Genomic DNA, 144179 nt, shown 5'->3' with positions numbered 1-144179 from the left:
AGGTGGATCCATAAATCAAGTGAAACTCAGTGAACGAACATGCCCATGTAACAAGTGGCAAAGTTACAAAATCTCATGTTCCCATGTCATTAAAACATGTAGAAATCTTGGTATGGATTATTTGTACTATATAGAACATTACTATAAGATTTTCACTTGCCAGTTTTGTTATTCATCTCATTTTGATCATATCCCTGACAGACATGTTGGTCGGATCCCAAATTTCCAATCATTTATTCGGATGAGACAATAATAAGGAGTGCAAGCAAACCATGCACCTTACAAATACATAACGAGATGATAGGAGGGAAACAGTGGTTCCCCCGTGTTCCACTGTTTGCAAACAAGGGGGACATAATTGACAAAAATGCCCTAAACGAGGTGGAAATGGAACATAGTTAATGTATAAATGTCAAGATTAATTGTACTGTTGTGTATTTCACTTCAATGTAATTTCTATTATTATTTGAATGATTGTGGATGTACAAATTAATTTTATTTCTAATCTCTTATAGTTTGTTCACTTGAAGTTCTAATTATGATTATCCACTATAATGTTTAACTGCTCCTAATATTATTTGAATGACAATTAGATGGACAGTGATACTAGTACATGACCATATGACCATACCATTCTAAACCTCTAGGGGAGCCATCTGTCACGTGGTTACTATTTTAATGTAACGAATGTACAGCACAATGGTGTTCTTAAACATAGAGAAGCACCAATGTAAGCCATTTTAGAGGTTAGGGACTTGCTAGATTTTTAACGAACTTGAAAGAAGGGAAAGTAGTAGGCAAAGTGTAGAAAGAGTTTGAGAGAATGAGTACAAGAGCTTTATTGATGATTTCCCAAGGATGATTACAAATAGAACCCCTTTGAGGTATTTATTGTCACACTTCGCCCCTGCACGCAACCCACTTGCCATGCGAGACGCGGTATGACTTTGAGTATCATGACAAGTTAAATGTCAAAACACTCAACTTGAGGTCCTTAAGCTTTGCTTAATCACCTAGCATTTTACCCTTAAACTTAAAACAAAATCTTAAGGTGATAAACAACTTGACACAAGAAGTAACCGATTCTTCAACATTTATTAATTAGGCTATATACTTACAACACTTTACAACACTTAGCAAAGTTACATAAGCAACACCTAAACTTAAACGAAACGCATTGGTAACTTCTTCTTGCCTGGTGTCAAGGGCATACTTGTCCAAGGTATTATTTACCTATGGCCGTATACCCGAATACCCCTAAATTGCATTATCTTTATGTCTTGAAAGTAGTCTAGATTAATTCTTTTGTTTTCGTGTCGTCGAGCCACAGTGTGGCATTTTGGCTTTTTCATATGCAAGCTTGCCAAGGCCAAAAATCTCAAAATGTACTATAGGTCCGACCCCCGCCCAAGCCTTGTCGCACTCTTTGCAAGCTAAGCTATTTTCTTTGCAATTGACAATCTTCAATGCTTTCTTTATAATGTTTTCAACTATTTACTTTCTCTCTCCCGTTTTATAAAAACATTTTCCCAAGAACGTGGAGGGAGGCTACATCATACCGCGAGTTTTTCCGCGGTTTCGAATATTGAACGGCTGACTTGTTGACTGAGCAGAACAAGTGCCGCACAATCGTGTTTGAAAGTTACGATTGTGACTAGTTGTATCAGAGCCAAATCGGCTAATTGACAGTAAGACTGAAATATGTCGTCGGCGGATCCATCGGGCAAGGCCCAGAGAGACCGACTAGCAGAGCTAGAAGAGCAGATGCTCTACCTAGCTGAAGTTCCCGACTCCATCCGCTATTTAGAGTCCCGTCTTGAAGAAATTTCTGAGAAAGCGGGTACAATCGATGCGCTAGCTGGTCGTGTCGAAGGGTTACCAATACAGGAGTTGTTGGCGAGAGTCGACACCTGGAAGAAAACACAAACGTCAGAAGAACTGTTAACTACGAGCGTGGGGACAGTTCATCGGGCTTTGCTACCCATATGGAAGAACGTGTCAGCGAGCTAGATAGCTCTCAGAAGACACTCTTAGAGATGATAAACGACATGTCAGAGGATTTTCGAGCTACCCTCGATGTCGTTAGGAATGAAATCGCAGATGTGAACACAAAACTGAGTCTCACAATGCGAGCAATGGCAAACCAAGTTCCGGTTGGAGGAGCAGTTCCCGTTACTAAGGTGAAGGTTCTGGAACCCAAACCCTTCTGTGGGGTGAGGGATGCAAAGGCCTTAGAGAACTTCATATTTGATTTCGAACAATACTTCAAGGCCACAAACATAGTCATCAAAGAAGCCAAAGTGACACTGACAACGATGTATCTGTGTAAAGATGCCAAGTTGTGGTAGAGGTCGATACATGGACATATAGGAAGGGCGTTGCACAATAGATACTTGGGATGTCTTGAAGAAAGAACTCCGCTCGTAATTCTTCCCCGAGAATGTGGAAATCCTTGCTCGACAAAAATTGCGTGATCTAAAACACACTGGAAAAATTCGAGAGTACGTGAAATAGTTCGCGGGGTTGATGTTAGATATTCGTGATATGTCAGAGAAAGACAAAGTTTTCTGTTTTGTCGAAGGGCTGAAACCGTGGGCAAGGGCCAAGCTGTATGAACAAAGGGTTCAAGACCTCACGTCAGTGTATGCAGCAGCCAAACGGTTGTTCGATCTAACAAGTGACTCTCAAGATGTGAGACGTCACCAAAGTTCCTCACCTGGAAGGAATAGGAATGGTCGTCCGAGTTCTCCCAAAGTTGGCGAGGGAGACGAATGTCCTGGTAAAGATCGCAGATCTCACCAGTCAAACACAGAGAACACATGACGAATGCCGAATAAAGTCGACTTCCATGCATTTCAGGTCTTCCCTCAGTTGTTTCATATGTGGGAAGCCACATCTGGTAAGAGAATGCCCGAATAAAGTCGACTTCCATACATTTCAGGCCTCATTAATCGCGGATTCAGATGATAAGTCAAATCAAGCTGAGGATGAAGTGGGCCAAATAGATGGAGGCGAGAAGACTCGAATAGAGTCCATAAAATACCTGTCGTCTCTCTAGAAAAAGTCAAGGGAGAGAAACGTACTACTGGAAAGGGGCTTATTGTATGTTGACACCTGGATCAACTAAAAGCAGACTAAGAGCATTATGATTGATTCCGGTGTAACCCATAATTTCATAACATAGGCAGAATCTAGACGTCTAAGACTCCGTTGGGAGAAGGATTCAGGAAGGATGAAGGCCGTGAATTTCGTTGCCCTACCTATCGTCGGACTAGCGAAGCGAACGACGATAAAGTTAGGAGGATGGAAAGGCCTCGTAGACTTTGTGGTTGTAAAGATGGACGACTTTGATGTAGTACTGGGAATGGAGTTCCTCCTTGAACATCAACTCATTCCAATGCCCTCAGCCAAATGTCTAGCGATTACCAGATCTTTCCCCACAGTAGTACAAATATTCGTTAGCCTAACGGGTTTAAAATGATATCGGCCATGCAACTAGACGAGAGTCCCACCCAAAAGGAACCATCATCCGCAGCAATCCTGCTTGGGGCGTTGGAAAAGCCAGGGGAGACAGTCCCCAAAGACACTCTGTGTGTCCCAGAGAAGTGCCATGATGTGCTGCCAAATAGTTGGCCCAAATCCGTGTCAATGCGAAGGACGATTGACCATGGAATATAATTGTCGTCAGAGGCAAAAGCGTCCGCGAAGAACGCTTATCGCATGGTGCCACGGGAGTTAGCCAAACTTCGGAAACCATCGAAGATGTTGTTAAATACAGGATTTAGTAGACTTGTACAAGCTCCGCATGGAGTCCATGTCCTTTCCCTGAAGAGGAAGGATAGAAGCCCACAACAGCGTATTGATCGCCGTATCCAGAGTAAGCTCATAGTTCGGCGCAAATGCTCCCCATGCTCACGAGGTGGATGGACCGCCCACGTGGGGTGAAGTATCTCCCGAAGTCAGACATCCGACCGAGGTACTGTCGAGTAAGAACAACGAAGGCAAAGGAACTCGAGAAAACTTGTGTCACTAGACATGAAGCATACGAGTTCCCCATGGTGCCACTGAGTCTTACCGATGCCAAGGAAGGAAAGTGTTGTTATGTGCAGAGCCAGATAAACGTGCTAAGTCATGTGGGGGATTGCCACCAAAGTGGGTTGTTGAGAGAAGAAAACACTCAGTGGAGTGGGAACCTCGAGTGTCAGGCCGCCTTCAATGGTTTGAAGCAAACCATGATCGAGGGGCCAAGTCTTGGGGTCGTCGATGCAACCAAGACTCTCAAAGTTGAAGCAGAGCAATTCAACTGTGTGTTTAAAGAATATCTGCATCATTGTGATGGCAGACAAAAGAATTGGGTTCAGCTGCTGAATGTAACCCAATTTGCTCGCAGTGCTCAGACAGGCTCGCCAATCAAGGGAAGTCCGTTTGAGATTAAAGGTAATAGTCATTATGTATTGTCGTCGCTCACTTATGGCCCTTATGTAGGGGACCGCCCTCAAGTTCACAGAGTTGAAGAGGAATGGGAACAGATGGTCGACATCGCTCGAGTGTGCCTAGAAGAAGCTTTAAGGCCGATGGAGGAGGGGGTAGATCGAGAACGATGCCCTCTCAAGTCCGAGTGGATAACCAAGCTCTCAATTAACGGTGCTACAACGTTGTACGATTATCTGTCAACCTGGACCTGGAGGAAGACAGAGAAGTCAAAGAAGTCCTTGCTGACAGAGTAAGGACTGGTAGAAGACCCACGAGGGAGATACATAAATTCCTGGTGAAGCGGAAGAAGCCCCTCGTGGAGGTAACAAGCAGAGAACATGTCAAAGACCTTGAAGCGTGGAAGCAGAAGACCGAAGAGCTCCAACTTCGCCAGTTGACGGGGACGTCAACCGTTTAAGTGGGGGAGAATGTCAATGGCATACTTGTCCAAGGTATTATTTACCTATGGCCGTATGCCCAAATACCCCTAAATTGCTTTATCTTTATGTCTTGAAAGTAGTCTAGATTAATTTTTTTGTTTTCGTGTCGTCGAGCCACAGTGTGACATTTCGGCTTTTTCATATGCAAGCTTGCCAAGGCCAAAAATCTCAATATGTACTATAGGGGTACATGAGTAGTTCGACCCCCGCTCAAGCCTTGTCACACTCTTTGCAAGCTAAGCTATTTTCTTTGCAATTGACAGTCTTCAATGCTTTCTTTATGATGTTTTCAACTATTTACTTTCTCTCTCCCATTTTATAAAAACATTTTCCCAAGAACGTGGGGGGAGGCTACATCATACCGCGAGTTTGTCCGCGGGTTTCAAATATTGAACGGCTGACTTGTTGACTGAGCAGAACAAATGCCGCAGAATCATGTTTGAAAGTTACGATTGTGACACCTGGCAGGCCCCTCACCTTTTCCTTACTTTAGCCTTGACGCCTAGTAACCTGGGGAATAAAACTTAAAAACATAAATCAAAAGACTTAGTGATGTTTTAAGAAAACCTTTCTATGAAATACCTTTCATAAAAATCATTATTCAAATCAAATCACTTCTACACATCTTTTAACATAAAATATCATTTCGCATAAACATCATTTCATAGGAATACACATTAGTCATAAACACATTCCTTTCGGCAAGAAACTTAATCATTCTCTACGCAAAGATTCATCATCATGCGTTTAAACTACTAAGATGACTTTCTCATCAACAACATCCGAGAATAACTTGATTCTTTCCTTGTTGCTCAGGCCGAAGCACAATACACATCTTTTATGCATTGTCCCCTCTCATTCCACGATGCACGCCTTTTATACATGACCGCCTTTACTCTTTATGAGCACATAAAAGTTAACTCAACGATAGGAAAAAGACTAATGGTTTGAACACCGTTTCACAGTTATTGGAAATACATAAATCGTTCTTTGACCATAGCATAAACTTTGATTTGAAATAGAATTTGGAAACATGCATAGATCAAACATTATTTCCAAGAAGTAAAAACTCGAAAAGAAAGCGTTTAAACAACTATTTTAAGAAAACACTCACAAACTTAGAAATTCATACTAAAAATACTTCTCTTCTTCTTCTTCTTGAGTAATCGCTTCAACAACACTTCAACAGCACTTCAACACTTAGCTTTTCTCTTCAAACTTTCAGAAAATCAACACTAAGTAGTCTGATTGAAAGCTCCTGTTTATACTAGTCTTAAATTAGCTTAGTTATCCTTAAATTCTCAATAACTTGCCAGCTCTTACTCTTAGTGATACACATGTGAATCTTATGTTTAACTTAACATGCTTAGCCTAAACTCATACAAGTGGTCCATTAAGTAAACTTACAAAAATTCTAGGAAATTTCCATACTCCTTCTTACCTAGTCTGTCAACTTGAGAAAAACCTTAATCGCATACTAACACTTAACCTTCAAAAGTCTAGTCACATAACCTTTCTCACGAACTACTCAATTGCCAACTTCGTATCGCGTAGTCTTGCTTCATCGCCAAATATTAACTTCTCTCCTCATTCTTTCATTTGAAATGCCTACTATTCATAAAAAATTACCCTCTTAATTTAATTACAGGTCTCACATTTATACATGAAGCACATCGACTTAGGACCCTTAAACCACCTTTAAAGGTTGGTTATAATTGATTTAGAGTTTTCTCGAGTTTTCATGACACTTCTAATCGACATTGAAGATTTCTCAATCGTCATAAAAGGTTTAAGACACGTCAAGATGCATCTAGCATGCGCACGAAAGCTCCCGTTACTTCTATCTCCCTCGAGTGTGTTTCACTCATTGTCTAGTCCTCCATCCGTCATCAAATCTTCTAGAACGTCCTAGAGTCTTCGTGGGTCTTCTAGGCGTGCTCCATCAAAGTATGCGTGCTTACCATCATGCACACATCTACCTCTATCTTTCAAGTGCACTCGTGCGTGTGCACGGGCTGCACGTGTCATTTTTAGCTACACGCTCACCATCTCTTATAAATGTGTCAAGGGCTTGTGTCTCTCCTTATTGATGCCTTGTGTCTTTAAACTGTGTGGGACTGTCTTGGCTTCTCTTGGGAAGTGCTAAGGAGCCTTATTTTTGGAAAACTTTGGGGCATAACACCCTTCCCCCACTTAGTTTGATAACGTTCACGTTATGCCTTTTTTTAACTTCTCAATCTCCTTCTAAAATTACCATAGTAGGTCTTCCGTTCTCAACTTGCTTCACTCTCTGCCAAACCTTTCCACATAACCAAGTATTCTTTATAATTTAGAACTCCCTCCCACCTTGCCTGTCTTTTAGCTAGGATCTCTCTAATTTTTTTTATCAAACTCAGTCACTATTACAATCGGTGCATGAGAGGTCTTGCTCCAACTAGGGTCTTCCTTGTCTTCATGAAAGGATTTTAGCATACTCACATGAAAGACATTATGGATCTTCAGTTTGAGAGGTAGTTTCGACTGATAAGCTGCCTTGCCCAGTTTCTCTATGATGGTGAATGGGCCTTCATATCTTTGTACTAAACCTTTGTGTACCTTTCATAGGAACTTGAAATCGTTTGGCAGAAGTTTTACCATCACCTTGTCACCCATTTGATACTCTTTATCCCCACTTTTCCATTCATTTGGTGGCTTTCTCAAAACATGCCCTAGAGATATCCTGCTCCTTGTGCCATTCTTTTGCAAATTTGTATGCATAAGGATTAGGACCTTTGTAAGGGGCAATTAACATACTCGGTATGTTGGCCAGTTGATTTATCATTGATTCGAAAGGACTCTTGCTTGTGGATTCACTTTGTTGGAGATTATAGGAGAATTGGGTTATATCTAGGAGAGTTGTCCAATCCTTTTAGTGTGCACTGACGTAGTGTCTTAGGTAGAGCTCCAACAAGGCATTCACCCTTTTAGTTTTGCCATAGCTCTTTGGGTGGAAACTGGTTGAGAACTTCATATTTTTCCCCCACCAGCTTTAATAGCTCTCACTAAAACTTTCTTGTGAAGTGGGGATCACAATCGCTGATAATGCTCTTCGACATCCTCCACACCTTCACTACATTCTTGAAGAACAACTTGGTTGCTTCATCAAGCTTAACATTGGGTGGACAAGGTATGAATGTGGTGTAGTTGCTAAATCCATCCACCACCACCATGATACTTCCGAAGCCATGAGACTTAGGTAGTGCTACAATGAAGTCCATGGTAACACTGTCTCCCAAGGCTTTTCTGCAACTGGTAGTGGTTCAAGTAGACCTATAAGGAGTTGTTGTTTTCCTTTGTCTTGTTGACATACCAGCCAAGTCTTTACATAGGCTTCTATATCATCTTGCATTCTTGGCCAATAGTATTTATCATGTACTAAGGCAAAGGTCCAGTTCACACCTGGGTGTCCTACCGAAAGCGAGTCGTACCACTCCTTTAAGATGTCTTTGAGTAACGACCCCCATCTTGGCACAAAGAGTCAGTTATCAAGTGTTAGAAGGGTGCCATTGTTTTCCAAAAAACATATTTTCTTTCCCTCATTTGCCAATTTTAATAGATTCTTGGATGGGGCATCGTGTCTCATCCCTTCCTTGATTTGTCCGAGGAAGTTGTAAGTAGGTACACTTGCGGTGAGGGTGGCAAGCTCTGCTTTTCAACTTAAGGCATCTACTACAACATTGGCTTTCCTTGGTTTGTATTCTAACTCAAAGTCAAACTCAGCTAGGAAATCTTGTCATTGTGCCTGCATTGAAGTCAGCTTCTTCTGTGGCTAAAAGTAGCTTGTGGCTACGTTTTCGGTTATGATCCTGAACTTATTGCCTAATGTTCAAAGGCAATGCACAGTACAATAATTTCTTTCCCTTGTACTATATAGCGTCGCTCAGTGTCATTGAGTTTATGACTCTCCTACGCTATTGGATGTCCATCTTGCATAAGTACTCCTATGGCATAACCTGAGGCATCTGTGTATACCTTGAAAGGTTGTCTAGTTTGCTATTACCATCACGAGTTCTTCAGTTTCATTAAGTTTTTCAAAGACTTACTAGCACTCCTTTGACTAGTCCTAAGATTAGCCTTTCTTGAGTAGATTTACCTTAGGGGTGCAGCAATGGTAGAATACCCCTCGATAAATCTTCAGTAGTAAATGATCGTAATTCTAGAATTTTGGTAGGAGTTTCCAGTCTAGTAATGCATGTACCTTTGTTGCATCCATCATAAGTTTTCCTTCTTTGATCTAGTGACCAAGAAACTCTACTTCTTGTTAAGCAAATGAACATTTCTTTAGCTTCATATATAATTCATTGCTGTGAAGCACCTTAAAGACTTACTTCAATTGTTGAACGTGTCTTCTAGAGTCAGACTATAGACCAATGTCATCCATGTAAACCACAACAAACTAGTCCAAGAATGGCTGGAAGAGTTTATTCATAAGAATGCAGAAAGTAGTTGGGGCATTGGTTAGGCTAAAGAGCATAATAAGAAATTCATATGCATCGTACTTAGTCACACACGTCGTCTTTACCTCATCACCCTCTTTGATTCTTACTTTATAATACCTCGATCTTAAGTCAATCTCATTGAACCAACAGACTTTTCGAAGCTTATAAAAAAGTCAACTATCAAATGTATGGGGTACTTGTTCTTGACAATGATTTTGTTGAGAGCTCTATAGTCAATGCATAGTTTTAACAAGCCATCTTTCTTCTTCTAGAACAGTACCGAGGCACTATAAGGAGCTTTTGATGGTTGAATATATCCTGCATCAAGGAGTTATTTCAGTCGTCTTCTCAACACCTTGAGCTCAGGTGAGGTCATCCGATAAGAAGCCATGGCAGGAGGTTTATCTCATGGTTTTAATTCGATGTCATGATCAACTTCCCACCTTGGTGGAAGCTTTTTAGGCAGCTCAGCGAGCATAATGTCCTTATGGTCATCAAGGACCTTTTGTACACTGGTCGGTACTATAGTCTTGTTAGAACTTCTCTCGTCTACATGCATCTATTTTATAGTTTCCATATAACACTCATTTTTAATGGCTCCCCGTTTGAATTGCATGGCTGACAACATAATAACATGTCTTCCTCTTTTTAATGGGATAGTTGTGCTCTTTGTGGCATCAAAAATTACTATTACTCAATCAAAGAAGACTAAGCCAAGAACTATTTGAAAGTCATCCATAGACAGAATGGTAAAATCTAACTCACTCTGCTATTCGTCAATTTTTATCAAGATGTCCTTAGCTATACCCTTTATAGACTGGGCTTCTGAGTTAACAACTTTGACCTTCCCTATCTCTAGTACGTGATGTAGTTTGAGCCTCTTAGCTTTCTGTTCGTTGATGAAGTTATGGGTTGCCTCTGTATTGAACATGGTTGTGACCTCCTCTCCATTGATTCAGACACTGGCATATAGTAGACCATTCTTGTTAACGGCATTCTCCCTTTCTAATGCACCAAGTAATTGTAATGATCCAATTTGGGATTCTTGCATGTCGACTCCTTGCCTTGTTTCTTGGAGCTTAGCCACAAGAACATTCATGGCTTTTCGATTTGGACAATCCCTTGTCCAGTATAGGTCATCATACACAAAAACAAGGTTTAAAAGGTTTAAAGGACTCACCTTTATGTGGGTTAACGCCTTTGCCATGCTTGCCATGAAGAGTCCTTGCTTTTCCACCTTCTTTTCGGTTATTATCTTTTGGATTTTCACCTTTGTTGCTTCCATTTAGGCTTCTTCCCCTTTTGTTGAGTAAAGTAATCAATAAGCATTTTTGCTGTAGCAATGACATTGTCTAGGGTCTGCACATTGCGATAGTCTTGAAGGGATGAAAACCCTTTACAGCGGAAAATATACAGAAACTCAATTTTAATTAGAACCTTAAAAATACCAATACATTGGCAAAAAATATTGGTTAAACATGCTTTAAAAAATTACAGAGAATAAAACTTACGCTCGTTGACGACTCTGAATCTGCCAATCACCAAATTTTGGGGCACCACCACTTGAAAACCTTCCTATTCTCTGATTGAGATGGTTTATGGGAACCAAAATTGGAATAAGGGAATGGAGAGATTTTTTTTAGAGAGAATGGATAAACTTCTTCGCAGAACTCTCTCCCGTTCAAAAAAACAAAAAATTTGTTACGCAAAAAATTCCCTCTTCTTCAGTCAGAAGAAGAGGGAAGTTAGAGAGAATAATTGAGAACGTGGGAAAACCACCCACGTTCCTTATTAATTTAATAAATTAATATTAAATTAATATTAATTAATTAATTAATTATATTAGTTAAATAAATAATTAAATAATTAAATCATATTTAATTAATATTTCATTTAAATCATATTTAAATGAATATCTCTCACATAACCTATAGTTTTAATTTAATTAATTTAATTAAATCAAATTTAATTAAATCAAATTAAACAAAACTATTAATTAATTCTCCAATTAATTAATTTCTAAATTAAATATCTTATATTTAATTTAATCCATAATTTGAATCATATTCAAATATAAATTTCTCTCCTAACTTATAGTTTTAATATGTATCATATACACATTAAATTTTAACTTATAGTTTTAATATGAATCTAATTCACATTAAACTGATATTTGAACTTATTCAAATATTTTATTCTCTCATAATTTAATTTTGAATCATATCCAAAATTAAATTTATATAATAAAGTCTAATTAAAATATAAACTTTATATTATAATGTATCAATATACATTATATTAATTCCCAAAGTAAATTTGAACATTTCAAATTACAACCAATATAAATAAATCTCATTACTCTTTATGAGCTAGGAAAGGGATCTAATGGACCTACAGATCAGAAGCTACAACGATATGAGATTAATTGGCTAAACTCATTAACCACATTAATCAATATTCGTTAACTGTGTGTACACTCCACTAAAGACTCACAGCTGAACTCTTCTCACTGTAGATATATTTCTGTGTCCACGGATATAGACCAATACCAGTAAGTTAGTCCTTCACAAGTGTTCGTAACTCCAGCTGGGTCAAATTACCGTTTTACCCCTGGGTTACCTCTAGTCCTTAAATACCAGTGCTCCTCTAATGAACAACCTGTTTATGGTCCAACCATTAAACAGAAACCCCTCTCGTGCCATTGAGAGGGTAGGGCCCTTTGTTCAAGTCTCGGAGACACCATTTAAGGGAACACTTATCTACTTACCCTAAAGGTGGGAAGGAGTGAATTCCATCTTGTGTGATTATGTTCCCAGCTCTCCACTCGGTATTGTCCCCAAAATGATAAGAATATTGAGTCGGCAATCTGGCCACTCTCACTCGTATAAATCAAAGGACAATCCCTCGCAAACAGGAGTTCATAATACACTCAGGATTAAGACTAAGTTACCTAGGTCATCCTAATGAAATAGCAATCCAACTAGTTAACGGAGTTACATCTAGTGATTACTATTTCGTGGTCCAGTCTTATGCAAACTCATTGCATAGGATACCCTCACTCGCATGTCACATACATGAACGCATTTGATCAATGTGTCTGTATCAAATACAAAGTGAGCCGTATCCATAGTGTTAACAGGATAAGGTACCCAACCTTAACCCTATACTATAGACTCTTTAAGCTGATCTTAAACATTAATCCCTGTATGTCTCTACATACTGTTCAAGACTCATCAAACAGTTTAGGATGTTAGTTTATTGGATTTGGGTTATTAAGACAAAACTAATAAAATAATCAATAACACTTATTGAAATTAAATAATAAAATACTTTATTAATGACGGTCAATTGATTATATTTACTATCTACGAGTTTTAGGACATAAAACCCAACAAGTCTAACTCTACTTTAGCCCAATCTTTTAACTCGTCTCTAAAGTGGAAGAGTGCATCTTTTTTAGATAAGTCGTGTATCACAAGCATGAGTGTAGTAAACTTCTTAATACAATCAAGTATGCTTTCAATTTGTCTAAGGCATTAAAGCTTACCTCTCACCTCAATTTCGACATTATGGGGAACAAAGTGCTTTCGTAACTCAATCTTAAATTTCTCCTATGTTTGGACCACATTCTTTCCTTGATCTCCAAATTCACGGTGCCACCATAATTGAGCCACATACTTTTAAGTATGTAGGGGCATTGCTTATATGGGCTCTATCATTACGTACACCTAGGGCATTGAAATAGCATCCGAGGCCAAATAGGAAGTTTTCCACGAAGGTGGCATTTCTTGTACCACTATAGACATCGAGTTTGGGCACCTTAATGGAGTAATTGCCCTGCATAGTGTGTTGGCCATTGGTCGAGAGGACAGTGCCAGTGGCGTGCTTGGAACGACATTCGAGGCATATGGCATTTAGTTTCATATTTAGAGTACTTGATTTAGAGTGGATCACCTTCGACATATGCCTTTAGGGTAGTTACAGTAGATGCCAACACCTTAAGCTCTCTCATGAATGATCATCCGAAATTTTCAATAAGTTCCTTGGCGGCCTCAGTGATCTCGGCATTCTCCTACACCAACTAGTCGTAGCTATCACTTAGTCTACCAACGTGCTCTCTTACGACTGGACCTTTAGATTTTGAGCCTCGTGTTGAGGAACGTTGCTCTTTCCTTCTGCGGGTAACAAGTCCCTTGATGACTTATTCAACAGGTGAAACATGTCCTTCCTCGTTGGACATAATGGTAGCAAGTAATAAGAAGGTACCTAGGTATGACAAACTATTGCTTTGGTACCACCTATCACGTGGTTACTATTTTAAAGTAACTAACGTGCGGCACAATGGTGTTCTTAGGTGTAGAAAAGCACCAATCTAAGTCTTTTCAAAGGGTAAGGACTTGCTAGACTTTTAAGGGACTTAGGAGAAGGGAAAGTAGTAGGCAAGTGTAGAAAGTTCAAAAGAATGAGTACAAGAGCTTTATATTGATGATTTCCTAAGGATGATTCCAAATGGAACCCATTTGGGGTATTTATACATGAATCACACCAACTTAAGTCCCTTAAATTGCCTTTAAAGGTTGGTTAGAATTGATCTAGAGCTTTCTCGAGTTTCCATGACACTTCTGACCGACACTGAAGGTTTCTTAATCATCATAGAAAGTTTTGGGCACATTTAGGTGCGTCTGGCATGCGCGAAGGCTAATGTGACTTCTGTCTCCCATGCATGCATTTCACCCATTGTCTAGTCCTTTGTCCGTTATCGAATCTTTTAGGTGTTTGCACTTGCCATCATGTGCGCATCTTTCTTTGTCTTTCGTACGTCTGTCTTTGTCTTGCGCGAGCGTGCCCTTGCATGTACGAGGGCTGTGCACGTGGCATGGGTCATGTGTGCGGCTGCGCGCTTACCAACTCTTATGAGCGTGTCTCCTTGTTAATGCCTTGGGTCTTTAGACTATGTAGGAGTGTCTTGGCTCTTCTTGGGCTATGCTAAGGAGCTTTATTTTTGGAAATTTTTTGGCATAATTTGGAGCGTGACACATCGATCACAAGTAGTATGGGAGGATGAGCATGTTGATGCTATGAATTGTAGGCGTTATAAGGCAATTATCCGACGACAGGAAGATCCAGACTCACTATTTTTTACCATCTATAAGCATTTGGATTTTAGTGCATTAGAGATGTCCACGAAGCCATGAATTTTCCCATGGGGAACAGGGGAAGGATTACTCAGGGATCGAGTTCATATATATATATATATGCATATTTTTTTGTTTCAAGGCAGGACGGGTTTGGGGCCAGGGTTGGGGAATATAATCCCCGTTCTCGACCCCAAAATGTCAACAAAGAAAAAAAATCCCCACTCCCTCCCCCATTCCTCATGTATTCGAGGATTTCGCACCTCGTTGGGGTCTTACGGGTTAAATGGACATCTCTATATGGTGTTGCATGTGTTAAATTTATGCAACTAGTTTGACATTTAATCACATCATTAGTAGAACAATGGCATTAAGAGATACACTCAAGCATGTAGAGTGTAGAATCACATTGCATAATGTAGCTATCCAATTCAAACTTTCCATTAGCGGACAAGCACTTACTAGGTCATCTAACAGGCCTAAAAAGACGAATGATTATGTTCTTAAGGGAGTTCATCTCAACATGTCATGGTTAGCATAAAAGTTTGAAAATTTTGTCCATTTAGCTGAAGATGCTACTAAAAACCAATTACAAAAACACACTTGAGCCTGCATCCTCACACTAGTTGGAGGGTTGATTTTTCACAATAAATCTAAAAGTTGAGTGCACTTAATGTACCTCCCTCTACTAGAAGAACTTAACAGTACTGGGACATACAGTTGGAGAGCTGGCTATCTTGCATGGTTGTACAGACAATTATGCAAGGCAATAGTTATTGATTTGAATGACATTGCAGGTTCTCTTCTATTGCTACAAATTTGGGTGTAGGATGGATTTCCTCTCTTAGCACCTCGGCGACTACAACGGTGTAAGGATCACCTGGGTAACAGACCATTACCAGCACAATAAGTACTTTTAATTTGTGAATAATATTTAACATGTTTATTAACAATCCCTCATACTAAACTTATGATTGTAACAGATGGAATGATGACTTCTCCGTCATTAGCACATGTTCTACTTCATTATCGATATATATTGGACACACTAGCATATAATCAATTACGATTCCATTCATCATATTAATTTATATTTTTACCCATGATAACATTCAATTTCATTATTTTATTAATAGTTTAAAATATATGTAGATTATCTAGAAGTCATATAACCGTATAGTATAAAACTTGTCAATTTATTGCATCGGGGGTTATAAAATTTGGACATCTAGATGGCCGCTCATAATTTTTTTCATAGTAGAGTGGCATTATCCAGATAATGTCATGCGTCAATTTGGGATCATACAATAAATCCCTATACCTTGTGGCACAGACGCTCGATTACATTCACACGATCCACACGTTAGACACAAGCGTGATTAGATTAGATATTTTGCTCCCTAAATTTCACTTTGGGAAGATCAAGAGAATTTTATTACAAGTGGCCCTTTAATCAACAACGACGTAGATGTTGGGCTTGGGTACATGGAATGATACTTTAATGTTAGCCGACAATACATCATAAAGGAAGGAGCATTATAATATTCCTTTAAGGGTATATTATTTAATTAAATGGCTTAATTATTGTTTAGTTGAATAGTCTAATTGTAAACACAAAAATTGCAGGAAAATTTTGAACAATTGAGAATATCTAATACACCTACACATGCGGTGGCTAAAACGGTAAAAATTGTTCTACGTAATTTGACATCCATATACAGATTAAGATATTTTGAAGGTGATGTTCTGAATGAAGAACAAGATGATCTAGCTAGACATAGAATATTCCATTTCAACATGATGTTTAATATCAGTATACAACATCCCCTGTTGATCATTCCACCCATACTCCCATGATGTCAAGACCGACAATTGATTTCTTTCCGACTAACCTTGGCATGTTGAACATGGAGGAAGGTCAGACCTCACAATTTTATATAGACGTGGGACAATCATCAAATGTAGGAGGTCTTGGTGATCGTGGACACTACGTGAACCAACAGGGTTGGATTCGACGTAGTAAGGGGTCTTCTTCTATGCAAGAATAGGAGCAATATTGCTATGGTTTATTTATTCTTTTAATGTTTTGTTTAAATTGGAATTCTATGTATTTGGATCAATCTTTCCAAAAATGGTGTCGGTGATGTTTGGTATCCATTTGACCCATGAAAGCATTGCAAAAAAGTTTGACTAATAGTATGAACTCAATACATTGAAAATAACGAAAGAAAGGAAAATATATATATTAATTACATAAATTTCAAAAGATCATTAAAAAAACCATTGAAATCAATGAACAAATTATTAAATCATTATGAACATTGTTAGTAAATAGATTGAGGAGAAAAACATACTAATAAAAAAAGAATACTTAAAATAATTATGAAAAATGCAAAAACAAAAATTACACAAATTCATTAGAGATAATAAAGAAAATTAGGAAGAATAAATGATTACAAAAGTCATCATGAAATGATTTTAGTAAAAATCTTATGGGTCATTCAATTGTTCTTTTTTTTTTTTTTTTTTTTTTTTTTTTTTTTTTTTTTTTTTGTCTTCTTCTAAAGATTTCGCCTCTTGAAGAGACACATTCAGGAGAGAGAAACTTTGAATGCGTCTCTTCCTATAATGCCAAATTTTCCACCCCTTTACCAAATAGTTTTAAAACCACCTTTTTTTTTCAATTTTTTTCCCAAACCACCCATATTTTCCAAATAACTCAAGAGATGAGACTCAACGAAAATATGTACATATAAAAAAAAAATATAATATTAAAATAAATATAACAAAACATATAGATAAATAAAATAAAATAAACAAAAAATACGAGAAATTATAAAAACTAAAATATAAAATATATGAATTTCACAAAATCCATTAAAATGTACTTCTCTTAAACCCACCAAATATCACTATTTATTGACAATTTGACAAGCATAAGGTAGAGTTACATGTGCACAAAAGATCATTTGATTTAAAGTTTTACATATGCAAATAAAGGATGTTTTGGAATATAATACCTAAAAATAAAATGTCTAAGAATCAAAGATGATTGTGATTTAAATGTGTATGGAAAATGATATCAAAAATTTCTAAAAAAAATTATGTTTATATTTAATATATGAAATTGAGCATCAAAATCTTTTATAATTTTTTGAATGTATTGGTAAAAATTAATAACTAGTTAAGAATTGATTAATAATTTCAATTATAAATATTTAAAAATAGATTAATTTATAGTTAAAATTACTCGATTGATTTATTTAATGAATGTCACATTATCTATAATCTAATAAGATTGATGATTTCAAATTTAATTAAATAATATAAATATATATTTTATTATAAATATTATTAATATATAGATGCCCATTAGTATGCTTAGTGTGCATACCTACATGTCACCTCTTTAACCATCCAACACCCTTAACACGTGACTTAAAGATATCATTCCTTAGTAGTCTTGTAACCTAGTTCATGTTCATGGAATTAGCTATAAATAATGACATTTAGTGGATTACGTGGACACACTGATATTGGAGGAGTTTCATAAAATTTAGGAAATTTGAGATTTTTTAATTTTTTTTATTCTTCTTATTTTCTTATTTATTTATTTATTATATTTTTTATTTTAATATTATATTTCTTGAAATCTGATTTTCGGTTGTGCCTCGTTTTTACAACAGTTATCAACACGAGCTCTAGTTGTCTCCTTCGCTAAAGGTAGATCCTAACGGTATGTCGGTATCCTTACTTGTTATAATTAATAAATATTATTTTGCGTGCTTGATATATATAAAATTTCTATTATTTGATACTAATAGTAATAATTATTTATCATGAATGCTTGATACACTAAAATGTCATTAAGAATATGATCATTAGAAAGCAATTATTCTACATTTTGGATATACTCTTGCAATAGCAATATCGAGAGAAATATTTTGAAGAATATTATTTACTCATCTTAATGTCTTCTCGTGGTTGAATATGTCAGACCCCCTCTTAGGTCACCTACTTTAGAACCGAGAGACACCTGATGTCAACTAATATCATTTCCCTCTGAACGACGGCAACTGACCCTTAACCTCAAACCCTTAAACAATTTGCAATTGGAAGCAATTAATCATTATTATTACGAAAACTGAGATGCAACCCATTTAGTAAAATGCCTTTTATAATCACAATAATTTACAGAAACCGTATAATAATCTAGATTTTCTTGAAATCATAAAACTATCAACAATTTCTCTTAATCCTTACGAAAGTACTTTTAAAACCTCATTGGCAAAATATAAAATATGCTCCAATAACTCTTTTAAACTTCTAAACATGATTGGTCCGGTAGTAGTAAGCTCAGTACTTAAGGATGCACAATCGTACCTGAAAGAGAGAAAACATTTTGAAAGGGTAAGTCAAAAGACTTAGTGAGTGACAGTTTTATAAAACATATTTTCATAAACAACTTAGCATAGAACCTTAGCTTAAGAATCATTTAGCAATAGAAATTTATTTCATAACATGATACTTGTTAACATTGAAACTTTTTATAACATTGCATAGAGCTTTTGTAAGATATCATCCATAGCCATAGGTAGTATTAAACCTCTTCATCCTAAGACAGAATAGGCAATAGGATACAACTTTCACTGTTATCCTCCTCCTTTAAGACATAATAAATTATACCCTTCCTAATGGCCCATAGTTAAAATAGACTCATCGAACCTACAATCAATATGGAGTTAACTACAAGTGCACGATAGACCTCATGGAAGATTCGGGCTAAAATAAAACATATTTGAAAACCTTAAAACATTATTTCGTTTTCATAACTCGTAGTCATAGCATTCAATAGCATAGTCTTTGGAAATCAACTTATAAATACTTGAACATTTAACTTTAATAAACTCAAAAGCAATCAGTAAACTTAAACATTTTTCTTGAAACATGCTTTGAGCAATAGCTTATAAATCAGACTTTAAGAAAACATTATAGAAATCATTTTATCACCAATAACACGTGATTTTGTCCTTGCTTTAAAATTTCATCCAATTTCTCCTTGACCTCAAAATTTCAAATCAAAACTCCAAAGAATGCTTTCTGTAGCGTTCTGAGAATCAAGACTATTCAGATTCTCTCCGAGAATGACCTTTCCTCATTTCTTCAACTCCAACTTTATCTCCTTCATCTTCAAATTAACCAGTAGCCCCAACATGGAGAAGCGGAGTGGAACTTCATCATCGTCATCTTCTTGGAGTTGCACCATCATCCTTTTGGAGAGGTAGGCGTCGAGCTGCACCATCGTCATTTTATAGTGATGGAGGTAGAGTTACACCGTTGTCGTCGTCTTGAAAGAACTTGAAGATGAAACCAACAAACCAACCATCGAACTGGGACATGGAAAGGCAGTAGTGTAATGCTCGAACTTGGAGATGAAAAAGCATTAGTGAAGTCTTCAATTTTGCATTTGGATGAGCCTTGATGAAATCTTTGAACTTGAATTTCAAGAAACATCAACATAACCTCAAAATTTGATTATGAGGAACGTCTAAACTTGTTTGAACTTGAATTTTAAGAAACATCCATAAAGCCTCATAATTTGATTATGAGGAACTTCTAAACTTGAAGATTGAGTGTTGAACTTTAGAGGAGTGATGCCCCTTATAAGCATCTAACTTTGTAACATCTTGCTCCTAATGCAACACCTCTTTGATTTGTTATATTGTACCGGCCAGTAGGGCATCTTCAACTTTAAGTTGATATTCTTTAATGAGAATGAACACCATCAATTGCTAGTTTCATACTTTACGTGGTCATGACACTACTCTTTTTTTGTGTGTGACTAAACTTAAGATTTATTTTAAGTTGCCTACGTACCCTTATAAGGATCAAGTCATAACGTAGTTCAACTGAGTTTTTTTTACTAGATTAAACTTAAATTTTCCCTTAAGCTGCCTACGTACCCTTTATAATATAGAGATAAAGTCATAATGTAGTTTAATTGATTTTTTTTCTTTTACCATTCATCTTTTAAGCTTTTGTGGGCTAGGAGCACCATGTAGTATAGGCTCTTGTGATAAGGGGCTTTGCATATTTAGCAGCTCATATTTTCATCAAGGATTTGTTCGCCTTCTTCATTTGTAGAATTGATGAATATAATAAGTCTTGGCTTCACTGTCAAGGAACCTTCTATATTTATGTCAACAAACAATTTCCTCTTCATGCGTGATGAGACTTGACTATGAATCTTATCGTCATTGTTTTCTTCACGAAATGGTTTTGCCTTCAATGTTTTCATCTCTCCTTCATGTTAATTACTCGTCTCCTTTAGACGATCAAAAACAAATGTTGAAGGTCGTCTTTCTTTGATGTAAAGATACTTAGTCTTTTGAAAGCTAAGGTCTAAGTGAAAGTAGACGTTAGACATTGGTTTTCTTCTTCTTTTTTGTGGCCATACTCAACCTTTGAAATATTGAAGATCGAGTAGTTAAAGATTTGATAAGATCAAAGACAGAAGCCATTTGCTTAATTTCATTTAAATTGTCAACTTCTTTAGAAGATGCATAATTGTTGTCTACTTCTGTTATGATGACAGCATGACATGCAATAACTTCTAATACTTCCTTTGAATGATTATCAAGGAAGCTTCTTAGGAGGAATTCTATCAAAGTTATTGGCCGTCAAGGTCGATAGAAGATCACGTCTTTTCCTTTGACAGGCTTAGGTTTCAACATTTTCTTGTTTCTTTTCCTCTTCTTTTCATGGGAGATGTTTCCTTTTGCATGCTTTTGATGGAAGTGCACTTCGTTTGAATGGAATTTTTTAGTCTCCCTTTTCAATGAGCTACAACTATTCATCCTTCGTCATCCTCTATGATAGACTCATATTTGTTTTGAAAGTCTTTCTTCACGATCTTTCGTTGGAATCGAACAACTATAGGTTCAAAAGTCCCAAATTGAATCAAACTTTCCCTTTGATCATAAATGTAAGACCTAGATCACGAACTACCTTATGCAATAAGACTAAACACGACGAAAGCGGTCCAAGCGAGAAGGAGCAATAGACGATAAAAGGCTAAGCAAAGAACCCTCACCGAGAGATAGGCTCCTTCTCCAGAAAGTGATGACATCATTACCCACATAAGAAAGTCGGCAAACGAGTTGACATTGTCATCCAATCCGAATCCAAGATAAGGATATGATAAACACATGTGGCAAATTGTTATTAGATCTCTTTCTGTCGTCGACAATGGTAATCTTTCCAGTATGGACACACTCCACTTAAAAACGGCTATAAATAGTGAAATTTCAATCATGTTGAGGTTGTTTTTCTGACCATGAGCTTTTAGAGGAGAAAATTTGAAGAATCTTGAAGCCTCAAGAAACCACAATCGACCGAAATCCGGCAAGGACTTGTAAGCGAGTGTAAAAGGGAAATTTGAGTTGAAGACCAGACGCAGAAGCTAGCTGCTAAAGATAGTGAGTGGCTATTCTTCGTAAAAAGAATTTTAAAAGTTTGACTTGAATGAATCTGTAAATGTGCTTCTTTAAGATATTAGAATGATATGTCTTCTCCCTTATGTTTTTTTAATCCCAAAATGCATCATCTTATGCATGAACTGAACTTAGAAGTGTAGAAATGAAATGATCATACCATGCATAAGAAGTGACAATTAATAATTTAAAAGATGCATATAGTGTCAACTCTTACAAATAAAAGAATGTCCTGTGAACGATCTTCTTGAAGATATCTCTCTGAATATGGGGATATGTCTAACAATTGTATGTACATATATGAATATGTATGTGCATATATCCTGGTACTCTTATGGTTGCTTGAATGGGAGAAACGATTGAGGACTAAGGAATACATAAATCTAGTAAAACTAAAATAGAATGACTTTTGTATCCCATGTGTTATGATACTTCATTCATATTGTGTAATCTTGGATGGAATGTCTCATCCATGCTATGTGATCCTAGATGGGATGCCTCATACTTGCTATGTGATCTGGTGTAGAATGTCCTTTGCTTATTGTGTGATTTAGCAATTGAAGACTCATAATAGTTAGAGAAATTGATAAGGTGTCCTAAAGGCATTGAGTTTACTCCCCATAGCTGCAACTTGACAAAAGTGTGCTAAATGCTTGAGTCAAGGCAAAGGTACAAAGACTTAATTCAACTTATGGAATGATTTTGTGGGTTAACTATATGGTAGGCAAAAAGACTCGTGACGCGAGATGACTCGTAATGGTGAAATCAAAGAATGATTATGTTTCAAATTGCATGTTACTATGTCTCCTCCATTTAATAATCTGAATTTACTAGATAAATACCCCACTCGCTAGACAATTATGTCTAACCTTTTTAAATGTTTGTCTTAATTTTCCCTCCCCCTTTCGAGTAGCGAAAGACATCCAACGTTGAACTTCTATCCTCATCTCCTATCATGCCTCCTTAATCGCATCATTTTGGTAGTGGCCATTGTCATTTTGCAGTTAGTATAGAAGCTAGACGAGAAGAGTTTAAATGTTGCTAAGTTGCATCTTGTTCTCTAAAGAGAAACTTTGTATTAAATACCAAATGTACTCTTATTTTGAAAATCAATGAAGCTGTCTCATTTCACGTCTGTTTGCATTCTGCATTAAACTTTATTGGTGATACTTATTTTCGCTTACTAGATACTTAATGATTACTTTAAGGGAGTTACACGTTGAGGGTCTAGGCAGCATGCCCTCCTTAGTCAGAGAGAGTGACTTTAGGGCGAGGCATGACAAGTGGTATCAGAGCATAAGTTCTTAGAAAAGGTCTCAAGTATAGTCATGTATATGGCGTCGTGTATTAGTACAAGAGTCTAACATATTGATGCAATAAAGGAATCATGGCACCACGAGGAAAGCCAAGACAAGTTAGGCAAATGCCAACAAACGTTCCAGCTACTAAGAGCCTTAATAGAGTGCAAGCATAAGACAAAGTGTCTAGTAACCCACATTTTTCAATTGGGAGGAGGACTGAGGAAAATGCGACCAGTCACCTCCCTTAAAAATTAGACAAGTGATTTAGTATCGAAAGGTTAAAAGCATTAGGGGCAATGACCCTTGTAGAAACCACTAAGCCGACTAACATAGAAAAGCAGCTAAATTTAATACAAAAGTGTTTTGAGGTAATAGACTGTTCTAAAGAACGAAAAGTGAGACCAACAACTTTTTTGTTACAAGATGGTGCAGAACACTAGTGGACCTTTCATGCAGCTAGAGCAGGTGGAGAAGGTCATGTCTCGTGGGAAGAATTTAGAAAGGTCTTCAAGGATAAGTTCTATCCTTGTTTCTTCTATGACGTGAAGAGAAACAAGTTTATGAACCTGGTCTAAGGCGACATGACCATTGCAAAACATGTGAAATGATTTACTAGGTTGGCTAAGTATGCTTTAGCCTTTGTAGTTGATGAGATGGACAAATGCAAACGATTTCAAGAAGGTTTGTGAAGTAAAATCAGAGTACCAATTACAACCAGTATGGATTGGACTGATTTTTCTAAACTGGTTAAAGCAGCCATGAGTGTGGAAAGATGCATGAAGGATGACAAGAAAAACAAATTTCAAAGAAGGACTCATGTGGTCTAAGCTCTGGTAGCATGAAAGTAATGAACGGCGTGGAGAGAACATGTGTCATGTACCTGGCATTTAACTACGTGAAAACATCAAAACTCGTTTTCTAATCCCTTTAATTCTAGGACTCATTATGGAGGTAAATTTCAAAGGAAAAACTGAGACCCCGAGAAAAAGAAGCATCTCAATTTAGACTAAGAGTGAAGCCCAACAAAGGCTGAACGAGAGGTAGAATCCAAATTCTAAGGATATGAGTAACTTTCCAAAGAATTGCTTCAATTGCAGACAACCGGGACACTTTGCCAAATACTGTCTAAATGTGGGAACCCAAAATAACCCACGAACCATGTCAGATTCGGTCAACCAACCCTACCGACTAAATAAAACTGAAACTGAATCTAGTGGAGTTAGAGGATCTCAGAGGCCCAAGTCGCAAGGAAAGGTTTGCACTATGACCCAAAGTGAGGCCAGAGACAATCCTCGCATAATCACAGGTTCGTTGATGATTTGTAATTTTCTTACTTCTATGTTGTTTGATCTTAGAGCTACGTATTCTTTTATTTCTTCATCCCCTGCTGAGACCATAAATCGTCAAGTGGAACCTCTTGAAAATGGGATTTATATTAGCATCCCTTTAGGCGAGGTGCTTTTAGTAAAATAGGTATCCAGAGATTACAAAATAAAATTTGGGGATATCACATCGAAAGTCGATTTGATTTTATTCAAACTTGATGAATTGAATGTGACCTTGGGAATGAATTTTCATACCAAGTACCATGTAGTATTGGATTGCTTCAATAAGGAGGTAGTGCTAAAAGACCCTGAGAGGTTTGAAGTCAAGTTCGTAGGCAACAAGAAGGTTAAGTTGGCATGAATTATATCTGTTCTCAAGGTGAAAAAGTTAATAAAGAAAGGACATACCACCTATCTACCACACATTATGGATACTCAGGCTCCACAAACCGATCTGAGAAAGGTACCTATAGTTTCAAATACATGGATGTATTTTAGAAGGGATTGAGTGAATTACCACCTTACAAGGAGATTGAGTTCACCATCGAGGTTGCACCTGGAACCACACCAATTTCTCGAACCCCTTATCCAATGGCACTAAGCGAACTAAAGGAGTTAAAGAATTAGTTGGAAGAGCCAGTAGAAGAAGGTTACATTTGGCTCAGTACCTTACCATCAGGAACCCCTGCTCTGTTTATAAAGAAGAAAGACAGATCTATGAGGCTATGCATTTGTTATCGTCAATTGATCAAAGTGACGATAAAGAATAAGTACCCATTGCCGCGAATAGACGACCTGTTCAACTAATTGAAAGAAGCTTCATTATTCTCTAAGATAATTTGCATTGGAGATACCATCAGTTAAGGATTAAGGAGTTGTGCCTAAAACAGCCTTCAGAACGTATAGACATTATGGGTTTCTAATAATGCCTTTTGGATTAACCAATGCCCCAACAACTTTCATGGACATAATGAAAAGGATGCTTCATCACTACTTAGATCAATTTGTCATCGTTTTCATTGATGACATCTTGGTGTACTCCCCAACCACGAAAAGACACGCAGAACATTTGAGAATGGTATTACAAACCTTGCGAGAAGAAAACCTATTCGCAAAGTTCAGTCAATTTGAGTTATGGCGAAATCAAGTAGTGTTTCTTAGGCACATTATATCCTCAGAAGGATTAAAGGTGGATTCACAAAACTGGACACAATTGAAACTTGGCAACGCCTCAAAACGGTTTTTAAAGTTAGAAGTTTTCTTTGCTTTAGCGGGTTACTATAGGAGATTTCTAGATGGATTCTCTAAATTAGTCCTCCCTTTGACAACACTTACCAAAAAGGCAACGAAATTTGAATGGTCACATGACTGTGAAAGAAGTTTCTAAGAGTTGAAACGCATGCTTACTTTGGCACCCACTCTCACGTTACCTATACCCAAAAAAGAATATGAAGTCTTTTTTGATGCGTCTCATCAAGGCTTAAGGTATGTTCTAATGCAGAAAGAAGGTAATTGATTATGCATTCCGACAACTAAATATGCACGAGCGCAATAGCCCAACACATGACCTAAAGTTGGCAGCTATTGTACATGCGTTAAAAATTTGGAGACATTACCTCATCGAGGAAAGGTGCAACATATTCACTGACCACAAAAGCCTAAAATATATCTTTAACCAGATAGAATTGAACTTGAGATAAAGACGTTCGAAGGAATTGATTAAAGATTATGATTGTACTATCGTCTACCATCCCAGAAAGGCTAACATAGTAGCCGACGCGTTAAGCAGGAAGAATCTTTCCAAGGAAAATTAAGGAAAAATAGCCTTACTACAAGAATTAAAAACCCAAAGGGTTGACTTGACTTTAGAGACAATGGGAAACTTAAGTGTGCGGTTCCAAGTCAGGCCTACTCTAAAAGATGAGATTGTTAAGACTAACCAGAAGATCCCGTATTAAGCAGCTTGGCAAAAGAAGTGAGAAACGCTAAACGAATTGATTACGCATTTAAGGGCGATGGGCATTGATAAAAGAGAAAAGACTATGCGTTCTAAACAACATAGCGTTAAAAGAAAGCATTCTGGAAGAAGCGCATAGCTCTACTTATGCAATGCACCCTAGGAACACCAAAATGTGTAGAACCTTGAAAGCATACTATTGGTGGGCAGGAATGCAGCAAGAAATAGCCGAGTTTGTGGAGAAATGTTTGATATGATAACAAGTCAAACCATAGCAACAAAAACCTAGCGGGTTGTTGTGTCCTTTGCCAAGTTTGGAATGGAAATGGAAGCACATTACGATGGACTTCCTATTTGGACTTGCCAAAACGTCAACTGGTTCTGATGGATTATGGATAATCATGGATAGATTCACCAAGACCACTTGTTTCATTCCTATAAAGCAAACCTTCTCTCTAGATAAACGGGTTAAGTTGTATATAAACAGAATCGTAAGCCAATATGGAAAGTCGTATCTATAGTTTTGGATCGAGACCCGTGTTTTACTTCCAAATGTTGGCCTAAATTACAAGACGCATTGAAAACTAAGTTGTGTTTTAGTACCACGGTTCACCCAAAAACAAATGGTCAATCTGAAAGAACCATTCAGACGTTGGAAGATATGTTGACAACCTGCATCCTACAATTTAAAGGAAGTTGGGATGAATGTTTGTCCTTAATTGAATTCACTTATAACAACAATTATCATTCTAGCATCAGAATCATCCCCTTCGAGGTGTTATATGAGAGACGATGCAGAATGCCAGTTTGCTGGAAAGAAGTTGGTGAAAGGAAATTGTACGGACCAAAGTTAGTCCAAACGACTATAGAAATCATAAAAATAATCAAGGAGAATTTGAAGATTGCCCGTGATAGACGAAAGAGTTACACAAACAACCGAGGTAGAGCACTGAAATTTGAGGTAGGAGATAAAGTTTTCTTAAGACCGTTACCCTGGAAAGGAGTAATCAGATTCAAAAGGAAGGAAAGTTAAGCCCGTGATACATAGGACCTTATGAGATCCTAGAACGTATGGGGCCAGTGACCTATATAAGCTAAAGTTGCCCACGAAATTGTCTATAATCCATAAGGTATTCCACATTTTCATGTTGAGAAAGTATATACCAGATTCCTCATATATCCTCTAAGACCAATCTCTAGAAGTACAAGAAAACTTGACCTATGAAGAGAAGCCTCTGTGTATCTTAGACAGAAAAGAGTAAGTGTTAAAAACAAAGGTAATTCTCATGATTAAGATATTATGGACTAACCATGGTATGGAAAAGACCACTTGAGAAAGTGAAGAACAAATGAAACTGGAGTATCCCCAACATCCCTTAGCCAACGAATTTAGAGGATGAAATTCCAATAAGGAGGTAGTAGTTGTGAGACCCGGATCACGGACTACCTTATGCAATAAAACTACACATGACAAATGGGGTCTAAGTGAGAAGGAGCACTAGGCGATAAAAGGCTAAGCGAAGAACCCCCACCGCGAGATAGGCTCACTCCTTCATAAAGTAATGACATCATTACCCACATAAGGAAGTCAGTGGATGAGTTGACATTACCGTCCAATCTGAATCCAAGATAAGGATATGACAAAGACATGTGACGATTTAATATTGGACCTTTTCCGGCCACCAACAATGGTAATCATTTCAACATGGGCACACTCAACCTGAGAAAAGCTATAAATAGTGGAATTTCAATCATTTTAAGGTTGTTTTTATGACCATAAGCTTTCAGAGAAGAAAAGTTGAAGAATCTTGAAGCCTTAGAGAACCACAATCAATTGGAATTCAACAAGGACTTACAAGCAAGTGTAAAAGGGAAATTTGAGTTGAAGACCAAACACAGAAGCTAGCTGCTAGTGATAGTGAGTGGTTATTCTTCGTAAAAAAAATTTCGAAAGTTTTGCTTGAATGAATCTATAAATGTTCTACTTGAAGAAACTAGGATGCCTTCTCCCTTATGTTTTCTAATCCCAAAATGCATCATCTTATGTATGAACTGAACTTAGAAGTGTAGAAATGAAATGATCATACCATGCATGAGAAGTGACAATTAATAATTTAAAAGATGCATATAATGGCAACCCTTACAAATGAAAGAATGTTTTGCAAATAATCTTCTTGAAGATATCTCTTTGAATATGTGGATATGTCTATGCATTGTGTGTACATATATGAATATGTGTGTACATATATCTTGGTACTCTTATGGTTGCTTGAAAGGGAGAAACAATTGAGTCCTAAGGAATACATAAATCTAGTAAAACTAAAATAGATTGACTTTGTACCCTATGTGTTATGATACTTTATTCACGTTGTGTGATCTTGGATGAGCTGCCTCATCCATGCTGTGTGAACTAGTATAGGATGCCCTTTGCTTACTGTGTAATCTGGTAATTGAAGACCCATAATGGATAGAGAAATTGATAAGGCATGCTAAAGGTGTTGAGTTTGCCCTACATAGCTGCAATATGGCAAAAGAGTTTGGTAAACGTTGGAGTCAAGGTAATGGTACAAAGACTTAATTCAACTTATGGAATGATTTTGTGGGTTGACTATGTGACAGGCAAAAGGACCCGTGACTCGAGATGACTCGTAATGATGAAATCAGATAATGATTATGTTTCAAATTGCATGTTATTATATTGAATCCACTGAATAATCTAAATTTACTAGATAAAAAACCTCACCCACTAGACAATTATGTCTAACCTTTTTAAATATTTGTCTTTACCCCTCCCCCCCCCCCCCCCCGAAAAGGTAGCGAAGGACACCCGACATTGAACTTGCTATTGTGATCGTCTGTCATGCCTCCTTAATCGCATCATTTTGGTAGTGGCCACTGTCATTTCGCAATTAGTATAGATACTATTTTGGCAAGGGGAGAATTAGACATTTTGCATGTGTTCATATTTTTTAGGGAGAGTTTATTTCCTTGTTATGATTCTAACGGGGGAGAAGTATAAGAAAAATATGTTTTTATAAATTTTGTTGCATAATTGTTTCTATTGAACAATGCATAATTAAGGGGGAGAAGTATCTCTTTTCAATTGTTTTCGAGTATGATCTTTGTGGTGAAATATATACATGAACTTTATGGTGATATACATTCTTAATATATATACTTGATAATATAATTACTTGTTGATCAGGTGTGTTCTCCTATGGTTATGTATCCAGTTATTTTTCTTCAATGATTTGTCATCATCAAAAAGGGGGAGATTGTTGGCTTTTTGGCCCTTAATCCCAAATTAATTAATGTCTTGATGATAACAAATCTGAATCTTTTTATTGACAATTTTATTATTTTAAATAGTCCATAACATAGAGCTCAGAACAATGATTCTGATGCCTCTTAAATCACCAAAATTGGAATTCAAACGAAGAAAATATTGCTAAAAGAAGCTTAACGAAAAAATACCCGATATGGTGAATTTTAAAAAAATGAATTTAATATTATTATTTATCTTTATGTCTAACGGCTAGTTTTTTAAAAAAAGATTGTGAAGTTGTTTTATTGGGCTTTAAACAAATTATTTTAAAAATGATATATTATTATATTATTATTTATCTTTGTTTCTACTAGTTATTTTTTTTAAAAGATGGTCAACTTGTTTTATTTGAGCTTTAAACAAATTATTTTAAAAATGACATATTATTATATTATTATTTTATCTTTATGTCTAACGGTTAATTTTTTAAAAAAAAAAGTGGTAAGTTTGTTTTATTTGGGCTTCAAACAAATTGTTTTAAAAATAATATATTATTATATTATTATTTGTGTTTATGTGAGTTTAAATTTACTTATATCCAATGATCCAAAATGATTTTGGATTTCAATATCTTTCCCCTCTTTTTAAATACATCATTTTCCCTCAAATTTTTTTAAGAACTTTGTTTATCTTTACCATTCTCAAAAGTTGCAAAAGCCACCATCGTTATTCTCTCTAAAGCCTTTCAATTTTCATTCTTTTCATCTTGTCCTTGAGAGAATTATTATTGTATCGTGAGGATTAATTATTGTGAGCTTAAAATTGTATATTCATTCTTTTGAGGGTTTTCTTTTGTGTAATTTAAAACTTCAACATATTGTGACGGTTCAGTTCTAACCCATGGAAAGGATTGGGTTTGCTCTTGAACTCGAAAAAGGAGCAAGTAGCGGTTGGACTCTAATCCGTGGAAAGAGTCAAAAGAAGTTTCTCAATCAAAATCCCAAGAAGTGCTTGGGAAAGTGGATGTTGGTAGAGTTTGACCAAACCACTATAAAATTACGGTGTCTTCTTCTCTAACTCTTTTCTAATTATTTTTGCATTTAATTTTAGTTATATATTCTTGTTGGTTGAGATTGATTGCATACTCTATTACATACTTTTTATCAATCTTGTTATTTAACATAATTTAGCTAAAGTTTTTTTTATTTAATTTAAAAATTATGTAATTAGTTTAATTTAGGCTTATTTGTTAAAAAGTTTAATTAAACCCTATTCACTCCCCCTCTAGGGTTGCCATACCGGTCCAACACTTGCATGTTTCGATGAAGTAGACAATGTGCTGCTTCAGGTTGCCCTTTCCATCGAAATGTTGGATTTTTTTAGGTTGGTACCCAACAGGCATTCGCAGGTCATTGATTCTCTTGGTATATGGCTTGGAGTACATGAGTACATAAAAGAAGTTTATGGTGGTCCTCCATACTGAGCTCTTATAGAGCTTGTGATCATATCCTACAGTTGTGGGACTGATAAAAAGGTGTCAAAGATGGATTATTGCATCTGGTTTTCCTACAACACAACTTTTCCTTTATCATCAGTTTTGGCAGTAGGAGTTTTGCTGGGCTCAGCAGTTTCACAAGCCTTTATTTGATCTTTCAAGGCAGCAATTTTATGATCTCGCTCCTCGATAGCTTTCATTAGGAAATTTATTTTCCTTTCCATCTCCACCATAGCGGCCTCAACTATTTCATCAGCCATCATGACAGACACTACTTCAAGGTGTGATTCTTTCTCTAATAGATCAAAAGCAAGCATATAGTTGTTGAATAAAGGAATAATTATTCCCTCTAATGATGATCCCGTCTTTAGGAGATTCCATAAGTTGTTCCCAACTTTTTTTGTAAGGATAGAACTTTGTTCTTCTTCTTGCATGCTCCTCTTTTGAGTAGCTTTGGGTGATAAGTCTAGTGTAAGTGTCATTTGCGACAGTAGCTTCGAATGCAACTTTCCTTAGTGTCATTAGTAGGTTTGTTGTTTTGAGTTTCAAAATAGAGATGAGAGGTAGAGAGGTCTCACTGAATCTGTCAATTTGTTCACATGAGATTTTTGGAGAAATTTAATTCATGGAGTTGAACTTTTGTTGATGTTGCATTTACGTTGATTTGATGCGATGTGGTTCGATCTCTAGTATTTGATCCTCGATTCTATCTCAATTAGATGCCTACGCTTGATTTGAAGAAGTAGGGCAATGACATTCTTAAAGTTGGAGTCTTGGAAGAAAGCGTGCATCTTCAAAGAAACTTCAATCTTTGAGGGTAATTGGCTTTTAGGAGTTAGGGAGTTACTCTTAGAAGAATTTCCTCTATACCTTCTGGAGTAAAAAGTTTTCGTTATCCACAAATGAAGAGAACTTCTCTATTTATAGAGTTCCATGTTGGGTTTTATGGGCTTGAGCCTCATTAGTCCATGGACCATACCCATGGGCTCAACCATATGAATTTGGTCATATTTAACTCTGGGCAAAATTAAACTTTTTTTTACTCAATTAAATTTTAGCCAAATAAATATTATTTAATTAGACCAAAATAATTAACTTAATCCAACAGTCATAATAGAAACAGAATTAACCAATTTATGTATTCAATTTTAATTTGGACACATGCCAATTTTTTACGAAAAATTGCATCAAATGATAAAAAAAATCAGAAAAACAACCCATAACACCTTTTTTTCTTAAATATTGCTGTTCACACGAGATTTCCAAAGAAATTTGATTCGTGGAGTTGAACTTGTGGTGATGTTGTATTTATGTTGATTTGATGCGATGTGGTTCGATCTCTAGATTTTGATCCTCTGATTATATCTCGATTGGATGTTTATGCTTGATTTGAGGAAGCGAAGCACGTAATGAGTGTTGGAAGAAAGATTGTATCTTTAATTTGGTGAGTCTTCTAACTTTTGGGAGAAGTATCATTCAGTCAAAATTTCCAACTCCAACAAATGACGAGAACTCCTTTTTTAGAGTTCTATGCTAGGCTTTTATAGATTGGGCCTAGTTGATCCACACACCAGACCCATGATCCGGGTTTGGGTCATATTTAACTTTGGCCTAAATTAAGTTTTTTTTGTTGTATTTAATTGAACCAAAATAATTAATTTGATCCAATTATATAATAACATGCACATTTTTTAGTTAATCATAAATGCAATTATTTTAGTAAATGACGTGATAATTTGTGATTGGTTCTAAAATTTCAAATATGAAAAATATGATGAGTAATTAGATGCATCAAACGCCTATTAAAGGACTATCAAACAACTATCAAAGGGCTATTTGTTTTTAAATTTACTATATTTGCAATTTAGAAAATGTAGTAACATTGACCTTATTATTATAAATTTTTTTGTTATTTTTGCAAATGCCAATTTTTTTAGTTAATTCCAAATTCAATTATTTTTATTTTTATTATTAATTTTATAAATAACGTGATTGGTCCAAAATTTCTTATTCTAAAAAGAAATTTTTCAAGATTCTTTATACACATCTGTTTAAAAAAAAAGAACAAAGAAGATATAATAAAAAATCACATAGGGAAGAAAAAGATGGAAAGACAAATCTTAAATATCTAAAAAAATGGGTAAATTTTTAGAATTTGTTATTGGTGCCGTAAATATTTCAATTGTCATTACTTATTAAAATAATATTATTTTTTGAAAAATATTCAAATATGCTCATTTAACCTAATTTATTCATAACATAATATAACATAATCTCCCCAAGATCAAGGTTACGTGCACATTCGTCCTCTCACGTGACATACCCTTCTCTCTCTACCCTAATATTTTCTCTCACTTCTATTCTCATTTCTCTTTTCTCTCACAGTGAAGTATATGGGAAGCCGAAACAAAGTTCTTCTCCGGAACCCTAACCGTCGATAACCTCAACGGGGAATCGCTCTCATCTCCGGCGAGCCATCTCTGAGCTTACAACAACATGGACGTCGATCAGTCTGATTCTCAGAAGGCTCAGACTCTCCAATCCCTAACCACTGGTTCTCTTGGTTCGTCTCTCTCCAAGCTCGCCGCCTCTTCTCGGGCCATTCCGGCCGAAAAAGACTTTCACTTTTATTACAACTTTGACGAATTCAAAATCCCAATACGTACCATCGAGCGCCAATCTCAATCGATGCTTGAAACCATTGGCTCTTCCGCCGAAGTTTGGGATAGGGAAATGGCGTACCCTGAGGATACCGACGACGCGTATGATTGGTTGGTTAATGTTAATGATGAGATTTTTGAACGGTTCGATGTGTCGCTGGATGAGTTTCAGAAGATTCGGAAGGAGGAGGAGCAGGAGGAGAGTGGGAGGGCAGTGGCTTTGACGGCAGACCCTGATGATGGGTTTCAGTTAGTGTGTGGGAAGAAGAAGAAAACTCCGACTCATGAAGATGAGATGCATGATTCGAGTTTTGAGTCGAGTGTGAAGGTTGCTACCAAGGATAGGAAAACTTTAGGGGTGAAGCCGAAAGTGCCATTTCATATACCAACTATCCGTAGACCACAGGACGAGTTTAATATTTTGGTTAATAATTCTAATCAGCCTTTCGAGCATGTCTGGTTGCAGAGGAGTGAAGATGGCACCCGGTTTGTACATCCACTGGTTAGTTTAACCTCCTTTGGCTGTTATGGTTTAAAGTATTAGTTTTTCATTTTCTTTGATTACAAGGGAGGAAGGAGATTGTGCTTGGCTAGTTAGCTTATTTTGGAAATTTAAAGCCTAAATTTTAATGGCTTCCAAAAAGGACCCAATTTTATTGGCCAGAAGTTCTTGGCTTGTCTTCTGTTAACTTGGTCTGTGGTTTAGTTGGGATAGCAATTGGAATTTCAATGTTTTGTGGAAGCTGAGAGTTGTTGCTTACTTCAATTTACTTGTTTGTGCAGGAGAAGTTCTCTGTATTGGACTTTGTTGATAAGATTAGTGAAGATTTTCAACCTATCTATCCACCATCTTTGGATTGTACTCCTTTCAAATTCATAGAGGAAGTCAATGATTTGAAGGAACTGGCAGCTAAACTGCGAGGGGTGAACGAATTTGCGGTACGGAATTGTTATTAGTTTAATTTTGTGTCATAGACTCATAATTAGTAAGCCTGTATGATTAAAAGGAATTGTCAGTAATTCAATTTTGTAGAAAGGTCTTTCTCGTACAATTTTAGATAAAGGCCGTTTTCTTATTCGTGAATGTTTGATGTATAGATAGGATAGGGAACCTTGTGAGGTATGATCCTTGACGTGGTTCCATGTTTCTCTTTGGGCTTTGGTTTTGAAGACTTTTTGTTATTATTCTCCAGGCAATATCCTACATAATTGCACAGCCCTTTCTATTGGGGTTTGTTCTCATAGGCTTGTTTTTGTATGCCTTTGTATTCTTTCTTTTTTTTTTTTTTTAATGAAAGTAGCTATTTCTATTAAAGAAAAAAAGAAGAATTAATTAGAATTGACCGTATGTAGACAGTGTTTTAAATTATTTTGGGGTACCAAATGCTTACTTCCCAAACTTTCATGTTTGCATTATTAATTTGAGTTGGGCAGGGAATCAATAAAATGCATAAATATGAATTCAAGGTTAGCTGCACTATTATGAAATAAACCAGAGTTGGCCTTAATTTGCAACGAAACATAGTACAGTTAGTAAAACTAATTTCTAATGGTATGGTTTTATGTATAAATATCTAACACTGACTTTTGATGTGCATTCTATATTCACATTTACTTTCTAATTTTGATTTCTGTGTTCTGTCATTTAATGCACTCTATTGATTTTTTAGGTTGATTTGGAACATAATCAGTATCGATCTTTTCAAGGACTTACCTGTCTGATGCAAATTTCTACAAGAACTGAGGATTATGTTGTAGATACATTGAAGCTTAGAATTCATGTAGGGCCCTATCTGAGAGAGGTTTTCAAGGATCCTTCAAAGAAAAAGGTGAAAGTTGGAGATGAAGTGTTTTTTGTTGATACATTGAAGCTTAGTTTGTGTGGGGTTTTATTATAATATTCATACTCATCTAGGTGCTGCATGGAGCAGATCGAGACGTCGTATGGCTTCAACGAGATTTTGGGATTTATATTTGCAACTTATTTGACACTGGACAGGTGGTGTTTTTAAAGCCATTATCTTGGATCCATTCGAGTATTTGTTTCTTTTCTTGTCTTTTTAGGGCTATTCCTCTTGTTAAATTCTCTTAGGTCTACATTAAGATAATGTTCTCCAGGTTACAATCTCATTCATAGGTGTATCATTGAAAAGTTCATTTCCGTTTAGAAAAAAAAATTACATTCCTAGATTCTTGCATTAACCTGTCCCCTCAGATGTATATAGTTTTATCCAAAACAAATAGTAAATAAGATGGGACCTCTATCCTTTTTTTCCACTTTTAATTGTGGAATTGAGAGGTTTTGCCCATGTGTCCTTTTGTCTATCATTTTGTTAAATCTGGAAAAGAAATTGTGGTCAGGTTACTGTATCTACTTATTCTTCCTTTATTTACACTTGTGCTTTAGTTCTTGCGTTAGTATTTTAATATCTTCAAATTACTATGTGAGCGGGTGTTTTTGTTCTTTTATCATCACCTTTTATCTTTGGCTTCACAAATTAAGCAACTTCTGTTTATCTTGTAAAACAAAATCAGATGTATCCTGACATTTGATAACAGGTTTTCCAATGATTATAGGAGCTAGAACGACTTTGAATTTCTGATTATGAAAAAATTTATCATTGCTGGCCATCATTTTTTTAAACTGGTGGCCCTTGGGTTTTGTTTCCCGGAATAAGTGATTGATTTATGGTTAATTTTTCTTTCAAGGATTATCTATCTTTGGACTTCTTTTGAGAATGCAGGGCCTTATTTTTCTGTGTTTTAACTTTAAGAGGGCAAATAACTTTCTACTTTATTCACACATTTTTTATCCTCCTCAGGCCTCGAGAGTATTAAAACTGGAAAGAAATAGCCTGGAGTATCTCCTTCATCACTTTTGTGGTGTTGCAGCAAATAAAGAGTAGGAACTTTCTCTCTCTGCATCTGGATACTTCATGTGTGGAATTGAATGGGTCTTTTTCTGTAGCTTTAACAGTTTAAATTTGTTACAGGTACCAAAATGCAGACTGGAGATTAAGACCTCTCCCTGAGGAGATGGTGAGGTATAAACGTCATTGGTTCTTGTCATGTTGTTTTCCTTTTTTTCCTATTAGTTACACCTTTATTTATATATTTTTCTCCTCGGGAGGGTGCCAGTTATTCTATTGCATTATTATTTTTCTTCTTTAGTAATCTTTCTGTGGATGCATTTGATTTGACCATGTGAAGTTGAAAAGTGAGATAAGATAAATGTTGTAAAGTCTTTATGCTTGTGGTCTACATTTAAAACAAACTTAATAAGGAGAAAATAGGGCGCTGTTATGCAATGATGCTTAAGTTAAAAGATCAGTGCAATTTTTCTCATATGGAGATTTCTGTAAGAGTATTTGGTGTAATTAGTGTTCTATTTTCCCTGTAAGTGTCCAACAAGTCATGGATGTATTGAACAAAGTACCCAAGTCTATGCTTTAAAGCATGTGATATTGCTTGAAGTTTTCTTTGGTTGGACATTTTTCATCACATCCTTACTAACTTTTCTTTAACTCCATATCTTTTAATCACAGATATGCAAGGGAAGATACACATTATTTGTTATATATTTACGATTTGATGAGGATGAAACTGTCCTCAATGCCTCATGAAGCTGAAGAATCTGATCCTCCTCTGGTAGAGGTATAGTTGCTATTGACATCTTTTGCTATTTTGTTAGGAAAAAACAGAAATTTTTGGATTTAGCGAAATGTGTTTGAGCTTCGTTCTTACCGTTATATACTTAGCGTGCTGCTAAAATTGATCCACCCGTTTGCATTACAAAGTGTAGATTCTCTTCAAATGATAGGATATTGAGTTTTTCCTTTCCTTTTCTAATATTACTTGTTCTTAAAACACTTGGAATCTGAATTGATTTCATTCTGCTAAGAGATATGATATAGAGCTGATGGAAAAGTGTATGTACCTTTGTTGGATTAAGATTATATTCATTCTTTCATTCTGCCACTTTTCTAAAGCAAGACGTTACTACAAATATGGAAATAAAAACTACAGTTTGCATCGCCACCCACCACCATCATCTTCAGCTCTTTAAAAATTTTAGTTTAGGACTATTCTGCCAGATGAGATTTGTCTAATAACATTGTGAAATTTGTTTTGTTTTACACTCTTCCAGGTGATCTATGTCTTATTTGGTATAGATATTGGGTTGTCGCCAGTAAGATCTCAAAAGTTGCACTTCATGTTTTCCTCAAAAGAAAGAAAAACAAAAAAATGGGTTGCACTTTATGTTTTCCTTTTTTGAACTTGGATATGGAAGAAGTCTGATGAAACTGATTCTTGAAGATAGTCTTGAAAGAAAATACTTCTCAAATCTTAATATTAATTGAAGATGGGGTGCCTTATATAGGCTCAACACAACGTTCAAAAACTTACGAAGTATTAACTAGTAGCCGGTCAAGTGATGACTGAAAACTATAACTAAAGCTAACTTTTGACTTATATTAAAGCTTACTTTTAACTACTGTAGCTACATCAAAGTCTAACTCTTAGGGGCTTACCAAAAAGCAGTTATCTATTTAAGTTATTCATTTCGGGGTATCTAACTTTGATAGGGAGAGCTTAAATAAGAAATATAATCCTTGCTTTCTTAGCACCTCCTTACCAATTTTTGCTCTTGATGCAAAAATTATGGTTCTACTCAAACTACAAGCATATCAGTTTCTTGCTGCACTGGCCCTATTACACATTTTCTCTCATCGTCGTGGAAAGTCGAGTGTCACTTGAAGAATTTTTTGTTTGTTTGTTTGTCTTTTAATATTTATTTACGTGATAAGGAAACAAACTTTTTATTGATGCAATGAAAAGAAAAACAGCCCAATGCTCAAAATACATTCACACAAATAAAAGTAATAATACAAACTTAACTTAGCTGAACATAAAACTTAATTCATGAAAAATAAATGAAGTCTTGTATAGAAAAGCTAATTGAAAACACTCCAACCACAAAGAAGATCTTGTCTTGAAAGATCTTTTGGTTATGTTCAAACTAATTTTTAGCAAGAATAGCTTTTGCCGCATTGACCCATAAAAGATGAGAATTGGGCATTTTCCACCTTCTCTCTCTCCTTTTCTAATCACAAAACCCACTTTCTATTGAGACAGAATGGAAGGATATAAAATGCACAATGAGCATCCAGCAAAAGGAAATGTTCAAGCTCACATTGTTGATGCACCCTCTTTGTTAACATAATGATAATGAGCCAATCCCAAGCTTCATTGTAGTCGTTTGATACTATAGCAGTATCTCTGCTACCAAAGTTGACATCTTTATCAGTGTAATGGTGTAATGAGGAGGTGCCTCTTTGGTATATTTCATATATTCAATGAAATATTTTGTTTCTCATCAGAAGTTTTTTTTGAGTTGCTCCAACTTTATCGTGACCTTTTATGTTTTTGTTTTTTTTCAATTAAGAGGGCACTGCTAATTGCATCTTTGACTGAAATTATAAATCTCTTTTTTACCATATTTCCAGGATTGATATTTGAGATGAAAGCCCTTTTCTGGTGTCACATTTAATTGATTTTGGGAAATTGGGGATCTGATATTCGATGTGGTTCGATATAGGAGATCACCTTTAATTTTGTTACTTCTTCTTCTTTTTTTTTTTTTTTTTTGATGAACCAACCTTGTAGGTTTACAAGCGAAGTCATGACGTATGCATGCATCTTTACGAGAAGGAGCTGTTGACAGAAAGTTCATATCTTTATGTATACGGGTTAGTTTTCTCCATTCTTGGGTAAAAAGGACATCACCATTTGCTATTCTTCACTTCTCCTCCTGCTGGTGAAATCTCTCTTTTTCTTTACGCTTTGCATTTTGTGAAAAATTTAGGTTTTCGTAAATAATATACTAATTTCTATTTATTTTAATATAGGTTACAGGGTTCTGGTTTCGATGCTCAACAGCTTGCTGTTGCTGCAGTAAGCTTTCCTGCACTTTACATTTTATCTGTAGTACTATCTGCATCTACATGGTAACAGGGATGACGACCTCTTACAAATATCTTACTTCTTTAATGCCAAAAAATGGGGTCAAGCTGTGCAGCCAATTTGCTAATAAAATTAGAAAAAAGACCTCTTGCAGCAAAAAAATGGATTGCTAGTGCAAAACCGTTCTTCACAGCCAATGTGTGACAATTTTCCTCTAAATTTGAGGTTCCAACCGTATGTCTGTCTGTCTCAGTCCAGCACTCTTGGTAGAATCCGCTATCTGATAAAATCTAAGAACATCTTAGACTTGTCGTCACCTTTCTACTCAACCCTTTAAAAGACAAAAGAGCCATTTCCCACTTGGCAGGAGTACCACTAACTCCAGCTCCAATAAACGTTCTTAGAAATGACATAAATTGGCTGTAAATTGTTTGGAAAGAAAAAAACCTAATTCGTTAGAGGCTAGATCATATCTCCTATTCAATTTATGTCACTGGAAAATAAATAGCCTTATTTAATATTGACAACACGTGACAGGGTCTCTTTGAGTGGCGAGATGTTGTGGCTCGTGCAGAGGATGAAAGTACTGGTTACATATTGCCAAACAAAACGCTACTGGAAATCGGTAACTGGGAAAGCTATACTGGCATTCGTTGTTGGAAATGATCTTATATTTTTGTGGCTTACTGCAGAGTTTTAACATCTTTTTCTTATTGTTAAAGCCAAACAGATGCCTGTCACTGTTAACAAATTACGTAGACTACTGAAATCAAAGCATCCATATATTGAGCGGAATCTTGCTTCAATTGTTACCATCATTAGGCATTCGATGCTTAATTCTTGTGCATTTGAAGAGGCTGCTCAGCGTTTGAAGGAAGTCCGAGCAGAGGCGGTAAGTTTTATGCTTGTAACCCCATGCTGTTGATTAACTAAAGTAACAGTCACACCACCTAAAACTACATAACTATAGTTAACGAGCTCAAAACATTTCCCTAAGTATTTAAGGGCATGACCTTCAATTAATATGTGGTGATTAGAGATATAATTAGTGCTAGTATTAATCCATTAGATGTTAGAAATAAATGAGATGAAGGGGCATTTATTCTTGTTGTCACCGGCTTTATGCTGTGTCTAGGATTAATAAGGACTTAAGGAGGATTGTTGTGGCTTCTGGGTTTGTAACTAAAAGGACTTAACTAATTCTTTCTGGAATCCCGAGGGATATTGACTGACTAACAACTGATCTTTCGAGTTGCAAACTTTTCATTCTATTTGTAAGTTGATTAATATTATAATTTGGAAGTCTAATATATCTTTTAATTGTTATCCTAACTTGCCTGTTCGCAGAAAAAAAATTGAGAACTTTGGATCTTTTTTTTTTTTTTTCATTCTACGTTGTTGGTAGTGATATTTTTTAGTGTTCAATTGCCCTCACTCTTCATCGACAGGCATCAGAAGAAAATGCATCAGCTAATGAACACCAAGAAACTAATATTCCCGATACAATCCTGAATATGAAGAACAGTGCTGTTGATAATACTCCCAGTGATCGAGTTTGTTCGCCTTCTTCTCAGTCTAAAGTTGCACCCTTGGAATGTGGATACCGACCCTTCGTACCTGGTAAATGTGTGAAGGTAGATCATTCTCTGCATCCAGTTCTAAATGGGAGTAGACATATCTCTCAAGTGGGCCCAACAACATCGGAGCCGAGCAAACACTCAAATGGCGATAAATATCCAGTAGCACATGTATTGAAATATCTCTAAGTAACCATGGTTAGAGACTAATTTGAACTTTGCTTGATATTTATACTCTATGGTTTCCTGTTTCAGGTTACTGGAGTGAACATTTCGTTGCAAAAGAAGACTAACCGAGGAGGTCTTGGATCACTGTTGGGAAACTCGGCCCCAAAGAGAAAATTAGATACTGATAAAAAGGTAGGTCCCTTTGGTGTAACGTGTAAGATACCATTTCTTTTACTTCCCCTTTAGCTGGCCTCATCTATATTGCCTAATTTTTTTAGGATAAGGAAGAAAGCAAGTTGGATAAAATCAGATCTTCTGTGACCCTACCCTTTCATTCTTTCTTGGGAACAAGTGAGCAGTTGAAGTCAGTTGCAGAACCAACCACTGTGACTGCATTAAAAACTCAAAATTCCGAACTACCTGCTGCTGAGTCAGCCAAAAGCACGAATGTAGAGCCTCCTGCAGTGCCAGTTCCAAAACCCTTCCCGACAGATGAGATTATCATGTTGGAAGATGATTCAGATGACAATGTTGAAGACGAAGACGGAGATGAAGATGAAGAATTGCGTGCTGTTGATGAAGCCACCGATGAGCCAAAGTTGAAGGGTTTAAGTGCTAGTTCACCTCTTGAAATTGACGATGACGACGAACCAATGTCTTTGTCTGAATTGTCTTCTAGCTTTCAAAAATGTTTGAATTCGAATGAACAAGCTATGAACCTTGGGGAAACTGATAATCCAGGAAACCAAAGTGACTTTTTGCAAATCAAACCGTTCGACTATGAAGCAGCAAGGAAAGAAGTGGTATTCGGAGAAGATTTGGAGGAAGACTCGGAGCCTGAGAACGACAAAGATCCAAAGGCATCAAAGAATGCTGGGGCAAAGTTAGATTTAGGTCTAGATAGAGTTCAAAAGAACAGCAGCACTGTGGAATTACCACAAGGCAAACGACGCCATGCCTTCCCTGCAACTGGAAACCGAAGTGCAACTTTCCGCTAAGTCAATGTAAGTGATTTTTCCTCTGTAAAATACAGACATTACTAGTATGGTATTACCAGTCAAAAGATTTCAGGTATTAAAATGGAAAAAGAAGAAAAAAGAAAGTATTAACAAGTTGTTTTAAAAGAGAGATCTTGCTTGTTTTCAATTTGGTTGGGGGGTACTAATCTAGATTAGAATGATCGCTATAATGAGCCTCTTTTCCTCAAATCATAATTATACTGATTTACACACAGCAGTGTAAAGGATTGGGCAACCTTTACAACAAAATTACATTAAATTATCATAAGCGGGTTCATGTCACTATTCTCGAACGCCGTTAGATTTGAGACGGATTTGAGAATGAGAACATTGATATTGTTTTTATTCAATTGTCGACCCTTGGGAGTTTTATGACTTTCTCAAACATAATTACCAAGTCATGTTTGCAACTTTTGCAATGAAGCTGATACTAACAAGTTTGATTAATTAATGCGTTTCGAAGACCACTTTAGGAAATTGTTGTTAATGATCTTGTCTATTCTTGGCTTCCCATGGGGTTTAGGTGTGTAAGCAAAATTTCATCTTAATAGAGTTGATTTCGCTCTGCCTATTGCCTAATTGTGGCAGTTGACTTTGTTGTTTGTTTTAGGTGAAAATACTACACAACTTTTGCATGTGCTATTATATATATATATATATATATATATATATATAAAGGAAATTACATGTGAAATTTTGTTATGAATTTGGGCGGAAGTTGTATAATTTAATAAATTCAATCCCGTAAAATTTAATATATTGTTAATATTTTGAGGTCAATGTATAGCAGATCAATCAGGTTCTAATTTTTGTATAAAAAGATAAATGTAATTATTAGGTTAAATCACAAGTTTAGTTTGAAAGTTTGTTTGAAATATGAAAAACAAATGAAAATAGAACTAGCAACTGGAAAATATCTCATCTTCTGGAAGTCCGTAGAAAATTGATGATCAAGTACCGTACGTGCATGAGCTTTCAATTTTTAATTTTTAATCTAATTATACACGTGTTTGATTCATTTATAACATCAGTCTTAAAAATGTAAACTTTCTATATTTTTTTATAAAATGAGTTTAAAATCTAAATACTAACATGTTTGATTTGACTTCTTTATAAATATTTATATGCAAAATTGTGTTTGGTTTCAATTATATTTATGAACTAATTCCATAGAAAAATACACACATTTTGAAATTTTTTTTTATAAATATATTTTAAAATTGATCTTACCTTGAAATCATTAATTTTTTTAGTTACTTTAAACTAGACGTTGATTTTATTTTTTGTATTATTTTTTTTAGAAATTCAATTTTAAAAGCACAAATATCTTTAAAATGTAAATACATAACCATAAAAAAATTGATTTCTATCAACAAAATATAAATAAGATCAATAAGTTTTTTCGAGATAATATAATATCAACTAGACAAATAGATGTGCAATTCGATCACGTTCTTCATTATCTTTATTTTACAAACCGAACGATCATGTTCTTCATTGACGTCCTCATGATTTTTTCACAGATATTAATGCAAAAATAGATTTGATTAAGAGAGGAACATTTGCTAATCTCTATATTTAAATGTGTGTTCATATACATTGAAAAAAATATTCAAAGTATTTAAAAATAGAAAAGAACAAAAAAAAAAAACAACGAAATGAAAAATAGATAGTAAAAAGGAATAGAAAAAATAAAAGAAAAAAATAGATATTTGGAAGGGATTTCTCATTAAATATAAAATAAACATTTATTTTAAAATTTGGTTGTCTATAGATTTAATTCATAATCTCATTTTTCCAAAAATTATTTCAAACGAATACCAAACACCTCAATTTAGCTTAAAATGAATTATTTTAAAAATTAAACATTCAAAAATCAATCCAAGCACATCCTTAAAATTAAAAAGAATAGTTTTAGGGAAGATATGAATTTTATAAATTACTAAATGTCATATAATTATTTAATAAAAGAATAAAGTTGTATAAGGACTTTATGAAACTATTTCTACAAACAAAGGAACTACATAGATACATTTTGAGAATTCAAAAACTTAGGGTCCATTTGGTAACGTTCTTGTTTCCTGTTTTTTTGTTTATGTTTCTATTTTTTAAGAAACAACGGTGTTTGATAACGTTCCTTGTTTATCGTTCTAAAAAAAAAAATAGAAGCGTTTCTCATTTTATAAGGAATTATTGGGAACATTATTGGGAACAAAAAAAAAAAGTAGTTTTTTTTGTTCCGTTTTTCAATTGCTTCTATTAGTTTCTTTTTTCTCAATTTATTTCTATTTGTTTCGTTTTCCTTTTTCTCAATTATTTTTATTTGTTTCCTTTCATTTTTCTCAATTATTTTTATTGGTTTTTTTCTTTTTCTCAATTATTTTTATTGTTTCCTTTTCCTTTTTCTCAATTATTTTTATTGTTTCTTTTTCATTTTTCTCAATTATTTTTATTTCTTTTTTTTTTTCTCAATTATTTTTATTGGTTTCATTTTCCTGTTTCTCAATTATTTTTATTGGTTTCCTTTTCCTTTTTCTCAATTATTTTTATTGGTTCATTTTCCTTTTTTTCAATTATTTGTATTGGTTTCCTTTTAATTTTTCTCAATTATTTTTATTTGTTTCATTTTCCTTTTTCTTAATTATTTTTATTGGTTTCCTTTTTCTTTTATCTCCATCGTCTTCCCCAAATAATCATCCTCTTCCTCTTTCACTTATCGTTTTTCTCTGCACACCGTCTTTCTCTTCACCTCTCATCGTCTTCCTCGACAACCCGAACTCTTCCTCTTCACTAGACTGTTCTTCTTCGTCGGATCCATAGTTTTTGCCTGATTGTTTCTCTTCGTCGGATCCATAGTTTTCGTCTTTCTCTTTGTGCAAATCTGGGTTTTCATTGTGGGTTTTTCTCTAAAGCATCATAGGTAGTAGAGTTAAAAGGTTAAATTTTGTTTTGTTTCTTTCAATTCTGAATATTGAAGACATAATAACTTACTTTAAAATTAATATTAAATTCTAGATGTCACGAAATAATGATGAGGTTGTTGAAATTGATGGATTAAGAAGAGAAATGACCTGAGTAAGAGATGATATTGCCAATCAAATTTGGCAACATTTGAAGGATAAAAATAAATTTATGTTTATGTTATTATTTTTATTCGTGCATTGATACTTCTTCGTATTAAATGAATAAACTTTTGATAATTTTATTTTTTATGTTTGATGGATAGACCTATATTTTTGTTTAATGTTTAATTGAAGTACATGTGAAAAATAAAAAAATAAATCTAAAGGAAAATCAGTAAACAAGAAACAGTTATCAAACACATTTTTTGTTTCGGTTTCTTTTTTTTTTCAAGAAACAAGAAACAGTTATCAAACACATTTTTTGTTTCGGTTTCTTTTTTTTCTTCAAGAAACAAGAAATAGAAACAGTTATCAAACATATTACTATTTCTTGTTCTAAAAAAAGAAGAAACAGGAAACGTGGAACAAAGAACAAGAAAGAGAGAATAGGAACGTTACCAAACGGACCCTTAATTAATATGTTTTAATAGACTCAAACACTAAAAAGGTAAATCTTTAAAATTAAGTAATCAAAACACATATTTTTCTTGAATTTGGAGGCAGAAAAGTAATTTTTTTCATTTGTTATCATAGTTATTTTCTACTCGTAATAAAAAAACAAAAGAATAAAATTTCCTATCTCAAATAAATAAATTAAAGATATAAATGATTTTGTCATAAACATAACAAACCAGTAAAATATTACATAGAACAATTCGGAAAAAGAAAAAAACTCACATACCCACAATAGAAAATACAAAAAATGCTATAGTCAACACACAATTAATCCGCTACACGTGCACAAGTAATTCTTTCTTTTGAATGATCATGATAAGCAATCGTGTAGGTAGTATCAATAAGATCGTATAGTTCTTTTATAAATGAGAAAAATGCTTCAAATGTAAATGATCTTGTTGATTATGGTAAGCGATTGTTTATATCATATTCACACGATCATATAGATTTTTTAAAACGATGAAAAAAATGGCTTCAAATCTAAATGATCGTGTTGATCATGTTAAAATATCACGTTAACTATGGTAGGCGATCGTTCAGATCATGTCAACACGATCGTTTAGATCGTTTTAAACGATGAGAAAAAGACTTCAAATTTAAATGATCGTGTTAACCATGTTAAACAATCGTGCCGACAATGGTATACGATTGTTTAAATTTTGTCAAAATTCTTGTCGAAAATAATGAAGAAGAAATAAAATATTTAAACAGAAAAATAAATCGTTTAAAAATAGAAAAAAAATCTGGAAGAGGAGCTGAATAAATCTAAAAAAAATAAATCACATAAAAAAAAAAAAAAGAAAAGTGACGGATCGTCCATAATATCGAAGGCAAATTTGAAATTTATAAAAATATTTTTCCAACTTGACGAACTTTTTGTTTTTGTTACACCAGACATAAATTTTTCGTGTTTTGTTACCTTTATGGAAATTAATATAATATAAAATGGAATCAACCTTAATTTATAACATTTAAAAGGCATAGCCTGCATGAGTTGCCAGCTATCAATGGTGTGTCGATGTCAATTCAAAACCATCGTAAGGCTTGTGAACGCACTCGATTAATCTCATCCATTCATTACAAAAGACATCAGCATCTATGGTTACCAAACATGCTATGTCATCATCCTAAATACTATTTTGACAAATGGATTTGGATGGAAATAAATCAAAGGTTTCAAATAATTGGTATCAAATCACATCCTCTCGTGAAGGCTAACATAGAAGTTTACAAATAAATAAAAATACATACATACATATATACGTACATACGTACATACATATATATATACATATACATATATACATATATATACACATATACATATATATATACATACATACATACATATATACATATACATACGTACATACATATATATATACACACATATATATACATATACATACGTACATACATATATATATATATATATACATATACATACGTACATACATATACATATATATAGATACTATACATATATATATACATATACATATATATAAAAGGCCAAAAAGTACCAAAATTCACAATATACCATGAAATATACATGATTTCATGTTCCAGTAGAAGATGCATTTCTAATGCTCTCTATAATTCACTTTTTCTCTCTAATTGTTCTTTTTACTTTGTTCTTCGATTCCTTCTTTTCGTTCTTACAAACATTAAAATTTATCTTTTGTGGTGTCAACATTTACAATGTTTCAAATAGCATCGCATTAATAACGTTTTTTCTAATTTGAATGACTTCAACCCAACCATTCTCGATTTTCTCACACCTTTGTCATTCAACTTTGCAGATTGGTACCATTACATTGCAAGTCTTCATACACAACAATGTTTAATTTAAACAAAACCAAACCACATGCAAGATTTGAAAGCTCAAGTAGTAACATGTTCATTATATCTAAGAGTTGTGGTGTAGTGGCACCCGCGAGGTCAATTGACAAAGACATGAGAAAAAAATAAGAATCACTATGCTCAAATTCATCGAGTTAACAATTTAACAAATTCAAATTAAGAGAAACGCTCCCAATTACTACTACTATGTTGGATAATAGTTCATAAAATAACCTAATAATAATAAAAAAACTTTTGTCATTGATCTTTTTGTCACGTGAAATCCATATTTACCCTAACTTTAAAACCTTTCCTCAACCGAACTCCCTTATTCTTCAATGATTTTTTTTTTTGCCACTAAAACAACACCAACATTCTCACCAAGCATTAAATTGAAGGTCATTCTCGGTTATTCACTTTCAGTCGATTCTTTATCTACATTTATTACATTCAGTATAGAGTAAGATAAAAAAAAAAAGGAACGAAAAGAATGTAAGTTTTTTAAATATTTTTTTCTCCAAGTTCAATCATGATAATATGAGAAGGAAGATCATTTAATAAAACCTGATACACGACTTCAATGCACACAACTTAGTTTAATCTGATGGAAAACAGTAAAATGCGTAGCGAAAATTTGGTTAAAAAAGTACTCTAATTGCGTCTAAACTAATTTAGAAATTAATATGCATAAACTTCCATAATTAAACGAAATTAGGGTTTATCGAATACATACCTTCGAAGCCTCCCGATCCTCTCAATCTCCTCACGAACCTGAAGTCGTGACTATCACTAGAGTTGACCCGTTATTCTCTGGACTTAGAACCGGGTGATGTCACCTAATGCGTAAAGGAAATTGAAAGAGATGGAAACTTGAGGTAATTTTTTAAGATTGAGATTAGAGAGAGAAAAGGAAAAAAAAATTGTTGAGAGAAAAAAATGAAATTCTAAATTACAAAAATGACCAAAAAGTTTTTTCACATTTGAAATCAAGCCTATTTATAACCTAATTGCATGCAAAAACGCATATAATTAGTTCATAAAATCTCGACACCTAACATTCCACTAACCATAAGTGAAACTTAGTGGGTTAGGTGTTTACATCTCATGTAGCCACATATTCCATTAAATGTTTGTGGGATTATCCAACAAAATGTTCGATTTTTCCACTGACTTTAGTCTAAGCGCAATATGGTCATTTGACCATTCAAGTCAAAGTCAAGCATTGACTTTTTACCATTTTGTCCATCTTGACTAATTCCGACCTCTCGAGTATGAATCTACATTCATTTTCTTTGAAATTCAAATCACATAGTCAATGTTTGAATATATAAACCACATACATTTTGAATATAGAGTCAGTCAGAGTTTGACATTACAAAGTCAAAAGTTAATATTTTAACTTTTTACAACTTTGACCATTTCCATCAATTCCAAAGTTCCAAATATGAATTTGTATCCATATTTTTAATATTTAAATCGCATTTAAACATAAAGCCTCTATCTCAAACTGATAACTGATGACTACATCACATATATTCGTCGGTTTCTCTATATTTACCTAATTCAAACTATTCTAACATATTGTTCTAAATTAATTTCATATGAGCTAGTAGGGAAACCTAATAGACTTATAGATAATGGACTACAACAATTTGAGATTAACTGGCTAAACCCTTTTAGACTAAGCTAATCAACATTCGTTAACTAATAAGTCATCCCATTAAAGTCCCGTAGTTGCACTCTCCTCACTATAGATATATTTGTGTCCATTTAATATAACCATGATCAGTAAGTTAATCATTCACAGGTTGTTCGTAATCTCAGTTTGGTCAAAATACCGTTTTAGCTGGAGACTACATCTTATTCCTTAAGTTCCACTGATCCACTATTGAACAATTGATTTAAGGTCTAACCTATAAACCGAATCCCTCTTGGGCTAGTAAGAGGGTGGGGTCCCTAGTTTAAGACTTGGATTCAGTCCTTAATGGAGCAACTTATCTACTAACCCTAAAACAGGTAGAAGTGATTTCCATCTTGCACTCTATGTCCCTAGTCATCCACTCGGTCTTACCCTTGAAATGAGAGACTTATTGGGCTAGTGTTGATGAACTACCCTCACCTATGCAAATCTAATAATAATTTCGTGTAAACAAAAGTTCATAATTAGCTCAAGATTAAAATTAAGTTACCTAGGTCATCAATAATCGAAATAATCAGTTTTATACGGTCGATAGTGTTATAACTTAAAAGTGATTATTTTATGGTTCTAGTCTTATGTAAACTCTTTGCATAAGATGCCCCTACTTCCATGTGTCTACATGAATGGTTTAAGATTATATCATCTCTACTAACTAAAAGTGGACCAAATTCATAGTACTCCCAAAATAAGGTATCCAACATAAAGTTCAAGTCTACGTTAGATAACCTTAGGACATAATTTTTACCAATAAATCTTCAATAACCATTTTATTGATTATAATATAATTATAAATTATAAATTATGAGTTTTAGGATAGAAATTATTACATAATTTTATAACGAGTACATGACATGGCCACCTATTTTTTAAAATACTTTTACAAAAAACCTTATTTTTTACTATAATTATTTAAATAGCAGTATTTTTTATAAAAGAAATTCAGTTTTTCTCTCTAAATTCTCCTCCCGTGCCTTCCATCGCCCCATCGCCCCATCGCCCCATCGCCCCATCAATTCGTTCAGTCATATTTTTCTTCGTCTTCTTCTTTTCTCCCTTCAGATCCTCGCACAGCAATTCTTTGTTCTGTTTTTATTTTCCCATATTCATCTTCAATTTTTCTCTCATTCGCCTTGCAACAACCTACCAAATTCCTCTGTTTTTGTCATTAATTCCCTCTTAACCATCTGCCATTTCGTTTCTTCTTCATTTCGGATTTCATATTTGACGAAAACCCAAATCTTTAGTTGCGATTCCGATGTCGGCTTTAGAAGGAGGTGGAGGAGGTACGCTTTCGGAGATATACCAAAGTGCTAGGAGGCAGCTTTTGAGGACCAGAGATGGGCTTGAGAAGCTTGAGCGTCTTGAATACACGGCGGCTAGCGGTATGGATTCCCCCGAGCTTTCCTTCTCGATCAAGAAGGATATTACTCAGATCCAGTCTCTGTGTGTTGAGATGGATAGGTTATGGCGGTCTATTGCGGCCAAGTCTCAACGTGATTTGTGGAAAAGGTTCTTCTTCCATTCAATTTGTAATTGTACTGTTTCCTGTTCGTCTTTTTTTGGGCTGAATTTTGAATTAGATGGTATTTATTTGTTTTGCTTTTTGGGGTTTTTTTTTTTTTTTGTTGAAGATTTCCTTATTCTTTCTGAATTACTTGTTTTGTTGATTTATTCAAATGTGGTGGATGTTATGTTCTCCTGTTTGTCTGTTGTGGCTTTTTGTTTCCTTGGAGTTGAATCGTTGTTTCTTCCATGAAAGAAAATAGAAAAATGAAATGGGATGGTCTCTTAGATCCTGAATTGAATTTTGTTCGGGTTACAATATGGGATTGGGATTTTATTATAATTATGCATGACCTTACAAGGCTTATGTCCATTTTGATAATGCCTAACCTTGATGTGTTACAACTTGGAATTGTCCTGCAGAAAGGTGGAACAAGTTGCGGAGGAGGCAGATTCTATGAAACAAAGTTTGGACAAGTATTTTCTTAGAAACCAAAAGAGGATGATGGAAGCAAAGGAGAGGGCAGAATTGCTTGGAAGAGCTGTAAGTACTAATTTTTAGCCAACTGTGGCTTCTGGTTAGTTGAACCCCTTTTTTAACCTTTCATTTTGAATGGTCTTTGGTTTTGGTTTTTGTAGAGTGGCGACTCTGCTCACATTTTAAGAATTTTTGACGATGAGGCACAAGCTATGAACTCGGTTCGAAATTCATCACGGATGTTAGAGGAAGCTAGTGCAACCGGAGAAGCTATCCTTTTCAAATACTCTGAGCAGAGGGATCGCCTGAAGGTATGTTCATAACTGAGAGCATGTAGATGGATATGCTTTTATTTGCTGAGGCTTCTGTTCTGTAAACTGTTAAAGCAATCTTTGAAGACTATGGATGTGTGTTCCCTTTAAATGTGAATTGGTTGAAGATAAAATTCTATAATAGTCTCTAGTTGCTTTAGGAGATAGCTGCAGTTATGGTGTCCAAGTTAGCATTGAAATTTATGGAAGTTACTACATATGAATATTTACTGGAGTTTGTGTCTATATTTTGGAGTTATAGATTCTCCTGAAGTAAAAACACTCTGATTGACTTGAGATTACGTGCATTATGCTACATAATTACTCTAAAAGAATGATTGGCTCACAGTTTAAATAATCATTAGTCGATGAAGTCCAACTTCATGTGAACTATGATGAGATAATGTGGAAAAGAATGTAATATACAAATTTAGGCAGGCATGACTCTTGTTTTCAGTTTTAGTTTGTAGTTAGTATCTAGGATTGGATAAAATAAGTTTAGTGATACAAATTTACAGTATGGGGGATTTGTAATTTTATAAATGCAAATCTAAACTTATGGCCGAACATTCCTTGAGGGGTTTCGTTGCTTTCCATACTGATAGACTAGGTTATCTTACTAAACTAGAGTACTTTCTTAGTTTCGTTCAATTTTTTCTCAGACAGAGTAAAACCATGCAATTATAAACCACGGTAGACTGAAATGCGATCCACAGCTACTTTACTAAAGTCTTTGTTGACTTTTACTACAGAGTATAGAGCATATAGACTCTCCCCTCTTATTCATCCATTTCTGTCTTTCATGTTCATTAATTTGTTTTTGTGAATCAGAGAGCACAAAGGAAGGCTCTAGATGTCCTTAACACAGTGGGGCTCTCCAACTCTGTACTGAAACTCATTGAGAGACGGCACCGAGTTGATAATTGGATTAAATATGCAGGCATGATTTTAACCATAGTTGTTGTGTTTTTTTTTGTTCGATGGGTACGCTAATTCTCACCCAATGATTGTCGTGCAATTCAATTCCTGATGGCTTCTTGAAGAAAGGTACATAAATACACATTGAGGCTGCTTTAATTTGACCTCCCAGGGTTTACACCTCTAGAGGTCTCACCATCCAGAAGACAAAATACTACATACTAAATAGACTACGACGATGTCCCCCATGTCGAGCTTTGCTTCGCAAGTGTGATAACTCAATTATTTTTCAGCTAGTCTGTATACTCCCTTCTGGGTTGCTATAGTATAAGTTCTGATTCAAGATGCACGTATCTGTCAGACATGGCGTCTTATTGATGGTTTTGATGATGCTAGGCTTTTGTTTGTTACGTTTCATGAACTTTTGAATTTTTTCTGGTGCCTTGGTTCTATTCTCTATGGGTTTTTTCTTTCACTATTGTAATTCAAACAGGTGGAGATTTTGAACCTACAACTAAGCTTAGTTTATGCAGTTGAACTATGTTAAGGTTAGTTGGCTCAACATTCTCTTTTCCAATTTTGGAAGGAATGGTAAATGTTAAGTCCTTAGGTAAAAGCTTAGAATGATGTTTAAACTTGAAAGTTGTACTCTTGTTGTAACATGCTATTTGGTTTAGAAAGTCCTCAATTTTAGGCATATCAAACTTTATCGGGATGTACTATTATTTCAGCAGTTTATAGTTTGGTTACTTTAGTTTGATGGCAAGCTCAATGTCTGCAATGAAATATTTGGAGTTGAATAATATTGTTTCCTCGTTATGAAAGATTCATTGGTGGTTATTTCTGTTCGATATAATTGTAGGAATAGCAAGAAGGCAGAAGGTGGTTGGGGTTTTGGCAAAATTCTAAGCTAACAATTTTATTTTATTTTTTTTCCGCAAAAGTATGCCATGCACATGTCATATTTTTAAAATATTCTCTTTTTGCCCCTTGCTATTGGTGTATATCATATTGATTGAATACACTTAATTCATGTATCATTTGTTTAACCAAATCAATATGTTTTTTTATTATGAGATCCTAACGTAACTGGATGGATAGTTAAGTTCGGAATACTTTTTAATTATGAAATCGGTAATTTAGGCAATTATCTACACCACTCAATCTTGTTTTTTATAATTTTAAATTTGAATTAAACCATTCTTTATGATTTAATAAGAGAAATTTTGATAACTTTGATATATGTAACAAAACATTTAACTATTTACGCTTCGTGTAACAAGTTTATTAAAGCAAATTGTTTTTTAGAATTTTATATTTGCTCTTTGTAATGCTCCAAAGTAAATTTTAAGTTAATTTTAAAAATTGTGTAATTTGAGTGTTATTTGGTTTATTGGTTGAATTATTTGATTTATGAAAATTGGAATTTATTAGATATTTGGAAAATATCTAATTGTTTCAATGTTTGGAATTTATGATTGAATTGGTTGTGTTAAGTGATTTGGTATTTGGAAGAAATTTGGTTAATTATATAAATGATTATACAATTAATTTATTTTGAAGTTAGAATAATGATATATTTTTAGGATAAACATTTATTGTTGGGAAAGATAAAAGTGAATTGATTAGAAAGGGAGGGAGATTTGAGTTTAAAAAAAGTAGAATCGATGGGTTAAGAGAGATGAAGTTGTTTTATTTGAATGAAAATAAGGAAAAGATAAAGAAAAGTAATAATAATTATATTATTATTAACTTTTCTTTAAATAGACTCCTTGAAAAATGTGGAAACCCTAACCCATTATCTTCTTCAAATAAACCATAAAAACCCTAATTTTTTTTCATTAACTCGTCGTCGCGCCTCATCATTTTCAACCAAGCCTCTGTCGTGCTCGTCCTTCGCCTCCGTTCGATAGACGCATCGTCTCGCCCAGCGTCCGCACGTTACAACTGTTTGGGTTGCGTTGTCACCCACAGTGCAGTGGCACCGTCAGCAAACCATTCGCACCACGTTGTTGTCCGCCTACAGCAGTACTATCAGCGGACTATCGTCGGTCGATGATCGTCGCATAGCCGAGTCGTCTCCGTCGTCGAGTCGTTTGGAGTCGGGAACCCGAGTCTTTAACCAGTTCGAGCTGTATACGGCCCGACCTGAGATGCCGACCCGTAAGCCGCTTCTAGCCTTAGCGAGCCGTCTTTCACTCGCGAACCGCGAGTGAGTCGACCAGCCAGTTTCCCTCCCCTTTAGCCGAGCCGTTAGCCAATTCTTCCCCTTTAGCCGAGCCGTTTGAGCTGCCAAGCTTGTTCTTAATCCTATTTGACCCATTTTTGGTAAGTCTTAGTAAATGTGATTGGGTTTTTAGCATATCCAACTAAGACATTTTGGACCCTAACTAATTTAATTTTAGATTAAATTGGTTAGATTTTAACTAGAAGTCTGAGTTGTAGAATTTTCCTAAATTATCGGTAAATCGGATTCGACCTCAACTTTGGGTAAGTTGAAATAATTGGAATTTTAATCCTTAAGCGACTGTTAATTAATTTATTTACTTTAGTTATTGGGTTCCCTTGTTGAATAGGACTTTGTTGTTGGAAAGCTTGACCGTGACGGTTAGGATAATTTCGGTTTTAACTAATCTCCAGGTAAGAGATTCTCCTGCTAGACCTTCGTATTGAAGTGAGAGCTTGCATAAAATTCTTCTATTATGCTTTGATGTAGTTGGTATGCATAATATGATCATGTGTATGGTGATTGGTAGTCAGGATTATTCCATGATTATGATGACTGATAGATCCGATTGAGATATGTTTATGATAATAATATTTGAATACGAATGCTATGATTGATACTTATGCCATGTTTTATGATGATGTGATGATATGTTCATTCTACAGATAGGGTGTACTGTTATCTTTACCTATTAGAGTCGTACTCACATGGATGTCCCTCGAGATCATCACCTTTTTATGACTGTGTAGTCCGACGAGATCACAAGTTCAGTATGACATATACATGATTATGAGTGATTCGACGGGGTCACTCACAGCCCAATTGTCTTAGTATTTCCCCTAGGTATACTAAAGACCAGTTTGTCCTAGGTGTTCCTTTGGGTTCACCAAAGATCGGAGATGTTCCTACGGGATCACAGATCGTACGTGTTTGGGAACGTGCCGGTTTAGGAGTACCACTTTACAGGACTCTAATATGAAGTTAACAGACACCTAGCGGGAATAGTAGTGGGTCTCTTACTGAGTATATTTTTATACTCTCTTTCTTGTTTAATTTTACAGGCGGAGGTAGAGGTAAGAGCAGAAGGAAGCTGACGAATGACAAGAAGTGACTATGGCAAGCCATAGGGAACACTTTTGCTTACGCCTTATGTTATTTTTTTAGATTTCAGTATTTATGTGTTTGTTTTTATTAATTTTCTCCTTTTGAAACTATATAGGGTCCGAGTTAGAATTTTATTTTATTTATTTTTAATTTATTTTTATATACATTTGTTTTCAAATTTTAATGAGTAATTTGAGGTTTTGTTTTATTTTCTACTTTAATTTGAGAAATTTTATTTTCATTTTTATTAGTAGTGACCTCGGCTTAGTATAAAGAGTTGGGTCGTTACAATCAAATATCTAATAAATTTCAATCTTGATAAATCAAATAATTCAACCAATGAACCAAATAACACCCCAAATTACAAAATTTTTAAAATTAAACTTAGAATACTTAAACTTAAAATTACTTACTTTGGGGCATTACACCCTTGCTCTTTTATAACGAACTTGTTCTTCTTCTTTTCGATTTTTTCACAATTGTCATTTCCAAATTATTCATCTCGTCTTTTATATATCTTTCATCTTGATCATTCTTTGCCTTTTTCTTAATTTTCGACAATATTCGCTCTCATATCCATCATCTTCGATAACATCGTTTGTCTTCTTGTCATCTTTGACAATCAAGATCGTCTATATTGCTCTGTTTATATCGTCTCAGTGATTTTGGTTTCGGTGAATATTCTAAATATTGTTTTTTGTTTGAACTATTTAGTTGATTATAAAATTTAGTTCAAAATTATATATTTCGGCATCAAGATAGAATGTTTAGAATATGTAAGTATTACTGTAAGACATGTTGTATTTTGTTATAAAGATCGTTGAAGATTTTGATGATTGTTTATGTTGAACTAAGAATCTATATTTCAGTATGAATATTGTTTTTGTTTTTTGTTGTTTGTAAAAATTTTTTTTTGTCTTTAGAACTTTTAAGAATCACTATAAGAATTATGTATTTCAATATGAAGATTGATAGTTTGAAGTTTTTCATGATAATTTTCATTGAATTACTTGATCGTTTACCTTTTATCAACATTATCGTTTACCTCTATCAACATCATCGTTTATCAATATAGAGATGATTGTTTTGCTATATGTACATGATCGTTCATCTTTATGAACACGAAAATTTTCAATATTTTGTATGATCAACGTCTTTAAACGATCGTTTAGTTTATTTTATACGATGGTTTAATTTATTTTATACGATCGTCTATTGTTGTTAAATGATTGTTTAGTATTTATAATCTTTTTTGCGCGATTGTTTATTTATATTTTGCATTGTGTTTATTTTTATTGTTTAGTACATTTTATTCTCTTATTTTGTGATAGATGTCTATCTAATTCTTCCTTTCACCATTATATACTTAATAATATTTTTTTTTTCAGATTGGAATGTCTATTCCTATTGTTGTTTTTTATGGAGGTCAATGGAATGACTGCAATGTTTATGAGAATTACTCAGCGTCTGAAGTTTTGGTAGATATGTGATTCTGCTGTAATAGATGATTTTAGATTCATGTCTACTGATCGTTCCATTCCTAAAGAGATTGTGCAGAAGGCTCGTACAAATCTTGGAGTTAATATAAGTTACCAAAAAGCTTGGATGGCGAAAGAACATATGATAAAGATATTACACGGTGACATAATTGAATCGTATGCATTGATTTCAAGATTCTTCAATAAATTTGTTGAATCTAACCTAGGTATGACCAGTTTTGTATATCAAATTTAAATTCATTTGCAGATAGATGTGGATAGACTGATATCACGGTCTATCTAGATAGACAAATATTAGCATCTTTCATATATATTCTTTCTGTTCTTTTTTGTTTGTGTTGATAAAAATGTGTTTGTAATTATTATAGTTACATGCATTGCTTTAAAAATGGATGATAGTGATCATTTCAAGTTTTGGTTTGATGCATCAATTGAGGGGTGGAAATATTGTAGACCTATTATTTCTATTGATGAGACATTTTTGAAGTGTAAGTTTGGTGGCATCCTATTAACAGCCTCATCACAAGATGGTAACAATCAAATCTTCCCTCTTGCTTTTGCCATTGTAGATTCTGAAAATGATGTATCATGGACATGGTTTTTTGAGAAGATACGAGGTAGTTTTTCAGAGTGGGCTAATTTAGTCATTGTTTATGATAGACATCTTAGCATCCCTAAAGGAGTTTTAAGAGTGTTTCCTGATGTTAACTATTGTGTGTGCACAAAACATCTTTTAAGTAATTTGAAACTTCTTTTTAAGGATCCATTACTTGATAAATATTTCTTTAGCTGTGCTTATGCCTACACCATTGATGCATGGAGTCCGTTTGTCCAAATATCAGAGATTATCTTAGCAAATATAAGAGATTATCTTAGTAGTGTTGGTTTTGAGAAGTGGTCTCGGACATATTCACGTAGACAAAGGTATAGAATGATGACATCAAATTATGCAAAAAATGTAAATTTAGTGTTTAAAGATCTTAGAGAACTACATGTGGCTACGATACTTAGTTCAATCAGGGATGTATTGCAAAAGTGGTTTAATGAACGAAGTAAAATTGCTTCTACAATGAAGAGTCGTTTGACTTATTGGGCTGAGAATGTTCTGCGTTTAGAACATGAAAAGTCGAGAAGGTTACTGGTAAGATTTTTTTTTATCTCGGACAGTTAGAGATAGATTGCTATCTGTAACGACCCAACTCTTTATACTAAGTTGAGGTCATTACTAAAAAGAAACAATGACAAGAGACACTTTTTTTGAAAGGAGGGAAACTAAATTTTCATTAAAAACAGAATGCTGAAACACTGATACATAAACGCGGAAGCAAAACTGAGTCCCCATATGGCATGTCACAGATCATTCTCTGTCGCTCGCCAGCTTTCCTCTACCTTTACCTTCGCCTAAAATATTAAACATAGAAAGAGTGAGTATAAACACATACTCAGTAAGGGACCTACTACTAGTCCCGTTAGGTGTCTGTTAACTTCCCATTAGAGTCTTTAAAAGTGGTACCCAAGAATTGGCATGTTCTCGAACACGTGCAACATGTGATCCTAGAGGAACATAACTGATCTTCGGTGATCCCAAAGGAACACCTAGGAAAAACTGATCTGTAGTGTACCCAAAGGAAACATTAAGACAATCAGGTTGTGAGCGATCCCGTCGAATCACTCGAATCATGTCTATGTCAATGCCAGATTGGCGGTCCCGTCGGACTACGCAGTCCTAAAAAGGTGGTGATCCCGAAGGACACCCATGTAGGTACGACTCATAAAGTTAACAGAACACCCTATCCATAGCATATAGCACAACATAACATCAAAACATGGCATGAGTATTAATCTTAACGTCCTTAATCATGTGATTAATATATCATGCATTAACATCAACATCAACAGTCGTTATCATAATATCAGTCATCATCATCAATCAATATAATGAGTTATGCATTTTAGCTGCCATCAATGCATAATCATAATTACATGCAGTCTCTGAAATTCAGTTCGAAGGTCTAGTAGGAGAATCTCTTACCTGGAGATTTTAGCCAAACAAAGTACTCATTAGCTGACAGTAAAAAAAATCTCCAATTAACTTGATCCTAATCATAAAAGGAAAACTCATTATCTTAATTAATGAAATTAGCAATTGGCTAACATAAAAAAATTCTCCCAAAATAATTAACTTTCTAAAAATTTGGGTTGAAACCAATTCAACCTTGATTGGAAAAAAATCCAAGATTTAAATCTTAAAAACTTAGCCAATTGAACCTTTAAAGAAACCCCCAATAGATCCAAAATTAAATTAATAAAATATTAATTTAATTTTATTAGTTACGAGGGTTACTCAAATGAAGATTGAGAAGTTCTCTTATCCTTGATGGAAAAATTCATCACTTTAAATCCTCAAGCTTCCAAAGAGACCAATCTTAATTACAATTGGTGAGGCGGCGATAGCATAGAGTTATCTTAGAGAAAAAAGATGAAGAACCTTTTTCTTTTTTCTTTACTTTCTAATTAAGCATTCCAATGCTATTTATAGACCCAAATAATAACAATAATTTGATTATTATTATTTCCTTTTTCTTTTAGGATATATAGATAATACAAAAAATATACATATATCTTTATTCCCATTATCTTTCCTAAATAAATGCCTTAAATGCACAAAATCTTAGGCATTTATAACCATTAGTAATAATAATAATACTTCTTTATTATTATTATTTTTCTCTCACCAAAATCTACAATAAACATACATATTTATTTAAACCATTATTCTCTCTTTTAAATATATATATATATATATATATATATATATATATATATTATATATATATATATATATATATATATATCTTTTTCGTCCAATCAAATCAACCATCTCTCTCCTCGTGGATTATCTTCTTTTCCAAACAAATATAATTATATACCATCATATAATTAACTTCACTTTTCCAAATTATTAATTAAATATATATATATACTCAATTAACCAATTCCATCAAAACCAAAATTTTCCCTCCAAAATCTCAAATTAACTTAAATACTCAATTAATTTAATCAATCAAATTTTTTCCAATAAATCACTTATAACTTCCAACATGAATTATCTTAACCCAACCATAACAACTCCACTCCATAAATAATATTTATCTTTGCAGAATAATTAATTACCTTCCACAATAATTAATTATTATTTATTTTTCTCTAAAATAATTAATTATCTTCAACAATAATTAATTATTATTTATCTTTCACCAAAATAATTATCCTTTTACAAATAATTATATTTTCCCAAAATATAATTATTTTACATTTTCTCCCTTACTAAATATCCTTTCTCCAAAATACAATTATCCTTCCATTAAATAATTATATTTCAACAAATATAATTATCTTTTCCTTTAACATAATAATTATATGTATATTTCCACATATACATATAATTATCAAAACTCCAACAAACTTTCCACCTCACAATTTAATTAAATAACGTTCATAATTATTTAATTAAATTCAACTTCAACAACACTAAAAATCCACAACTTTACGTAATCCTCTTAACCTATCATTTAATCAGAAACTCAACGAACACCACATGCCAAAACCTCTAATTAATTAAATATTCATTCAAGAAATATTTAATTAATTTCAATTCCCATGAAAATCAAATAATTCTCATTAAATGAATTCAAAATAACGCCCAATAAATTAAATCTAATTAAACAAAAATTAAGATAATTAACTCCAAAATTATTTTAATTTTTGGGGCGTTACACTATCTTTTTCTATCCACTAGATAAAGATAGCAATTTTTTTGTTCCTGTCTCATAAAAGCACATATAAATTGTTATCTATATATATATATGATGTATACAGAGATTGAAATCTATTTGTTATTATTTTATTAATTGACCTTATTTGTCTTATGTATTAGGTTGATCCAATTAGTACGATTGAATACCAAGTAACGGATGGAAATCAACATTTTATTGTGAAGTTAAACGTGGGATGTTGTAGTTATCGAGTATATGATGTTGAAGAAATTCCTTGTGCTATTCTCTTGCTATTCTTCGAATGCTTAACTTAGCTACCTATTCTTATGTATTTGAGTTTTATTCTAGAGAAACACTATCAGCAACATACAATGGTTGTATTTAACCTGTTGGATCTTATTTCGATTGGAGAGTTGTAGATTCTGTCATGAAAATATTACCTCCAGTCTTTAAACAACAAGTTGGAAGACCAAAAACACAAAGAATTCCATCTGTTGGTGAATTTAGTTGTTCAACCGGATGTTCCAATTGTAATCGTAAAAGACATAATAGCAGGACTTGTAAGCAAGATTTGTACAATTAATGAAAATATGTAAGTTCTTTCTTTCATTATTATGTATAAACGTTTGATATTAAAGTTGATGGAGATTTAATATCGTCATTAGTGTGATATATATAAACAATCGCTTAATGTTCTTTACATGTATTAAGAAGATCGTTTAGACTTTACTAAATGATCGTGTGATTTGTATCGTCTGATTGTTTATACTTGATAATTATTGTACGTTTACATGTAGTTTAGGAAATCGATTTAACTTAAGTGTGTGGTGGTCTATGATGTCTTACATGATCGTTTAGATTAATTGTAAAATTCCCGATCGTTTAGACATTAGTGTGGTATATATAAACGATCGCTTAATATTGTTTACATGTATTAAGAAGATCATTTAGACTTTACTAAATGATCGTGTGATTTGCATTGCTTGATCATTTATGCTTGATAATTGTACGTTTACATATAGTTTAGGAAATCAGTTTGACTTAAGTACGTGGTGGTCTATGATGTCTTACATGATCATTTAGATTAATTGGAAAATTTGCGATCGTTTAGACATTATTGTGGTATATATAAACAATTGCTTAAAGATATGCACGATCTTTTACATTTCTCTACACGAATGTTTTTATATCTTTATACAATTGTTTTTTTATATCTATCTAAACGAATACAAACATTTAGTCCAAGGTTGGTTAAAATTTAAAAGTAAAAGTTGTACATGTACATTAACCAAAACATACAATTTATTTACCAATATAATTTATTTGTCCAAAATTCTACTACATATTGTTGTCTAAACAGTTTCATGTTATCCATAATTAGACAATCACGGTCTGCATTTGTTATAAGGCATTCAATAAATTTGGCACAAAAAATCCTGCAATCTAATGAAGTGCCTTTTTGTAATGTGGTATTTGATCTTACTACTGGCCAAGGGACATATGTGAAATGTTTTCTATGTGCATGTATTTCAATAGCAATTGTTAGTGAGGGGATGCATCGTGCAAGTATTTCAAGAGTTGCATCAACAAGTTCTTTTTCAACATATTTTGGCATTGAATCAAACACATAAATCTTGCATGTCTTCATATGAGCTGCAACAGCCAACCAATGTTCTTTTATGTTGATGCAGCCAATCACGTAGTTGACATTTTCCCACCCTACTTTATGTTGGATATCACCAACAGCTAAATTAAAATAGTAATCTAAACCTGCTTCTGTCCATAGTGTTAAGCATGTTGTTGTATCTGTCCATTTAACTTCCTTATTGTCTGCTGTCAACACATGATTATCAAAAAGTCGTTGCCTAACTATGCAGTGTTCTTTGTTGATTCCAATCTTGAAGAACAAATAAAAAATTTAGTTAAAATATAATTATGTAGTTTAACTTCTATAAAAAAAAAGAATAATAACTTACCATAAATGACGAATCTAGTACTGTAAAAGTATATTTGCAAAGATGGTTGATATGCAACATTAGCACGTGGTACAATAACAAATCCGTGGTCTACAAAAAAATCAAACGATCAATTAGTGAATAGAAGCGATAGTTTATCAAAATTCAAGCCATCGTTTAGCAAATACAAGTGATCGTTTACAACATTATTTTCCTTACTAAGCGACTGTGTACAATGTTTCTTGTTCGCTTATCTAATCAAACGATCGTGTATTATATATAAATGATCGTTTAGTTAGATAAAGAATATTGACTCGATTGTGTAGTTTTATATATAAAATAAAATTTGGAAAGAGTACTTACGTCTCCTAGTATCCATGTGTTTTCTTCAAGCTCTTTGAAAAATTCCTTCTTTATGGTTGTGAACACTACTGTCCTCTCTTCATTAGTTGTTTTTCTTGATCTCTTCCAAGATAAGTATGCCTTCCACACGGGATCATAACTATCTACATCTTGCAATTTGACATCTGGGACAAGTATTGTAGGTTTTAATATAACCTCAGTAGATGTTGTGGGTGGATTAACTTGTTGATCAGACACTTTCTTATCTGCTATTTTACATAGCTTCCTTCTTTTTATTGGTTTTTGTTGTTCATTCATTTTCTATAATGCACAATGTTAAATAATAAAAAAAACAATAATAATTGATGCAAAGTACTTAAGAGTTTTTATATATACATACCAATATAGATTCTAAATTAATTGTAGAACTTTGTTTCTCAGTTACTGGTTCAATTTCTTTTTGTATCTCAACCAAAGTAACTCCTTGATCATTTTTTTGTATTTCCTAAAATGCATAATATTAGATAAGAAAAAACTCTTAATTCAAAGGACTACACAGTTGTTGTGTATACATACCAATTGAGATTCTATTTTTTTTCAGCCAAAGTAGATGACTGCATATTGTCAATTGTTAAACTTTGTTCCTCCATTATTTATTCATTTTCTTTTTGTATCTCAACCAAAGTAACCGCTTGATCATTTTTTTTGTATTTCCTAAAATGCATAATATTAGATAAGAAACAAACTCTTAATTCAAATGACTACACAGTTGTTGTGTATACATACTAGTTGACATTCTTCATTTACAATTTAAATTGATGGTGGCACTTCGTGAATTTTTAAAATTTGTTCCAATGGAGCTAATGCAAGATCTTTGAGAGGCTTGAGGGTAGTATCACACAAAGTGGAAGTGGTTGACTTATAAGTGGAAGAGTAGTAATCATTTCTGGCAAGTCTTTTTCTTTCTAACTTTGAGCATTCATATTATTTGATATATTGTTTATAGTTAATAGCAAGTTTGCATCCCTGTTGTCTATGCTAATATCACTACCTGATTCCTCTTGATGTTCAGGTGATGTTGTTTACTGTTCCCTAAACAAAATGAGAAAAAGAAAAAAAATACAATTGTTACTTCTTTATTTTGATGAAAATTCTAAATTAGTAAATAATGAATGAAATGTTAACCTTTGAGTTTACACGGTAAGTTCTTGAGTATGTTGTTCTTCAACATATGGTTACTCATTGCTGATCATATCTTCTATATTTTGATGATCATTATTTTTGTCCATATTGTCATGATTAAAATTATCATGAAGATCATCTTGGAAGTGATAAGTATCATCATTCCCTTGATTATAATTTTGATTCTAATAAATAAATAAAAATGGAAATAAAATTAAAAAAAAATCAATTGCTAAACGATCGTGTACACAAAAGTAAGTGATGATGTATCCTATCTAAACGATCGTGTAAATGTGATAAGTGATCATTGAAATGTGATACCCGATCAGATATTTCAGTTAAAGTATTTTTTGCCAGGTATAGCCATCATAAAAGTAATGATCATAATATATTTTTGTTATGTACACGATCATTTATAAAACCCTAAACCCTAAACCTTAAAATTAATACGTAAGTGCTAAACATCGCTTAGACTATTTAATGTATCGTTCAGTCCAATATACACGATCCTCTATTCTAGGTTAAAGTATCATTTACTTGATGGAATAGATCGTTTAATCCAAATAGAAAGACATTCATAATATAATTAATTGACAAGTAATGATAAATTGAAACATTTAACAATCTCTAGAATAAAAGTTTAAATGAATCGTAAACATTTGAGAGTAAGAATTTAACAACAGAACGATCGTGTTCAAGAAAGAAGTCAAAATGTTTGAAATATAAAGAAGACGAAATGTAACATTATAGTACGAAAAGTTCAGCAACAAAAATTTAGAGTTATACTAAAACATACCTTTTGACGTTGAAGAGAAAAATGAACGTTTGAGAGAAAAGGAGTAAGGGAATAGAAAATCTTTCAGATGAAAAGCTAAGTGATCAGTGCATTTGTATATTGTGAAGTGATGGAAAACGAAGAAGACAGTACGTATATTGTTGGTTTTTACCAAAGGGGCAATATTGTAAATTCGCGTGCTTTTTTAAAATGTTGAATCGCATTCATTAACATGTCGGTTCATATTTTTAAACGATATGTGTGAACGATCATTTACGCTTACTGTTTAATATATATATAAACGATCGTGTAATTAAGTCAAAACGATCTTTTAAAAGATGTAAATGATCGCATTGTTCTATGTAAACAATACACTTAAAATGATCGTCAGGTAAGATCTCCCAATAATATCAAAACGATCATACTGATTATTCTAGTGATTGTTTATTTAAGTCAAAGCGATCTTTGAATACATGTAAAAGATTAACATTAGACCCTCAATCGTAAATGGTGTTGTTCTTTCGTAAACGATTTCTATTTATTAAGGTGCACGATGTAGTAATTAGATGTAAACATTCGTTTAATAACATCTAATGGATAATGTTAATTACTTTAAAGCATCGTTTAAGACATATAAGTGATAACGTTAATTCTTTTAAATGATTGTTTTACAACATGTAAGCGATACTGTTATACAAGTTAACAAGTATAAAACGGAGAAATTCTGAAAAACTTTTATACATTATTTTCACAAAGCTTCGTAAGTTTGCATTCATTGCAATAAACATTTAGGCATCATTCCCTTCTCAAAAAGCTGAAAAGCTTAAAAAAAAGTCTTTACACTTAACGAGTCTTCACACTCAACAATTCTTTTCACATTAAATATTTGCAAATTTTATTCAACATATCTAAGATTACTATAAGCTGTCACTTATGGCACACTACCATACACCACTTTGCCTCAATGGCCGCTTCTTTTTCTTCTTCAATGGCTAGACGTCTCTAATAGCTGAAGATAAAGGATTGTTTGTTGAAGACATTGCAGAAGAATGGGAATGAGGATTCGAACATCCTAGCCATTCTTGAGCTAAACAGCACCAAAATCTTCCTATTTGAATTCTGTCTACTTTCAACTTCGGTGGGACGATGCTTCGGAATCTAGGAAAGTTAATAAGAGCATACCATAGTCTTTTGTAGACATTTTCGAAAGCACCTTGCACATCTTTTCCTTTTCTTTTTTTTTGTTAATTTTATCCTTCTTTCTTCAAATAGCAGCATCTTGAATCGCAACATTTAGACACTTACTTTTTCATAATAAAAAAAGTTTGAGAGAAATGTTTAAGATAAAAAGTTCAAAAACCCTAAAATTTAATGGTATGTGAGAAGGCTTTTAAAGAAAGATGAAAGGACAAAAAAGGAAGAGTTTTTTTTTTTTTTTTGTGTTAATAAATGCAAATTGATTGTTTTCAACACGCTTATTAACCATTATCACGCACAAAGCCTTAACTCAAATATGCTCACCACGTGGTGCTAATATCTTTATTAATTACACGATGAGATTATGCAATTATCTACTGGTAATGAAATTTACGCGATATCTGATTTAAATATAAATGTTCATGTTGAAATACCTACACGATCGTGCTTATAAAGGTAAATGATCATGTTATACGCTTTATATGATTCTAGTCAATGTTAAATGATCATGCAGTTACGTAATAGTACAACACTGGTAATTATCCTTTTTCATCCATAAACACGCGTATTTACCCTTTTAACAAACTTTTCACAAAATGTTAAACGATCGTTAATTACATAAACCGAATAATTTCAAAAGGATTACAGTAATTAATCTACACGATTGCTAATTTTAAGTAAAAAAAAAAATTTGAATACGCGAAAACAATAAACATTAGATCTTAAACCTAAATGATATTGTCGTTAGCATAAACGATCGTTTTAAATGTACCAGACGATACACTAAATTGATTTAAACAATCATTCATAACATCTATTCGAGAATGATACGAAATTTAAACAATCGTATACAACAACTAAGCGATAAAGTATTAACAAGGTAAATGATGTAAAGTTGTTATACAAATAGAGAAGTACCGTAAGGTTCTTATACATTGATTATAAAGGTTATTACATGTAAATGTTATCTGCCTTCCTCGAACCAACTTTGCGTTGTATGTATATGATACAGAACAAGTAAAATAGACATTCATAAAATGTAAATGTTTATGCACAGATTGTTTTTATAATTTTGCAGCTCCTATCTACCAGTTTTGCAACAAATTACTTTGTCCTCAACCACTTGCTTCATAAGTGGTTAAAGACAAAAAGAAGGTATTCGTCGATGTCTAGTAATGTCTGCACAGCTTCCATGGGTTGTCCACTTCACCAAGCTCTTGGACAACTTCGCCAGAACCATGCGCTAAACACTTATGTCATCTTCCCTTGTAAATCCCATACTCAATCAGGCCGGAAGAGTCTTCGAAATCTAGGAAGTTTTTAAGAGCATACCATAGTCTTTTACAGGCATTTTCTGAAGCACCTTGCACATCGTTTCTTTTTTCTTCTTGATCTTATCATTTTTTGTCCAAATAACAGCATCTTGAATCTCAACATTTACAACCTTATTTTGATAGAAGTTGGAAAAGTTTTAAAGGAAAAGATTGAATGAAAAAGTTGATAAATCTAATTGTTTGTGAGAAGGTTATAAAGGAAAAGGAAATGTTTTCTTGTTTTATATTCGCTGACAAGTTTATAAAGAAAAGTTGAGAGATTAATAAATGCGGAGATTATTACTTACAACACGCGTATTGACCATTTTCACCTACAAACCCTGAACTCTACACATTCTTGGCGCGTGGGCATAATACCTTAATTTTATAACTGCAATCACATTCATTAATTACACGATAAGTGTAAACAATTGGTTAAAATCATGCAATAATAAATGTAAACGATCATTTTGATAAACCTATACGATAGCCTAGTAAATCTAAATGATACTGTTATACGTTTTACGTGATGGTTGTATATGTTATATGATCGTGTACTTAGAAATGTTATTGGGTACGTCTAAACAATCTTGTAATAATACATAAACTATAAAAGATTATGTTTTTAATGATAAACGATTTTGTAGTACTTCATAAACAATCGTTTATGTGAGCAAACTATTTGATAATAAACCCAAACGATTTTCAATCTATAAACGATGAGGTTGTTACATATAAACGATCTTGTAATGTTGTATAAATGAAAGTTTCTGTTTACAGAATGTTTTTCGAAGATATACGATGAGACGGAAAAGGAAAAGTTTCTATAAGTTATATTTGCTCAAAGGAAAATAAACGAAAATTTATTTTTTGCAACAGCCGTATTGACCTTTTTCACTCAAACAACAGTTTACACTAATCGTTTAATATAATATTAAACATCGTTTACTTAAGTCTAAGCAGTAAACGATTTTGAAGTTATCATAAATGATCATTGTTCATTCAGGTTGATGATCTGGTAATTTGATCTAAATGATCATTAAATAACATGAAAACAATAAAGTTAATTATTTTAAACAATTGTTTCCAACATTCAAGCAATAATGTTAAATATTTCAAGCGATCGTTCAACAATATCTAATTGATAACGTCAATTATATTAAAGGATCGTTCTACAACATCTCAGCGATGATATTATACAATTTAAAATTGCTTTAAGGCCACGCTTTTTAGGAGAATTTTGGTAACAGAATAATATCATGAAAGTCCAGTTGTATTGTCTTTGAGTGGCTTTGTTTAAATCATTATTTTTTTTTGTCTAGGTTCGTTTTTAGGTTGCCTTCATATATTTATGTTGCTTGAGTATGGTCTTTGTGTTAGTTTTAGTCTGTATTTTCTCTTATTTTCTTTTACTCTTAGTATAATACTCTTGTATTTTGAGCTTTATATCGCATGAGCTTACTGGGTTTTGTTTTTCTGTTCTACTTCTCTGTTACTTACCACTTTCGTTACTTCATTTTACATTGCCGCTATGTCCACTAAATCTAAGTATGTTTTTCTACAGGGATGGGTTTTGTTTCTTTTTCTAGTTTTTAAGTGATCGATCTGTTCTTCTAAGTGTAATTTTAATTCCAATTCCCAATTTTCTTGGATCGTTTATTTTGTTAACGACTGTTGCTTTGTTTATTTAGTGTTATTTTATAAACTTGGAGTTTCTAATGCAGATTAAATGGATATGTCTAATAGCATTTTAAGTGATTATACTACTTTAACTTCTATTATTCTTTTGCCTCTGCCATTGATTGTTAGTATATTTTGCTGTAATCTTTATTCTTTCCTAAGTTAAGCTTGGTGTAGGAGGGTTCAGTATGGGAGCGGCTACAACGCTTTACTTCTTTGTGCTTCTTTTCTGTTTACATGAAAATCTAAAGAAGCATTAATATATTCACTGCCTATGCATTTCTTTTGCATCTGGTTATTCAATTCTATTTTGGTATTCGATTGAGTTGAAGAATTGTGATTGATCTAGTTGATTTTATTCTTTAGATAGTTTAGTTTTGATCTAATATTGGTTGGTTGAATTCAAATAGAAAGTGTAATTAAAAAACACTATATGTGTTGCATAGAACACTATACATGTAATTCAAATAGAAAGTTATTGTGGTCCGCTAGTATGTTATTAGAAAGGTGTGCCACTTGTTTTTCTTTCAATTTCATAGTGCAGCTAGCCAATCATGTTATCAATATGTGATACCAATCCTTTAAAGTGTTTCCTCAGAGGGGGCTTGATTGTAAGTGTGTGGAGCAATATAGGTTGTTTTGAGATTCAATACTTCTCTTACGCACTTTTCATTCGTTTCAGGGGTTAAAGTGTTACTCACACACTTTTTGAAAACTTTTGGTTGGTTGAGAATCAAAGTGAGTGTAGGATCTTCTTGGGATTGTTACGAGACTCGAAGTGACATTTAAACATTTTTTTTGTTGTTGTTTCAAGTGTTAAAGTATTGCTTTGAAACTTTTTAGAAACTTTTTACGTTTGTTTTAAGAGCTTTATATTGATACAGTCATCACTGCTTTATATTCTAAGTGGTTTGATCATGTTGTGGTTGCTTAATGTGTTGATACTTTAAATAGCTAGGTTGTTGGATGGATTTGGGATAGGTCTTGTTGTCACTCTTGTTCATATTTATATTTCAGAAACTGCCACATCAGAAATAAGAGGCTTCAGGCCAAAAAGGTTCCCCAGAGACTCCGTGACATAAAGGATGTTTTAGTTCATATGGAGGGGGAGGGGGAGAGGTGGGGATTGATTGATATACTTTTGGGACTTTGTTGAGGTTTAGAGTTTAGGTGAATTGTTGATAGGTGAACTGTTCATATGTATTGGTTTTGTAAATGATATATGAATATGATGCAATGTTTTGGAAATGATATGAATGGATGATGTTTAGTTGCCATTTGATGTATATTTGTCGTTTATATGTAGTTGAATTCTTGGACCAATGATTGTATAATAAAGGAACAATAATATAAATAAATTACAATTAAAAAAATGAAAAATTCTTGACGGTTTTAAAATGTCATGAACAATAAATTTCTTGACGACAAATGTCATGAACAACGAAATTCTTGACGGTTCTAAAATGTCATTAAAAATCACTCTTGACGGTTTCTAAATGTCATGAAAAAGAATACTCTTGACGGGTACAAAATGTCATAAACAATGACTTTCTTGACGGTTATAAAATGTCATGAAAAATGCACTCTTAACGGTTTTAAAATGTCGTGAATATTCGCATTCTTGCCGGTTTTTGTCATTCATAGTCACATTCTTGACGGTTATAAACTGTCATTAAAACCTATCCTTGACGGTTCTAAACTGTCATGAAAAATGGAATACTTGACGGTTCTAAACTGTCAATGTTAACAATTCTTGACGTTTTTTACAACTGTCAAGAAAAATGCCTTTCTTGACACTGGATTCAACGACGGTTTTAAAACCGTCAAGAATAATCACTCTTGACAGTTTAAAACCGTCAAGAAATCCTGTTTTTGTAGTAGTGTGTAAACGTTATTACATGTAAATGTTATCTGCCTTCCTTGAACCAACTTTCTATTATATGTAAATGTTACAGAACATGTAAAATGGATATTCATAAAGTGTAAATGTTCATTCAGAATGTGTTTATAATTTTCACCATCCAAAAATCGTTAAACCATTTGAATAAAGAACATCGAAGTTTTGGAGCTCTTGTCTACCAATTTTGCAATAAACCTTGACCATGCTAAAATCGTCCAACAAATTTTTTCAAAAACACCAGAGTACGTGGAGCTCTTGTTTACAAGTTTTGAAAAGAGTCTTGCTGATTGAAGCCAAGATCTGTTGTAAAGCCAACTTTGCATTTCTCCTGGCAGGATTTGGAAGTTTCAGAATGTAGGAAAATATATAAGAACTTACCATAGTATTTTCAAGACAATTTCAGAATCACCATCACAGTTTGGGTGAAGAAGAGGATGCCAATGTTACAGAACATGTAAAACTATACGTGCTTTACATGTAAATGTTATCTGCTTTGTACGAAAACTCCGAAGTCGGTTAAAGTTGACATGTAAGAGCTTGCCATATTTTTCATGAAATGTAACGACCCAACTTTCCAGACTAAGCTGAGGTCACTACTCAGTACTAAGACTCGACCATAAAACACACAAACTCATAAAGGACCGGTTACGATTCATTAAAAATGTTTTAAAATATTACAAAAGCAGTTTCGGGCCCTATTTTAAATCACATTCACGAGAGTTCCAAAATACAATGCTCAAATCATCAAACACAAAATCACAAACTAAATATTCTAACCATGACTCAATCTGACAATGAAAATAACTAGTAACAAAATACATCAGCGGAAGCATAAAGAAAGCCAAACACGTCCATATGGCCTTCACGCATCCTTCTTGCCCCTCGTCGGTCAGCCCCTCGCTGTACCCTTACCTGAAAAGTTAAAGAGGAAAAATGGTGAGTATAAGATATACCCAGTAAGGGACCCACTACTGGGCCCGTTAAGGATTAACAGTTAACTTTTTATTCAGGGGTACCCTACATAAACAGTCTAGTAGTTCCGTAGAACGCACACATCAGTCTCGTGACCCCGAAGGATGCACGTATCAGTCTAGTGATCCCGAAAGATACACGTATCAGTCTAGTGATCCCGAAGGATACACGTATCAGTCTAGTGATCCCGAAGGATGCACATACCAGTAAGGTACACTACCCCATAGATGAAGCTAACCGTTACCCCTCAGTCCATACTAAACCGTCTACAACAGTCACACTCCGACAACGTTCATACTAACAATTCCGTCATAGGCTTCGCCAGTCAGACAGTATAGGTTTAGACAACTATATCCTTAGTTGCTATATGCATATCCAATTCACACATCATTGTGACATTCTTTAAATCCAGTCAACTAGTCAAATCAGAATCGGACTCTTAGTCCTTCCATGACATAACTCCATAACCAATACCCGGACAATAGACTACCACATACCTAACATTAAGACTTTAAAGTCCATCGACATACAATTTCAGTTCACAACGTAGCCCACCAACATAACTACAATACACAGAACATCCGGGCATCGGTGTCTATCCATAAGCAACTCATTACACACGATGGCACACAAGCTACAACTAGCGGTCATGCTACCTTTAATCAGACAAGAGCATATAAGTGATATGTATTAGTCAAACATGCGTCAATTCATTCAGTACAGTTACTAATGTATAATCCCCTGTGGATTACTACATTTCCAGCCTCGATCCGAGGTCTAGTAGTAAGAAATCCCTTACCTGTAACTTGGCTATGCCCCTTGATCGAATCCACGCCCAATGAATCACCCTAAACGAAATCACAAGGATTTAAACGATGACACTAGTAAAGGTCACTTTTAAATCGTTCTAAGCAACATCCGTCAACTTACCCGAGTAAAGGAGAGCTATCTCCAATTAAGCCTGCCGTGAAACCCGAGAACTTGAGCGTTAACTCACTAATACCTTCAAAGATCGAAAGATAGAACCATGTCTTATTCCAATATCTAAACTCGAATCGGCTATAGTAACATTATGAAACTTATTAAATGATCCTTACCGAAGACTCACCGTGATCCGAAGTGGAGGGAAGAAGGCTTAGGTGGCTCGGTGAACAGGGAGTTCGGCTTGGCTTGGAGGCGGCTCGGCTCGGCTCGGCCCGCGGCTTGGCTTGGTCAGTTCGTGGCTCGGCTTGGGTCGCTACTCGGCTCGGCTTAGATTGGCTTGCGGCTCGGCTTGGATCGCTACTCGGCTCGCTACTCGACTCGTGGCTCGACTTGGCTCAGCTCTCGGCTCGCTGCTCGACTTGGCTAGCTCACAGCTCGGTTCGACTCAGCTCTCGACTCGTGGCTCGGATTGGCTAGCTCAAGGCTCGGTTCGGCTCAGGTACGGATGGCGGCTCGGCTAGCTCGGCTCAACTCAGCTGACTTGGAGCCGATTTGGTTTCCACACGACAGCAAATACACGGCGACGACGGTAGAGGAGATTTATCCGGTTACCTACGTCGATGCAAGAGGTACAACGGTCGACACTGCACAATCGAAGCAGAGACGATCGATGGATGGCCGTGCGCTTGGAAACAAAAAGGACGGTCGGAGACGGCTGTCGCTGGATGTCTTCTCGTCGGTGAGGTGCGGCTGACGGCATACGAGGCAGAGACGGAGACGATGACGGGCGACAACCCCAGAGATGGAGATGGAGACGAAGTCAGAGACGGGGATAGACGCGGGATGAGTGCTGAAGAGAAATGGATGGAAAGACGGGCGTCGGCGTCGACTTCGTGAAGGGGCTGAAGACGAAGAAGAAGAAGGGGGCGCGCGCGATTAGGGTTTAAAAAAACGTTATTATATATATATATATTAAATAATAATAATAATAATAATAATAATAATAATTAATAATAATAATAATATAATTTATATTATATTATTACTATATTAATTTACACCATTTTATATTATTAAAAAAAAATTATACACTTCGATTTCTTTTTCTTCCCTCTTCAAAACCAACAAAAAAAAAAAAAAGGAATTAACACCAAAAATTTTAAATTCCCAAAAATTAACATAAAAAGATAAAATTACCTTGAATATTTGGGGCGTTACATGAAAATATCTTCGGAATCACCATCACAATTTCTAGACATCTAAAGATAAAGGAGAGCAAATTCTCTCTTGAAGGAATTGAATAAGAGCATACCATAGTCTTTTATTTTATGGAGATTCATAACTTGCATGTTTTTTTCTTTTTCTTTTGGACATTGTTGTTCTTTGTCCTAATAGCAGCACTTTGAATCTCAGCATTTTAAATCTCATTTTGTAGAAACGATGAAAAGTTTGAGAGGAAAATTTTAACGAAAAGTTTAGAAACCTTAAAATATAATGGTTTGTGAGAAGGGTTTTAAAGGAAGATGAACAGATGGAAAAGGAAGAGATTTATTTTGCGTTGTATTCACTGACAGGTTAATAAATATGTATTCACCTTTTTCACCCACAAACCCTAAACTCTATACATATACACCACGTGGCCTTAATTCCTTTAATCTTATAACTGAAATCTCTCTCACTAACTACGCGATACGGGTAAATGATCGATCAACCTCATACAATAATCTAGACTTGACTGTAATCTAAATGATATCTGATCTGAATGTAAACGATCTTGTTGCTAAGCTTACCCGATTGTGCTACTAAATTGAAATGATCAAGTATAAATTTATCGTATGAGGTTGATCGATCATTTACCCGATCGCTGGTTCACGTTAAAAATATATTTGAATAGGTCTAAACGATATTATCATTAAATTTAAACGATCATTCAATAACCTTTGAACGATTAGTTTGTTAGTCATAAACGATCATGTGGTAATCTATAAATGAATGTTTATGAAACTGAACAATCTGATAATAAAATCCAAACGTTCTAAATGAATGTGTATATTCTTTATTTTAACGATTGTTTTACAATATGTAGTCATAAACAATTGTTTTTAACAAGTGTAATACAGAGAAATATTCAAACATGTACAATTTCTGTTGAAATAAATGGTTATTGTTCGTGTTTCTTCATGAACGGATGTATCACGAATGGATGCATCACTACATGAAAACCGATAACTATTTGTGGTTTTTCATGAATGGATGCATCGCTTCATGAAAAGTGTTATAGAAAAAAAGACACGACTTTTCAAATGGCCACGAATAAGTCTATAAATAGGTCCTTTTCTATTTGGTTGAAGAAGAGGAAAATTTTCATTATCATTTGTCTTCTTCAAAACTATTTTCTCTCTATTATCTACAATCTTCACGTTCGATAGATCCACAAAGTTTTATTCGCTGATCTTCTAGACGGGGTGCTACTCTTAGAAGAAAGGTAATTTGTTCTATCCTAGGAGACAATTACTCTAAAAAATCAAGCACTAGGGTGAGTAAATTTGTCTTAAGGAGACAACGTGAATTCGTTGGACTCAAATCTATATTCATATATGTTTTTCTGTTTTGTTGTATTGATAATTTTCATAACAATTTCTTGAGTTGTTGATTTTTCACTCTCCATTTCCTTCAACTACTTGATTAATTTCAATCTTGTCTCCATTTCCTTCAGCCATAAAATCACGAGTAAGATTGTCAAGCCTCAGAAACTCGTATTTATTTTCGAGCAACTCATATTCTTTATTCTTGCTCTCAATCTCTTTCATCATCTTTAGCAATCAAATCTTCCTCTAGTTCTGTACCGACCACCAAAAAATTTGTACAGTTATGTTAACCTAGAATAGTGGCCTTGGTTAAAATGATTGTATACCTCTTCGATGGGTTACAAATTTCCAGATAGAAAGAAAATTTATAGCCAGTGGTTTCAAGATGAAGTAGATAAGAGCCTACCATGGTATTTTATAGACATTTTCAGAATCACCATTACAATTTGCTTTGTTAAATCTACCATCCGTTCCTTTCCATCAAAAAATATCTAATTGTTTAAGTTCCAATCTCCATGAATCAAATATTTCAACAATTGAATGAAAATTACATCAAAAAAATTTCAAAATTAAACTTACGATAATTAAAATAAATTACCTTAATTTGGGGCGTTACATAGCAGCATCTTGAAGTACAGTTTAAGAAAGGGAGATGTTCGAGAGGAAAACATTGGAAACCCTAAATGTATTTGTTTGAGAGCTCGGGTTTATAAAGAATATGAAGGATCTGAAAAAGAAGAGTTTTTCTTCCACAAGCCTTAAACTGTACACATGGTCGCCACGTGACCTTAATGCCCTAATTTTACAACTGAAATCACATTATTAATTACACGATAAGGGTAAACGATCGATTACCAATTGTGTAGTTATGTCAAATGATCTTAAATGAGAATTAATTGATTATTTACAAAACACAAACTCTTCTCATGGTCTCCACGTGGCTTTAAACGATTGTGTTATTGTAAAGGAAAATGAAGATGAGGGAACAAAAAATGAAGCGTCTTTTTACATTGTACTCACTAACAGGTTAATAAATGAGAATTGATTATTGACAAAATGTGTTTTGACCATTTTTACTCACAAACCCTAAAACTCTACACATGGTCGCCACGTGGCCAAAATACATTAATTTTATAACTGAAATCACATTTTTAATTATACAATAGGTTTAAACGATCAGTTAAGATCACACAATAATGTAGACAATTCTGTAATCAAAACGGTATATGTTTGAAATGCAAATGATCGTTTCGTTAAACCTAAACGATTGTGCTAGTTTATCTAAAGTTCCGGTTATACGTTTTATGTGATGGAAATATATATATTAAACAATCATGTACTTACTTCAAACGATATTTGAGTACGTTAACAAATCTTGTTATTACAAGTAAACTATAAATGATAAGGTTGTTAGTCTTAAACTACCTTGTTGTACTCTATAAACGATTGTTTATGCGATTAAACAATTTGATAATAAATCCAAAAGATCTTCAAAGCATAATCGATCTTTAAGATTACAAATTTGGTCAAACAATCGATTGATAACAACCAAATGATAAAGTTAACTATTATAAACGATCAGTTACAACATACAAGCGATAATGTTAATTTTTTTCAAACGACCATTTGAAAACATCTAATCGCTAACTTTAATTATATTAAATGATCGTTTTGCAACATCTAAGCGATGATGCTATACAATTTAAACGATCTTGTAGTTAATGCAAAACGATTAAATGTAAATGTTTAACAGGTATAAAATAGAGAAATTCTGAAAAATTCTTATACATTTATTGTAAACGTTATTACATATTTTCATTTTATGTAAATTTTACAGAACATGTTCATGCACATAACGTGATGAAAATGGAAAAATGTTTAATACAATTGTATCAGCATCCATCATTATTTTTGCAAAGATTTGTCCTCAACCACTTGCTTCGTAAGTTTTCATTATTTGCAATAAACATTTTGGTATTCTTTCCCTTCTTAAGAAATTCAAAGGCTTTAAAAAGAAGGTCCTCATTGATGTTTGGTAATACCTGCACAACTTCAATGGGTTGTGCATTTGACCAAGTTCGTACACAACCTAGCCAGAATCGTACACCAAATACCAAGGAAATCTTCCTTTGTGAATCCCGTCATCTTCCAACTTGGGTCGGAAAAGGTCTCGGAATTTAGGAAGTTGTTAAGAGCATACTATAGTCTTTTGTAGACATTTTTAGAAGTACCTTGCACGTTGTTTTCTTTTTTTTTTTTCTTGATCTTATTGTTCTTTGTCCAAATAGTAGTATCTTGAATTTCAGCATTTAGACCTTTATTTTGTTAGAATGAAGAAAATTTTGAGAGAAAAACTTTGAGGCGAAAAGTTGAGAATCTAATTGCTTATGAGAATGGTTTTAAAAGATGATAAAGATGAATTGATGGAAAAGGAAGCGTTTTTTTTTGCGTTATACCTGATAGGTTAATAAATGCGAATTGATAATTTACGAATAGCAACATCTAATGGTTTTTAATGAATAAGGAATAGTTCGATAAGAAAAGTTGAGAAACTTAAGATCTAATGGTTTGTGAGAAGGGTTTTAAAGGAAGATGAAGATAAAGGGACGAAAAATAAAGCATCTTTTCACATTGGACTCGTTGACAAGCTAATAAATGTGAAGTGATTATTGACAAAATGTGTTTTGACCATTTTTACCCACAAATCCTAAAACTCTACACATGATCACCACGATTGTGCTAGTTTATCTAAACGATCCGGTTATACGATTTTCGTGATGGTAATATATGCTAAACGATTTACAATTTTGATTATTTACAATACGCGTATTGATCATTTTCACCCACAAACTCTAAATTTTACACATGATCACCATGTGGCCTTAATTCTCTAATTTTACAACTGAAATCACATTCATTAATTACACGATAAATGTAAACGATCACTGGTTTTAACCAAAAGTATTGTTGTATATTCATTAATTGCATGTTATACTTAAACGATAATGTTATATATTTTACATGTAAATGATGTTGTAATACATTTTACACGATCGTAAAAAGATATAATGTTAAACGATCATGTTGTACAATTAGACAATCGTATAGGATATTATTTACAAGATGTTGTTATACATTTTAAACGTCTGTGTAGTTATACGTTTAAACGATAGTGTTGTTGAATCTAAACTATTGTGGTAATAAATGTAATTGACCCCGTTATACGTTTTACAGAATAGTGTAGAATATAAAAAGTGAAATAGAATACAATTTTCTAGAGTATAAAATAAAGAAATTTTCAAAAGGTAAATTTAAAGATTTGAAGCTTTACAAACACTATAAATCATCTTTAAAATATTGAGAAATTTTTAGGTTAAAGGATAGAGTGGAATCAATGTATTCTTGAGTTGATATTCTTCTTTTATTTTTCTTGTTGTTTTCTTCTCGTGTTGAGATTGGTTGCCTACATATCATTTTTGAAACTTTTGTCTTTTTTTGCTCAACATCATTATTTTCCTTTTGCTTTTCTTTTGTTTCCTTCTATTTTCAATTCTTATGCTGCATGGTTTTTACTACTATCAGTGTCAATTTCTTCTCCTTGTTTGTCATCATGTTTTTCACCTTGTTCTTCTATTTTTTTCTTCAACGATTATAATATTTTTCAATTGAATTTGGCTTCGTTTTTTTTTTGTCTTCCTACCTTCTATTTTCAGCTACTTCTTCTTTTTCTCCATCTTCAACTTCCATTGTTTGAATGTAAAAAGAGAATGTGCTGTCAAAATGATTGTGTAAGAAAATGTTGACCACTGTGAAATATAAAGATTGTTTAAATATATATCATAATTGTGTAAAATATATAAACGATCATATAACATAAATACATGATCGTGAAACTAGTTGAATAGCACAAAAGTTAAAGTGTGTAAACTAAATGAATGATTGTGTGAAATATATATAAATGATCCTGTAAATTATATAAATGATTGTTTAACATAAATAAATGATCGTAAAACCAGTTGTATATTAAACAAATTAAAACCTGTGTCAACACTTGTGTTTTTGGTGTTTTTAAATTTATGATTTCGTTATTCTCTTCTTCTTCTTCATCTATCTACAAGTACAATAAGTAAGAATATTCAAAAGACATCATGAAGAAAACTATCTCTTACTATCACATCTAAACAGAGATAGACTCCTATCTTTGTCTATACGATGTAAATTATATTTATTGTTTGGGAAAGAATTAAATCTGCGTCAATATTTGTGTTCTGGGTGTTTCTAAACTTGTAGGTGCTATTGTTTTCAAACTACTTTGTGTTTCCAAAACGACAGTTTCTTGTATAGAGAAAGAAACAACACAATGGTCTTTTATTTGTAAATTAAGCAACATTAAACAAAACAAAGGAGTATATAATGAATAAGGAGCAATATGTTGTTGAATACTTCACCATTATATTAATTTATTCATCTTCATCAAGAAGACCAAAGCTACAAGTAGGTGGTCTATTTTTCTCTACGACATTTATATATGCATTTTCTTTCTCATTCTGTTGTTCTTAAAGTTTGGCTGATGGTGTGGAACATTCAAGCTTCTCATAACCATTGTCAACATGTTTTTTATTTCTTTTATTCCTTGTCTTAATAATATTTGTTCTTTTTCTATTTTTTTTTTCTTGATTTTTCTGATTTCTCTTATTTCATTTAAGATTTTATTTGTTTCTATATTTTTTTTCCATTTCTTTTTCTCTTTTTTTTTTTGTTGCTTTGCCTTTTCTTTTCTTTCTTGCTTCTCAATATCTTTGAAATATTTCAAACTTATTTGAGACTCTTCTTCTGTTGAGTCTAGTGGTGTCATAGAGAACTACAAATAAAATGATATTAGATTATTAGTAAAAAAAGTAGCAAATGTATTGATAAACAGTGATAGATTTATATCATCATTTATTTAAGATAGACATGGATAGAAATCTTTCATTGTCTATCTGGATAGACATATATAAAACATTCTCTAAATTTACATTCTTAGATTAAAAAATGTTGATGTTTAGAGTCCTCCAATCACTTGTTTCCAAACATTCCCATGTCTGAATTGCTGGCCCTTCAATTGCAAGCTTTCTTCCAAATCCAACATCTAAATTGAAATGTCTTGGTATTGTCTTAAAAGCTCAATAGACTAAAGCTAGGGAAAATCTTTGAAGGTATACAACATCCTTGTCACTACTTTATGATACTTTTTTCAAAAATTGATATGTTAGGATGTAGGATAACCTTCCCCATGGATAGTCTTTGAAGGTTTCATCATAATCTAATATGTCTAGATGTTGGAGATTTATGTGGTTGTGTTGTTGCTTGGGAATTAAAAATGCTTCTAAGATATAGAGGTTAACTAGTTTTTCTTTTAATGAGTCTTCCTTGTTGCGTAACGCTTTGAAGGTTCTTTGTATATCTCTTCTTGTTATAAAGTCGTCATAATGGAAAAAGGAATTTTTTAGATCATTTTATTTTCTTTCTCCTAGATTTAACTCTGAAAATTTGTGACCTTTTAGTCCAGTCATGAAACAAAATTCTTTCAGCCCAAATTCTGCTATATGTCCATTGAACTTGAAAGCAAGGACATTAGTTTTTTTTTATTTTTTTGTATGGTATTGCTTTCTTAATTGAAAATTAAGGAATTATGTTGGTATTTTGGCCATTTTAATGTTAAGGAACTGGTCAAAAGGATTGTTCATCAAAACTCGAGAAAGAATTCTTTGGTCTATTTTTGACTTAATCTGGTTCAATGTTTTTAAACTGTAGTATATAATAATCTTAAGATTTTTTTGTTCATCTTCCATAATAATGTCATTTGGATAGTGTTTCACCCGTTCAAAGATATAATAAACAATATGTTTCAAACAAGGACTAGTTTTAATAAATTTACAAATACAGAGTGCTATTCAGAAAAAGATACACAAATATACAATGTTATATAGATAGATATTCAAATTCTAGTTGTTACCTTTATTTCTTTTTCTTTCTAGCTTAATTTTTCTTTCTTCCGTCTTTACTTTAGACTTTATTGATTTATTACATGATGCTTGTTGTTTCTTACTCACCATCTATTTGTAAAAAAAAAACTAATACAAATTATTTAATGAAATATATACAATGAGTATAGAGTTAGACCATAGATACAGATAAATTGAAATGAATATAGATTCATACCTCTTTGTATGCCAGATAGAATGTGATAGATATATATAGATGGTGTAAATACATCGAAGTGAATATAGATTCATACCTCTTTGTATGCGAGACAGATCGTGATAGATCGAGACAGTTCTGTTAAAGTAGTTACGAGGGTATAAACGATTGATGAAGAAGATGATGGACGAAAAAGTAGTGAAGAAGATAAAGGATTGTAAAGAATATGAAAAGTCTGAGCAAGTTCCTGAACCTTTTTATAGCTCTTTCATTTTGATAGTATTTTTGTTATAAGTTATTGAAGCTAGTTTCTATAAATGATAGTTTATACTTACATATAGGATTGTTGAAGCTACTCTACATGGTCATTTATATCTAAACTTTTTCGCCATCTTTTTCTTTTTATTACTTTATCGTTTATATATATGCTTATGTACAAGATCGTGTATGATGATCGTTTTCCATCATTTATATTTTCATACTTGATCAGAAGCACATATAAAATAATATTTAAAGATAATCTATATGATCGTTTATGTCTAAAGTATTTCGTTATCCTTTAGCGTTTATTTTTTGATCGTTTATATATTTGTTAATTTACGAGATCGTGTATCAATTATATATCATTATACACAATGGCGTCTAATAGTCGTTTACTAACATTAATCGCACGTTTATTAGGGTAGTTTTGGTATTTTGCATTATAGGCCTGTGGACTTTTTCAGTTTCTTAAATTGTACTATAGACTAAAGCTAGGGGAAATCCTTGAAGGTATACAACATCCTTGTCACTATTGTATGATGCTTTTTTCAAGAATTGATATGTTAGGATGTATGATATCTTTCCCCATGGATACTCTTTGAAAATTTCTTCATTATCTAATATATCTAGATGTTGGAGATTTATGTGGCTGTGTTGTTACTTGGGAATTAAAAATGCTTCTAAGATATAGAGATTAACTAGTTTTTCTTTCAATGAGTATTCCTCGTTGCGTAACGCTTTGAAAATTCTTTCTATATCTCTGCTTGTTATAAAGTCATCATGACAAAAAAGAGCATTTTCCAGACCATTTTCTTTTCTTTCTCCTAGATTTAACTCTGAGAATTTGTGACCTTTTAGTCCAGTCACAAAACAAAATTTTTTCAGCCCAAATTCTGCTATATATCCATTGAAGTTGAAAGCAAGGACATTAATTTTTTTTTTGTATGGCCTTGTTTTCTTAATAAAAAAAATCATGAATTGTGTTGTTATTTTGGTCATTTTAATGTTAAGGGACTAACAAAAAGAACTGTTTGTCAGAACTCGAGAAAGAATTCTTTGGTCTATTTTGAACTTGATCTGATTCAATGTTTCTAAATTGTAGTATACGGTAATTTAAGGGTTTTTTTTGTTCATCTTCTATAAGAATGTCATTTAGATAGTGTTTCACCTGTTGAAAGACATAATAAACAGTATGTTTCAAACAAAGGTAAGTTTTAACAAATTTACAAATACAGAGTGCTATACAGAAAAAGATATACAAATATACAATGCTATACATACAGATATTCACATTCTAGTTTGTTACCTTTATTTCTTTTTCTTTCTTAATTTTTCTTTCTTCTGTCTTTACTTTACACTTTATTGATTTGCTACATGATGCTTGTTGCTTCTTGCTCACCATCTATTTGTAAAAAAGAAAACTAATACAAATTATTCAATGAAATATATACAATGAGTATAGAAACATACGTCTTTGTATGTGGGATAGATCGTAATAGATATAGATAGATCGAAATGAATATAGATTCTGACCTCTTTGTATGCGAGATAAATCGTGGTAGCTATATATAGATGATGGAGATAAATCGAAATGAACATAAATTCAAATCTCTTTGTATGCAAGTCAGATCGTCGATCGCGATAGTTCTGTTAAAGTAGTTACCATGATATAAATGATTGACAAAGAAGATGATGGACAAAAAAGTATGAGCAAGTTCTTTCACCTTTTTATAGCCCCTTCATTTTGATGGTATTTTTGTAATTATGAGTTATTGAGGTTTCTCTAAATGATCGTTTATACTTATAAATATACAATCGTTGAAGCTACTCTACATGATCGTCTATATCTAAACTTTTTCGTCATCTTTTACTGTTTATTACCTTATCGTTTATATATCTAATGTACAAAATCGTGTATAATGATCATTTTTGATCGTTTATACTTTCATACATGATCAGACACACATATAAGATAATCTTAAAAATAATTTACACGATCGTTTATATCTTAAGTCTTTTGTTATCGTTTAGTGTTTATTTTTGATAGTTTATATATTTGGTAATTTACAAGATTGTGTATCAATTGTATATTATTCGATGACATCTAATAATCCTTTATTAACATTAATCGAGCGCATGTGGACGATTAATTGCGCGTTTATTGGGGTATTTTTGGTATTTCGCATTGTGAGCCTACATGCTTTTTCCGTTTCTGAAATTGTTCTATAGAGTGTAAATAATTTGTCGCTTTGTTATATTATTGAAAATGCTCCTTATTATTATTATTATTATTTAATAACAAAAGTTTCCTTTTCTTAATACTGTTATTTGAATTGATAGTTTGCTATTTTCTAGAAATAGATTTAGTATTTTGCTACTTTTTAAAATATCATCGCTATTGTTGGTGTGCTATTTGTCTAAGTGAACCTTTTGTCACCCCAACATAAAACAAGCTGTACGCTTAAGGTCCAGTCTGATTGCAACAATGGCCATGGATCGGAGGGGGCATGCTAAGGCCCAAAAAAGCTTTCCGTCCAAAAGGCGGGAATTTTGGCGTTCTATCGAACAGCGGAACAATTGTCATATCATTATGTTTTTTCTAACTCTGGTAAAAGGTTCTGAATCATTTCTGTAATCTATGTTGCACGCCCTTGAACGCAAAAGAATCGACACAGTCTTCTTTAACTCTCGCTTTTACCTAAGACCGCCAGAAAAGACAGCAGCATAGTCAAATAATGGAGGCCATTCTAAAGGTTTAAACGTTCTTCTTCCTTTTTTTTCCTTTGTTGCTGGATATGGGTTTATGTTTGTTTTGGTTGCTTTGGCTGTTTTTGGATTTGCACTTCTTTGTAGTTGAGTTAATAGTGAACAATAAGGACAGTATTTTTGAAATAAATTTGTGGGTATTGAAATTTGTTATGGTTTGGTTGCTGTGCAGAGGTACTTTGGATTCTCGGCGTTTAGGCCGTATCAGAAAGAAGTCATTCAGGCCATTCTTCGTGGGAAGGATTGCTTGGTGGTTACGGGCACCGGAAGTGGGAAATCCTTATGGTAGCTTGTTCTTAATCATTTTGGTTTTTTATTGCATTTTGTTGATGGGGTTTGCATGTTATTGTTTGTTTAACTAGTGATTTATTTTTATCTTTACTTGTTAAAGTTATCAGGTACCGCCTTTGGTCGTTGGAAAGACTGGCATAGTTGTTAGCCCCCTTATATCATTAATGCAGGATCAGGTAATTGAACATAGTCAAGTTGCATGCAAGCTGATTCAGACTCTCAAGAACGTGAAAAAAAGAAGAAAACCATTGTTCTGTTGCTCTCTTTTGCCATTGGATTTTCGACCCATGTTTTTTTCTCCTAAGCCATTTCTGGATTATGGATTTCATAGGTAATGGCTTTAAAACAAAGAGGGATCAAGTCTGAGTACCTTGGAAGTACTCAGACTGATTCCACAGTTCAAGCCAAGGCAGAGAGTGGTCAATATAATATCTTGTTCATGACACCAGAAAAGGCATGCTCTCTTCCCTTGAGGTACAAATTCGTGGAGCACATGTAAAGTTAATTCTGTGTCCTCGTTTTTCTTCCTCTGCTCTTTCTGAGCGTCCATTGCATCTCACGCCCATTTTATTGCCGCTTCCAGTTTCCATCTGCTGTCTTGTTTGATTATCAGTTTTATTTGTTCCGACAGTTATGCAAATGTATTCTTAAATACTAGTGATATTTTAAATGTAGACATAAATTATGGTCCTTGAATCCTTGCAAGATGGCTTGGTATTACTAGCTGACATCATACTGGAACAAAATTTTAGTACTTCTTTCGTATCTAGGAATTGGATGTGTGGGAGTGGGATATATCGTACAATACTGAAGTCATGTGAGGTAGTTTCTGATGGAATTCATACACATTTACTTGGTAGAAAAAGATGGTTCAAATGGAGAGTTATGATACATGGCATTGTAATATCCTATTGTGATTAACACCTTCTTCTTTATTTTTGAACTTCATTTTTGCAGTTTTTGGTCAAAATTAAAGAAGGCAGGAATTTGTTTGTTTGCCGTTGATGAAGCACACTGCATTTCCGAGTGGGGGCATAATTTTAGGTTAATGTTACGTCCTTTTCATTTCCTGTTATTTTTGTTAAAAGTATTGTATAATTAAATTTAACATAATCTATCAGCTTAAGCTATTAAATTGAGTGGTGGATTAACGGTCTTCAAATTTTCTCCAATGTACCCTATTCTGAGTTAAGTGGCTTATTGGTTGTGAGATTGGTTATATGGTACTTTGTTGTCCAATTGTCCCCAACATCTAGCTCCTGTCCCCAATTTTGAACATCAGTTTATGAAACAGGGAGAAACGTATTTTTAAAATTTCATCTTAGGAATGGATTTATGCATCACATGGTTTGTAAGGATTTAGTATATTATAGAAAGTAGAACGTAAATACTGTGGTTGTTTATAGAAGTTGAGTGCATTCCACATTGATGAGCTTGCTGTATGAATGTGAGGAAAGATTTTTCTTTTCACCCAGGAACTAGCTTTAGAGGTTGATAGAGCTCATAGACACCAACAACTCGTGGTGTCTGAGTATAAGTTAAAATAAAATTAACGGTTCACAGGCCAGGCTGATAGTGTAAGTCAACTGAAGCAGCTGTGGAAATTATTAACAATTATGATCAAACTGTAACAATTTTCTTATCTGATGCAGTGTTTGAATAAGTTAAAAAAGGAAGAATACTATCTTTTAGAAAAATAATTTTATTAGCATGAAAGTACCAAAGGACAAGGGGACATGGCATGCAGCTTAGTCAAGTGAGAAGAAATTAGATGTACAGTTTTCACTTTTCGGCTACGCAAGTCGCTGGGAATAGATTTTTAGCTCCTGGTTTAGCTAAGTTCTTAGCACTGACATGAGAAAACATATTGTTAGTTTTATTTTCCTTTATGTTCAGCGTGGAGTTTGCTTCTCTCCAACTTAGTACTTCTCTCATTTGTTCTATAAACTATTGGGCTCTGATCACAGGGCAGAATACGAACTGCTGGACGATTTTCGCGATGTTCTACCAGGTCTTCCATTTGTTGCACTGACTGCCACTGCACCTGAAAAGTAGGTTGAACTTCTTCCAATTACACCTGTTACTTCCTCTTTTTTATGCTTCTTTGTTTCTATTGTTGGGCTGAAGAAGTCCCTTAGCAGAGCTATCACATACTGCATCCCAATGGTTTGTGTTGTTATTGAACTCCATTGTTCTATCTATGTTGATCTGTTAGCTTGATGGTTGATCTTTCTTACACTTAAATTTGAGAGTTATAAATTGTTTTTTCTTCTTATTAAATATATGCAAAATTGGTCGGAGATAGATAGACCTTTTACAAATAAGGAAAGAATAAAAGCAATAAAGAACAATAATAAGTATATACAAATATAGAAATTTCAACACTCCTTCTCAAGCTGGTTTGAAGATGTCTTCCATAGCCAGCTTGTCAATCAATCTATCAAATTGTTTCTTTAGAAGACCTTTAGTTAGAATATCGGCAATTTGCTCTAATATAGGTAGATAAGGAATACATATTGTTCATTCTGCAATTTTCTCTTTAATAAAATGCTTGTCAACCTCAATATGTTTTGTTCTATCATGTAAAACCAGATTATGGGCAATATAAATAGCAACTTTGTGTCACAATAAATCCATATAGGTGTAGTTTAAAGAAATCTTCTACTCCAAGCATCCTTTTTAACTATATGCCCTCACAAATTCCATGAGTCAAGGCTTTAAATTTTGCTTCAGCACTACTTTTGGCCACCACACTCTTGACTCTGATTTTACTTCTCCAAGTAATCAAATTTCCTCCAACAAAGGAACAATAACCAGAGATCTTCTATTTGTCGCACTTCCTGTCCAACATGCATCGGTGTATACTTCTACGTGGAAGTGATTATTCTTTTCGAATAGAATGCCTTTCCTAGGAGACCTTTTCAGATACCGCAAAATTCTATAAGCAGCTTTAGAATGAGTCGGTCCTGAGCATGCATAAATTGACTAGCCATGCTTACAACATACACAATATCAAAGTGTGTATGAGATAGATATATTAATCTACCAACAAGTCTCTGATATCGTTCCTTGTCCTTCAGAAGCTTCAGATTAGGGTCAATAGTAGTTTCTGCAACTCTGCAACCAAGAAGTAAATCAAGGACATACTTTCTTTGATTAACAAAAATTCTCTTCTTTAATCTTGCAAATTCCATTCTCAGGAAAATTTCAAACCGAGAGCTAGTTTTTTCTTGAGATCAGCTAAAGCTTCATCATCATCTGTGAGAATAATATCGTCTATATAAACAATTAAAATTGAGATTTTATTATTCTCCAAGTGTTTATATAACATAAAGTATGATCTGTTTGACTTTGAAGAAATCCATAATTGGACACAACTTTTCCAAAACGTTGAAACCAAGCTTCTTGGTGATTGCTTAAGGCTATAAAGAGATTTTTTCAATTTGCAAATTTTACTACACCCACGCCCTTTTCAGAACCTGGTGGCAAGCTTATAAAGACCTCTTCCTCAAGATCACCATTCAGAAAGGCATTTTTACATCAAGTTGGTAAAGTGACCGATCTAAATTAACTGCAAGAGATGAAAGAACTCTAATAGAGTTAATTTTCGCAACATTCGCAACAGGAGCAAATGTTTCTTGATAATCAATTCCATATGTTTGGGTAAATCCTTTTGCTACTAGTCTAGCCTAGTATCTCTCAACACTATTGTTAGCATTACATTTTATGGTAAACATCCATTTACAACTCACTGGTTTCTTGTTTATGGCAACTCTACTATTTCCCAAGTTCCATTTTGTTTTAGAGCATTCATCTCTGTAATTGTTTAAATTGGCTGTAAAAAAATACTCTTTTATTTTCCTTCCTTTTTGAACCAATTCCTTATTGTATTAGTCAAAGAATCTGACTTTCTGGTGTTTGATTTTTTACCTTAGTGGTCTCTAGGTTATTTGTCTATTAGGTGGGTTGGCATCCTCAGTGGTGCGTATGCAGATTTTCAATTTTGTATTTTTGGTGTAGTGAACGGCTGCTTATCTTCTGCCTTGTGTGCTCTTCGCTTACTCTTGAAGAGATTGCTTTTCCGATCTTATCTTGTGAGACAGTTTTTATTTGACAAGTTGAACGACATTGTATGAGTAGAGAAGTTGTAGTGGTTAGGGGGAGCCTAACAACACTATAGTGTTGGAGTGAATGGTTCAGGGGAGCCTGATTTTATTAAGGAGAGTTAATCAAGTGTTAACCATTTAAGGGATAGCCTAAGTGATCATTAGTCTAATCAGTCTATCAAGATTATTTGAAAGATAAGTTGTTACTTGTAACCCTTTTGTATACTCTAGTGAAGTAAATAGCTAGTTGGTAATTAGTTAGTTGTCGTCATTTGGCTACTGATATTTTAATGTTTCTGTTTCTGTAATTAAGTAATTTGCTGCTGTAAAATTAGTATTGATTGTTGACTGTTGACTTTTGGGTATTAACATAAATACCCATACTTACGTTTAAAAGAAAATCAATAAAAAATAGAAAGAAGTTTTTTCTCCTACCCAGTCCCATGTTTCTCTTCCAAGAACACAGACACACACCAATTTTGATATCAAATCTTCATGAAGAAGGGAGCTGTGACCGGCAGGAGCATCTTCGACACCGGAGCAGGTCAGAAACTTCCGACGATTACCAGTCCCAAACGGCCGACTACAAGAACCCATTATGGGTCTTTAAGAATCGGCAACTTTTGATGAGGAAGAAAGGCTTTTTCGGCCACACCAAGAACAGAGGAGAGATGGCCATCAACAGAGGGAGATTAGAATTCAAAACACAGTTTTCAAAAAGGGCAGAAATGGAGGATAAGATTATCTTGATGACCAAGTACAACCTGCCCGATTAAGAGAATTAAGGAGAAGGGAAAATTTCCTGCAAGATTTCAATATGAAGGTTGATTTGTCAAGTTTTAGTGGCAACTTGGATGTAGAAGCATTTCTTGATTGGGTTAAAAATGTGGAGAGCTTCTTTGAGTATATGGAAATAGCCGAAGACAAGAAGGTCAAGATGGTCGCGCTGAAACTCAAGTCGGGCGCATCGGCTTGGTGGGATCAAATCCAAGTCAATTGACGATTAATTGGCAAGACACCCATAAGGAGCTGGCCAAGAATACTCAGGTAATGCCATTCAGACTATCTAACGTGCCTAGCACATTTATGAGGTTAATGATTCAGGTTCTATGCCCTTACCTTAATAAATTCCTAGTAGTTTATTTTGATGACATCTTAGTCTATAGCAACACGTATGATGAACACTTATCTCACTTGCATAGAACTTTTTAAAACACTTCGAGAAAATAAGCTTAACATTAATTTCAAGAAGTGTTATTTTGTTGTTAAAGAAATAAACTTCCTAGGCTTTATCATTAATGAGTTTGGAATTTCTGTAGACCTTAACAAGATAATGGCGATAAAGAGATTGACCACAACCAAGAACGGTAAAAGAATTGCAAAGTTTCCTAGGGTTATCTTTTTTTTTTTATATAGAAAATTCATAAAAAATTTCAGCACTTTAGCATCTCCATAAACAAAATGTTTAAAGAAAGGAAAATTTGCTTGGACTAACTCTTAAACTCAAAGTTTTGTGTCCTTAAAAAAGATAGGCTATGCAACACACTCGTTCTTGCTCTACTGGATTTTACACAACAATTCGAAGTAGCCATTGATACATGTGGAAATGGAATAGGAGCAGTCTTGTCCTAACACATTCACCCAATTGAATACTTTAATGAAAAGTTAAGTGAGGCAAGACAAAAGTAGATCACTTACGAACAAGAACTGTACTCCTTGGGAAGAGCTTCAAAGGTTTGGGAACTCTACCTTTTAGGATAAGAATTTATTATATTCTTCGATTATTTATCCCTCAAATATTTGCAAACACAAAAAAATATTAGTAGGATGCATGCTAGGTGGCTGTCCTTTATTCAACGTTTTAACCTTGTGATAAAACATAAGGCCAGTAGTACCAATGTGGTAGCAGACGCCCTTAGTAGGAAATCCAACCTACTCACTATTCTAAAAACTAAAATAGGTGCATTTGATTCCTTGCCCACTCTTTATAAAGACGACCTCGATTTTGGTCAAATTTGGTCCTTTTGTGTTGATCATGTCAGTTATATTGATTTCCACTTGACTAACGATTTTCTTTTCAAGAATAATCTTCTTTGCAACCCTAGAACATCTCTTCGCGAAGCTTTGATTAAAGAGCTTCATAGCAATGGACTTGCGGGGCATTTCGGAATAGACAAGAGTTCCCAACTATTAAGTGATAGGTTTTATTGGCCTCAACTTCGTCGGGACGTTACAAAGACTGTCAAGCACTGTTTTATGTGCCAAACTGCCAAAGGACAACAACAGAATACAGGGTTGTATACATCTCTACCTATTCCTAAAGGCATTTGGGAATACTTGTCTATGGATTTTTTCCTAGGCCTTCCCAAAACTCAAAGGGGGTATGATTCTGTCCTTGTTATAGTTGATCGTTTTAGCAAAATGTCTCATTTATTATCTTGTAGGAAGACATCAGATGCCGTTTATATTGCTAATTTGATTTTTTTAAAGAAGTGGTACATTTGCATGGAATACCCAAGTCCTTAGTTTTCGACAGTGATGTCAAGTTCCTAAACCATTTTTGGAGAACTCTTTGGAAAAAATTTAACACCACACTTAAGTTTAGCACCACTAGCCACCCACAAAATTTGCATTTAATCACGTGAAGAACCGGACAGGAGGGAAGTCACCATTTGAGATTGTTTACACTAAGCTACCTAGACTAATTGTTAATCTTACTAATATACCTTCCAATGTTGATCTTAGCTCTGAGGCTGAAATATGGTGGAAAAAATAGTAAAGCTCCATCAAGATGTAACCGCCCAAATTGAGAAGATGAACCAAGCATACAAAAGTTAAGTCGACAAGCATTGAAGATTCAAAGAATTCAAGGAAGGAGACCTAGTAATGATACGTCTTTGAAAGGCAAGACCACCGACAGAAAAATACAACAAATTACAGCCAAAGAAGATAGGACCCTATCCAATAATCAAGAGATTTGGAGACGATGTGTACAAAATTGATCTCCCCAATCACATACACATCAACCCTATCTTCAACGTGGCCAATATCTTCGAGTATTTCCTGCCCGACCAACTAGATCTTTCAACCTAAAACTCGAGGGCGAGTTCCTTCTTCTTAAGGGGGAAGAGTTGATGTAAATAGCTAGTTGGTAATTAGTTAGTTGCTTTCATTTGGCTACTGATATTTTAATGTTTTTGTTTATGTAATTAAGTCATTTGCTGTGTAAAATCAATATTGATTGTTGACTGTTGACTTTTAGGCATTAACATAAATACCCATACTTGTCACTTAAAAAAATCAATAAAAAATAGAAAGAAGTTTTTTCTCCCACCCAGTCCCATGTTTCTCTTCCCAGAACACAGACACACACCATCTAGTGAACTAATAGACATCCTATTATCCCTATTATCCTACAATATAATAGAATGGGTAAGAAAGAGAATGCACGTGTGAAGGAGGCAATGAGGGAGAGAAAAAGGGGACCACAGTGGGCTAGAGTTGGTTAGAAATATATTGTATAAAAGGGCAAAAAGAGAGGGGAAGAGGAAGATTTTGGTGAAGAAAGAGGCTCCATTATTCCTAGAGAGAGGAGAAGCAGGACCAGGTTCTATCGTTTTTGTGTTGTTTCTTGTTATTTCGATTTCTTTTCTTTGGTTCATTGTGTCGAATAGGAATTATATAGTTTGTTGAAGGTGAGGTTTGTAATCGTAGTTCATTATCTTAGAGGTGTGTATTTTCTTTCTTATATTGTAATTTCTAGTGAAGATATCAATAAAGCATAGACACTACATCAGTGTTCTATCAAATTGGTATCAGACATCAAAATCTGGGAAAACAGAGGAAAATGGCAAAGAAGGTGGAAGAGAGGTTTGAATCCATTGAACGGAATATCTTCGATATACGAGAGGAACTTCAGAAATTATCGGAGATAGAAAGAAGGTTATCTTCCATGGCAAGAACTATTGAGAAGATCAGTTTACAAATAGAAAAATGACAGCAACAAGTACTAATGGAATATATCAAGGGTATGATTTGTGAGAAGTCTACGACAATGAAAGAAACAGAAGATTCGCTAATGAAATATATTGAAGACATGATTCGTGAGAAACCACCAACAATCGAAGAAACTTTGAGGTCATTGACACATAGCACTGATCGATTGGAGATTCAAACCAAGGAAAACTAATAGTTGTTCAAGTGCCTTGAAACGCTAGCAAAGAAAGAATCAACCATGAGTGGAAGAATCACAACATCAGCGAGTTATATGGCGGTGATGAAGAGCACAGTCGGAGGAAGGACGTCTACGAAAAAAACTGAGAACAAAGATCAAAAGAAGGAAATAGAAATTGAAGAGAAGGTGATTGGAGGAAGGATGTCGACGAAAAGAACCGAGAACTAAGAATGAACGAAGAAAATAGAAATTGAAGAGAAGGTGAGCGATCGAAACAAGTTTGAATGGTCAGTGTTTAGTGTAAGTAGTTCTGTTCGAACCGCTTTAGGTTGTTATCGATCACCAGAGGAATGCTATGCATTCAAGGATTGGTTGGAATTAAAACAGAGGCTGTTATTTCGTTTTCGATCAGTAAGGGAAGACCTTGACTATGGACGATTCTTAGCAAGCAAGCCGAAAACAATCATTGAAGGTCGACGAGAATACCGGTGAGACCCGAAACGAAGACCTCGAGTGAAGAAAAAGCTCTTGCTCAAAGAAGCTGAAATTGATTGGTTGCGATGGAGAAGGAAGACGCCGGAAGTGGTCTGGTTCTGATGGGAGAAAAAGAGGTTAGCAGTCGTCTGGCTGCGAAGGAAAAAGGGAACGCTGACAAGTGAGGATCGACGATGGTCTGAGAAGGTGATTAGGAATAAGGATGAACCGTGTGAGGAGGAAGAAGATTTTGCCCAATGATGCTACCAATGATGTGGCATAAATTGATAAAGAAAATTAGGGCAAAAGGGACGTACCTAAAAATTTGTTCAAATGGGCTTCAAATTTTTAAGTATGGGCTTTAACCTTGGATTAAGGTCGAAATTGAATACTGGGAAATTGTTAGGTTGGCCCAAATGATGAAACTAACCCGAAAGGTGGAAAATTTAGAAATCACGCTAAAGGGGGTAAGCCTATAGGAAAAGATCGAAGATGAATCGAGTAACGATATCTCAATGAAAATGATAACCCTAAGGGGCAGAAAAAACTTGGCGAGAAAATCTAGTGGAGAGATTCTTGGAAGCCGAAATTCAGGCTAGGAGGAATCAGGGGACTTTATTTCCAATGTGACGAATGATATCACGTAGGGTATAAATGCAAAGCTAAGGAACAACGATGGGTGAAAATGATTGCAGTTCAAGGTAATGCTGAAGAAGAAGAAATTATTGAAGAAGATGGCCTAGAGATGAATAAAGAGGTAGATTCATTAGAAATAGAAGAAAATGAAAGATCGATGGTAGAAATATATATAAACTCGGTAACTGGATGGTCGAATTCCAAAACTATGAAGGTAAAGGGAAAAATTAAAGAAGAGGAAGTAATAGTGCTGATCATTTGCGGGGTCAACAATTTTATGTTCGAGAAGGCTATTTCGACTTTGCAAATACCAACGAAGGAGACCGTTAACTTTGGAATTAATTTGAAAAGTAGGCTGAAGTTCGGATCAGATTCAGACCATGGATACTTAATCGGATGCAAAGTTTTAGATGGAGAAATTATAATTGCAAATTTATGTAGAGTAGATGAGGTGCCTACAACGAGGTAGTTACTAGCTAAAGCGTTCAAACAGTGTCCCGTCTTTACCAACTTAATCGAATGTTAAAGGAACCTACTGAGGTACATTCGATTATAGCTCAGCAAACTAGGATTGGCGGGCAGATCTAAAAGAAGTATTTGGTTATGAAAAGAATGTGGTAGGGCAATGAGAAGCATTAATAAATTGGAAGGACTGGTCATTGCATGGAGATACGTGGGAAGTCTATGCTGATTTCCAACATTAGCTTCTAGGACTTCACCTTGAAGATGAGGTGAAATTGGAGGAGGGGTGTAATGATAGACATCCTATAATCCCTATTATCCTACAATATAATAGAAGGGTAAGAAAGAGAATGCACGTGTGAAGGAGACAATGAGGGAGAGAAAAAGGGGACCACGGTGGGCCAGAGTTAGAAATATATTGTATAAAAGAGGACCATACATCCTATTAAAGTTGTTACTTGTAATCCTTTTCATATATGTGCACGAATTGGGTTACCAAGCAGCGACGGATCTAAAAAATATATTGACGGGAGGCTAAAAGAAAAATATGGAAAATAAATTACATAGATAGGGCTGACAATCAGAGTAACCACTAAGCTAATGATATATATTAATAATTAAGTAGTTTTCTTTATATATATTATATAAAGACAATAAAGTTGAAGAGCCCCCCTGGGCCTATGCTAAATCCGTTGGTATTACCAAGTCTCGTGTTATTTCCTTTTAGTCTTTGTTGCTGTTAGATTTACTATGTTGATTATCTTGTTATAACTTTTGAACCAACATTATATTGTTAGTTTATATATGTTATTTTCTCAATTGGTATCAGAGTGGGTTTGTGCACATCAACTATGGATACAATTAGGGAAGGTGGATCAACTACCTTAACCTCCTGTTCTTGATGGAACCAACTATGCTTATTGGAAAGGAAGAGAATTGATACTATTTAGACCTTGTGTTATTTTATTGTCAAAGAACCTTCATCAAAGTAGTAGTGATCATCAAGCATGCTAGCACTCCCAATTATCTTCTTCGCTTCTTGATCTTGAAAAATACAGCGTGTTTCAAAGAATATAGCACGACAACTAGAACATTTAGAGAGTATAGAAATAGATAAAAGATTACATGCTAATTTTTGAATATGAAGAACAGGCCATAAAGAAATGTTAGTCAATTTAATGGTTCATTTTCTTGCAATAGAAGAAGAAAAACATCCATTTGCAATTCTTATTTCTCATTGCAATATGATGGAGAATATGAAACAAAGAAAGAAGAAGAACTGGTCATATGATATAAAGCTCCATAATCAATAATCGTGAAGAATTATCACAAGAAAAGGCTTTAAGGATAATGACCTATTTGAGTCAAAGAAACACAAGAATTATTAGGTGACGAATTGGTGGTAGCAATTTAAGAATTTGAATTTGCTCGTGACATAACAGGCTGAAAATTAACAAGCCAAACTAGATAAGTAGATTGAACCGAGTTAGAGTCACCGAATAGAACCGTTGATGACTTTGATTACTGATGGCAACATAACTCTAACTGAAAGTAGAATGTGCCTATAATTTCGACAGCTAGGATTTTGGAGGTGAGCGGAAGAAGTTTGCGGTGGCCAGGGGTTAGGGTTCAAATATAATTCTAACAGATATGAAAATCATATTTGAAAAGAAGATAAATATGAAAAAAATAGATAAGTCAAAACTGGTTCAAATCATATTTGAAAAGAAGATAAATATGAAAAAAATAGAGAAGTCAAAATTGGTTCATGGCGAAGAGAAAAAAAAAAAAAAAAACAATTTAGAGCAAAAACATCTAAAGAAAACGCAGTTTTCGGTGAGTGTTGGTAAGCAGCAGCGATTGGTCGGAGTATCATGATCCACGACGACAACCCTCGAGGTGATGGAGGTGGAGGTCTGAAAGAGTTTTAGGGTTTTTTAGGTTTTAGAAAACATTGGACCGTTTGGGGGAAGGGTTGAGTTATGGAAAGTTAGTGTTATGATAAGCTTAGTGCTACGATAGTATGTGTTTGGGGAAGTGTTACGTAAGAAGTGTTATGATAAGATGTATTTGAGGGAAGAGTTATGTGGCGAGGTTTATAGGGTGGTTATGATAAGATGTGTTTGGGGGAAGGGTTATGTATGTAGTGTTATGGAATTTATTTTTTTTATACATTTAGCAAAAATTCGTATTCTAAATCTAATACACAAGTTTCATAAATTTAATTTACCAAATTGTCATATTTTCGTAAAACAATTTTTAGTAATTTTTTTAGATGTGACGTCCATTTTTAACATTTTTTACATGATCGTTGTGTGCGAATAAATTATTAATTTTTTAATATTTGTATTCTAAATCAAATACACAAATTTTGTATATTTAATTTTTCAAAATATTCTATTTTCGTAAAACAATTTCTAGTAATTTCTTTAAATCGGCGTCCATTTTCAACATTTTTTACGTAATTGTTACGTGTGAATAAACTATTATTTTTTTAAAATTCATATTCTAACTCCAATACACATTTTGTGTATTTAATTTATGAAATCGTCCTTAGTTTTTGTAAAATAATTTGCCAACTCTTTTTTAAGTAATTGTTATGTGAGAATAATTTTTTTAAAAAATTCATATTCTAAATCCAATACAGTAATTTCGTATATTTAATTTAACAAATCGTCTTAGTTTTTTAAACAATTTTCCTTAATTTCTTTAAATACGACTTAAAATTTTCAACTTCTTTTAAGTAATTGTTACGGTTGAATAAATTACTGCTTTTCCTTTTAAAACAAAACATTCTCAGTTTTTTTTTTGACCTAAACATTCAATTTTCCCCTCTTTTTAAAGAAGAGGACTGTTGTTCTATGTAGCAACAAAAATGATAAAAAATGATAATGAATTAATGAAAGATACAAAAATAAAGGAGAAGAAAGAGAAAGACTACATTTTGGAAAAGTATGAGCATAATTTGCCAAAAATTTTAGATTCAAAATTTAATTCAAATAGATCTTAAATCAAATCTCGCTATTAAATTGATTTTTTTTTTTAAAAATGCTTATACATTTAAAGTTTAAATACTTTTAAAAATATGTTTTATACATTGTTTAGGTTATCTAAGGATTCAAAAGTTATTTAACTTAATATTAAGGGTGCGTTTGGGGGAGAGAAAGAGTTATGGGGGAAAAGAATTATAACAATCCTAGGATTATGATAATCCTAGTGTTATGATAATATGTGTTTGGGGGAAAGAATATAAAAGGTAGTATTATAATAGTATGTGTTTGGGGGAGGAATTATGATAGTAGTGTTACAATAATATGTGTTTGGAGGAAGGATTATGATTGTAGTAATTTAAAAAATAATAATATAATTTAGATTAAGTTATTTGGGTAGGGTAATGTAGGGTTGTAAGAAAGTAAAGATGGGATAAGATAGGGTTATTTAGGGATTATGATTATTTATCATATTCCTTGGGCCAAACACGGTTTGACCCAATTTTCTAATTCTTTTCCCCCTAAAACCCCACTCCAAACACACCCTAAATTGTTTGATTTGATTTTGTTTTGTTTTTTATAAATTTAATAAAATTAGTTTTTTTAAAATTCATTTAACTTAAATTACCAAAAATAGAAATAGTTTAGATATAGATATATTAGTTTTAAAATAAAATATTGGGAAACTTCCTAAATATAACAAACTATCCATAAAATTAGCAATTTTTTAAATATTCCAGATTTTCTCTTCCATCATTTTCTGATTTTTTATCGTCTTCTTGATCTGCACTCATGCATTTCTTTCATTTTTTTTTAGATTTGAATAACCAAATCTATTTTTTTTATTCCCATTTCTTTTTTTTTCATTGTATCATCTTTTTTCTTTTTTTTTTTAAACATATGGTGTATAAAAAATCTTGAAAAAATTGGTTAGACATTTAAATTTGAGTAATCAAAAACTAAAAGATTGTGTATAAAGAATTCGAAAAACCAAAAACTAAAAGATTGTGTATAAAGAATATCGAAAAAAAATCGTATTTCTTCTTTTCTTTTTTACGGAGATGATGTATAAAGAATTTTGAAAAAATTGGTTAGGAATTTAAATTAGAGTAACTAAAATTAAAAGATCGTGTATAAAGAATATTGAAAAAAATCTTTTATACCAATTTTCTTTTTTAAAAAATCGTTTAGATTTGCCTATCCAAATTTAAACGATAAACGAGCGTATACCAAATTTTGAAAAAAAAATTTTAGATTTGAAATCCCAAATGTAAATGATCGTATACAAAATCTTGAATTTTTTTTCTAAATTTGAAACCCCAAATTTAAATGATGGTATACCAAATTTTAAAAAGAAGTGGTTTAGATTTGGGGTAGCCAAATGTAAACGATCGTGTTGACAAATCTAAATGATCGTGTACCAAATTGTGTTACCAAATATATTACGCGCATTGTTGAAGGGGCATTTTTGGTATTTTACACGGTGGGTCTCTGTCTTTTTTCCATTTTCGAAATTGTTCTATACAATGTAAGATGAAAAATTGAAAAACAAATAAAAGAAGAAAAACAAATAAAAGGCATGAAATAATAAAATTAAAAAAAATAAAAAAGTTAAATATGAGGACTAAATGCTTAAACTAATCATAATTGATATTTAATTAAAATTAATTTCATAAATAAAATAAATTGAAAAACAATATTCTTGTTAAGATTATTAAATTAATTAAATACAAATGACATTTGATAAATAAAAGAATAAAATTTAAAAAATAAATGAAATAATAAAACTACGGGGGAGTTGAAGAGTTGAGGCTATGGGGAGTTGAAAGGGATCAAGAAGGAGAGAAAGGAAGAGGGGTTATGTAAGCTTAAATAAGGATTATGATAACCTTTCCCCAGAGAAGGGTTGGGTTACCATAACCCAAACCCCCAGTGATAAGCCTTAGACCAAACGATCCTTTAGGTTTTTCGTTTTTTGTTTAGGGTTTTGAGAACCTTAACTGATACTAACTTAAAGTTGGTCTTTTTATATAGGAGGAACCTTCTCTGATGCCAACTAAAAGTTAGTCTTCTTAAACAACTTAAAGGTTGTTAAAGGGTTTTCTAGGTGGGGTCAATATGCAAAGTTAGGTCTTCTTGGACAGGAGAAAGACCTTTTACGAAAAAAAGAATAAAAGCAATAAAGGATAAATATATGAACAAAAATAAGTATATACAAATATAGAAATTCCAATACGTACTATTATTTATTTGGATAAATTATGTTAAATCTCATACGAAAGATCCTCTCTTTTCATTGTAAATTTACTCTCTTTTTGGCTAGGGCATTTGAACCTATGTTTTTTTGATCGACTTGTTAAGCAAAGCTTGTATTTATTGAAATTTTAGTGGTAGGATAGAGAAAAGTGGAACTCATGTACATCACATGTTTTCTAGTTAATAGCCCATGGCTGTGTTGGCATTCTATTTATAAGCCATAGCAACGAGATTATGTACGGTTCCATTTAATAATTTGGTACATTATAGAGATATTTTGTGATTTTTTAAACTTTAATGTTTATGCTCTTAAATTTATTTCAGTTTTCAATACATTTTCTTTCCAGGGTTCGGAGTGACATTATTAATTATTTGAAGATGAAAGACCCTCAAGTTACCATTGGTTCATTCGATCGAACAAATCTTTTCTATGGAGTCAAGTTTTTTAAGCGTCCTCGATTATTCATGAATGAGCTTGTGCTTGATATCTCTAAGTATCTAGCCTCTGGTGGTTCAACTATCGTTTACTGCAGGACAATTAAAGCTGTTGAGCAGGTATGTTCTTTTGCTTCTAGTTCTTACAAACGCCACTTCCAAGTTCACTGAATTTTAAGAAGCATAGATAAAGAAATATTTGCATACTTACCTAGCATGATAAATTGAGGGCATCAAGCAACAGGATTAGTTCATTATTGTTAATTACCTTTGAGATTTTATATGCCTTCATGGTGGGCTGTTACAACAATTTGTGCATCATGCACTTTCAGGTTTATGTTGTTAAGCTTATTAATTGGCTCTTTGTGAATTTTGGTCCAAAATTTTCGTAGATATCCAAGTCACTTAAAGAAGCAGGGATTAGTGCTGGAATTTATCACGCTCAAATGGACAAAGAATCACGTGCAGAATCCCACAGGTTATACCAATAGTTTGTGCCGCAACTATGGAGATGAATTCTATTGATGCTCTTTATAATCAATAATACTGGCAACCGTAGCTAATTTAGCCTTTTATTTGTGTGGTTCTCTGATTGTAACACCTTTTCTTTAATCAGACTATTTATAAGGGATGAAGTGCAAGTCATGGTTGCCACTGTTGCTTTTGGTATGGGTATTGACAAACCAAATGTAAGACAGGTGATACATTATGGCTGCCCAAAGAGTCTAGAATCTTATTATCAGGAAAGTGGGCGATGTGGTAGAGATGGTATTGCTTCTGTTTGCTGGCTTTATTACACGAGAAGTGATTTTGCTAAAGCAGAGCTCTACTGTGGTGAATCACCAACTGTATGAATCATGCTTTCGTTCTTAAATTACTTACCATTCTATTCGATGGTCACTTCACTTTCCCTTGTGGTGGATGTGTATATAGTTTAAGATTTGAACTGGATACTTCTTTATTTGCTTTCTTTCGTTAGGAAAACAAAAGAACAGCTATTATGGAGTCATTGATGGCTGCACAGCGGTATTGTTCTATAGCAACTTGCAGAAGAAACTTCTTGCTCGGTTATCTTGGGGAAAAATCTCAGTCTGAAAAATGTGGTTTGTCTTTTACTTGACTTTGTTCTTTAAATCTTATCAATTCTTCTGACGATCTTCCAGTAATCAAGTCTCAATTTCATTCAGTACTTCTCTGATTCTGACCTTGAGCTGACATCTTTGTCCATATGATGTATTTAGTAACTACTAGTTGCTTGCTGTGTTTTATCTTTAATGGCTGTCTTTTATTTAACTATATGTTATAATTGTAGTTAGCTTTTTCTAAGCATTACCGATTTTTTAGGTGTTAGGCCACACCTTCTGTCCATAGTATAAAGCATAAGTTGTTTCTATTTCAGTGCAGAATATTAATGAAAAATTCGCAGTGTTCTTGTTTCTGTGTTAATTCTCGAAGAAAATACCAAATTGGTATTGGAGCACCTCCAACAAAGGGAACACCTCCGGCAAGGGAAAGGATGTTGCAGCCGATGAAGAAGAGATTCCATCCCTGCGCACCTCGGCTGCCCATATGATGGCCGGCGAAGAGAATATGGTGGAACTCAACGATCGAATGAATGAATTCCAGATCATCGTGGAATGGATTGCTTGCCATTTGGAAGTAGCTTTGAACGCCCTTCCCCAACGGCAAGAATTCGACACCGGAAACCAGCAGAGAGAAGAAATTTGGTGCATTGCCAGCTGAATTTAGAGGCGTTCCTTGATTGGTAAAAAACGTGTAGAGTTTCTTTTGTGGAAAGTAGAGACAAAGAACATACCATTTTAAGTGGAAACAGCTGCTGATCTTATTATTTTCTAATAATCATAAAGGTATAAAAGGTAAAAATTTATAGACAATACAAGTCTAATAAAAAGAACAAAAAAATTAGGACAAAGTAAATCAAGACTTTCATCATGACTTAATCCATTATTTCTAACACTCTCTCTCAAGTTGGGACATAAATGTCATAAAGACCCAACTTGCTAATACACAAATCAAATTTTTGTCCAAGGAGTTCCTTTGTGAGGATATCAACAATCAGTTGGCTCGAGGATATGTAAGGAATGTAGATGCTACCATCGTCAAGCTTCTCTTTGATAAATTGTCTGTCAATCTCCACGTGTTTAGTTGTGTCATGTTGGACCGGGTTATTGGCAATGCTAATGGCTATCTTGTTATCGCATAATAGCTTTATAGGCACCCCATAGTCTCGACAAAGATCATTCAATACCTTATGGAGCCAGATCGTACAACACCTTTTGGAGCCAGATCTTCTCTGGATCTAGCAATCTCCATTCCGAGAAAGTACTTCAGATTTCCCAAGTTCTTGATTTCAAACCCAAACGCCATTTTCTTCTTTAGTTGAATGATCTCATTAGTATCATCCCCATATAGCTCAATATCATTGACATAGACAATCAATATTGCAATTTTCCCTATCTTAGAGACTTTGGTAAACAAGATTTGGTCGGAATGCCCCTGATTGTACCCCTGAGACTTAAGTGGCAAATCTGTCAAACCATGCTCTTGGTGATTGCTTCAATCCGTTTAAGTGATGGAAAGTGATAGACATGCGTAGCGGAATACAGATCATTTTACCCTAAGTGCACCTAAATTATTTAGAAATTAACATGCTACATACCTTAATTAAACGAAATTAGGGTTTATCGAATACGTACTTTCGAAGCTTCCCGATCCTCATAATCTTCTCACAAACTCGAAACCAGTACCATCGCTAGTGTTGTTATGCTATTCTCCGGACTTAGAATCAGGTTGTGGGACTCATTAAGTGAAGGAATTAAGAGAGATGTGATGGAAATTGCAGGTTTAATTTAAGGTTGACACTTCGGAGAGAATTAAATTTGGTATAATTTTGTAAGTCAAAGTTACAAAATTGACCGAAAGTCTTAAATCATTTGAAAAAGAGCATATAAATAATCTACTTATATGCAAAAATGCATGTAATTAGTTCACCAAATCTCAACACTTAACATTCCTGTAACCATTAGTGGAGTACTGATGTTGGATTTTTTCCACTAACTGTAGTCAAAGGACAAAATTGTCATTTGACCATTCTTTTCTAGGGCTCTCATTTATTCCATGACAGCATCTTTCCACTCCGAACACTCAAGGCAAGGTGATACTCTTAGGTATTAGAGTAGAGTCAAGGCTAACTGTAAAAGCTCTGAACTGTGGTGAGAAATTCTTGTATGACACATAATTAGACATGGAGTGTTTTGTACAGAACCTAGTACCTTTCCTCAGTGCAATTGGAAGATCAAGAGATGGATCATATGATGTAAGAAGACTAAAGGTTAATTGGGTAATTAGGTTATATTCTAGGTTAATTTCCTTTTTACCCCCACTTGTAATAGAACTCTATAAATAGGAATCTTCTCTTCTTGTATGAAGCACATTATTCATTCTAATAAATGATCCACAATCTTGGTTCTTGGAGAGTTTCTCCTTGAGGTTACTTAGGTTACATCATCATACTTATTGGTATTTGTTGGTGATATATAATTAAATTTGCCTTCAATCACTAGCTTAAGCTTTTGGGTGAATTGACAGTTTAATATGGTATCAGAGCAGGTGGTCCAGGGAGGTCCTATGTTCAAGCCCCTGCTTTCACCCATATCTTTAGGAACAGCTGTTTTGGACCCGTCATTCTCACCTACCTTATTGTCAATATGTGAGTTAGTTGTTACTATATGAGTTAATGGAATCAGTCATACCTTGATCTCTTATTGGTTTAAAATCTTGGACCGAAGCCTTATGAGCAAAAAGAGACTCAACTCCCTTTTTGAGATCCTCCTATAGTAAGTTTTCTAGGGAACTTGATTTGTGGGTAGGACTGTACTGTGAGGGCTAGGGTCAGGTAAAGTAACTACAGTAGGACAAGTAGACTTTAAGGGAAATATATAGTTAAACTCTTACTCACCCCCTGAAGTAGGCTAACGGGAAAGAAAGGACGATCTTCAATAAAGGTAACATCAATGGTAACAAAGTACTTATGTGAAGATGAGTGAAAGCATTTATAGCCTCATTGGTGTAGAGGATACCTAACAGGCACGCAAGCCTGAGCCTGAGGAGTGAATTTAGTTTGGTTAGGGCCATGGCTATGGACATGGACTGTGCATCCGAACACTCTAAGGGGAACATCTGGGATGATACAGGTGGAGGGATAGGATTCTTTTAGACAATCTAACGGTGTTTGGAGGTGAAGGACACGGTAAGACGTGGTTGATGAGATGAGCAACAGTGAGAATGACATCAGCCTAGCGATAGGAAGGAAGAGAAGTGGACAACAGAAGGGAATGTGCAACTTCCAATAGGTGACGTTTTTTTCGTTTGACAACCCCATTTTGTTGGGGGTGTTAGTACAACAACTTTGATAAACAATTCCTTTAAAGGATAAGAACTCGTTAAGAGGGTGGTTTTGAAACTTACGACCATTATCACTCCACAGGATTATTATTTTTGTATTGAATTGTGTTTCTATGGTGTGATAGAAGTCCCAGAATGTGGAGATAACTTCGGATTTGTCGGAGATCAAGAAAACCCAAGTAAGACAAGTATGGTCATCAATAAAGGTCAAAAACCATTGTTTCCTAGAGAAGGTAGTGACCTTAGATGGTCCCCAAACATCACTATGGACAAGAGTAAAAGGTCGGATTGGATTATAGGGTTGCGAGGGAAACGAGACTCAGTGTTGTTTAGCTTGTATGCACACATCACAAGATAAGGAAGAAACATCAACTTTAGAAAAGAGGTGAGGAAATAGGTATTTCATATATTTAAAGTTGGGATGTCCTAAACGGAAATGCCACAACATAAGATGTTTTTAAAAAATGGTAAAGTAGGAAGATAAAAGATTCATCCTTGAAATGCTATTAGAGGAGGCATCATCATCAAGCAAGTAAAGACCTCTATTGTGACGGGCAGTGCCAATCATCCTCCTCGAACTTAAGTCCTAAAAAGAAACAAAATGGGTAAGAACGTTGCTTTGCAGTTTAATTCACGAGTAATTATTGAAAGCAATTAACAACAACCCGAGACTTACGTGGAAACCCGAGAACCGGGAGAAAAACCACGATACTTTAGTTTTTATTATTTTTCTTATGAACAAAAACAATAGGTACAAAGGGAGTATAAATAGAGTACAATAGGAATAAGAAAGGAAAAGATTTAGGAAATATTTAGGAAATAAAATCTTATATTTTATTTTTTCCAAAAGTATATTTTATTCTTTCCAAAAGTACTAATTCTAATACTCCCCCTCAAGTTGGGAGGTAAATATCAATGAGTCCCAACTTGCTAACGCAAAGGTCGAAGTGTGGTCGGAGAAGCCCCTTGGTAAGAACATCAGCAATCTGTTGGCTTGAAGGAATGTACGGAATGCATATGCTTCCACTGTCAAGTCTTTCTTTGATGAAATGCCGATCAATCTCAACATGTTTAGTTCTATCATGTTGCACTGGGTTGTTAGCAATACTAATAGCGGCTTTATTATCACAAAAAAGCTTCAATGGTGTCTCACATTCTTGATGAAGATCTGACAAGACTTTCTGGAGCCAAATTTCCTCACATATTCCCAGACTCATAGCTCTGTATTCAGCCTCAGCACTGCTCCTGGCCACAACACTTTGCTTCTTACTCCTCCAAGTTACAAGATTGCCCCAAACAAAGGTACAATAACCGAATGTAGACTTTCTATCAATAACAGATCCTGCCCAATCTGAGTCAGTATATGCCTCAATGGTCTTTCTATTTGTTTTTCTAAACATCAACCCTTTACCAGGTGTATTTTTCAAGTATCTCAGGATTCTGTTAACAGCTTCCATATGTTTCTCATAGGGAGCCTGCATAAACTGGCTGACAACACTCACAGCAAAGGAAATATCCGGACGAGTATGGGATAAGTAAATTAATTTACCTACAAGGCGCTGATATTGTTCTTTATCAACTGGAACTTGATCATCAGAGTTTCCTAGTTTATAGTTGAATTCATTAGGAGTATCAGCAGGACGACATCCCAACATACCTGTCTCGGTTAGCAAATCAAGGGTGTATTTTCTCTGAGACACGGAAATACCTTCTTTTGATCTAGCCACCTCCATTCCAAGGAAATATTTCAGATTGCCCAAGTCTTTGATTTCAAATTCATCACCCATTCTCTGTTTTAGTTGACTGATTTCTGTTTGATCATCTCCAGTCAAAACAATGTCATCCACATAAACAATTAGAATAGCTATCTTTCCTGTTTTGGAAGCCTTTGTAAATAAGGTATGGTCAGAGTGCCCTTGACTGTACCCTTGGGACTTGACAAAGGTAGTGAATCTGTCAAACCATGCTCTCGGAGACTGTTTCAGACCATATAGAGATTTTTGGAGTTTACACACCTCCTGACCAAATTGGGCTTCAAATCCTGGTGGGGGGCTCATGTAGACTTCCTCCACAAGGTCTCCATTCAAAAAAGCATTCTTAACATCCAGCTGGTATAGAGGCCAATCTTTGTTCACAGCAACAGATAGCAGGACTCTAACAGTATTCAATTTAGCAACTGGAGAAAAAGTTTCCGAATAGTCAATACCATAGGTTTGAGTGAACCCCTTTGCAACTAACCTTGCCTTGTGTCTATCAAGCGTACCATCTGCTTTGTATTTGAGAGAGAATACCCATTTGCATCCTACAGTTTTATGTCCCTTGGGTAGAGCACAGATCTCCCAAGTTCTATTCTTTTCGAGAGCCTTCATCTCTTCCATAACAGCATTCTTCCATTCAGGACACTCTAGAGCAGTGTAGATATTTTTCGGTATTATGGTAGAGTCAAGGTTTGCTGTAAACGCTCTAAACTGTGGAGAGAGATTATCATAGGAAACATAGTTGCAAATGGGATGTTTAGTGCATGATCTGGTACCTTTTCTCAATGCAATTGGAATGTCAAGAGAGGGATCATACTCATCAAGTTTTCTTGTATGACCCTGTTCAGCTTCATCGTTACTGGTTTCTATTCTAACCTCAGTCTCATCATCACAGTTCTTTTCTTCCATATTTTCAAGAACAGCAATATCAGACTTGTCATTCTCACTCATTGTATTATTAGTACAAGGTTTTGTAGGGTTTTCCATACCTTGGTCTCGAGGAGGTTCGAAATTTTGGACTGGAGCCGGCGGTTGACTAGTAGGGGACCCAACTTCCTTTCTGAGATTCCTCCTGTAATATGTTTTCCAGGGAACTTGGTTTGTGGGTAAGATTATGGGATGAGGATCAATGTCAGACACGGTAATAAGAATAGGTTCAACAAATTCAAAGGTGTTGTTAGACTCTTCACTCACATTCTCCCCCTGAAGATGGCTAACAGGAAAGTAGGGTCGGTTTTCACAGAAAGTAACGTCCATAGTGACAAAATATTTCCTAGACGGCGGGTGAAAACATTTATAACCGTGTTGGTGAAGGGGATACCCAACAAACACACAGGCCTGAGCCCGAGGGGTAAATTTGGTCTGATTAGGGCCGAAATTATGGACATAGGCGGTGCACCCAAACACACGAAGAGGAACCTCAGAAACAAGACGAGTAGAGGGGTAAGACTCCTTAAGACAATCTAAGGGAGTCTGAAGGTGGAGGATACGAGAAGGCATTCTATTGATTAAGTGAGCAGCTGTAAGAATAGCATCTCCCCACAGGTATGATGGAAGGGAAGTGGAAAGCATAAGTGAACGGGCTACTTCCACAAGGTGTCGGTTTTTTCGTTCGGCCACTCCATTTTGTTGAGGAGTGTAGGCACATGAGGTTTGGTGAACAATCCCCTTGGAGGCTAGAAATTCACTAAGGTTATGGTTTTGGAATTCCCGACCATTATCACTTCGAAGAATTGCAATTTTTGTATGAAATTGTGTTTTGATAGTATGATAGAAGTTTTGGAAAATGGATGGAACCTCGGATTTATCTGAGATAAGGTAGACCCAGGTGAGACGGGTATGGTCATCAATGAAAGTTACAAACCACCGCTTTCCCGAGGAGGTGGTGACCTTGGAAGGACCCCAAACGTCACTATGGATGAGGTTAAACGGTTGTGTAGGTTTATATGGTTGTGAGGGAAAAGAGACTCGATGTTGTTTTGCCCGGATACACACATCACAAGATAGAGAAGAGACATCAACTTTAGAAAAAAGGTGGGGAAATAAATGTTGCATATATGTAAAGTTTGGGTGGCCCAGTCGAAAATGCCACAACATACAGTCTTGTTCAGAAGTGCTAAAGTAGGATGACAGTAAACTAACCCTAGACAAACTACTACATGAGGTATCATCATCAAGGATGTAAAGTCCCCTGCTATGCCGGGCAGTGCCAATCGTCCTCCCCGAGCTCATGTCCTGAAAATAAACCGATTCAGGTAAGAAGATAGCTTTACAATGCAACTCACGAGTGATCTTGCTTATAGATAACAAATTGTAAGACAGTTTAGGGACATGCAAAACATTCTGGAGAGCAAAACCGTCAAAGGGAACTATTTGTCCTTTGCCAGCGATCGGAGCTAGAGAGCCATCGGCTATTCGGATTTTTTCATTACCGGCACACGGGGCATATGAGATAAAGTGTTCTGAAGAACCTGTCAAGTGATCTGTAGCCCCCGAGTCTAAGATCCAGGGATTCTTCCCATCAACGCTAATAAGCCCAAGGGACTGAGGCATACCTGACTGAGCAATGGCACCCAGAGTCGGAGTCTTGGTCTGGCTCACAGTAGGATCAGCAGGTGTAGTCTCACTAATGTAGGCACGTCCTGAGTTCTGTTTCTCGTTGGAGGACCGTTTCTTACCTCCTGGGGGACGACCGTGGAGTTTCCAACACTGATCCTTGGTGTGCCATTGTTTCTTGCAGTGCTCACACACAGGAATTGACTTCCCATTATTCTTGTCACTGTCATGATTTGAGGACCGAGCGCTAAAGGCTGCAGAGTCGATGGTAGGGGTAGTCAATACACCCATGGCATTAGTGCGATCCTCTTCCAGGCGGACTTCAAAACAAACTTCCATTAGGGAGGGAAGAGGTCTTTGTCCGAGTATACGACCACAAACATTATCAAATTTGGGATTAAGTCCTGCAAGGAAGTCATAAACACGGTCAGCCTCTTCAAGTTTAGCATATTGTGTACTGTCATTTGGTGTGTCCCAAACTGTCTCTCTGCACAAATCCATCTCTTGCCAGAGGAGAGAGAGCTTGTTAAAATAGGTAGTTACGTCCAGGGTCCCTTGTTTGCAATTATGGACCTGTTTTCGCAGTGTATATAACCGAGAGGCATTCTGTCGTTTCGAGTAAAGGGTCTGAGTTGTATCCCACAAATCTTTTGCTGTGGCTGCATATAGTAAAGGCTTGCCGATCTGTGGTTCCATACTATTAATCAGCATGGACCGAATAAGTGAGTCCTCTCCTTTCCAGAGTCGTTCCAAGGCGTCTCCTGGTGGAGGACGTACAGTCTCTCCAGTTAAGAATCCGAACTGGTATCGACCTTCGAGGAACATCTTTATTGATTGTGACCAAGAAAAATAATTTTGACCATTTAATTTTTCGCCTGAAAAATTCCCCGTAGACGAACCCAAAGAGCCAGTTATATAATTTGACTGTGAATTAGGGAACGAAGTTACCGGGTTCTTGGAATACATCGGCAACTCGGTTGGTTTGGAATGCGTTGAAGATTCGCCCGCTTCAATGTCCGATCTGTTTTGGGGTTGATCAATTCCGTTACCAGAAAACAGCGGTTGCTGTAAAGGGTCAACGTACAGCTGCTGCTTACTGTACTGATTTGACAGATTTACGGTTGAGGGATGCTGTCCGGAGCTCGTAGATGGCGCATGAGGATGCGGATGGCCGGAAGGGTTTGACGGCTGGACATCCGACGGCGCGTAGAAGGGAACGGGATGGGCGGTGACGTGAAACGGCGGCGGCGCGTGGGCCCACGCGCCGGACACGAGCGGCGCGTGAATCAACTTCTGGTCAGACGGCGGCGCGTACGACTGCGGAACCACTCCCGTTGGGTAGATCGGCGGTTTCTGTAGGTTCTGGAGCAGTTTCTCCATGGCGGCGGCGACGGCGGCGTCCACGGCGGCGGCGATTCCGGCGGCGGCGGCAGCGGCGGCGGCGGTGACGGGTTCAGTTTCGATCTGGGTTTCTCCTAGGTTATTTTCTAGGGTTTCGTTATTGCTTTGCTCTGATACCATATTGAAAGCAATTAACAACAACCCGAGACTTACGTGGAAACCCGAGAACCGGGAGAAAAACCACGATACTTTAGTTTTTATTATTTTTCTTATGAACAAAAACAATAGGTACAAAGGGAGTATAAATAGGGTACAATAGGAATAAGAAAGGAAAAGATTTAGGAAATATTTAGGAAATAAAATCTTATATTTTATTTTTTCCAAAAGTATATTTTATTCTTTCCAAAAGTACTAATTCTAACAGTAATCTTGCTAATCGATAGAAGATTATATGAAATTTGTGGCACATGCTAAACATTGTGTGATGAGAACCCGTTAAAAAGAGGAACCTGCCCTTTCCTAGCAATGGGAGCCAAGGAGCCATCAGCAATTCTTATCTTCTCATTCCCAGCACACGGAATGTAGTACACAAAGTGTTCAGAGGAATTAGTTAAATGATCTGTGGCAGCAGAGTCCAGGATTCAGGGATTCTTACCATCAATACTAATGAGACTAAAGGACTGAGGTATATCTGACTAGATAATAGCTCCAATTGTGGTTGGACTAGCAGTCTCACTCACATAGGCTCGTCTTGTTTGTCAGTGGAAGATCGTTTCTTTCCTCCTAGGGGACAACCATGCAATTTCAGCACTGCTCCTTGGTATGCAACTGTTTCTTGAAGTGTTCACAAACAGGGATCGACTTTCCACTATTCTTTTGTCTATGGTTTTCACACTGAAGACTGCAAAATTAACAATGGGGTTGGCAGAATACTCATGGCACTTGTATGATCCTCCTTAAGATGGACTTTAAAACAAACTTCCATCAGATAGGGAATAGGTCTTTGGCTCAATACATGCCCTCATACAATATCAAACTTCGAGTGGAGACCGGCAAGAAAGCCATAGATTTTGTCAATTTCTTCAATTTTGTATACCATCACTAGGACAATTCCAGATAATTCCCCTACACAGATCCATTTCCTGCCAGATAAGAGAGAGTTTGTTAAACTAAAATGTCAAATCTCGACCTATTTCCGTAGAGTAAAAGCTGAGAAGCATTCTGAAGCTTGGAGTATAGTGTCTTGGTTGTTGCAGCATACAGTAATGGTTTGCCAATCTGGGGTTCCATACTGTTGATCAATATGAATCGAAGAAGAGAGTTCTCTCCCTTCTAGTATTGCTCTGTGGAGGACGAGGTATTTTCCTATCAGAAAACCAAATTTATGTCGTCCTTCAAGAACCATTTTTGCTAACAAAGACCATGAAAAATAGTTATTGCCGTTTAATTTTTCCCTTGAAAAGTATCCTGTAGACCGTGCCACTTTATGAGTTGCATAGGAAGAGGATAAAGTGGGAACTAAGGTTACTGCTTTCTTTGAATACATTGGTAGAGGTGTATGAAGGCTAGGAGTGAGGGATGTCGTCCCTAAGGTAGCCTCAAGTGTTGCAATTTGTTGTCAAAGCCTTTCTAGTTGCTGGTGAGCTATACCCAAAGAAGAAGCAGAAGACATGTTTGGGTTGGAATGTGCTGAAGATTCACCAACCTCAAATGTTGTGTGAATTTGAGGATTCCTAACCTTGGGATGCTAACTAGGGTTTGCAGCTGAGTTAGTAAGTGACAGGGCATATAGATTTGACTGCAGAAGTAGTGGTGGCCGGTCAAAAATTAGGGGGCAGAAAATGGAGCGGCGCGTAGGGAGCAGTATAGGCCATGGATGAAGAAAAGGGTTGCACAGAAGGGTTGGTCGGCATTGTTTGAGCAAGATGGTCTGGCACGTGGAGCTCTTGCAGTGGTGTGGACGACAAAAAAGGCTACGAAATTATGTTTTCCGGCGTTGTCTGAAGGTGGCAAAACCATTCATCCAATTGGATTACTGATGCCATTGGAAATTCCCAATGCAATATGGATTGATATTTCGATGGATTTCATTGAAGGCTTACCTAAATCATCAAGATGGGAAGACGATTTTGGTGGTGGTAGACAGAATGAGTAAGTATGCATACTTCTTAAAATTGAAGCATCCCTATACGGCCAAGTCAGTGGCTAAGGTCTTTGTGAAGGAGGTAGTCAGGCTGCACGGCTATCCAAGATCTATAGTTTCAGACCTTGACAAATTTTTTCTTAGCCACTTATGGAATGAAATGTTCAAGCTAGTAGGAAACAAATTGCACCGAAGCTCATCGTATCATCTTCAATCAGATGGACAAACAGAAGTAGTAAACAAGAGTATGGAGGCTTACTTAAGATGTTTTTGTGAGGAGAAACCAAAGGAGTGGAGCAGTTGGCTACACTGGGTAGAGTACTGGTACAGTACCATGTACCTGGTTCGATCGGTATCACTCCTTTTCAAGCTGTTTATGGGAGGTTACCCCACCTCTGATTCAATATGAAGACATGGAAACGCCAAACTCTACCTTAGATCAATAGCTAAAGGACATAGATGTGGCACTAAGTGCATTGAAGGAGCATTAGCGAATAGCTCAAGAGAGAATGAAAAAGTTTGCTGATTTGAAGCGGAGGGATGTGGAGTTTCAAGTAAGTGACTTTGTGATCTTGAAAATCAGACCATACACACAAGTTTCATTGAGGAGAAAACGTAATGAGAAGCTATCACCTAAGTACTTTGGGCCGTATAAAATCTTGGAAAAGAAGGGTAGGCTGAATAAGGAAATTGGGCACCATTCTGGTGGGGGCCCATCAGTTAGTTAGTAGTGCTGAATAAAAAGTGGGAAAGAGAGTGGGGAGGATCATCGAGCATTTTCTGGAGAAAAAGGGTAGGCTGTATTCCTCCTTGCGTGGGAAGGAAGGCAGAGGTTCAGGATCTTGAGTCTTTTTTGTTTTCCTTGTTTTCATTTACAAAGTTTTAGTGTTCTTGTGGCTGTTTATGATCATATTGATCATTGTTCTATTTTTCTTGAGTATTTTTCATATTGTAATCGTTGAGGAAATATCAATATATTCAAGGTACTATTTAGTATCTTAACACACTTCAAGAAAACCAACTTAGAATCAATTTCAAGAAGTGTTCTTTCTTAGTTAAAGAAATATACTTTTTAGGTTTTATCATTAATGAATTTGGAATATCCGTAGACCCTAACAAAATTAAGCCAATGAAAGATTGTCCCCAACCTAAAACAGTAAAAGATTTACAAATCTTTTTTGTGCTTGCTTCTTTCTACAAAAAATTCATAAGAAATTTTAGCACTATAGCATCCTCGCTAACGGAGTGTTTAAAGAAAAGAAAATTTTCATAGTCTAACCCCCAAACACAAAGTTTTATGTTTCTGAAAGAGAGGGTGTCTAACGCACCCGTTCTTGCCGTACTGGATTTCGTTCAACCCTTTGAAGTGGCGGTTGATGCTTGCGGATTTGGGATAGGAGCAGTCTTGTCTCGACATACTCACCCAATTGAGTATTGTAGTGAAAAACTATGTGAAGCAAGACAAGAGTGGAGCACCTACGAATAAGAACTTTATACATTGGTAAGAGCTTTAAAGGGTTGGGAACACTATCTTTTAGGTCAAAATTTTATTTTATATTTCGACCACTTATCCCTCAATATTTGCAAAACCAAAAAACTATTAGTAGAATGCATGCTAGATGACTTTCTTTTATCCAACGTTTCCATTTCGTAATAAAACATAAAGTTGGTAGTACCAATGTGGTGGCGGATGCTCTTAGTAGGAAATTGAACCTACTTACTATTCTAAAAAGTCAAGTAGTAGCTTTTGACTCCTTACCTACTCTTTATAAACATGATCCTGATTTTGGTAAAATTTGATCTTTATGTGATGATCGTGTCAATTGTAATGATTTCCATTTGACTAACAAGTTTCTTTTCAAGAATAATCTTCTTGAATTCCTAGAACATCTCTTCGAGAGGCTTTGATTAAAGAGCTCCATAGTAATGGCCTTGCAGGGCATTTTGGCATTGACAAGACCTATCAACTACTTATTGAAAGGTATTATTGGCCTCAACTACGTAAAGATGTCACAAAGTCTGTCAAGCACCGTTTTACATTCCAAACTGCCAAGGGATACAACAAAATACAGGCCTTTATACACCATTACCTATTCTCAAAGGCATTTGGGAAGGTTTGAGTCATTTGACCATGGACTTCATCCTAGGCCTTCCAAAAACTCAAAGGGGTATGATTCCGTATTGGCTGTAGTTGACCATTTTAGCAAGATATCTCACTGTTTACCTAGGAAAACTTCGGGTGCCGTTTATATAGCTAATCTATTCTTTAAAGAAATTGTACGTTTGCATTGAATACCTAATTCCATAGTTTTTGATCGAAATGTAAAGTTTCTAAGCTACTTTTGGAAGATTCTTTGGAAAAAATTCAACACGACACTCTAATTTAGCACCTCGAGTCATCCACAAATGGATAGGCAAACCGAAGTTACCTATATAACTCTAGCTAACCTCATAAGGTGTATTGGTGGGGACAAACCTAAGCAATGGGACCTTATTTTAGCTCAAGCCGAGTTTGCCTACAATCATATGAAGAATCGAACAACAGGGAAGTCACCCTTTTGAATTTTTTACACTAAATTACCTAGATTAACTGTTGATCTTGCTAACAATAACATTCCCTCTAATGTTTATCTTAGTGTGGAAGCCAAAAGCATGGCGGAAAGGATAGCTAAGCTATAGGAAGTGACAAACCAAATTGAGAAGATGAATGAGGAGTACAAGACACAAGCCTACAAGCACAGGCTGGAAAAGCAAGACTTCCGGCTGGAAAATACAACAAACTACAGCCAAAGAAGATAGGACCTTTTCGGATAATAAAAAGGTTCGGTGACAACGCCTACAAGATTGAGTTATCCGACCACCTACACATCAACCCTATCTTCAACATAGCAGACATTTCTGAGTATTTTCCTCCCGATGAGCCACAGATTGCAGCCTAAAACTTGAGGACGAGTTTCTCTTAAGGGGAGGAAATTTGTTGTTTTTAGTAACTACTAGTTGCTTGCTGTGTTTATTTTAATGGCCATTTTTTATTTAACTATATGTTATAATTCTAATTAGCTTTTTCTAAGCATTACCGGTTTTTTAGGTGTTAGGTCACACCTTCTGTCCATAGTATAAAGCATAGGTTGTTTCTATTTTAGTGCAGAATATTAATAAAAAATTCCCAGTGTTCTTTTTTCTGTGTTAATTCTCCAAGAACACACCACCATAGTTGTTCCTGTCGTTCTATTTTGTATAGAGTATATTGTCGTGTGTGTTTTTTCTTTTCTAATTCTTCTCTTTGGCTAAGTGCTTTTGGAGGATTAGACCGTTTAGCATATGATTAGTGTTGCATTTACGATACATATTCACATGGGTGAAGCTCTAAAGTGATTTACAGAAGACACTGAAATTTTTTCTCTATTATTGTTTATATGTTTACAGGCATACCAATTGTAAATTTTGGTGGGGCAAGAATTCATATTTTAGGAAGATGAACTGTGGGTTGGTGCTTAATCCTTGTACACTCGATTCCTTTGACTCTATACACTATAACTCTATTAGAGGCTGAAGCATTTAGACAGTTTTTAACTTTGTCAGTAATTGAGAGAGCCACCTTTTGTTCAATACTCGTTAACATAGAGTCCGCGGTTGTTGTAGGTGTATGCTTTCAACTACGCATGGTGGACAGCTCTCAGTCCACAGTTATCTAGAGAAAATACTTACTGTCCACCCTTTAAACACAAAGAGATGTGTTGAAGATTTGTGTGGCTCAGATTTTTCTGTAGGAAACTGTGAGGTTTCTCACCCTTTTCATATACTATTTATAATAAATCAATGGCAAAAACAGAGGCAGCACTCTGTATTTATATATTTATATTGCCAAAACAGTAGCTACAAGATTTAGAATAGAAACAACAAGGAAAAAACAACAAAGACCTAACCAACCTCTTTCTCTAGGCTAGGGTAGGCTCCCTCAGCCGCCAATCTCCTTCCTTACCAATACACTCTCCATATATTTCTCATACCCAACTTACTACCCTCCCCTTGCTATTCGAATAGGACAAATAATACTATCCTGTAGGGCCCACTTGCTGTTCCACTATCCCACTACCCCATTTCAGTTCTTTCTTTCCTCCATGCTGTCTTGTGTAATTCCTTTCTTGCCCTTCCTCTTATACACATTAATAATAGGAGGTCTTACAGAAACATGTGTGAAAAGGAATCAACGACCCTTCCATGGTTATTTATTATTCCAATGAAGAGAGGGATATTGTTGGTAGGGCACACTTCAAAGTTTCCTTTAGTCTTTGGTTCTCCTGATCAGTTTTAAAATTTCCTCTTAAGCTTTTTCTATAAACTATTTTCTTCCTTGGTCAGGGTTGTCCTCTATCTGGGACTTCTAAAGATATTTGCTTTTCTCCCAACACCAAAGGTGGAGTATTTGATTTTTCACGATCTTCTTTTGTACTCCTTTTTAAATGTGGTGCTTGAAGTTGAAATGCTGATATAATTCCTGATTGATTGATTCGAAATTGTTGCTTGATAATGATGATGGCATGGTTGATTCTTTTGTAATTTATACACACATTTATGAAAGTAGCACTTTTGGAAAACTTGTTCAGCAACTTCCCTGTAATTTTATTTAGTTGTTGATATCAATCACTCGGGCAGGAAATTGTGATAATTGCATAGACTCAAAAAAGGAGCATGACATGTCAAAAGAAGCATTTCTTCTACTGGCCTGCATCCAATCATGCAGGGGTAAATGGGGACTGAACATGCCTGTAGATATTCTTCGTGGATCTAGAGTAAGTCCTTAGCTATATGAAACTTTGGGACTTCTGAATCACAGATTACCCTTCTTTTCCAATTCATTTTAATCCCCTGGGTGTCATGCCCTGTAGTTCAGTAGAGCACCCCTCCATGGTTTTGCATTGTGAAATTTTCTGTAACAATATTCTGCCCAAGGAACGATCACATTATAACATATGTGACATTTGTTTTTTCTTGCTTAATCTAACATTCTTTCATCACTTGCAGGCAAAAAAGATGATGCGTTATGATCAGTTTGATAAGCTTCCACTTTATGGACTTGGAAGAGAATACTCATCAAATTGGTGGAAAGCACTAGCTAGTCAACTAATTTCAAATGGTAGGTGAAGGAACTTGAATTTCCTTTATTTAGATGGGGATTCAGCCAAAAGTACTTAAGCATTATAGGCATTTTTCTTTGCCTAACTCAGGCAGTGTCTTAAATGCAACATTCCTAACTCAAGTACTTGAAAAACTCAAGCATTTCCCTTTGTCATGCTCAGGCAGTGACTAAAACGGGTACTCGAGTTTTCCTCTGAGTTAAAATAATCGGATAAAAAGGAGGTATATTCATCATAAAACCAACCCTGTCTGTTTTTTTCGTCAAACTTACAAAACAGAACTTGGGATGTTATGATAGCTGGCTTTAACTTACAAATCCAGTGTTCATTGACCATATATTAGCATAATTTATTTTACTTGCTGATAATGTTTGTCTTGTTTCCTTTTGTATTGACAAGAACTAGTTCATTTTTATGAATTGTACTGTTTAACGTATGGTGTACAAAATTGTATTCTTGTGCAGGCTATTTGACAGAGAACATACGCGATTTCTACAGAACCATAGGGTCATCTACTTTCACCCAATCTTTTACTTCTAGAACTTTAGAGTTTTGCAGTTATCTATCCGTTTTCAAATTTTATCAATAGGAAAGCAAATGCTATTTTCTCCTGTCCACCCAATCAATCTTATTTTCTTCGAATTATCTGAAACTGAAACTGACAATTAGAATAACCCTTCCTTCTTAACAATAGTATCAGTGCAAAAGGGGAAAAATTTCTCAATTCTGCCAGACAGGACTGCCAACCACCTCTAGTTTTGCCGATGACGAGTGAAATGACTGGTGAAAATGAAGATGCCAGTGCACTAAGTGAATCTGGGAAAATGGATAATTTGGCCACTTTGAAGAGTGGACTTTCAGAGGTTTGCATGTTAAATACTAATTGTTCATGCCTTGTTTATGCATATTATTTTACCCTTTTTCTATTGGCTACGCGTTGAAGGATTGAGATACTAATTTTCTGATAATAGTTAAGTTGCACGTAAATTATATTGAATACTCATGGTTTTAGTTATTAGAAGTCTTATATGGCAATAGTTGTCATTATTTGTTATATTTGGTTTCATTATACTTTGAGCGTTACTCTTTTCAGTTCATCAATGAAAATTCTTGTTTTCTTCTAAAAAAGTTGTTATATTGATCGCTCCAATAAATCTTTCCCGCTGGTGTTATCTCCTGCTGTATACTTGTCTTTGAATGATTATATTGTGTCGTGAGGCCTTTTTATTAACTAAGTAAATCCTTCTTGTAAGTATTCTTTTCATTTGTTTTTATATTGCACTCTTTGGCTTACACTTCTAGTTTACCACTGGCTATTTGTACGATGTTTGATTATATAATTAAATGGAAGACATTGGGTAAACTATTGCATTTCCTTCCTTTTTATACCTATCTCAGTCTAATATTTTGATCATTTCATTTTGTATTTACTTGATTATTTCTACCCAGGCCGAGGAAAAACTCTTTCAATTACTTTTAGAAGAGAGAATGAAGCTTGCTAGAAGTGCTCGAACTGCCCCGTAAGTTCTGCAAATACTTTTAAGCTGCCAGTTCTGCAAATACTTTTAAGCTGCTCATTATGAAATTTGGCATTTTACTCCAACTATCATGCATTCGTTTGTATGTATGTGGTTTATATGGAAAACCTTTCTTGTCTATTATCTTGCATTTCTTCTTATATGCAGGTATGCCATTTGTGGTGATCAAACAGTTCAAAGAATTGCATTGACTAGACCATCTACTAAGGCAAGATTAGCAAATATTGATGGTGTCAACCAGGTATATCCTTCAAGAGTACGATTACACATTCCTAACTTTCTATGGGGCTGAAACGAAGTCGTTAACATTGTATTTATGTATGCTTGTTTGACGTGGATTTCTTACTCGAATGTCACCTCCTCATACATGTGCTAGTTTGCTATAAATTGCTCTTGAATTTCAATGCATTTTTATCAATATTCTGTATGATCCACTCCGTACTTCTGCGCTCAGAGTTTGACTCCATGATCTTGCACCTTCAGGCTTTAGTTATTATATTCTAACTAGCCAAAGTTGTGAGATTGTTATTTCTGTCATGAAATGATCGTCAGACAATTCAATAATGGTACAGCATCTGCTAAAAATGCACGGAGATCTAATTCTTGAAGCAGTCAAGCGTCTATCACAACAAGTCAGTCTATCACTGGATGGCGAATATAGAGAACCAAACAAACGACGACCATTGGCTCCAGAAAAGTTCGAAGCTTGGAAAATGTGGCATGAACATGGTCTCTCGGTGCAGAAAATTGCTGTAAGTACTTTTCTTTTAACTTTTTGAAGTTATTGAGGGAAAAAGGCTTATGAAGATGAACATAACAGCATGGCAATTTAGAAGCTTATTCACACGTTGAAGTTCACCCATGTATATAAATAAGTCTGAAAAAAAACTTTCAATCAGCTTAGACTGAGCAAATATAGAATACAACTCTGGAATGCTCAGAATTTAAATACTTTTGACCTGAAAGAAGTTTACTTGCTGAAAAAACAAACTTCTCGAGTGATTTTGGCTTTTCAGAGTTACGTTTTATCTTTAGAAGCACATTATAATTTTTGAAATCACATTTGTTTATTGTAATCAAACACCATATGACTTTAACAATGCTTTTAATTGGAAATGAAATGCACTTTTTACCATTCTAGAAATTATATTAGCCTCACCCTTACCATGTCAGTGCATGTCTGGGAGGGAGTGATACTAAAATTGCTAAAATCACTATTAGCATGTTCATGTTTTAGAGTGAGTTTAAAAATAAGATTAATGATTTTAACGAGTTTAGAATCACTCATTTTATGTTAAACGTTGGTAGCTATTTCTCTTTTCCCATTAATTGACTTTATTCTGATACATCATTATTTATTTTGAAAATAGAACTTCCCTGGTAGATCGGCACCTATCAAAGAAACTACCGTTTCTGGGTATATTGTTGATGCAGCCCAGGAAGGATATGAAATCGACTGGACCAAATTTTGTGATGAGATAGGATTTACATGTCAGATATTCTCCGACATTCAATCTGCTGTCACAAAGGTTGGATCTGCTGAGAAGTTGAAGCCGATAAAAAGTGAATTACCAGAAGAAGTAAGTTGGATATCGTAAAATATGCCTTCTGTTTCTTAGACTTTAGTCCTCCATGCCCTCAAGTTCCTTGTTCCTTTTATGCACATATACTTGTCGATTGAATGCTCCTTCGTCCGTATATGACTCGAAATTGATATTTGGATGACAGATAAATTATGCACACATCAAGACTTTTCTGGTAATGCAAAGCTGTGGAATGTCCCCTAAAGGTCTGGACAAAAAAACCGACAAACCAAGAACTGGTGCATCATCGCTTTGTTGGAATAAATGGTATATGACCGTTCGTACAAAGTTGCATTGTTTCATGAATGAACATATCTTTTCTAAAATAACCCATTTAAAAAATAGACGCGACTATTTGAATAGCCGTAAATAGTCTATAAATGCCGCATATTTTTCAAACTGTTTAAGAGAACTTTTTTCTATATTAATTTTCTATCACAGACATTTCTCACTCTAGTAAACTTTGTTCAATTTCAGTTTATTTCCACAAAATATAGTTTTTTAGATCTTGTGGACAAGTTTATTTCCACAAAATATAGTTTTTTAGATTTTGTGGACAAGGTGTTGCTTCCATGAGAAAGTTAACCTGTTCTATCTAGGAGACAATTACTCATGAAATTCGGACAAGAGTGAGTAAAATTACAACATGAATTTTGTTGCGCTTAGATTATATTTGGTATATCGAGTTCTATATTTTCTATCTTGGATGATATTATCCGTATAACAATATTAAGACAATTTATCTAGAAAATATATAAACTATATAGATAAGATTTAAACCTAGGTTGGAGTAACTACTAAACTAACTATAAATATAAAAATTAAATAGTTTTTTCTTATATATATTAAATAAAGGCAATACAGTGGAGAGGGGGCTTGAGCTCCCTAGACCTATACTAAATCTGCCGATGATTGGTCGTGGATTTATTTTTTTCGTGGCAACGACATTTTACTTGGTTTATTAAGTTGATTTTAATTTAGTATGACTGCACCAATATTTTTACATCATTGTTTAAGAATTATGTTTTAGAACAATAAATTAATATATAGAGAATTCTTGGAAATAATTATGTTCCGTAAACCATATTCTTCATGTTGTAAATTTCGGTGCATGTTTTTTTTATCTCTTTTATGGATTGTTTTTCTGTGGAGTTGCTCATGATTGAAATTCGGTTATAAAGTAAGGCCAATATTGGATAAGAGTGATTTCGTTTCATTCTTCTTAATAATACACACACATGGAGAGCTATGTGTTTTTTTTTTTTTTTTTTTTCCATTAAAAAGAACACGTGCAAATTTCTACAAGCTCTTTTTTATAACCATTTTATCTTTTATGGCTACATATCACTGAAATTGAGAAATAGAGAAAATTTTCATATATTGATTTTGCCGTTGGATCATGTTTTAGAATTTCATATATGTATATTATTCCAAAAAACAGAATACTGTTTGATTAAATTTCTGCTTTTCTAGTGATCTCTAAGAATTTATGAAAATTATTGTTAATTTTTATTCAACTGATATTTGCATGAAGCATTTCAAGTGATTCTGATTTTTAGTGGGTTGCTTGTTATGTATTTCACTTAGTCCTTACAACTCTTGGATAAATGACATTTGTGGTTTTCGTTTAGGCAAGGTTGTAATAATTTTTCTTTTGGCACTTGTAAAATTTTGGCATGAGTTCACCGTTTGACATGTGTAGTGGATTATTGTTTGATGTTTGACACTAATTTTGTGCTAATACATGTATGTGTACACAATGATTTAAGTCATGAGTATTGTATTATTTGTCAATATTAGCTTATTTTGGTATATTATGTATGCATAATGGGTAGTAAGCCTAATTTTTTCTTGCCATTTTACATTTCAAGCCTAAGGAATTAGTGTCCTTTTATTTGTTGCCTTATTTAATTTTATTCTGTGAGAACTTGTCCGGTAAAGTTTTTCACTTTGTTTCACAAATGTTTGTGATAAATGTCATCAACTATTTCAAATTATTGTACCACATATTGTTGGTAAAAATGATGGAGAGAAGTTTATGAGAAATTTTATTTTATGCACTAGTTTTGTGCTTTTACCGTTATATGTATGAGAGTGGTGATTTAGAAAACATGGCTTTCTTTGATCTAATGTGTGTAACTATTATGCATAATGCACATTAAGCATCATGTGGGCACTAAGCCTGATGTTTTTAAGTCGTTTTAATTTCTTGGCAGTTTATTTGATGTCATCTTGTGAGAAACTTAGTTGGTAAATTTATTTACTTTGTTTCACAAATATTTGGTGATTGGTTTCACATGTCATCAATAGTATGAAATTGCTGTGCCGCATTCTATTTCTAGTGCAAATCATGGAGAAAAATTGTGAGATATTTAACAGTAATGGTTGATGAGAGAATTTCCTTCCCTCACAATTGAAATATTTCAAGTTTTCTTTTTTAAATGTCATTGTAATAAGCAAAGTTGTTTGCAATTGAGGCATAAAAACACATACATAGTATGTATGCAAGAGCCACATTTGAGTGAATTAGATGACACTATATAATGATTATAGGGTGAGTTTGGCAAAATTTTATGGAAATCATTAGATCAAAATAATATATACACGACATAAGGTTCCATATGTACTCAAGAAGTCAGAGAAAAGTATCTTTCTTACTATCATTTAGAGTCAAAATAAAGTTACATATATATAGAAAACAGAGAAACCCTAGACTATATGTACAATTATGATAATGAGTATATAATATAAATATATATATATATATATATATATATATATATATATATATATATATATATATATATATATATATATTATAACACCATATACAATGAAGTTTATGGTTGAAAAATTTCTGATCTTGTTACTCAAATTTAGTAAATTTATGGGGTTTCAAATTTGTGATAGGACACATTTCCATGAATGTCTTCTCTCGTAATTATGTTGTTTTGTATAGAGTGTTTTCAATAAGAAAACATATATAGGAAATTTCTTGTGAATTATGGAATAACAGAAACTTTCTTCAAAATTTTATGTTATTTTGGAGTACTGGAGAAAACTGGTTATTCCAATTTATAATCCAAGTTTTAAAGTATGGGATAACTATTTAAAAAGAGGTTGGAATATGTGAGTTTAGACATATATATGACAAAGACATGATACAATCAAATAACTACTTTCTAATGGAATTATCATGATTGGTTTTGTGGAGTCAAAGATAATATTGCAGATCCATTTGTAAAATATTTGATTGAGTTGTTTGAAACAAAGTTCATCAAGGAGAGTGGGATAAAGCCTTTAATTTTATAAGTTAACGAGAGAGACAATTCAACTTGGCTAAGATCCTAAGATCCTAAGATCTAGGTTCAACAGAAAAATTGACCTCTTAATAATTTAGTGACCACTTTGTTTATTATTTTCTTTATTCATTCTAAAAATGATGAGATAGTACAAAGGGTAAGCATTATGCTTTTAATGATCTCTATAAGTAGTTAAATAATTATTTATGGAAAGAGTACATGCGATGTTCTTTATTGGAACTACCTATTGAATGCGAAGGGGTCGTTTCTATGAGAATTTTAAGGTAAATTATCTAAAAACACTCATGGGACTAAACGGTTTTCAAGACCAAAACCCTAAACTTCAAAGTCTTTACTACTTATCTAGATGCAAATTCTTGATTGAGAAACACAAAACATTTTCTTTTCTATTTTATCTTAAATTGTCAACTTACTATTTATGGGGGATTGTAGGAATAAGTAACATGAGACCATTCGTATAAAGTTCATTGTTTCATGAATGAATATGATTTTTCTAAAATAACCAATTTGAAGAAGAGACGTGGCTATTCGAATCGCGAATAGTTTATATACGAATCTTCTTCAAATTATTTAAGAGTACCATTTTCCATAAAGATTTTATCTGTTAGACATTTCTCCCTTTAAACTTTGTTCAAGTTCGGTTTATTTCCACAAAGTAAAGTTTGTTAAATCTTGTGATTGAACGTGCTGCTTTTATGAAAAAGTTAATATGTTTTATTCTGGAAGATGAATTCCACTAAATCCAAAGAAGATGATATAAGAAGACAAAAGCAAGGAGACAAGATTACTCTGCTACTTTTAGTGGATAGGTCGGACTCATTCATGGAATTCAAACTTATCAACTTTAAAAGAGAAATTAGGAAATGCTCATGAAACACAGGTCAGGTTCTATATTTTTCTAACTTCTTTGATGATATTATCCATATAACAAAGTGAAGTCTAAATATGTATCTTTTTTTTTTTTTTTCTTATACTAATCTTTGGAAGCCCCCTTTGAAGTTCACCATAATATGGTTTAAACGAAGAAGAATGCAATATGGTTTTTGGACAATACAGGTTACACTTGACAATGTATTGCAGTTCAAAGGATGTGAAGAAGAATCTCTAGTTGCTTTGCTTAATTCCCTTGAAGGTGATTTTGTGTTATATAGAAAGAACAATATCTATAAGCTCATGTAAGCTCTAAATCTTGGCTATAACTTCTCTAATTTTGAGCATAGGAAAAATTAGGAATAGGATTAAATCAAATCCAAGTTATTGGCTTTCAATTGTGAAGTGTTGCTATATTTTTTCTGATTCTTGAACTTCACTAATATAGCTCTTCCATCCTTGACGAGTGTTTGATAAGATTGGTTGTGAATAAATTTGTTAAAATTCTTTTTTTTTCTTTAATCACGTTCTTTCTCATGTATTTTAAAATTTGTTCCCTCCTACCAACTTTTTAAAGTAGATTTTTGTGGAATTAGCTTCCTAACAAATTTTGAATTTTATTCTTTATAAATTACTGTCAATTTTGTATATTTAGTATCTTACTCACAAAACTAATTCATCAAAATATCTGGAGTCAAAACATATTATTTTATTTTATTTTTTAAAAAATAAATTATAAACAAAAAAATTATGCAAATTTAGATAAAGGGTGTATTTAGTCATCTTTTTAATCAAAATAATTAAATATTATTTACCAAACACTATAACTTACCTTTTAGGTTTAAACTTGAATTTACTTAATTTATATAGTTTTTGTTTGGAAATACAATTGCCAATCAACATTCAAAACTAAGTTTAAGTATAATATATTAATTTAAATGGGTAAGCTAATTGCCTTTTTGTTTCTATACCTTGAGAGATATCTCTATTTATCTCTATTTTAACCTCGGTAAATATATATGTTTAAATTGATGGAGACTTTCCTAAATATAAAAAACTATTAAAATATTTACAGTCCGGGTAATAAAATTCATAAATTAGTCATTTTTTTAAAATATTTTAAGTTTGCTCTTCTACCTTTCTTTTTCGCTATGCAATTTTTTTATCGTCTTTTAGATTTAGGTAACCAAATATGATTTCTTTATATCTTCTTTTTCCATTTTTTTCGTTTGGTGCGTGCATAGTCTTTTTTTTATGTTGTTTAGATTAGGATAACCAAATCTAAAAGATTGTGTATAAAGAATCTTAAAAAAATCGTTTAGTCATTTAGATTAGGGTAACCAAATCTAAAAGATTATATATAAAGAATCTTGAAAAAATTGTTTAGCCAAAATCTAAACGATCGTGTACCAAATTTTGAAAAAAAATCGTTTAAATTTGGGGTAGCCAAATCTAAACGATTGATCGTGTAGCCAAATCTAAAGGATCGTGTAACCAAATAAAACGATAGAATTGGAAAAACAAATCTAAACGATTATGTACCAAACAATAGCCAAATCTAAACGATCGTGTACCAAATATATTATGTGTGTTACCAAATATGTTACGCGCATTGTTGACGGTGCATTTTTTGTATTTTTCATGATGAGTCGGTGGGCTTTTTTCCATTTTTAGAATTGTTCAATATTTTGCCTCTTTGTTATATTTTTTAAAAGACCCCTTAAATTTAGTTTCTGCAGTTAAAAAAAACCTTGAAAATAATATTTATAATTAGTTTGTTGTTAACTTTTTAAGAAAAAAAGGAGTTGACGAGCCTTTTCTTTCTGTAAATGGAAATATATTTAGGAAATTGTCAAAAATAACAAATTTGACAAAATATTTAAAACAGATAGCAAAATTTTAGGTTCTATTAATAATAGACATTGATAAACACTAATATACTTTTATAAGTGACATTGATAGATAGTGATAGAAGTTTATTAGTTTTTATAATTGATAGATAGTAATAGAATCTAAAATTTTGCTATAATTTATAAACATTTTAATTTATTTTATTTGAATCCAATATATTTTCATGTTGCTTTTTTTTTTTTTTTTGGCATGAACCAATTTTGGAAAAAAAGAAAGACTTCCAAATCAAAAGAGCATTAACGCTAGTATTTATTGAAAATAAGCCGATTAAATTTGAATATTTGAGAGTAACTTGACTAATGTTGACAGGAGTATAATGGACTACGATAAGTATTTTGTATAAAAATTATTACAAGCCAAGTCATCGGAAGCGATTAGGTTTAGGATGGTGTGACAGCAAACATTATTTTGCAAACACATCATTTTAATGTTATGTGGAGTGGAAATTAAAGGAATGAATAATACATAAATAAGATACAATCAGTAGACGAAAATTGAGAATATATAATATTAAAATAAATAAATAAATAAAATAATAAAACTAAAAAATTAGAAAATCTCCGCAAATTCCACTTTCTCCCATTTATTTGGAAATTTCATTAATGTGTATTCTCCAAAACTTACAAAATGGTATTATTTATAGTCTAGTTGACATCTTCAAAACACATGACATAGGAGTTGGATGAGAGGGAGAGTGGCACTTTGCTGTATGGACACTCAGCATAATGGATAAATAGTTATATATTTTACTAATATTTATAATACCCACCTATAATATTGACCCTTAGATGCTCATTTACATATAAGAAACACGCTCGTTAAAACCTTATTAGAAAAAAACTCAATAGAAAAAAAAAACTTAAAGAAAAAGAGTACATATTTCATATAATTTATACAGTTACAAAAATACAATTTACTCCCCCTCATAGAAACATCACTTGAGATCTTTGAGTCCTCATATTCTAATTTTGGGTACCAAAATTTCAAAAGTTGGGGTAGGTAATAATTTTGTAAATAATTTTGCTAGATTATCTTTTGAACAAATTTGTTATACTGTGATGTCGTGATCATTTTCTTCAAGATTATGTGCGTAGAAAAGTTTAAGTGAATCATGTCCTGTTGTCTTCTAATAAAATCATTAAAAGATTTTTACTAGAAGACAAGCCACATGTTCCACGAATGTGCTAAATCATTGATCTTAGCCATACACATTCTCGACTTGCCTCGCGTATTGTAAGAATTTCAACAAGATTTTAGGAGGTGGCTATTATGGTTTGTTTCACTGATCGTCATGATATAACAGTTCTTCCACACGTAAATAGATAACCTGTTTGAGATTTTGCGTATTGTAAGAATTTCAGCATGATTTCAAGATGTGGCTGTTATGGTATGTTTCACTGATCGTCATGATATAACAGTTCCTCCACACGTAAATAGATAACCTGTTTGAGATTTTGTTTTGTGTGGATCGGATAGAATCTACAAAGCTAATTAAGTCAAAATTTGATTTATTTGAATGAAATAAACACATATCAATTGTTTCTTAGAGATAAAAGTGTATATGTTTAATTTCATTAAAATGTCTTTTTTGTTTGAGAAGAATTGTATCTAGCTAATAAATTTACTGAAAATGCAATATGAGGTTTTGTAATATTAGCAAGATACATAATTAGTGCACCAATTGCACAAAGATATGATACTTTCAAACCAAGAAGTTCTTCATTTTCATCTCGATATTAAAATATATCTTTCTTCACATCTAGTGAATGAACTTGCATTGGGATGTTCAATGAATGTGCTTTGTTTAGGGGTGTAAGAATAATTTGAGTAATTCGACAACCTAGACTACTTAATCCGTATTATATGGGTTGGGTTGGGTTAAAATACAGGTTGGGTTGGTTGAAAAATTAATTTTTTTCGGGTTGGGGGTTGAAAAATTATGTTTAACCCAACCCAACCTGAATTAATATAATATATATATTTATATTATATATTTTATTATTTATTTAATAAAACTTAAAAAGAATAATTAGGTTAAGAAGCATATGTTTCTCTTCCTCGTGTGTGCTTTCCTTTATTCTCCATTTCTCTTCTTTGCATCACATATTCTCCTCTTCTCAAATCTGCTCCCTCTCTTCATCGTTTGTCTCCCTATTCATCGTTCGTCTCTTGTCTCCTGTCTTCACCATTCGTCCCTTTCCTCATCGTTCGTCCCTTTCCTCGTCGTCCGTCTCCCTTTTCTCAGTCGTCCTTCTTGTGAGGCCCTAATCATGTATTGCCAACGCAATAAAGACCATGCCACAAGGATACTGAACGAAGAGATTCCTGACCATAGAATAAATTCTACAAAAGAAGTATGCATGAGGCTCTAATTCGAAGAAAGGAAGTTTGGGTAGAGAGGATCCTTGTTGGGAAGTCATTTCGGATAGGAGTATAGGACATCCTACAAGGAAACATGCAAAGGGGAAAAAGGAAAAGCCAAAAGAAATGCTTAAGTCTAAGTCCCATCATGAAAGGGCAAACGACGCGATAAGAATAAACTAGCGAGGAAGAAACACGCGTTAGATGCCAAGAGTTAGGTGTTTAGCATAGTAATACGAAAAGAAATGCCTACGCGTAAGGAAGAGGGTGGGGAAGTGTCTTGTTAGGATGATTTGACCACTCGCTGAGAGGAAGTAAAGGATGACTTGACCACTCGCTGAGAGGAAGTAAATATCTGTTACTTCCTGAGAAAATAGGAAGGTCAGGTGATTAAAGAGTTTCACTTTCCAAGGAGATAAGGTATGCGTCTTGAGAAATGTCCAATCACTGCTGACAAATAGTCTACAAGTCGAGTTTGGGTTGGCTACATGGTACGACGAGTCGATAAGGAGACACGTGTAAAGTGTTGACACTAATATATTGTCAATAATACTCTTACATTGATGCTTTAAATTTGTCACCGTTACCTATTACTCGACACGAATATATTGTCATTAATAACCTTATATTGACGCTTTAAATATGTCACCGTTATCTATACCTTGACAAAAATATATTGTCATTAATACCCTTACTTAACACTTTAAATGTGTCACCGTAATCTGTTACTTAACACAAATATATTGTCGTTAATACTATTACATTGACAATTTAAATGTGTCACTGTTATCTATCACTAGACACCAATATATTGTCATTAATACTCTTATAATGACGCTTTATGTGAGTCATCGTTCAATATAACTTGATACTAATATATTGTAGTTGTAAATGTTTCGTGACACAAAATTATTGTCAAGAAATATGCTTTAACAACACTATTTCAAAGGCTTATATGTCAACACATGTTTGGTGTCGTTATTCTTCATTTTCGCAACACACATTTTTCTGTCATATATTTCTTCTTTTAAAAAGTTAAATACTAAATTTCAGCATTACCCACATATGTTTGGAAAGATATTTATATTGATAATAAAAAAATATAACTTACATTATCGGTAAAGATTTTATAATAATCCAAAAGATAAATTTACTGTAATATTACATGTATGTGTGATCTAATCTAATCAAACTGACGCATAAATGAGAACTTGATCGATACCATGGTCCATGGATTCTTCAACTACCTGAAAATTTGAAGAAAATGAATCTTAACCAACATTCATTACGGAAAATGCATAAGCATAAACATTAAGTACATGCCAAACAAAAATCACCTTCTTAATAAGTAGACCAATAAACTTTTCAAAATAAGCACCCAAAGTTCATACAACCAAGGTTTTTAATAAAAGATCCATAAGGAATGGAAAAGATTAAAAAAAAAAAAAAAACACCGACTACATAAGCATAGGCATAAGCATAGTATGTAAATGTTGCAAATGTAAATTTTGATTTAATCTTTACAAACCAAGCAATGTTCTAGTTTGCATCAAGTTGAAACTTAGCATAAACTTACTCTTAACCCCCCCTCCTCCAAAATAATTACAAAAGAACATGATTCCTATAACATATGTCTAAGCAGATTGAACAAAATAGCTTTTCAATGACTACCATAACTGTAGTATAGTCAACACAACAAAGTATCAAATTCCTAAATACATGTCAACCGTATCTTATCCTCTTATAGTTTTTAATTTAGTCTATCACTATTCATAAATGTTAAAATTAAATGATAATGAAACATAAAAAACATGATACTTCATAGATTGACAGAAGTTCAAAAAAGCAAAAAAAGTCATCTAAGTGAGGAAAAATGAAATTTTTTTTACTAATTGGAAAATGTAATATACTAGTTGCAAGCCAAGAACGTTAAAATCCATAAATAAACATTACTTCTTTCCTGTCTCAAATTTTTATATCCTATGGCAAAAAACAAATGAATTTTTCATACATTTTGCAATTATAGAAATTGAAAAATAAATAAATAAATAAATAAATATTATTATTATTATTATTATTATGATTATTATTATTATTAGCAAAACAATGTGAAATATGACAAATACAGGTTGAGAAATAATACAGGTTGGCAAATGATTTGGCAAATAATACAGCAAACAATACAATTAACAAATAATACAGGTTGGAAATAATATATTGGAAATAATATACAGATTGAGAATAAATATATCGCAAATAATATAAAATAATATATTAAAAATAATATATCATATATAATATAAAATAATATATCGGATATAATATAAAATAATATATCAGATATAATATAAAATAATATATCGGATATAATATACAGGTTGAGAAATAACATAGGTTTATGAAAGAAATATCAAACCTAACAAACTTCTTTTACAAGTCAAATTAAAACAAAAAATATTAACAACATCCAAATTAAATCAATTAGCTTAAACCTAACAAATTTAAAGAATATAGAATAAAATGGCCTAAATCTAACAAATTTGGAGCAAATCAATTGGCCTAAATTTGCTAAATTTGAAGCAACCATAAATTTAATTGGTCTAAACCTAACAAAATTAAAACAAGTAATGACATTAAGTTCAAATGACCTAAATCTAACAAATTCGGAGTTAATTGGCCTAAATCTGCTAAATTTAATGCAACAATAAATTTAATTAACCTAAACCCAATTAGCCTTAGACCTAACCTAACAAAATTAAAGTCACCTTAAAATTAATTAACGAAATTACAACAAATTTTTTTTTTTATCACACTTTCAAAAGGTAAGGGAAAGAGAGGAAATTATAAAGCTTTTTTCAACCCTCAAAAGGAAAGTCTTACCTTTGACAGAATAGTTTCTTATTTTCGACTCTTCCAATTGATCTCAATCAAACGTACCTCCAAAAAAATCATCGTGTTTTGAGAGTGAAAAAGGTGGGAGTGAGAGAGAAAATTAGGTTAGTTGAGGGAAAATAGGGAGGAGAGTGGAGAAGGTGGGAGTGAGAGAGAAAATTGGGTTAGTTGAGGAAAAATAGAGAGGAGAGTGGAGAAGGTGAAAGTGGGAGAGAAAATTGGGTGAGTTGAGGGAAAATAGGGAAGATACTAATATTCATTTTTTTTTTAAAAAAAAAGAAAAAGTTAAATTCAAATTCAAATCCAACTTTCAAAATAAAATAAAAATAAAGTAAATAAATAAAATAAATAAAATAAAATAATAAATAATGGACAAAATATTGTATCTACAACCTCTTAAAAGATTACCCCTCCATTGGATCAAAAAATATTTCTTGTAGACAAAGATAATCAATTGAATTTTGCACTTTAATTTTCTAAACAAAATGTATCTTGCATATTAATTAAATAATCAAGAGCAAATTAAAAAATTGTTTCATAGAGATCACATGGAATTGAATTCGTTCTTGAACAAAAATTAACGAATCAACATGCTAAATTATAAGAAAAATGGAAGAAACTCTCAAAGAAATTGAATACTCATGATCCTCCTACCTCTTAAAAGATTACTCATCTATTGGAATAAAATATTAATGGAATATCTTGCTGGAAAATTTTCTCCATTGAAATAAAAAATTGCCATGAGATGGAGAGTTATGAAAAAATGATATTTAGAGAGAATTTGGGTGAAAATTGAAGTTGGATTTATGAATGGATCAAACATAACTGAAAATTGATTAAGATTTACGAAAAATGAGTTATATATAGAAAAGAAATAAAAATAACCGCTTCATGGGTTTCGAACTCATAACTTCAGGGTCAGGCGCGCGCTCAATTTAACAGAAAAGAGAGGATTTTTGAAAAGTTATATATTTACAAGATTGCCACAGAAAATATGTGAGAAAAAATGATTTGCATGCTATGAGATTCGAACACAGACATCAAAGGCGTGTGTGAAGAGAAGATGACACGTGGCATGCGTAGATTGGCTGAAGAGTGGAGAAAGTGCGCGCGTGAAGTCTTTCGAAAATAGGGAATAAAGGAATACACTCGGTTGGGATTTGAACTCGCGACCTTGAAGTGTTTTACGCACATGGAAGTTTATTTAATGACACAAAGAATTTATCGTTAATTAACGACACTTTAAATGTGTTAAAAAAATTAAATTGTGACAATAGAATTGTGTCAAGAAATAGTGTGTCACTTCTATTTTCAACGACACATTTTACTCCCATCCTACTCATTTTTTATTTTTAACGACACAATGTTTTGATTTGTAGTGTCGTTAAAACTCAAATTTGTACTAGTGGTTTTTGTTTAGAAGAGTTAGATTTTTTGATGAAAATAAAGAAGAGAGTTCCTGAATGTTAAACAACTGGTCAAAGGAATCGCTAGGCGAGAAGAGAAATCCAAAAGCTAAGAAGGAAAGGATCAAGGCTAAGTATATTCGTGAGTGGCAAACCAACATTCAACATGATTGCTAAACTGTCATTTATTGCTGATTCTTTTCTGTGTTAGTTATTGAGTTATGGATGAATGTTGCGAGTAATTCATCCTAAACAAATAAGCATCTTTGTAATAATGATTGTTTTTTAGTATCTCTCATAAGTAGAATATCTGTGAATCTTCCATGAAGGGAAGAAAGGCCTTACCAATGACTCCCATAAATAGTTAATATTGTGTTTGTAAATTTGGTACGTGGAAAAGGTATTTTATCGGCAACCATTTAAAGGTATTCTTTCATGATTCTTATTTATATGATATTGTCACTATTGAAATACTATGTGAGGAAATTAAGCTGGGAAGCTAACCTTTCTACTTACCGTTTGAAATTATTGTCTATCGAGGAAATAAGAGATCTATCATAAGATGTTGGTGTAAGTCCCAAATAACTTGCATGATACTAGTTTAGAATCCTAGGTCTAGTCGAAGGGAGAATGTCAGGTCTAAGTGAGTTGCAATGAGACGCTCGTTAAATGAAAATCCTAATGTGACGAGGCACTGGTGTAAATCCTTGGTAACTCGCGTGACGTTGGTTGAGTATGAATTCGAGGTCCAGGCAACGAGAGAATCTAGGTTCTGATGATGAGTTGGAACGCGTATTCGCTTGAATGCGTGGAACGTATTTATGCGTTAAGGGTTGTTGTGGTTTGATGTGATGTGAATTATTTGTCTGCGATCCAATCTTGTTATTATTTATTAACTGAATCTTATTGTTTTCCCCAGAAAGGGTTTTCCAAACTCATCACTTATTAAGTCCATTTAACTTATGTTTTAAGTTTTTACTTCCTATGTTGTCATGCGTTGAAGCCAGGTGAAGGATAGATCTCAGGTGTTATAGCCTAGTTAAGAAGGGAAGGCAAAGTTACTCTGTAGCCTTATGTGGCATGACAATTGTGTCATCTTATCTCGTGTTGAAGGAGTTGGTTGGTAAGTGCATGACTCCTTAGCATAAAAGACTCAGCTCAGTAGGAAGGCGAGAGCACTACCCAGGCTGGTAAGGCCAAGTCAAGGAAGCTAGAGAGCCAAAAAGTTGAGTCAAAGGAGGAATAGCCCTAAATGCGGTCTGCTAAGAGAGGTGGTTAGGCGATCGAGGAGAAGGACTAAGTTGTGCCTTTACACATTTAGGTACCTACTGCAACAAGCAGTGTTTAGCGGCGCAGAGAGAAAAGGGTTATTGAGGATTGCTCTCAATTTAGGATGTTGGTGACTCGAGGAGAAAGGGTTGAAGAAAGGGGTCTTAGATTCCCATAGACCTCAACGCGAAGAGCTGCATCTTTGGTAACGAAGAGAGAACAAGGCGCATTGCTACATGATGAGGCAAGTAAACCAGATGTAAAGTTGAAGAAGATGTGGTAGACAAAGGGAGGCTTGAAGATCATGTTCAAGTCTTGTTGTAAGGAAAAAGTCTAAGTTCTATTTGAACTTTGTAAAAGTGTTAAGTCAATAAAGAAAACTTTTGTACTCATTCCGCCGTATTATCTTATGTCTATTGCGTAAGTAGTTGAAAGTTATTGTTAAGCTAAGTATTAAAGGCTCGACGATAAGTCTAAGCTAAGGAAATTTAAGTTGCTGTGTTAAGAAATTAAGCATTTAAGTTGTGCGTTGAGAATTGTAAAAGAGAGAAATTGTTCTACTTACTAGGCGTTCGATGTTTACTATGCAGTATGAATACATTGAGGGTCTAGGCGGCATGCCTCCATTTCGTTTCAAAATGCGACCTTTGAGACGGGGCAAGACACGTTTCCTCGTCTTCTCACTTGGTGTTCTCAGTCAGTTTTTGATGGTGATCTCAAATGAGGTATAAAATTATTTATTTATTGTTTTTGGTATAAATAAAATTTAAACTTCAATTTTTCTGTTTTTGGTTTTCCTTCAAATAATTATGTTGCAAAAATAAAATTTATGTTTTTTTGTTTTTGGTTTCCTTTGCCAATTGTTGAATAAGAAATTTTGGAACCAATCACAAATTGCCACATCATTTACTAAAATAATTGTATTTGGGATTAACTAAAAATTGACATGTGTCCCAAATTAAATTTAAAGACAAATTGAACAATTCTATTGATGTCATGTGTCGTTATTATGACAATTGGATCAAATTAATTATTTTGGTTCAATTAAATATTATTTACTTATGCTAAAATTCAATTCAGCCTAAAAATAAGCTTAATTTAGCCTAAAATAAAATATGACCCAAATCCATGTGATTGAGCCCATAGGTATGGTCCATGGACCAGACCAGGCTCAAGTCCATAAAGGCCCACCAGAGAACTCTATAAATAGAGGGGTTCTCTTCATTTGTGGGGAGGCAAATTTTTTACTTCAGAAGATCTAAAGAGAATTCTCCCAAGAGATAGAAGACTCCTCAACTCTGAAGCTCCTTTGAAGATATAAGCTTTCTTCCAAGACTCCAACTTTAAGAACACCCTCTCAAAGGTTGAAGCTCTTTTGAAAATACAAGCTTTCTTCCAAGACTCCAATTCAAGAACACCCTCAAAGATTGAAGCTTTTTTGAAGATACAAGCTTTCTTCCAAGACTCCAACTTGAAGAATACCCTCAAAGGTTGAAGCTCATTTGAAGATACAAACTTTCTTCCAAGACTCCAACTTCAAGAACACCCTCAAAGGTTGAAGCTCCTTTGAAGATATAAGCTTTCTTCCAAGACTCCAACTTCAAGAACACCCTCAAAGGTGAAGCTCCTTTGAAGATACAAGCTTTCTTCGGAAATTCCAAGACTCCAATAACACCTTCGAAGATTGAAGCTCCTTTGAAGATACAAGCTTTCTTCCAAATCTCCAACTTCAAGAACACCTTCGAAGATTGAAGCTCATTTGAAGATACAGGCTTTCTTCCAAGTATCCAACTTCAAGAACATCCTCGAAGATTGAAGCTCCTTTGAAGATACAAACTTTCTTCCAAGTCTCCAACTTCAAGACCACCTTTGAAGATTGAAGCTCCTTTGAAGATACAAGCTTTCTTCCAAGTCTCCAACTTCAAGAACATCCTCGAAGAGTGAGGCTCCTTTGAAGATACAAGCTTTCTTCCAAGTCTCCAACTTCAAGAACAGCCTCGAAGATTGAAGCTTCTTTGAAGATACAAGATTTCTTCCAAGACTCCAACTTCAAGAACATCACGTGCTTCGCTTCCTCAAATCAAGCATAAGCATCCAGTTGAGAGAGAATCGAAGGATCAAATTCTAGAGATCGAACCACATCACATCAAATCAACGTAAATACAACATCAACACAAGTTCAACTCCACGAATCAAATTTCTTCGGAAATCTCGTGTGAACACCAATACCAATAGAAATAAAATTTAATCTCCATTGCATGATCACATCATAGTAAAGTGCTGCTACTAACTTGACTTTGCTTTTACATGCACAATTATAATGAATGGGTTATTGATTTTACATGTACAAATCATAATGAATGAGGGTTATTGTTGTTTACATTGTTTATTGTCTTGCTCTTTACCTTGTTGGTTGTCTTGTTGTTTACATCGTTGGGGTTTCCTTGTTGTTTACATTAAAACAATTTATTTTAAGATTTCATTGTTTGTTTCTTTTCTGTTTACATTTTGTTGTTGTGTGGATGATTGTGTGGGTGATCTGACTTTAGTTTTTATACTCTTTTGGACCATGGAGACAAGTAGTGGACAACATAGTGAAACTAGCCCTAGTCATGTCCCTTCCACTAATAATGCAATGGAAATTGTGAATCCAAGTAAACCACCACTACCCGAAAAGAAGGGAGCTAGAGTCACTAAGAAGACAACTTCCACTATATAGGATGACTTCACAAAGTTGGAAGAGAATAGTTCTAGGAGCACATGCAATTATTGTGATAAAGAGTATCATTGTGATATTGCCTCATGTGGAGCTAGTACATTATGGAAGCACTAAAAAAATTAGTGTAAGAAGTACCAATATAGTGAAGTAGAAACAAGACAAACTATGTTGACTTTTCAACCTTCTACTGGTGGAAAAAGTGGTAGTAATTTTGTGAGTACTATTTTTAGTCAAAAATTATGTAGGGAAGCATGTGCTAAGATGATAATTGTTGATGAGTTGTCATTCAAGTTTATCGAGAATAAGGATTTATACATTTTTGTAGAGTGGCTTGTCCTAAGTTTGACCCTCCTTCAAGAGTAACAATTGTTAAAGATATATATCAATTGTACCATGATAAAAATAAGAAATTGAAATCATTCTTAGTTAGCAATTCTCAAAGGGTATGTTTGACAACTTACACATGGACTTCTTTGCAAAATGTTAACTATATGGTACTCACTGCACACTTTATTAATTCAGATTGAGTTTTGCTTAAAAATATTTTAAACTTTTGTCAAGTTGCTAACCGCAACGGTGATACTATTGGAAAGCTTATTGAGAGTTGTTTATTGGAATGAGGGATTGATAAAGTCTTCTCTATAATTTTTGATAATGCAAGTCCGAATGAATGGGAAATTTCGTATATTAAGAAAAAGCTTAGAAGTTGGAAAACCTTAATCTTGGAAGGAGAACTGTTACACTTGAGGTGTTGTGCTCACATAATTAACTTGATTGTAAATGAGGGATTGAAAGAAATGCATGATTTTATTGCTTGTGTTCATAATGATGTACGGTATGTTAGATCATCCCCTAAAAGATTGATAAAGTTTAAAACTTATGTGGAGCAAGAGAAAATTGATTGCAAAGCTCTTGTTTGTTAGATGTTCAAACAAGATGGAATTCTACATATCTTATGCTTGAACATGCACTTAAATTGAAAAAGCTTTCAAATATTAGAGGAAGAAGAGTTGGATTATCAAGACTATTTTACAGAAGATGAACATAGTAAGAAGAGGATTAGGCCACCAAGTAATTCTGATTGGAAAAATGTTGAAGTGTTTGTCATGTTTATGAAGGTGTTCTATAATGTCACTAATAAGATTAGTGGTTTCTTATATGTGACTGCCAATTCTTTCTTTCATGAGATGTGGGGGATTAATGATCTTTTAATTGGTTGGAGCAACAAACATAACTCTGTTTTACGTAATATGGCTACAAAAATATGAAGTCAAAATATGACAAGTATTGAGGTTCAGTTGTGAAAATTAACAAGTTTGTATTTCTAGCTGTGGTGCTTGACCCTTGATATATATTGGACTATGTTGTTTTTTGCTTTGAAAGTATACATGATGATGTTATGGTTAAAGTTCTTGTTGATGAGATTGAAGCTTATTTGATGCATTTGTATAATTGTTACAAATCACAAGTTGATGACTTTGCCTTTCATAATGATTTGAGTGATCAAGATGTTGTTTATGAAGAAGTAGAATCAAGTAATAGTTTGAGACTATTGAGTTCGGGAGTTACGATGGAAACTAACGAGAGTTGTAGAGTATTATCATGCTACAAGAGAAGAAGACAAGAATAAAATACTTTAGAATTGAGTAATGATGTTGATCAATATTTATCTAAACCCTTGTGAGGAGCTAAAAATCAATTTGATGTTCTGACTTGGTGGAAATTGAACGGGGTTAAATACCAAATTTTATAAAAAAAAAATTGCTCAAGATATTTTTGTCGTTCTGATGTCTACTATGGCTTATGAATCTACATTTAGTACTGGAGGAAGGATTCTAGATTCTTTTAGGAGTTCATTATCACCTAAAACAGTGGAAGCTTTAATTTGTGCACAAAATTGGGTTCATGGCAAAACAACCTTATTGGATCTTTGTCCAAAGCTTGAAGAAATAAAGATTTGTGAAAAAATTGAGAACGGTAAGTGTTGTCTCTAACCTTTATTTTTATTGAAAATTGTGTTCTTATATAGTTATATGACAGTTTATAATTTTTGTGTTTTGAGATAATATCAAGTCCTCCATCACATCGCAAACATGATCTATGGGTTGACAATTTTTATGGTAAGTTGGATACTTGTATTTTCGTCATTTCATTTATATTATATATTTAAACTACTTACTTGGTATGTTTTTAAAATTTTCAACACAATTTTGAATGCTTGGGATGCTTGAATGGATTTTAGAAATTTATATTTGGCTTCTCTTATTTTTAAGAACTTTTTTATTCTTTTATTATTATAGTTGTACTTCATGAACATTTATGGGTAATGTTTGGATTTATGTATGTGTAAGAACTTTGAATTTATGTATGATTGTAACTTTGAATTTATGAATGCTTCAAACTTTGAATTTATGTATGTATGAAATTTTGAATTTATGTATGTTTGAAATTTGAATATACAACAATTTTGAACTTTTTTTTTTAAATGAACAATTTTGAACTTAACAAACATTAGAATTTAAAAATGAAAAAAAATACAACTCGACAATCCAACCCGATCCAACTCATACTTTACGAGTTGGGTTGAAAACTTAATTTGGGTTATTCAGGTTGCAAATTCAAACAGCCTAAAAATATGAGTTGGGTTGAGAATGTCTTCCAACCCAACCCATTTACACCCCTAGCTTTGTCCATATAAAATCTTTTCAAAACTTTTCTGTATAAATTGACTAATGAACAAAAGTCTCATCTACTAAATACTCAATTTGCAAGTCAATGCAAAATTTTGTTTTTTCGAGATCTTTCATCTCGAATTTTTTATGAACTTATTCTGTTGTCTTTGAAAGTTATTCAGGAGTTACAATTATATTTAAATCATCACCATATACAGTTATAATAGTAAACCCTGCTGTGAACTTTATATAAACACATGGACATATTGGATTATTTTGATATCTTTCTTTCAACAAATATTCACTTAGGAGATTATACCATATTCGTCCTGATTATTTTAATTCATATAGTGATCTCTATAACTTTATTGAATATAGCTCCCGAAAACTTAATTTATATATTTTAGGTCATTTAAATCATTATAGGACTTTCATATAAATATAATTATCAAGAAATCCATATAAATATGATGTGAATACATCCATAAGATGCATATGTCAAGATTTTCACACACAACCATGCCAATTAAAGAATCTTAATTAATGTGATTGTATCCACCATCGGAGAATATGTCTCATCATAGTTAATACTGAAAGAAAAACAAGACATGTGTAGTGGAAGAACAGATAAAAGATTACTCTAGATGCATCTAAACTAATTTAGAATTTAACATGTTTAATAAGCCCTAATTAAAACAAATTAGACTTAAGAGAAATACATACCTTTGAAGCCTTCTGATCCTCGATATCTTCTCACGAACACAAACTAGGACCACCACTAGTGTTGACCTTATTTGAATTTATATCCTAAAACTCATAGTTTGTAGTTAAAATTCTATTCTATTCAATAAAGTGGCTATTGAGGATGTATTAGTGAAAATAGAATACTATAATCTTAAATCCAATAAACTAAGGTCTCGAGGCTATCTAATGTAGACTTGAACTTTATGTAGAGACATAAACATGGATCAAGTTCGAGTTTATAGCCCATACGGTCTATAGTGTATGAATAAGGTTAGGTTTCTTATTCCGGGAACACTATGGATGCGGTCCGCTCTGTAGTTAGTACAAACGATGTGATCCTGAATCGTTCATGTAGAGACATAGGAGTGGGGGCATCCTATGTAAAGAGTTTGCATAAGACTGGAACCATGAAATAAACACTTTTTAAGTTATAACACCATTAACTTTATAAACTGACTATTTCGATTATGATGACCTAGGTAACTTAATCATAATCCTAAACTAACTATGAACTTCTTTTCAAATGGTATTGTCCTTAGATCTGCATAGGTAAGGGCAACTCAACGACGATGACCCAAGAAGCCTCCCATTTTAAGGGTAAGACTAAGTGGATGATTAAGGACATAGGGTGCAAGATGTAATTCACTCCTACCTGTTTTAAGGTTAGTAGATAGGTTGTTTCCTTAGGGATTGAATCCAAGTCTTGAACAAGGGATCCTGCTCTCTCATTGTCCCTAGAGGGGTTCGGTTTATAGGTTGGACCTTAAACCAAATGTTCAATAATAGATTAGTGAGACTTAAGGAACAAGATGTAGTCTTGGGGGTAAAACGGTATTTTGACCTAGTCGAAGTTATGAACAACTTGTGAAGGATTAACTTACTGATCATGGTTATATCAGATAGACAGAAAGATATTTATATTGAAGGAAGTGCAACTATAGAATTTTAGTGGAATGATCCGTTAATTAACGACTGTTAATTAGCTCAGTCTAAAAGGATTTAGTCAGTTAATCTCAGATCGTTGGAGCCCATGATCTATAGGTCCATTAGGTTCCCTTGCTAGCTCATATGAAATTAACTTAGAATAATATGTTGGAACAATTCAAATTATTCAAATTAAGTAGAGAGAGAAACCGACAAATATATGTAATATAGTCATCGGTTATAGAGCTTTATGTTTAAATGTGATTTAAATATTAAAAATATGAATACATATTCATATTTGGAAACTCAAAATTGATGGAAATGGTCAAAGTTGTAAAAAGTCAAAGTGTTGACTTTTGACTTTGAAAAGCCAAACTTTGACCGACTTTATATTCAAATGTGATTTGAATTTTTTAAAAATAAATTTAGATTCATGCTCAGGAGATCAAAATTAGTCAAGCCGGATAAAATTGACTTTGACTTAATCTGTCAAATGACCATATTGCCCTTGGACTAAAGTTAGTGGACAAATGCTTACATAAGATATAAACATATTTTCCATTAAGTTTAAGTGGAGAATGAGGTGTTGTTTTTTGGTGAAATATTTTCATGCATTTTGCATGTAATTTTTCTATAAAATTGCTTTTGAAAATTCTTTTGAAGACTTTTGATAATTTTGGAAATTATTCAAATTTTTAACGAAATTGTGTCACCTCTCTCTTTAACTAAATAGTTGGTTCTTTCCTCCCTTTTTCAAGAGTGAAAGCCGATACCGCTCCCTCCGGTTAGGAACAAAGACACTCTACTCTATGGGTAAACCCCAGCAGCCGATAGCTGCTGCCACTACCGACAACCAAGAAAGGAGAACCAAGAAAAGTGAGCTTTGACATCTGATTTTTCCCTTCCATTTCCTTCTTCTTCTTCTTTATGTTGTAGGGAAACCTTCCCCTTACCTTTTTCGTCTAGGGAATTCCCCTTTACTTAGAGGCCTTCCAACCTCGACTCCTTCCCTTCTTCCATAGGGCCAAGTCATCCCTATCTCAATATTCCTTCATTTAAC

At 34.0% G+C, this 144179-nt stretch overlaps 3 protein-coding genes across 5 annotated transcripts; all 3 read left to right on the top strand.

Moving 5' to 3' along the window:
- The first annotated feature begins 33653 nt into the window (after positions 1 to 33653).
- On the top strand, positions 33654 to 42855 carry LOC103485997 (protein RRP6-like 2). The gene is made up of 14 exons (XM_008443780.3): positions 33654 to 34524; positions 34806 to 34961; positions 35693 to 35851; positions 35938 to 36021; positions 36845 to 36924; positions 37016 to 37066; positions 37568 to 37676; positions 39690 to 39772; positions 39932 to 39977; positions 40524 to 40611; positions 40709 to 40878; positions 41435 to 41734; positions 41819 to 41923; positions 42010 to 42855. The coding sequence occupies exons 1-14, from the start codon at positions 33859 to 33861 to the stop codon at positions 42727 to 42729; spliced, it is 2817 nt and encodes a 938-aa protein (XP_008442002.1). The 5' UTR covers positions 33654 to 33858; the 3' UTR covers positions 42730 to 42855.
- Positions 42856 to 50772: 7917 nt separating this feature from the next.
- LOC103485998 (membrin-11) lies at positions 50773 to 53845 on the top strand. The gene is made up of 4 exons (XM_008443781.3): positions 50773 to 51378; positions 51796 to 51916; positions 52012 to 52161; positions 52993 to 53845. The coding sequence occupies exons 1-4, from the start codon at positions 51125 to 51127 to the stop codon at positions 53152 to 53154; spliced, it is 687 nt and encodes a 228-aa protein (XP_008442003.2). The 5' UTR covers positions 50773 to 51124; the 3' UTR covers positions 53155 to 53845.
- A 31545-nt stretch (positions 53846 to 85390) lies between these two features.
- LOC103485999 (uncharacterized) lies at positions 85391 to 122698 on the top strand. 3 transcript variants are annotated; one of them, XM_008443782.3, is made up of 19 exons: positions 85394 to 85710; positions 85896 to 86008; positions 86115 to 86190; positions 86346 to 86488; positions 86972 to 87058; positions 87982 to 88065; positions 101460 to 101667; positions 101940 to 102025; positions 102164 to 102395; positions 102527 to 102650; positions 118426 to 118562; positions 118795 to 118906; positions 119372 to 119414; positions 119602 to 119770; positions 120357 to 120427; positions 120593 to 120686; positions 121018 to 121197; positions 121816 to 122025; positions 122174 to 122698. In XM_008443782.3, the coding sequence occupies exons 1-19, from the start codon at positions 85693 to 85695 to the stop codon at positions 122399 to 122401; spliced, it is 2415 nt and encodes an 804-aa protein (XP_008442004.1). In that variant the 5' UTR covers positions 85394 to 85692; the 3' UTR covers positions 122402 to 122698. The 3 variants fall into 3 exon arrangements, with proteins under 3 accessions (XP_050945208.1, XP_008442004.1, XP_050945207.1); XM_051089251.1 differs by lacking the exons at positions 121816 to 122025; positions 122174 to 122698 and having other exon boundaries at positions 85391 to 85710; positions 120998 to 121137; XM_051089250.1 differs by lacking the exons at positions 85394 to 85710; positions 85896 to 86008; positions 86115 to 86190 and having other exon boundaries at positions 87987 to 88065.
- The last annotated feature ends 21481 nt before the right edge of the window (positions 122699 to 144179 follow it).

Source organism: Cucumis melo, chromosome 8 (genome assembly GCF_025177605.1).
Source record: "Cucumis melo cultivar AY chromosome 8, USDA_Cmelo_AY_1.0, whole genome shotgun sequence".
NCBI lineage: Eukaryota > Viridiplantae > Streptophyta > Magnoliopsida > Cucurbitales > Cucurbitaceae > Cucumis > Cucumis melo.
The sequence above is the reverse complement of the archived record's forward strand: the minus strand, read 5'-3'. Positions and strand labels throughout refer to the sequence as shown.

Excerpts from the sequence above, each read along its gene's own strand:
- LOC103485997 (XM_008443780.3), top strand. The coding sequence starts at position 33,859 with ATGGACGTCGATCAGTCTGATTCTCAGAAGGCTCAGACTCTCCAATCC. Across the intron at positions 34,962-35,692 it reads GAGGGGTGAACGAATTTGCG|GTTGATTTGGAACATAATCA; the intron begins GTACGGAATTGT and ends TTGATTTTTTAG. Across the intron at positions 40,612-40,708 it reads CAAAACGCTACTGGAAATCG|CCAAACAGATGCCTGTCACT; the intron begins GTAACTGGGAAA and ends TTATTGTTAAAG.
- LOC103485998 (XM_008443781.3), top strand. The coding sequence starts at position 51,125 with ATGTCGGCTTTAGAAGGAGGTGGAGGAGGTACGCTTTCGGAGATATAC. Across the intron at positions 51,379-51,795 it reads CAACGTGATTTGTGGAAAAG|AAAGGTGGAACAAGTTGCGG; the intron begins GTTCTTCTTCCA and ends ATTGTCCTGCAG. Across the intron at positions 52,162-52,992 it reads AGCAGAGGGATCGCCTGAAG|AGAGCACAAAGGAAGGCTCT; the intron begins GTATGTTCATAA and ends TTTGTGAATCAG.
- LOC103485999 (XM_008443782.3), top strand. Across the intron at positions 86,489-86,971 it reads GCATGCTCTCTTCCCTTGAG|TTTTTGGTCAAAATTAAAGA; the intron begins GTACAAATTCGT and ends TCATTTTTGCAG. Across the intron at positions 102,026-102,163 it reads TCACGTGCAGAATCCCACAG|ACTATTTATAAGGGATGAAG; the intron begins GTTATACCAATA and ends TTCTTTAATCAG.